At 44.7% G+C, this 144,179-nt stretch overlaps 2 protein-coding genes across 8 annotated transcripts in view; one reads left to right on the top strand and one right to left on the bottom strand.

The window, feature by feature from the left end:
- Positions 1-11,708, top strand: part of SKP1 (S-phase kinase associated protein 1) — a 14,224-nt gene extending 2,516 nt beyond the window's left edge. Inside the window, exons 2-6 of the mRNA XM_066590704.1 lie at positions 1,299-1,395; positions 2,351-2,424; positions 5,583-5,726; positions 6,625-6,765; positions 9,743-11,708. Coding sequence (XP_066446801.1) covers positions 1,299-1,395; positions 2,351-2,424; positions 5,583-5,726; positions 6,625-6,765; positions 9,743-9,778 — 492 coding nt within the window. The 3' untranslated portion in view covers positions 9,779-11,708. The remainder of the gene's footprint in view (positions 1-1,298; positions 1,396-2,350; positions 2,425-5,582; positions 5,727-6,624; positions 6,766-9,742) is intronic.
- An 11,956-nt stretch (positions 11,709-23,664) lies between these two features.
- LOC136611258 (transcription factor 7-like) lies at positions 23,665-136,018 on the bottom strand. 7 transcript variants are annotated; one of them, XM_066590697.1, is made up of 12 exons: positions 135,686-136,018; positions 135,546-135,612; positions 123,152-123,258; positions 69,445-69,571; positions 62,442-62,532; positions 54,404-54,490; positions 45,692-45,802; positions 45,208-45,370; positions 41,618-41,737; positions 38,665-38,713; positions 31,906-31,978; positions 23,665-24,342 (listed from the first exon to the last, which is right to left on the bottom strand). In XM_066590697.1, exons 1-12 carry the CDS (start codon positions 135,854-135,856, stop codon positions 24,024-24,026), a joined length of 1,485 nt encoding a protein of 494 aa, XP_066446794.1. In that variant the 5' UTR covers positions 135,857-136,018; the 3' UTR covers positions 23,665-24,023. The 7 variants fall into 7 exon arrangements, with proteins under 7 accessions (XP_066446794.1, XP_066446795.1, XP_066446796.1 ...); XM_066590698.1 differs by having other exon boundaries at positions 41,630-41,737; XM_066590702.1 differs by having other exon boundaries at positions 24,202-24,365.
- Between the last annotated feature and the right edge of the window lie 8,161 nt (positions 136,019-144,179).

Here is a 144,179-nt window from a genome sequence, read left to right as displayed (position 1 = left end):
GGTATTGCTATGTCCATAAAAGTCCGATCGATCAAAGTACCACACTAGTCACCCCGCACCGTGAACATCGCCAGAAAAATAATTGCGCCAGACTTGCACTTTCAGTCCCACCGTCTCCAAGAAAAAAATGTAATTAAAAGCAATCAAAATGCCATATTGTCTTCAAAAAGCGGGTACCGATAGACCCTACAGGTCGCCCCACAAAAATAAGCCTCACAGCCGTGTTGACGGAAAAATAGGTGATGGCTGCAGGGAATCTTATTTTTTTGCAAAGATTTTTTATTTTTTGAAAGTGGTACTGAAAAACCCCACCAAACTTGATGTAACCGGACCGCCCCCCCCCCCCCCGAATAGTCACCATTCCATTTTTAATATATCTTCCCTCTCACTCGTTAGACTTGCGTACGGTTTTCGATATGCTTCATTGATTGTACCATTGAAAATTACATCGTGTTCCGCAAAAAACACAAGCCGTCTTCTCAGCGGTGCCTATTTCGTGCCTCGTGCTTTTTGTTTGTGTTCAGTGCCCCTGCGTCTTGGCCTTGTGCTGTAGGTATCCTCGGGCTCCCTCACCGGTCACAGGGATTTAGTAGACCTCTTGTCATAAAGGATGGCAACAGTCTGCTGCAATAACCCCAAACAGGGGGACATAAAGGCACACAGATAGGAGATTGTGGGGCTAAAGCAGCTAAGAAAACTCACCGTTCACAACAGATTGCTGCTTCCCCGGTACAGCGACGGGCTGAGACCATAACACACGGCCATGACCCCGACTGCCTCCATTGAAGCTCAGAGAGAAGCAACCTTTTAGGTTTGGTACATTAATGGATATCCTTTATCCAACTGAGCAACTTTTGTGGAGGTCTATGACGGTCACCCCTTCATGTATGTACATGTGCTGTCATGATGATAACTCCCTCTAGATTACTGCAAGATGTGAATTCTGGCAAGTTTATCATCTAAAACCAAGATAAAGGGGTCTGATCCAAAGGTGCTGCCTGCTATGGAGGCAGTAAGGTGGGACACAGAGGTGTGCCTGTGTTACCACACTGAAGTACAGATCTGAGACCACCAGAAATATGGCCTGTACCCTAAGGGTACTTGGGTCAGCCCCATAATAACATTTAATGGGGTCACTGGAATGTCCTGATGATCGGGGGCTGCACAAAGTGGCATCGTGGGCTGCAGGTTGTTCACCCCTACTTTAAAGTAATATCTGGCTGCTGCTGTGTAAAAAGATCCATTAAAGTGGTTGTAGATGGAGGAAGCCAATGGTAACTGTCACTCTTGTGCCACAGATGCCTTCAATAAAGCTGCAGAGCTCCGATGGAGAGATCTTTGAAGTAGATGTAGAAATTGCGAAGCAATCCGTTACCATCAAGACCATGTTGGAAGGTGAGTCTGTACCCTCTTATACCTAATCTCGCTGCCCATTTTCCTCTTGTGTATGGGTACTTTAACACCGGATGAGCGCCCGGCACCTGCCGGCAGTCCCAACGATTACCGCTCCTCTGCTCATATACAATAACGGCTCACTGAATGGAGACGGAGCGCCGGAGATCTCGACTGGCCAACCACCTCCATTTACAACAAGCCGGCCGATGTTCATGGTTGAATGATTGCCTGCTTCCATGGACTGGCAGTTGCTTGGTTTTTAGGAGAGCTGAAAACCAAGTGACTCCAACAAGTGAGTGACAATCGCTCATCCAGTTACTGTGTAAACACCTCTGTAATCTCTCTTCTGAGCGATTACTCGGGTGATCGTCGGTCTGCAGAATAGTACCGCAGCGCTCTGCCACAGGTGGCTTAACAGATTGATGGCTTGCAAGTATTACGATTTCTTAGGCCTCATGTCCATGGGTGGATCGGACTCTGCATGTGGAAGCCTGCAGCAGAATCTGACCCTGCCGGAGGACACTCGGGTCTTCAATTTTCTTCACTGCGGATGTGCGCTGGAAGCACTGGCCAGCGTGCCGCAGCACATGCGCAGTTTATTTTTTAACATTTTTTTTTTCCTGCTTTCCCACAGAATCTGTAGCCTGTCTGCAATTGAATTGCGGATGGGCTGCAGATCGGACTGCTTCCAGTGTCTTCAATAAAAGCCGTCCATGTGGGAACCACACTGAAGTGGAGCATGCTACAATTTTGTTTTCTGCACCTTAAGGTCCGCATGCTTTAATTCCGCTATGGACGCTCATCCAACTGTGGCTCATTGGGCCCTACTGTTACTATTCAGGCCAGTTACTGATCCTGCCAGCTGAGGACTTCAGTAATCTAATGAGACTGCAGTCAGGGATTGTATAACACACGATCTGCATTGTATCTAACATTAAACTTGCCCTCTCTTCAGATTTGGGCATGGATGATGAAGGGGACGATGACCCTGTGCCGCTTCCTAATGTTAATGCAGCAATTCTTAAGAAGGTAAGAGTTGTTTTTTGTGTTGCTGCTGCCTATCTCCACCGTACACTGTGTCTACCCAGCTTGTCTAGGGGGGCAATGCTCTGTGGTAAGTGAGCCCTGGCTGTACATCTTGCACAGCTAACCCATGTCTCTGGCATGACCACTGCTCCTCTAGCTAACTCTGGGCTCTCCCTGATGCTGGCAGTGCTTTTTCTCTAGGACGGTCAGTCTGTAGACCGGCCAGCCACGAATTGAGCCTCTGCACGGCTCCCCTGTCGGACAGGCACACTACAGATTGATTGATTTATTTATTTATTTTAACTCATGCTTTTCCCACATCTCCCAGTGCTAATGCGGAATCTGCAACCTTTCCGCAATGTCAATTGCAGAAGGGCTGCGGATCAGATGGCTTCCATTGACTTCAATGGAAGACGTCCGTGTGGAATCCGCACAAAAATGGAGCATGCTGTGTATTTTGTTTTTTGGACACCACTTGGTGTTCCTCTGACAGTACATGCTGAAATGTGAGCAATAGATTTAGATGGAGGGAATGAGGCAGTGAAATACTCCATACTGTCTGTTAAGGACCACGTTGTTGTTCTTAAAGACTGGCTTATTATAGTTTGCAAAACCGAGCAGAATATGCAGCTGGTTTTAGAACTGTCCGCTTAGTATCCACCACTGAGGAATGAGCATTATGATCTGCTTGTACTCGCCGACCTGCTTGTACTTGTCGACTGATTCTAATTGAGGTTTCCAATTCTAGAATTAAACGACCGGTTAATCATTGTGTGTTGGGGATGAGATGGGTTTTACTGGGAACACGACTGCCCTATATTCTGCCTCACTGCCATCTGTTTATGGTAACCCATTAGAAGTCTGCCAACGCTATATAGCTGGCATGTGCGGTTCTGATGTGGGTAGATGGATTAGTAGGCATTCTATGGGACTTCTGTACAGCCGAAGAATCAACTAGTAGAAGTCGCTTATGTGTCCTCAGAACAAGTCTCGGTAGTGCCTGAGAAGAGGTGTGAAGAACTCCAGTTTGTGACTCCATGTTCCTGTCTTGGTGTTGGAAAGGAAGTTCTTTCAGGCTGCAGTCCCATCCTAAGCGTCACTGTAGTGTGTTTCTCCAGTGGTGCTGTCATAAAGGGTGGGGGGTTACCTCGCACACATGACTGCACCCCCCCAATATGTATCTGTGTGCATACTTGGCTAAAACTGGAAGAATCTGTGTATAAGAGTTAGACTTTTGGAACAAGAAGTGAGAAAATCCCAACTTGATGTTTATTTGATTTGTACCCTAGGACTAAGGACTGGTGTGGAGGTGTGCCCATTTTTATCTTGTTTCCTGGCCAGTGGGTGAGAGATCTCACCAGGGGTGGTGTCATAAAGTTGGGGAAACCATTACCAAAAAGTAGTTTGTTATTTTTTCAATTTTTTTTTTAAAATTTATTTAAAGTGTAAATATCTTTTGTAACTTCATATACAAAAGTAAAGTCGTTTTATTTCTATTTATTTTTTACCCTACTTCTGTTATCCAGGCTTTTGCATCTGGTGGTTATGCAGATAGCAAAGGCCATACAAAAAGCAACCACTAAGTGTGATAATTGGAGGTAAAACTTTCTAAGAGCAGCCAACCAAGGTATGTCTTTAACCCCTTAGTGACGGAGCGCTTTTTTCCATTTTAGTTTTTTCCTACTCCCTTTTAAAAAAATCGTAGCTCCTTTATTTATCCATCGACGTCGCTGTATGAGGGCTTGTTTTTTGCGGGACGAGTTGTATTTTTCAATGGCACTATTTATTGTAGCATATAATTTACTGAAAAACTTTTAAAAAATTCTTAGCGGAGAGAAATGGAAAAAAACGACATTCCACCATCTTTCGGTGCGTCCTGTTTCTACAGCACAAACTGCAACAAAAACGACCTGATATTTTTATTCTATGGGTCAGTATGATACCAAACTTATATAGTTTTTTTTTTTTTTTCTGTACTTGTATTTTTTTTTTTTAAGATATGTAAGTTTTTTTCAATTTTCTGCGGTCATTTTGTGCGCGCGATAACTTTTTTATTTTTCTGCCGACGTAGTTGTGCAAGGGCTCATTTTTTGCGGGATGTCCTGTAGTTTCCGATAGTATCAATTTGAAATACATACAACTTTTTGATCGCTTTTTATTGTATTTTTTTTTTTCTGGAAGACAGGGTAACTAAAGTGTATTTCTGGCATTCTTTATTTTTTTTTTTTTTCGGACAACGTTCACTGTGCAGGAAAAATAATGCACTACTTTGATAGATCGGACTTTTCCGGACGCGGCAATACCAAATACATATTTTTATTATGATTTAGATTTTTTAATAATTGATATGGCAAAAGGGTGATTTAAACTTTTATAACTTTTTTTTTTTTTTCCTTACTTTGAAGTCCCCCTGGGGGACTTTAACATGCGATGCTTTGATCGCTCCTGCAGTATAGCTTAATGCTATAGCATTACGTCATACTGCTTTTTTACAGGCAGTCTATCAAGCCACCCTGTGTGGATGGCTTGATAGGCAGCCCTGGGGCCATTCATTAGGCCCCCGGCTGCCATGACACCTGCATGGCTTCCCTGATCTCACCGCGGGGGGGCCGTGCGGGACCCCTAAACAGCGTTCGGGGGACTTAAATGCCGCTGTCAGAATTGACAGCGGCATTTAAAGGGTTAATAGCCCCGAATGGCCGAGCGCGGCTATTGCCCACGGGTGTCAGCTGTAATAAACAGCTGACGCTTGCGCTGTATGGAGGGAGATAGCGGTGCTAACTCCCTCCATACACATCCTGCAACAGCAGGACGTAGTTTTACGATAGCGCCGTCACTAAGGGGTTAAAGGGGTGTTTTCCATTCTACACACTTATTGCAAACCCCAAACACTCTTGCTCAGCTGTCTCTATACCTCCCATAGAAGCGAATGGTGGGAGCCACACACCTATAGGGTCACATTTATTTTCAGCCTGGATGTCAGTCACTGGCCAAGACAAGTTTGGCTGTTTGCACTTGGATTTATGTAACGAGCTTTTATAGATTAAGCTCCATGTGTTTAGAAAAGTGTCTGTTTCTTGGTCACCGAGTATAAAACTACCACCATGCGCAAATCATATGATGCTTCGTGACTTGATATCATACTTTGTGCCGTTTTCCAGGTGATCCAATGGTGCACCCACCACAAAGATGACCCTCCTCCCCCCGAGGATGATGAGAATAAGGAGAAGAGGACAGACGATATACCTGTATGGGACCAGGAATTTCTTAAAGTAGACCAAGGAACTCTATTTGAACTTATCCTGGTGAGTTCCTTTAGCTTCATTTGATGTAGGTCTTTGTTCTCTGAAAACTTCAAAAATGACTTGGATACCAACTAGAATAAAGAGAACACAAACTAGGCAGCTGTGTAAACAGTCAATGATCCCTAGTAAGTATTATAGAAGGGTCCCTTGATAAGATGATCAGTGTGTCCCCCTGATCTACAGTGAAACCTGTCATGAAGTATTAAATTCCCTGCGGTGCCACCATGGGGTAAATTATCCAGACACCCCCTGACAGTCACTGGGTGTCTGTATAATGCAGGACAGGTCCTCCCAGATGAAGTCTCCATTTGGGGCAGGAGAGGATGAACCCAAACAGACTCTTTCTATCAGCTAAGAATTCCCTAGTGGTGAATGTGAAAATGGGCTTCCTAAAATGGACAATCCCTCTTAAAAGGGTACCGGACAGCATTTAGACATTCTATCAGTTACAGGTATATATCACCAAATCCTGCAAGAATACATTGTGCAGGTCAGACGGTCTCTCTCAGATTTGGCCTTCATTCATGTGAATTCCCCAAATACAATTGCATAAGCAATAAGATGTTACATGCGCGCGTCGTTCGCCGCTCCCAACATGAATATATAGAGGTCTGCCATCCAAACTTCAATAAGAAAGTTGTGAAGGAGACCTCAAAATAAATCCATGTGGAAACGGAGCTGGGCAGGTAGTCCCAGCCACCCATGGCAGTCAGCACACACAGTGATCTCTGCAGGCTGTATGTACGCGGACTTCCACGGGAGCTGGGAGAGTATACAAAGCACATTTCCAAACTCCTGACCTGTCCTAGGAGCACCATAAGCTAGCAGGCTCCCTATAAGTATGATGTAGTGTTTTGCCATACAGTTATACTGATATAATACATTTTTACTTATCCAGGCTGCCAATTATTTGGATATCAAAGGACTGCTCGACGTAACCTGTAAAACCGTGGCAAACATGATCAAAGGCAAAACACCAGAAGAAATTCGGAAGACATTTAATATTAAGAATGATTTTACTGAAGAGGAAGAGGCACAGGTGATTTGCTTGAAGACATTTTCTGCTGTTTTTATTCTCCAACTTGTTGGCACTTGCAAAATGTGGCATTACTTGTTGGCAAGTCTGGGGGGGGGGGGGGGGGGGGAGTTGGGCTCATGTCCAGGGGCGGATTGGATTTCTGCAGCAGGAGACCTGCAGAAACCATTTGTGGGAGATTGCAGATGTAATGGTTTTTCCACGTGGACAAAAAGAAAATCCGCAACCCCACTTCCCTAATTGACTTTAACTTTCAAATTCGTAAGTCTATAGGTAGACGCACTAAGAATCGTCTGCACTCATTGACTTCTATTGAGCCCGTCCGCACTGAAACGGAGGATGCTGAAATTTGTTTTCTGCATGCTTAAATTCAGTTGTGGATGCCAGTGCTTCCCTATGGGCACTTTGAATTGTGGATCTTCCAATTAGGTGACCTGTCCGGATTCCGTAAATCAAATCAACTCGTGGACATTGCACCTAAGCCAGTTTTGGACGTTTCAGTATGTCAAAGCCTCCTAGTGCTGGAGTTGGAGCAGAAGCTGCTCTAGAGTGGCTAGTACTTTTAGTTACAGGTGCAGCGCTCATTGATTTCGACTGCTGCACCTGCAACTACGAGCGCCGACCACCACACAGGAGTTTGCAGCGGTTTCTGTTCTGACCCCTGTACACCTATGCACTCTCTCATCCTGTTCAATGGGACACAGTAAGACCTTGAGTATAGCTTCTGCCACTAGGAGGTGACACTAAGCATAGTGTTAACTCCTCCCACTAGCTATACCCCTCCTGCAAGCACCAAGCTGATCAGTTTGTATGCAAACAGTAGGAGCAGCCAGTAGGATACAACAACAATGGTTGTTAAACAATACTCAAGAACTGTAACTCATTCGAACACCACGTGCCACTGCACTGCGAACACTCCAACCAAGGAGTATATGTAACAGTGCTAATAACAGGGTGGGTGCTGTGTTTCCCCAATGAACAGGATGAGAGAGAGAATTTACAGTAAGTTATAACAAAATCTTGTTTTCTCATCTATCATTGGGGGACACAGCAAGACCTTTGGAAGTTCTAGAGCAGTACCCAGGGGGGTGGAAAAATATAAGCCGCAGGTGTAAAGCAGCATAATCGTCTCTTTAACCAGCGTTAAGGGATGCCTAGGCCTCCAAAATGCTCAGGAGTAACGGTCCCATCCACCCACCAGGAGAAGGCTTCCAACGAGACATCCGCTGTCCGAGTAATATGTTGTAACCCAGCCTGAAGACATGTCCCTTGCGCTGTAACCCAGTATGGCTGTAAAGTGGAGCCAGTGCGAGGAGCCCACTTGGAAAACCAAGGACAGGACTTGTGTTGTCGGAGTACCAGCAGCGACCTGGGACCGAATTCTCCAACGATAGCACGTGTAGAGGTGTAACAATGGTTAACGCCCCTTCTTTTGATGACCAGGAAACTGCGCCTGCTAGCGCCTCCTGCTTGGAAGGGAGAATAGTAGCCAAGGCAAGCTGGATGTGACGACAGTAGCATCAGCAATGGATCCAAAACTTCAAAGAGCTGGAGGCCTTATAGCTGCCGACCTAGTTGAACGGTAGGGTCTACTGAAATCCAGATGGTTAACCCCCAACTAGGCAGGCTGTAATGACCTCCTTGGATCTGAGAGGTCGCTGGAGGTGGGTGGAGGAAAGGGAACCTCCAGTGACACCTATGGCTGGCAGGAGACAGAGCAGTTAGTGCTGTTCTGGTCCACTCTGTCGTCTTGGAGGCGAGGGTAGCAGCGCTGTCTGCAGCACTGTTTACAACCTCCCCATTTGGAAACCATTAGAGATGTTGAGTCATCCCCCCCCCCCCCCCCCCCCCCCCCCCCCCGATGCCCATCTAAAAAGGGAGAAAGGAAAAATTAAAAACAGAAGACTTTCAGCGCAGGAACATCTGCCTCCTTCAGACACTAAGTAAAAACTGATCAGCTTGGTGCCTGCATGAGGGGAATAGCTAGTGGGAGGAGTTTAACACTTATACTTCGTGTCATCTATTGGCAGAAGCTATACCCAAGGTCTTGTGTCCCCCATGATACAGATGAGAAAACCCCCTTTAACTTATATGGAATACTGCTTTCAATTTGTGGTGCTGTTGGGGGTACCTTTCATCCTTTAGTTGGATACTTGGCTGGAAAGTAAAACAAATGGTGAGCTATGCAATAGAAGAAGGTGCTGGGTCACTAGAGGTGGAGCAGCTCATGGAGGGAGGTCCCAATGTCTATATGAACAATAAATTACCGATCTTTAGCCAAAAGTGTTGGTGAGGGATGGACATTATTTAACTCCACTAGTAGGACTATTCACGGAATATATACCGGAATAAAAATTTGGGGTGTTCATCAAGATTTTAGTGACTGTTTTCTGTTGTGTTTATATAAAAAAAAAAGTGGGTGGCAAATAGCAAGACAATTTCTTTATAAGTCTTTTTCTTGCTCGCTCTTTCTGTGGCAATCGCCACTTTTTTTCCTTGTCGTGATTGGACCTCCTACAGGAGGGACAGAACCTCCGCAGGCTGACTACTTATAATCTGACAAACTGCTGGAAATCATAGTGCACATCTACACCGCCAACTGGAACGTCTTGCCCGTGGACAGGCCAAGATGTGGCAAACTTAAGGAGCATGAGTTCCTTGATGTCCCATCTTACTCCAGTGAAATGCCACATGTGGTCATAGACTTAAGAGATTGCTCCGCCTACAGACCATATGAATTCTGCACTGCCTACGTTCGGGTAGTGAGGAGGCAGATATTATATAGTCTATCAGTTGGCTAGTCGCACTACTGTGTACAGTATGCTTGTAAAGCAAGAGGCCATGAAGTGTAAGTCCGCCACTCTTTAAAAAAAAGTATTCCTTGCATTGATGCCTATGGCTGCTGCACTGGAGATGCCAGCTCTTCAGATTGCCTTTACATATGTTTTCCATTAATGACTGGTCTTATTCTGTCTTGCAGGTCCGCAAGGAGAATCAGTGGTGTGAAGAGAAATGAATGGCCGTGCCTCTGGTCATGTAACACTGTAAGAATTGTTCCAATAGTTGCACTGCTCTGTTTAAATAGACAATTCAGCAGCTTCTCCTATTAGCAGCCGGGCGTGTTGCTGCATGTCGTGTCCTATATAAATATATATTTTTTTTGAGTAACGATTCCTCTCCCCAAACTGTGTTTTTACCATTGTAACCGTGTGACTTACTATAAAACTATAATTAGTCTCCGATCTCTTTGCTGTGAAGACAGAAGATGCCATTCGCATTGTCCCTTCCTAATGCTTTCATGCCAGTGATTGCGGACTGTTCCATATCATATTCGTACATGGCCATGATGTAAGCGTTGGCTAGAAGCCACATGATGACACAACAGTCTTGTGGATCTTCGTTAGATCACATATCACTAAGGTTTCTATGGAGTTTGCCTCGGTGCTGCTGTTCTAGTAGATCGGCTTAGGGGACGCTCCAGCATGTCAGGCTGTACCACCGCATCCACACACCTTGTAAGCTTATTTATTTTACTTTTTGCTGGTGCTTTTGGGAAAATAAAACAGAGCTTGGACTGACTTATTGTATGTATTGAACTGGCAACTGTAATCCTGTAGCTGCTGTTAAAGGGATATTCTCATCTTAGAAAGTTAGGGTTGCTGCGGGGGAGGGGGGGGGGGGGCTGACTTCTGAGATCTCCACTGGTCCTGAGAAGGAAGGGTATAGCATCACTGGTATACTGCGGGGTTACTTGTAAACTGACTATACACCTTTTATTCCAAAAATATGGTGGAGCAGGAACATTGGATGAGACGCTTGCACCTTTAAAGGGGTTGTCCCGCGGCCAAAACGAAACATTTTTCACACCCCAGTCCCCCATGTTAAGCAAGCCTTACAAACTACCCATGTAAATCGTTTTTTTAGAGCGTTTCTACTCACCATGAAGCTGTTTCATGAAGTTATAAAAATCTTCTTCCAAGATGGCCACCGTCATTTCCCATGGTGCACCGCGGGTCTTTTCCCATGGTGCACCGTGGTTTACAAGCTCTTCAGGCCTTTGTCCATGGCTGATGCCCTCTGCTACACTATTGGCATCCGTCTTGCCAATCTACTTTATGCTCCTCTCTTTCTCGATAGACTTTGACCACAGATGCATTCGATGAATTGGGTAGTGCCGCAGTTCTGCAGGTGTTGGGAGGGTGTCTGAGAGGGACTACTAAATGGGTACAGCTTGCTATACCAGTGTTGCAGCCCCTTTTTTTTAGTGTCAGGATCAGTAGAAGTCCCTGAGGTTAAGATGGGAATAAGCCTTTAATGAGATGGTCTCACGCTCGTATATCACAGAGGTTCCCATAGACTGCAATTTCAGAACAAATTCAGATCATACCTCTCATCCCGTAACCTTTCTGTACTTTGTTAGTTGCACTTCCAAGGCTTGGGTAGGATGGCTTTCTCTGACACATTCTGTTGAGTATCACTTGTGTGTCTCAGAAGCCCCATACACATTAAGGTAAGGTGATTAAACTACCATTCTTCCTACGCACTTCAGTCCATGTTGGCCGTTGTAGTCCTTCCAGCTGGCCATGTATCTTCAGTGACGCCAGGAAACGAAGGAACAGTCGTTCTAGGAAGGCTTTTTTTTAAAGAATCGTTCACCTGACTGTATGAAAACTTACCACTTGGCTATTTTCTTCTGACTACGGCGGTCGTCCGCTGGCCAAAATGTTCACTCGATACATGTCACCTTACAAATTGTTGTGGTTTTGAGTTTTGTCCGTTTTGCTCACCTGAAGAGATGCTGATCAGGTTCTGCATTTTCACTTAACAGATCTGTGCAACTCCCCTCCCCCTAGCTTCTATATATGCCTTTGTGTTGTGTTCATTATACTTTTTAATCTGTATTGAAGAGCAGGTTTAAACTTTCCTAATAAATAAAACTTAAAGGACTTTGTTGCCAAATGTTTTACTTCAGCAAACTGGGTTGGGGCTCATTCAGCGCACCTTATAGTGAGAACTAGAAGAAAATGGTAATGAAGGGTGGGCTGAACTAGAGAGAATATGTGGCTTCAGTTTATTGAGGATTTGACAACATCTGTTAGGATCCCATCACTGCATATCAATGCGGTTGAGGTCTGAATGTTGCATTGGACATTCAAAGACCTCTGCATCTAAAGGAAAGACAAAGGTAGGTTCTTTACTGTAAGAGCAGTAAGACTATGGAACTCTATCGGAGTGTTTGATGACCAATTCGATAAGAGTTCAAGTGGGGCCTGGACGCCTTTCTTGAGCAATACAATAGTGTGTTAATTACTTAAAGGTGTGTTTATCTGGGGATTACTCCAAATGGCAGATTGGAGTCAGGAAGGAATTTCTTTTTCCCCTTAAATGGGGAAAAGTGGCTTCTACCTCATTGGAGGTTTTTTTTTTCCTTTCTCCTCCCTCTGAATCAACGTGGGTGGGTTAAAGACATGTTCAGCCCTTTTTTTTTTTTTTTTGGCCTTGCGTATTGTTACTATGCCCAGTACAGAGCATTAACTGACTTATTCTCCCTCATGGGGGAGATTAATGAGGCTGTATGCCAGGTGTAACTAAGGGCTCACTCACATAGGTATATACTCACAATACAGTTAGGGCCAGAAATATTTGGACAGTGACACAAGTTTTGTTATTTTAGCTGTTTACAAAAACATGTTCAGAAATACAATTATATATATATAATATGGGCTGAAAGTGCACACTCCCAGCTGCAATAAGAGTTTCCACATCCAAATCGGAGAAGGGGTTTAGGAATCATAGCTCTGTAATGCATAGCCTCCTCTTTTTCAAGGGACCAAAAGTAATTGGACAATGGACTCTAAGGGCTGCAATTAACTCAGAAGGCGTCTCCCTCGTTAACCTGTAATCAATTAAGTAGTTAAAAGGTCTGGGGTTGATTCCAGGTGTGTGGTTTTGGATTTGGAAGCTGTTGCTGTGACCAGACAACATGCGGTCAAAGGAACTCTCAATTGAGGTGAAGCAGAACATCCTGAGGCTGAAAAAAAAAGAAAAAATCCATCAGAGAGATAGCAGACATGCTTGGAGTAGCAAAATCAACAGTCGGGTACATTCTGAGAAAAAAGGAATTCACTGGTGAGCTTGGGAACTCAAAAAGGCCTGGGCGTCCACGGAAGACAACGGTGGTGGATGATCGCCGCATACTTTCTTTGGTGAAGAAGAACCCGTTCACAACATCAACTGAAGTCCAGAACACACTCAGGGAAGTAGGTGTATCTGTCTCTAAGTCAACAGTAAAGAGAAGACTCCATGAAAGTAAATACAAAGGGTTCACATGTAGATGCAAACCATTCATCAATTCCAAAAATAGACAGGCCAGAGTTAAATTTGCCGAAAAACACCAAGAAGCCAGCCCAGTTCTGGAAAAGTATTCTATGGACAGATGAGACAAAGATCAACCTGTACCAGAATGATGGGAAGAAAAGGAACGGCACATGATCCAAGGCACACCACATCCTCTGTAAAACATGGTGGAGGCAACGTGATGGCATGGGCATGCATGGCTTTCAATGGCACTGGGTCACTTGTGTTTATTGATGACATAACAGCAGACAAGAGTAGCCGGATGAATTCTGAAGTGTACCGGGATATACTTTCAGCCCAGATTCAGCCAAATGCTGCAAAGTTGATCGGACGGCGCTTCACAGTACAGATGGACAATGACCCCAAGCATACAGCCAAAGCTACCCAGGAGTTCATGAGTGCAAAAAAGTGGAACATTCTGCAATGGCCAAGTCAATCACCAGATCTTAACCCAATTGAGCATGCATTTCACTTGCTCAAATCCAGACTTCAGACGGAAAGACCCACAAACAAGCAAGACCTGAAGGCTGCGGCTGTAAAGGCCTGGCAAAGCCTTAAGAAGGAGGAAACTGAGCGTTTGGTGATGTCCATGGGTTCCAGACTTAAAGGGGTTGTCCCGAGGCAGCAAGTGGGTCTATACACTTCTGTATGGCCATAATAATGCACTTTGTAATATACATTGTGCATTAATTATGAGCCATACAGAAGTTATAAAAAGTTTTTTACTTACCTGCTCCGTTGCTGGCGTCCTCGTCTCCATGGTGCCGACTAATTTTCGCCCTCCGATGGCCAAATTAGCCGCGCTTGCGCAGTCCGGGTCTTCAGCAGTCTTCTATGGAGCCGCTCGTGCCAGAGAGCGGCTCCGTGTAGCTCCGCCCCGTCACGTGCCGATTCCAGCCAATCAGGAGGCTGGAATCGGCAGTGGACCGCACAGAAGAGCTGCGGTCCACGAAGACAGAGGATCCCGGCGGCCATCTTCAGCGGTAAGTATTGAAGTCACCGGAGCGCGGGGATTAAGGTAAGCGCTCCGGTAAACTTTCTTTACTTCCCTGCATCGGGGTTGTCTCGCGCCGAACGGGGGGGGGGGGGGGGGGGGGTTGAAAAAAAAAAAAGCCCGTTTCGGCGCGGGACAACCCCTTTAAGGCAGTGATTGCCTCCAAAGAATTCGCAACAAAATATTGAAAAAAAAAATATTTTGTTTGGGTTATGTTTATTTGTCCAATTACTTTTGAGCTCCTAAAATGTGGAGTGTTTGTAAAGAAATGTGTACAATTCCTACATTTTCTATCAGATATTTTTGTTCAACCCTTTAAATTAAACGTTACAATCTGCACTTGAATTCTGTTGTAGAGGCTTCATTTCAAATCCAATGCGGTGGCATGCAGAGCCCAACTCGTGAAAATTGTGTTACTGTCCAAATATTTCTGGCCCTAACTGTATATTATGCATGTGTATATCCTGTGTGTAACATGCGATGAATGGAGTCCGTCAATGCACATGTGCTTAGACAGTGTGTATCGATATACAGGAGAAATTGCAGTATGGTACAGATCATAGCAGTGCAGTTATAGAGTTGCTGACTGATATTTGAGATCATCAAATCATTAACAACCACCTGTCTGTTATATTCTCTGCCCCTGATCACATGGCTGATGTCAAAGGTCCTAAAAACATGCAGAACCTGACAGCAGCTGTGTGTTTACAGAACCTATGATATCTGGGCTGTGTCCATGAGTGAGTTACATGCTCCAGCCCTGATCACATGACAGTGACATCATCACAGGGCCTTCATCTGTGTGCAGATTACAGGCAAACTACAAACTCCATGGCCTCGGTTACTATGGAATAATAATGACCACCTGTCTGAGTTACATGTGAAGATGCAACAGGCACGCTGACCTTTAGTAACCTGCAGCGCTGGACAGCACCTGTAATGATGTCACCACCATGTGATTGGTCACCTGTGTGGGAGGAGTCCAGGTTCACATGACCAGAGTACAGGACTCTACTGTGCTGGTTGTGACCCCTGTGCTATGGGATGAAAAGTGGATGTTCCAGAGCTGCATGAGCTGTGTGCCAGAGCTGTGTGGCACATAGTGCCACCAGAAACACTGGTGCTCTTAATTCCTAAGTAGTACTAGTATATCCCTGTTGGCAATGGATGTGACTATTTAACTACCGCTCTGGCCGGTTTTTCAAAAATAGAACTATAGCTGATACGAAGTCTAGCAACAATGGCACCTTAAGAGAAAATTAGGCCAATCCGATGCTTCCCTCTGTACCTACGTGCTGTAGGGAGTAGGAGTGTGGGTCATGGGAATATTGTATCTGACAGTAATAGTTACTCTACCATGAAGGGTGAAATGTGACTGGCTAGTGCTGCATAACCAGGTCTAGTACAGAGCCCAGTGGTAAAATAATTACTAGTTGTATGACATGTGGCTGGTGGAGACTTGCAATCGCTACATAATCAGATACTGGGTATAATGACGATGAGAAAGAAAAGCCGGTTCCTTTAAAAACTCTCTTCAAAAGAAAGATGCATAAAACTTCAAATGGTAGATACCGTGTAACACCATGTCTGCGCTCAGATGTTTTTTTTTTTTCTCTCCAAGACCTTGTTAGCTGTGATCAAGAAAGTAAACACTCATGGGTACTCTACTTTAACCCCTTAACTGTATAGGGTGTAGAAACAAGATGCACCGAAAAACAGCAGCCCCTTTCTTTTCATTTCTGTCCACTTAGAACTTTTTTTTCCCAGTACATTCTATTGGTACATTAAATAACACCATTAAAAAAATACTTGTCTCGCAAAAAAACAAGCCCTCATACAACGTCTGATAGATAAAGGAGTTACAATTTTTAAAAAGGGGGAGGAAAAAAACAAAAAAAGGGCTGCATCCTTTTACTATAACTCAGTAACAAATCGCTTATTCTTAGGTGCACATTTCTACAAGCTCTATTGTGACACACAAAACCCAACTGTGATTGAGAGACTGCCTGCCTGAGCGCGATATAATGTAATGCTGTGGCATTACATCATACTGCAGGAGCGATCAAACAATAGTAAGGTGTTGTTCCCTCTGGGAACTAGAAAAAAAAAAGGAAAGATCAATAACCTTTTACTAATTATTAAAGAAAAAAGTAGTAAAGAAAACCTTTTGCCATACATATAATAAAAAGCAGCAGGGTCAAATGGACAGTAAATGTGTAGTTCTATGAGCCCCTTCTTGAAGAGTTGCAGTGATTAGACCTAAATTAGAAGAGCAGAGTCCTAGCCTGGCCAGAGGGAGCTACACCTCTGCAGCCATCAGTGTTGTGCTGCCCATATGAGTCCTGCCTCTCAGTCACAGCCCATGAAGGCCCAGTAGGTGAGACGCAAACTGGCAGTGCTCAGTTGGACAGGGGACTGGTGCAGCACTAAAGCACACAGAGTCCCTCAGGAGAGTAGAGCTGGGGAGGTGCAGAGTCCTCCGCTCCACGACAGGTGTGTGTGCGTCATTCACAACCAGCAATAGAGCTGTCATGGTGGCTGGGTACCAAGGGCCAGAGCAAAGGGCAACAACAGGTGAGAAGACCCACGAAGGGAGAGGAAGCTCTGTTGGAGACTACCTGAACAAGGGCAAAAAATACTGCAAAAGGGAGTGTTAAGAGGAGGGGAAGGAGATGGCACAAAACTTACCTAATTCAGTTTACTCACCCCATCATCATTGTCTTCAATTCGGCCCCCTTAGCGGTGAAAGAACGATGGAATTGGGGGGAGCCGTTAAGAGACTCAGGTGACTCCATGGCTGGCAGGAAGTAGAGCAGGTAAGTGGCAAAGAGCAGCAACTGTCTTCAATGGAGTAACCCTGTGTCTGCAGCTTTGTGGGCCCTCTCCCATGGGGACAATCGGAGTTAGCTAATTTCTGATTCCTACCTAGAGATAAAAAAAAAATTATTCACACAGAGAAGACCTGCAGAGACAGGAGGTCTGCCATCTACAAACACCAAGCTAAAACTGATTTTGCTCTGTGCCTGCAGGAGGGGTATAGCTGGTGGGAGAGACAAACTTTTTGTGCTTAGTAGCCACCTCCTGGTGGCAGCAGCTATACCCCAAGGTCTTGCTGTGTCCCTCAATGACATGGGCCGAGAGAAGGTGATTTTAGTGTACAATTAATTTTGAAAAAATCTTTGGCTGCTAAGATCAGCAAACCTGATGCCACTGGGGTAACTATGGGGAGGCGGTTGCACCTGGGTCAAGGTGCTTAGGGGGCCCATAAGGCTTCTCTTCTTTATATAGAGAGTGCAGTACTATGAATAAAGAATTATAGCTGGAGGCCCTGTTACAGGTTTTGCATTGGGGCCCAGGAGCTTCAGGTTACACCTCTGGGGTTAAGAGAAGTTGGGGGGCCCAAAGATAAACTTTTGCCTCAGGCACATGAGCCTTTAGCTACGCCCCTGTCTGACGCCATTGGCAAATCAGTAAATCCCACAATAAGAAATCAGTTTTTTCACCAATAAGCTCTGAACAATTGATGTCCTCAAAGCACAGTAGGGCGAGCGGTTGCTGCCATTACTGACGTCACATCACCAGATGATATACAGAGTCACATCTAAAAGTGCTTGTATGCTGGAGGGAACATTTTCGGCATATACTCCTAGGCAGATCTTATTTTGCAACATACAAATTAAATGCACATTGGTTTTCCTGGGGAGCCATACAAAAACTAAGAGGAATGTTTGAGTTTCTGAGGGAATTGGACTGTATCTTTTCACAGTACTGTAGAGAACACCTACTGGGCTTTGAATTTTTCTAAAAAATGTTCCAGACAAGGTAAAAAGTCCTGGGAGTATGAAAACCACATAAATGGCATTGTTAGAGGACCTGGAGATATTTGTAAGTGTAAGACTGAACTTTTTATATTAAGACATAACATGGTATCCATTCAAACCATTGGATCATACATTATCAAGCTCCATTATAAACACAAAGTTGGTAATGCTAGGACTGCCGTAAATACCAATTCTTATTTTCATGGGGAATTTACTACTTACCAGTAATTCGGTTTCTTTCAAGCCCTCTATTTAAGGATCTGCCACAGTGCAGGGGGATCAGCCCTATTCTCATTTGTACAAGGAAAGACTAGCAGCAATGGGATGAAACTGGAAGGGAGGAGATACAAATTAGATATTAGACAGCGAGGGTGATCAATGAGTGGAACAGGTTGCCACGGGAGGTGGGGAGTTCAACTTCAATGGAAGTGTTCAAACAAAAGCTGGACAGATATCTGTCTGGGATGATTTAGTAAATCCTGCACTGAGCAGGGGGTTGGACCCGATGGCCCTGGAGGTCCCTTCCAACTCCACCATTCTATGATACATTTTGAAAGTATAAGCGCCAAGAGAGGCCTTGTGTGGGCCTGGCTTCAAGCTACATAGTCCGTGCCTTATCAAGATCTGTCTGTTTTTAAAGGATGCCACTGGTTTTTGCCACAGGACAAGAAAATACAAGTCAGGAATAGACTTGGCTGTGGGGGGGTCTAACATAATTCCCAAAAATATTTTATGTAGAAAGGTTTAACGTCCCTTTTTTAAAAAAAAAAAAAAATTATTTTAAATATAATTTATGATCCATTCTACCTTCTGCAGGGCTAAGCAGGTAATCATCCTCTGTTCTAGAAGGGCTTTCGCTGCTGGGGCAATTAAGAAAAGGTAGTCTAGATAGGGTAGATCATGATCTGTTGTCTGAGGTTTGCCATTATTTTGGTAAAAATTCTTGTAACGCAGGATTTTTCGTACGGAAATGCATTGAACTGAAAATGTAAGATCTTTCCATTCTTGAGGATCACAAATCTTAAGAATTTTCTGTATTCTAAATGTATCAGAATATGATAATAGGTATCTTGAAGATCTTGCCTACCAGGGGAACTAGATGATTGGTTTAGCTCAAAAAGCAGAGTGGAACATACAAAACAAATGGGACTGTCCTCCACCCATTTCCAAAGAAGGAAATTAAGACACCACCCATATCTGCAGTTCTTGTATTTCCGGATGGAGTAATAGCCTTGAGCTTTGGGACCTGCAGAAGAGACAATATCAATTTTGGGGGTGGGTATATGGAGAACTGAATTTTGTATCATTCCCTGATGACTTTGAGGATGTAGCCATTTGTTATGACATCTTGCCATTTATCGTGAAAATGGTCCAGCATTCTGCCTAGTCTTCTGGCATCATTGTTCATCTTCTCCTGGCTTGTTTTGACTTAATAGAATCATTCTTTGGCGTAGCTCCACTTCCCTGACTTTCCCTTTCTTCGGCATTCTTGAGGATGGCGCTCTTTACGTGTTTTACCTTTGACACCAACCCACTGTAGCCCCTGTTTGTAGCAGCCCACTTTCCACGTCGAAACCAGATTGTCTTCAGTTTAGTTTGGACACGGTCAACAGTCGCGTTCACGTCTGGAGACCTGGAGGTAAGCACTTCAAACTTACCTTTGTTGTGAAGTGGCAAACTGCCTCCACTGTTGGTGCAATGGTCTGGGTTCCATTGCATAGGACAGACTGTCCTCCCCAGTAGTGGTATGAGTGACAATGACAGCTCAGCGATATGTTCAGGACATACTGCAGCCACATGTTGCCTCATGTCTGTTTCCAGGAGGCATTTTCCAGCAGGATAATGTTCGGAAGAACATACAGTAGCAAGGGTGGCACAGGAATACCTCCACAACAATACAACACTTCCGTAACCTGCCCGGCCACCAGCTTTATCGCCAATAGAACAGGTATTGGACCATCTGAGATGCCAACTTTGACAGTCTACAAATTTTCACGATCTAGAGGCTCTGTTACAGCAAATATGGACCGATGTGCTACCCAAACCATACAGAACTTGAATGCCTCCATGCCCGCCTGTATCACATCTTGCATCCAAGCTAGATACTAAAGCCTCCCTTCAAGTGTTCAGTTTTCTGCCATAAATGATCCTTTTGCTCTGATATTGCAACCACTTACTTATATCAGTGTTATAATCACACATATAAACTAATTCAAATTCCAACAACTAGATGCTTAATTAAAACATTTTTTTATCAAGTGTTTTATGGTCAATTCCGGACTTTCTCAACTGCTTTTTCCAAGTGTTGAGTGCAGGGCTAAACATTCCATTCCAAGGCGTATGTGTCTCCTGTCCACGTTTTCAACCATACAGCTCATCTGACAGGGTTGCAGCAGGATTTGCCGGGTTATTAAACACTAACAGACTCCGCCAAAGCATCAGCTTGGAACCCTGTCGCTTTTTGCAAAAGGGCTAGTATAAGAGCAGGTACTAACCGAGAAGATCTTCTGGACTCACGTGCTTCAGTAACCAACCCAGTCACGGAAACACTGATCTGAAGACATTTCCCAAGACTTCAAGGGGCTTTCTGCCTTTTTGTCCATGGAGTTGAGTTGTGTTGACTCTTTGAAAGGCAGACTGGTCATTTTGGTAACTTTGATATCGGTTTTTAGGATTTCAAACAAAATAATTTTTTCATCATCCATTTGGGGACTTATTTTGGATGGGATGAATAAATGTTGCGCCGGAGACTCCCATTATTCTTGATATAATACACTAATATTTTCATGGCTAGGGAAAAATCAAGATTAAATGTTTTGGGGTCTTCGTTCCAATAAAAATGCTGAACAGTCCTAGATTCAGAGACTTCCTCCACATTCTTAGTCCTAACAGCCTGCAATAGTTCTCCTTCTGAGGATAGGAAAAATGGAGGGATTCAATTCACTTTCCATTACCAATTCATCCGATCATAACAGTTGCTAAGTGTCAGAGTTAGAAGCAGATATTTCCTCTAAACCTGTGACTACACCTGAACCACCACTTGCTGAAAGAGGAGGAGAGTGCTTTCCGATGAAGAGGCCAATGAAGACTGGACTTCCTGTCGGACTCAATTGTTGATTTCATCCATCGATGAGGGTCGCTCATCCTTATTTCTTGGCATGTTTGACACAGTGGTTTCTTGGAGTTTTATTTCTTGTTACAGCTTCCCTTTAATTTTTGTGAGTCTCCTTGTCACTCAAAAAGGGGAAGATGGAAGTAAGAAAAAAATCCAAAACCGGAAGTACATTGCAACACATGCACCCAAAATCCACCTAGTGCTGCGAGTATCAGAGGAAGTGGGACTGGTGAACTTCCGGCTGGAAACAGCATGAGGACCGAACCAATACGGGACTCCCAGCTTTCCAGTTTAAACTATAACTCCACCTCTGTTGTAGGCACAGAAGAGCTCAGCTGTCTGTGAACCGGAAAAGCATTGAGATTTAGGAGCTGTTTAACCTCTTGTGCATTTCTTGTTCCTAATAGGGCAAAGGTGTGAGTGAACTCCTGTGAAGCTGTCATAGATCACAATTGGAGAAAAGGGTTTTTCCTGGACTAACAGATGTCGCAGAACACAGAATTCTGGAAATTTATGAAAATATTGACAACTGTCTGTTACCGTTCTTTGTCAAGAGGCATGTCCCTGAACTGTATAGCTAGTGCCAGACTACATGGGGTCAAACACCTTTGACCAAGGGAATGGTATCACCCAGTTGTCAATTTATTCAGAAGTTTCCAGGAGGCATGATAGAGGAATGGCAAATGTCAGAGTTCTAAATAAAAAAAATCTACTACAGAATTTCATTGGGAATATAACGGTTTACTAAGAAAAGATGTCGGGACTGATGACCGATCCCCTTTAAACATTGCTGTATCCATACCATAGTGTAGTCAGAATTGTGGGGTCAGTGCTTACTCTTTTGCTGCCATAATACAATGCTGGCTAAAGCCAGTACTGCATGTGGTGACATGTTGGATAGGCTCTGACAGTAGAGAGCCTGGCAATACACAGTAAGAGAACCCCAATGGACATCTTCCAAAATCAGAGCTGTACAGCCTTAAATTATAATGTCTTCAGAGGTCAGGCAGTGGATTGGAAATGGTTAACATACACAACTGTGCATACCATTGTGTTCACTAAGCATAAATACAAGAGATGAGCGAGCATACTCGCTAAGGACAATTACTCGATCGAGCATTGTCCTTAGCGAGTACCTGCCCACTCGGAAGAAAAGGTTCGGCTGCTGGCGCGGGTGAGAGGTGAGTTGCGGCAGTGAGCAGGGGTCCAAAATGCGATAGTGAAAGAACGTTTTTTTCCTTTAACTTAGAGAACCAGCAAGTGAATACGCGATTCGAGGTCGAGCCCCTTCGTCAGTTCAGCTGGATTAAACACGACAGGATGACTGGGGGTGAAACAATTCCAAAAGTTTTTGGATGTGCCAGAAGTCCTCTAAGTGGCAGGGAGATGGGGAGGAAAGAGGTGCTTTGTGTCGCCCCCAGGCATCCTGTTGTGTTTAATCTAGCTGAACTGGGGAAGGGGCTCGCCCCCGAAACGCGTATTCACTTGCTGCTTCTTTTTGTTAAATACAAAAAAAAAAGTGCTTTCCCCATCGCATCTTGGACCTTTATCTTTCCACTAGCTAAGAGTGTTCCGCTTTCAGCACCAGGATTTTACCACATTCTCTTTCGCTAGAGAATAGTATGTGTCAGGCACAATGCACGTCCGCCATTGTCCTGCACTGTCCTCTAGTGTAAGTAATCATTAGTGGAGTGAACTAGTGGACCCACTGAAATGTGTCAGTCTCTTCCTGTCCGAAATGGGCACTGGAAAATTCCATTGGATAGAAGCATTATGATGGAAGAAAGGAAATCAGGACCAGATTGTGGCATTGAGGAAGTATCAGGAATCTGGGACTCGCTAAACCTGAAATCTGGTTTCCCATGGGGTCTGATATTCAGGAGATGTAGGTTAGGTTTATAAACCCATTACTTGTACCAGGCTTACCACGGAGCTCTGGAGCAACATTTAGGCTAAATTCTCAGGTGAGCATGTCATCAGGCAGAGAAACTCGGGCCAATGTCACACTTGCCATCGTGGGTTTGTCACACCAACGCAAGGCATTTTTCATTCAAAAACGCCTCGCTTCTGTGAAATTGTGATCCTCAGATGCACGTTTCACGTACAGAGGATCACAAGGGTTTCCCATTGATTTCATTTGCATGCACATCGCTTACTATGCGAGTTCCATATGTTGTCTTAAGGTCCAATTGTAAAAACGATAGAGGTCGATGGGAAAGGACAGGCTGCTGCGATTTTTGACCTTGAATGGGGGGTAGGATCGCTTATGTGAATAAATCCATTCAGAAAAGTGGAGTTTAGGTTCATACGAGTTCTGTGCAGGATTCTTGTGTGAATGTAGCCTTACTTTAGATTGCTGAGTCTGTTTATACTTCAGTGGTCTACTGCACACCAAGGGTACGGTCACATGTAGTGGAAATGCTGTAGATGTTCCACGAGGGAAACCCACAGCTTTTACAGTACAAGTCATGTGGATGAGATTTTAACAAATTTCATTCACAAGGTGTGGAAAAAAATCCACGAGGAAGCCAGGGTGAAAGCGGTTTGCTGCAAATTACCATTTTCTGCTCGTAAAGTTTTATGATACATAAACAATCTGACAAAAACATTTTTGCTTCAAGTGCTATTTTTTTTTTTTAATAAATCCTGCTTGGACAGACATTTGTAAACAATACTGCAAAATGTATACTTGTGAAAATTAAAATACAAGAACTATCAGATTGTCCTGTCGGTAAAATAAAAAAAAATCCTTAAAAGTTTAGCTAAACAAGTTCATTGGTAGAATAAAAAAAGTAAGCAGAAAAGAGAAAATGGAAGCAACGTCTCAGGATTTCTACTCCTCCTGGATCGATTTGGATGACCGTAGAGGAAATGGTGTTCTGGCGCTCTATCTTCATATATAGGTTCATAAAAAGTGTCCAATGCAGCATAGCCAACGGCAGAGGGAAGGGAGTACAGCGAGGTCGGCAGAATGTTACGTTGCCACGATGGTGGGACTGACTCTTGCCGTGGACTCTTCGGAGGAGTCAGATGGATGACATGAGGCTGTGGTTATATGTCCTGTAGTTACTAGTGCAGATATGGCCTTAATAGAAGCGGGCAGAAAACAGCTTTGCTCACTTTGTGCAGAATCAGCTGGGCTAGTAAGCTTGCAAGAAGAATAAGCGGAACTTGATACGCATTGGAGTACAGTCACTGGAGAGGGAGGAGAATCTACAGCACTTCCATCGGAAGAAACTGGGCTGCCACAGTGTCCTTCTCCTTGTAAGTACCGAATGCACTTCTTTTTCCTCCTAAGAACAGTGAAGAGAGTTATCTGTAAATAAAGGGCAAGTCCATCATTTCATACACTAGTAGGAAACAGACTACAACCAAAAAATACAGAGAGCAAACAGACCAGCAAATATCATGTAACGCTAAAAAACTATACAGTGTAACAATTCAGATGTGACTGCAGGAGACCGCTCTCTATAATGTCCAAAGAGGCGGGGTATGTCCATAGAGAGCACAGCTATACAGTATACTACTGCTTACATGGTTTACAGCGTTGGCCAGACACCGAATACTCAAAGGGAGCAAGCATTTTTAAAGAGGTTAAGCTTCATGCTAACACTAAGAGGAAATTTACTTAAATGGCATATAAAAGTAAAGTGTGCCTCTTAGTAAGCTTGGACAGAAAAGAATATTAAAAGTATCCCAAATTATTAAAATGACATTTTTATTAACCAATATAATACACTGAGGGGCTCATAATAACCATATGTGTTCTGGTCGTGCCCATCAAGCTCTAATATCTATGGTCATATGTACATGCTATGCCAAAAGGTATAGCTTCAATATTAAATATTCCTGCTGTGACTAGAGACCCGTGGATGAAACTGTGAGGGGAGTATGGCGACCGCTGCGACTTCTATACGCCACTAAACTAGATGGATTAACCCCTAAATGCTTTCTAATTATTAAACAAAATGTCACATAATACAACACAAACCCGAGACACATAATTACGGCATTTTTATTGCATTTATTCCAGGCAGGGAGTCGTCTCCCACCAATATCACCGCTGTAGCAGGAATACCTGCAGCTCGCTGTGTCGCTCAAATCAAGACACTGTGTGTATGGGAAGAAACAATATTAGTTAAATTATCAGACTGACTTGTGTTTTTGTTCACGGCTTTGCTGGTACATGCAGGGTTAATGGTTTCCCCAATGATGACCTGCTGTCTCGGCTTTAGGCCGCTTTCCGATGAGTATGTAAACTCCGTATTTGCCTCCATATTGCTAAATGCTAAATCCGGATCAGTATTCATCTAATAGAAAATGATGGCAAATACAGAGACAAACGCTGACTGAATACGGAGGACAAACTGTTGCAATGTCATCTGTAACAAGCCAAGATTACAGATCTGTGTATGCGCTCGGCTGAAACCGGCTTCATTGGAAATGTGTCAGAGAATGACGTATTGTTTAAACCAACTTTTTACCATATTTTTGAATTTTTTTTTCAATTTATACATATAGTAATTTAAAGGGAATGGAGATTAGATCTATATAAATAAAAAAGTAAATGTTCGTTTGTTCAAAATCTTAAATCTCTGAAAGTTCTTCACTAATTGCTTTAAAATTTGGACACAACGTTGCATTCGAATACGCGCCTGTCTTTATATATCTGCTATCTGTATTACACATGGATGGCGAGTAGAAAATCATTTGAACGACGCAAACGAGGAGAGCGAGACGACGGACAACCTGGCATATTCAAAGAAGGCAGACTGTCCAGCGGGCATCCCAATCAAGATGAATGCTGTTGGTAAATGTACCCGGTCCAACGTCTTTCCAGCAATTGCGAATTGTCAGCGGCGTTACACATGACACTTTCCGCGGTTGGTGTCAAACTCTGAATTTATTGGGGAATGACCAACACGGGGATGTATGCATTAATGACGCGGCAACACGTCACATCCAGATCAGATTTGGGCATTGTTTGCAATCATATTGACCGCCTGCCCTCCGTCTCCAACAGAGTTATGGGAGAAATATAAATCGCACATGGCTGAAGAGATTTCGAATACGCCAGCAAAATTCAGATAGAACATGGAATTCACAGCAGAAATCTACAACGAAGTGTTGATAAGGATTGAAGATTTGTGCTTAGGAATCGTGAACAAAGTTCTCAGTCCATTGGAGTGCCATCCCTGACTCGATCTGCCGCTTCGTTCGATGTAGAATTGCATCGTGAACAAATTATAACATGGTGATCTTTTGTCGTCCGTGCAATCATATATTCCTAAGCCAACGCTTGAGCAAAAAGACATCTATGATCAAATAATACAAACTGTCAATAACGGGGTTGGAGAAATCTTCCTAGATGCGCCAGGAGGAACTGGTAAAACCTTCCTAATTTGATTGATTCTGGCAGCAATCCGATCCCAAAATGACAAAGCCGTAGCTCTTGCATCGCCCGGGATAGCTGCGACATTGCTACCAGGCGGAAGAACTGCTCATTCCGCTTTGAAATTGCCATTGAACATGCAATTCATTGAAACTCCCAAGTGCAACATTGCCAAAGCATCCGCCATGAGAAAAGTAAGTGCAAACTTATTGTTTGGGATGAATGCACAATGGCGCATCAATTGCTGGAAATTGGGAACAGAAAGGTTCCGGCTGATCTGAACTCAAGATGAATTTCATTGCCTCATACCTTCTGCAATTTAGGAACGTCAAAAGAAGAATTGGTTGAAAAAGTATTTCCCAATATTCAAACCGATTCTAAGACTCATGATTGGCTGAGTGAACGAGTTATCCCTGCAGCCAAGAACAAAGACGTCTACCAACTTCTTATTCAGTCTAACATTCAAAGAGAGGCAGACACATATAAGTCCGTCAACACGGTTGTGGAAGCAGATGAAGCGGTTAATTATCCAACAGATTTCTTGAATTCACTTGATCTGCCAGGGCTGCCACCGCACGTACTGCCAAGGATGCCACCGCACGTACTGCCAGGGCTGCCACCGCACGTACTGCCAAGGATGCCACCGCACGTACTGCCAGGGCTGCCGTGGCACGTACTGCCAGGGCTGCCACCGCACGTAACTGCCAGGGCTGCCACCGCACGTAACTGCCAGGGCTGCCACCGCACGTACTGCCAGGGCTGCCACCGCACGTAACTGCCAGGGCTGCCACCGCACGTAACTGCCAGGGCTGCCGCGGCACGTACTGCAGTTGGAAATCGGAGTTCCAATTATGTTGCAAAATATCAACCAGCCAAAGCTTTGCAACGGCGCGCGGCTTGCAGTAAATTAATGAGCAATGTCCTAGAAGCAAGGATCTTGACAGGACCTTTCAAAGGTGAAGATGTCCCCATTCGTCGCATTCCTAGGATTCCAACGGATATGCCATTTTAATTTAACAGATTGCAATTCCCAATTCGATGGGCGTTAGCCATTACCATCAACAAAGCTCAGGGCCAAACTTTAGAATTGTGCGGTTTAGATCTAGACACGGATTGCTTCTGATATGGAGAATTATATGTTGCGTGTTCTAGAGTCGGCAAACCAGACAATCTCTATATCTGCACAGAGTATACCCACAAGCATTGTGCAAACAAACATATTGGAAACGTACGCTCTTTTTTTTTTCCTTTTCCATCTAACCAGACTGAGCCACAGCAACGCGTATATATTATATTTATTTTTTTATTTATTACACACACCAACCAACCTTAAACTGAGCAAAATCAGAATGACATGTTTTCAGACATTTAAGCCGGCTTTACGGAAGCGTATTTGTGTGCACAATGCATAGAACAGAACCCATTGATTTCTGCATTTTTTGCGCACATTTCGGTTGCGCGGGAAAAAAAAAAAAAAAAATAGAACATGCTCTATTTTTCAGCATTTTTACACACCAAAAGGTCCCCATAGAAGTCAATAAGGAGTGCACAAATCCACGCGCAAAACGCAAAGATGTGTGAAACATTATGTAATTCCGCTGGCAAAACACCACATCTGGAACTAATTAGCCATTTGAATCAGTGCGTCTTTGTTTGCCGAGTTAAATGAACATGCCTTGTGAGAGCAAAAAGTACAGTAAAATATGCCGATATTTGCGCAACCCTCCCCCCCCAGAAAACACGAAAAAAGCAGGGGGTAATGGACATGTTGGTGGTCGTGGAGGACAGGCCAAGTTGGCACCTAAAGTGGCTCTCACTGAAAAAACGTCTCCATGTTCTGCAAAAAAGGCAATCCCATTGCCACTCCGTTGATTGGTTCTGCCCGTGTGTTACATTTGCCGCACTCAGAACAGCTCAAAGAGTGCATGACAGCATGCCTCAAGTACCACCGCCTCCTCTTCCTCCCAGGCACAGAACGGTCAGTCTACCATGAGCAGCCCGCCTCTACCCCACCCCATGCCAAATCCCCCGCTACCTGACATAACATTGGCCATCTGTAAGATCTGCAGCGTTTTAAATGAGGCAAGAATATGAACAGCCACATAAACTCCCACCACCTCGGAGAGTCCGCCTGGGCCAGAGGCCGAGAGAGGGCCTTGTCCTGCTCCCTCTTCCACTGCGGTAGCTGCCTCTTTCTCCATCATCCTCCCCATTGGTGCAGTAGCCTCCGAGCATAGAAAGACAGTTTTGTCTAGGGGCAGTAGTAGGGCCGTCCAGGCTTCCCCTCCGGCACGGACGGGGTGGGAGATAATAAGCTGAACTGGGTGGGCGTTTTTTTTTTAGCCTAACATACTATGTTACATAGGTCCAAAACCTACAGTTTTATAACTTGCAGCATTTTCCTGGGGTATTATCTTTAATTATAGAAAGTGGTGAAATCATATGTATATTACATACATTTTTGCAGCGGGTTTTAATATGTGAACATAATCTAACACGTTAATCTATATATATAAAATTGAATGTATGCGTGTCTGTGTGTCTGTCTCTGTGTGTGTGTCTGTCTGTCTGTCCTTTATGCGCTACTACACCATTCATCCGATCGCCATGAAACTTTGGGAAGTTGTTGAGTACACTCCTGGGAAGATTATAGGCATAGTACATTTATGCTATGATAAATGACGCGCATGCGAGCGTCATCGACAGTTACGCCCCCCCCCCCCACGTAGATCGTTCGATTTCCATCATTGCCACTAATTCTCTCACTTCCCGATGTTGTAGAAACATGAAATTTGGCAGGAGCATTGATTATGTCATAAATAGGAAAAGCTAATGGGTCCTAACTCGATTATTCAATTCTATGCGCCAAAGAATTAGCGTCCAAATTTTACGTACGGAATCTAATTTTCTCGCTTCCCAATGTCATAGAAACTTGAAATTTGGCACGAGCATTGATTATGTCATAAATAGGAAACGCTAATGGGTCCCAACTCGATTATTCAATTCTATGCGCAAAAGAATTAGCGTCCAAATTTTACGTACGGAATGTAATTTTCTCACATAGAAACTTAAAATTTGGCACAAGCATTGATTATGCCATAAATAGGAAAAGTTAATGGGTCCCAAGTCGATTATTCAATTCTAAGCGCAAAACAATTAGCGTCCAAATTTTACTTACGGAATCTAATTCTCTCACATTTCGTGATGTCATCTATATATATATAAATATAAAGGAATGTCTGTCTGTCTGTCCTCTATGCATTACTACACCATTCATCCAATCACCATGAGACTTTGGGAAGTTGTTGAGTACACTCCTGGGAAGATTATAGGCATAGTACATCTATCCTACGATAGGTGCCGCGCGTACGAGCGTCGTCGACAGTTATGCCCCCCAGACAAAGATCGTTTGATTTCCATCTCAAGCACGAAAGCAAATGGCATTACGACCAACGGGATGAGTGTTCAACCAGAAAATGATGCATCTGCCGAACGTTTCGCAAGACAATTGCTGGATATTGAGAATGCCGAGATAAAATAAAAGCTGTGCTGTGATTGGTTGCTATTTCTTATACTACTGAGGTTGCATGAAAGCTGCGCTGCGATTCGTTGTTATATATTATACCACTGAGGTAACATGAAAGCTGCGCTGTGATTGGTTGCTATTTTTTATATTGCTGAGGCAGAATAAAAGTTGCGCTGTGATTGGTTATTTCTCTTACTGCTGAGGTAACATGAAAGCTGCGCTGTGATTGGTTGTTATATTTTATATTGCTAAGGTAACATGAAAGCTGCACTGTGATTGGTTGTTATATATTATACCACTGAGGTAACATGAAAGCTGCGCTGTGATTGGTTGTTATCTAGATATATAAAAACGAATGAATGTATGTCTGTCTGTCTTCGCAGCAACGCGCGACGGGTAAGCTAGTCATTTATATAGCTCATGCCACAATGGCTTGAAAATTTTCTGTCTGGCCCTGAACAAGACCAGATTAAAATGTACCTGACTTTTCAGAATAAGCTGCTGTGTGTATATGAAGAATAAACACACTTATATCCAGCATTTTCCCCCCATTTCCCACTCTGCAGGGTATATATCTAATTCTCTATCTTCTCAAATCTAGTGGTAGCCGATGCTGCCATGCTGTGTTCTATAGACTGTACACAGAGTATTGTAGAGATTCTGGTCTCTGTCAGTTACATACACACACAACCTTGTCGTATAGCAGTGTACATACTCCGTGTAAATACATATAAACAGCAGCAGATGTCTCTGCATTAGCTCCAGGATTCATATCTGCGATTGTCTCTCTCCTCCTCTATGTATATAGTTCAATGAGCAGGAGGACTCACCCTCCTGTTCTGCCATCCTAGTGTCCCTTGTCAATGATGACAGAGCAGACAGTGGACACCAGTTTAGAAAAATTTTTTAGCACAAAAACATTATTTTAGGTAAATAAAGTGGTTTTGTTAATTAGCACACTGGCCATCATAGAAGCACAAGTTATATATGAAAAAAATATATGAAACGTTAGTGTCCATCTAAGTACTACTTCCCCATTTGTAGTATGACATGTCCTCTATTTGCCTTTCAACGACAATATGACTAGTAATCACTAAAGAGAAACATATATATTTTTCTTTACTGAACATATCCTGTTATAGCATGTCAGATTTTATAGATGAACCAATATCAAATAGAAGGGTTTTGTTCTTTTCATACCATCAAGAGCTTTGGTTATAAAAGTTATGCTCTGGTGTCAGACAGAACATTAAAAAAAGTTTGTTCTTTTATGACCAAGTGTTCGGGAAAGGTCATTAGAGCCCTTGTTCTCCCTCCTTCCCCCACGTTTCTGTATTCCATGCAGCTCATTAGGTCACTCATCGTTAGATGCAGCCACAACAAAAGTGGACAGTTCTCTGCCTCCGACAATATGAACATACTCCGCTACTACCAACATAGATACAGATCACCCGGAAGCTTCCACTTGAGTGATACTGAATATACATCTAAGAAGCCTATAGGCACAAAATAATTTGGGAAGACTAGCCCAAGGATACCAGAACTTTTTCCAGAGATGACCAAGTGCAACCAACTCCCACGGCAATTATATTGTGACTTTTGAGAAATGCATTTCCTGCAAGGCCATCCCTAGGCACAGATCCCTTGTAAGGCCAGGCCATGTACATAATACATACCTGATCACACGCCCCTTAAGTGGAGGCTCTACACACAAATGTGGTTGATAATGGTCAAAAGGGTCTTATTAATTTATTCTACTAGTAAAGGTGAAATCTTTAATGGCACAATCACTTTTGCTGTGAAGCACTAAATAAAACCATATGACAAATATAAGTTGGTGTATACTCTACAAGACAAGAAAGCATGTTAGAAGTGTGAGCATGCAGAAGAGTGAAGGAAGGAAAGCAATAGAAGCAGACACCAGTCTGTCATACACACCTGCATGGGCCGCACCAGTCCGTTTGTTGGTTGAGGCCAAAGCGAGCTCTGCATTTCTTAGGGGAGCCAGGATCTGAGTATAGAAACATGCGCAGGGAGGAGGCAGAGGCACACAAAACAGGGAAAGAAAAGATGCAACAGGTGTTTAGCCACTTAAACTCGAAGATACAGAAAAACAGATGTAAGTGTCTGCAAAGGAAATAACAGATCAATTAATATAAACCTTTCCCTGGAAGAGTAGAGCGGACAAATACTACCGACATCCTTCTACCTTTAATCACTTTAGTGGCACGCCCGGAAATTCTCCGGGGCTTGCTGCACTGACCATGCAGTTAAACCCCGCAAGATTTCCGTGGACAGTTCTAGTGCTGAAATGTGCAGAGCACAGAGCTGTCATCTGAAATCTTCCGGTGTTTTTAGGTTTATTTTCCAAAATTGTTATAATGTATTCTTTCATTACAAAAAAAATGTTGCCATGCGATTGTTGCATTCCTTAGTAAATAGTTGCGAGATTAAATTGCATTGTTGACTCATTTAAAAAACCTGCCCTGTGAGGCATGACATGGTAATAATAAACCTGCCACTGAAGGGGTTAAAAGGAGAAGAGATGTCTGAACCTCAGCAATCCCTATTGACCCCCCCCCTCCCCCCCCACATTCATCTTCTCATTCAGATCCTCAGATTTTAGAGTTTTCCATTCAATATGATGGGACTGTAGTACATATATGCTTATATTCCCATCGCACTAACCTCTCTTTTAGGGGCAAATTTCATATAAATACAAAACAATGTTTACCCTATCAAAAAAATTGTTACTTTCTTTATTCCAGCAGGTCCCAATACACTATGCAGTATTCCACAATGCTGATTTAGTGTACCCTGGATGCTGATGAAGGAACTTGGTAACAACTACCATCCAAACCAACCTTTGTCTGTGTGCACCCATCAGCTTAAAGGGTTTTCTGATCTTAAAAGTGTAAAAATGACTTCCTCTGGCTATAACAAGAAAACAGGATATGTACCACAGGGAAAGTAGTGAGGAATGCCATCTTTTCTCCTTCGGGAGAGCATCTAGAAGGTGAGTGGGGAGATTTAGAAGGCCATTCATGCTCCTCTGGGTAATATGCAAATAAGAGAGCTTGAACAATACCTCTGTAGCGCCACCTATTGGATTGCAGAAGTCCTGCAAATCAATGTTAGACTCTTTATACAAGCCTTGTAACAATGACTGGGAAGTAGTGTCATGGTTGGAGAAAGTCTTGCATTAAACCTGTTTTGGTGAAGCTGCTCAGGGACCGGGGGATCTGTGATGGGAGAAGCTTCACTATGGCCCTTCTAGAAACACGTACACAGTTCTGTTAGTAACAAGAGACTTCCCATGGTTACTGCACACGAGGAGGGAAGCACTGGGAAGGGTCAACTGACTGGAGATATGTCTATGCTTTGTTTAATAAAACTTCATGCAACCCCCATTAGGGATTTAATTCCCAACTATTTTCAAGATATCTGCTTGCTGCCAGTGAACACAAACATTGCTGTTTACATCAGAAGGTTGAAAATCTGTCCTGCACACCCAGTGGACATTTTCTGAGGTGGCCTGAAATACCCTGGCCTTTGCTGTAATTTTTTTTTGTTTTTAACTCATTTTATTGATAACAGAAGATATCAACTTCTATTACTCAGTGCCAAACCTGATGGTAACATGGCTCAAGTCTGCAAATCAGTTTGCAGTAATTTTGATGCAGATTTTACCTTCTGCATGGCAATGGATGAAAGCTACAGCCAAGCTGGAAAAAATAAGATTTAAAACATTTGAATTTTCTTTCAAACCTGCCCTTATTTGTTGCTGCGTGTGAATGGGGTTTTCCTGGCATTGTACAATACAGCATAAGGCACAAGGGAATACATGGTGTATAAATACAGACCGGCAAAGAGTCCAATGCCAAAGCAGCTCCTCATGCCAGAACGTTTACACCTCATTATGAGATAAGACAACTAGATGTGAGCAGGGCTGTGGTTATGCTTAGGGTAGACGCTGGGAAAGCTCCCAATAGCTTAAATAGACGCTATGCAATTATAGCCTATAGAGGTGACCGATGCCAAACAATCGCATTTCTCGCCCAGACTATACTGATTATCCATTCAGTCCCATCTGACCTTCGGTCACTCTATGGATCAATGTTCTCCACGCATTCCTATATTTCACGTCTTCTTTCAGTTCAATGATTGACATGTTCATGGTGGCCTTGATTGTATCTAACCATCTCATTCTTTGTTGTCCTGATCTTCTCTTTCCACTGACTTTGCCGAGCATCAGTACTGTTTCCAGTGAGTTAGCGCGCATCATGTGGCCAAAAAAAGGACATTTAACTTCATAAAAATTCAGAACTTGACTTGTAATAATGTTGCCATCCAATAGGTGGTGCTGCATTTCCTTCCATGTGCAGGTTGAAAGAGAGATAAGACACATCAGAAAACTGTCACATTCCTTAGCTCGGTGGACTGATTAAGTATTTATCTCTTAGCTCAGTTTGTCTGTTGTTTTAAGTTTTGAGTGCAAAATAGTCTCAAATTTCTGTGTGTGAACATTTGTATTTCAACTAAGAGGTGTGTCCTCTCTGCATTTGTATATTATATATGTGCCCCATCCAAACCAGTTTCATTTTACCCCCCGGAAGGACCGATAGAAGATTTGAAAGCTTGCTGTAACATCATGTATTTTTGTTAGCCAATAAAAGGTATCATATCTACAAGATTACTTGGTTTCTCTTACTGAGAACAATAACACTAACACTACCTTGTTCGTTGTCATGGAGGTCCAAGGCATCCGTAGCATTCTCCACCAGCACCAGAGTTCAAACGCATCAATTCTCCTTCTGTCTGTTTTCCTGAGCTTCCAACTCTTGCAACCATACGTCGATTGCATTGACCAGTCTGGTGTTTGTTGCAATGCTAATATCCTTGCTTTTCCAGATCTTTTCCATTCCTTCTATTGCAATCCTACCAAGTGTAATCCGCCTCTTGATCTCTAGTCCAGATTGCCTGTTGTAATTGATTTCGGATCCAAGGAAGATGAAATCTTGGACCGACTCGACTGCTTCGTCTAGAATAGTATCCGTTTAATGGATACTTCATAAAAAGCTATTGAAGAGCTCATGACACACACACACATATACATATATATATTGCGGCATCCATCATCTGCAGGTTATAATGGCGTCTATCTCACGGCTAAGGCAATCTTTGTTAGCTCTGCTGCTGCAGCCTTGGAGGATCTGGAGATCTACTTGCTACTGAGTGGTTACATGAACATGGCAGAAAAGTATGAAAGTAGTATAAATTATTAACAGGTTACAGGAAGGCTTCTGATAAACAAATCCTGTCCTTATAATGCGTTTGCTTATTGTAACACCTTTGTACTTTTTAGGTTTCTGAAAAATGTTGTAGAACACAAAAACCTATCCTGCCAGGCAAAATGTGATGTATAGACATGTGCTTATTAACTGGACAAGGTTGTTTTGTGGAAAATAGATTAAAATGGCCATAAAGTACACAACTGAAAAACTCTTTAGTAGAAACACCTTTAAACTAGAACCATATGCAATAGTTGTGGTGCGAGCTGAAAGGTTTTCCTTTTTTTCCCTCCACAATAATCTGCCATACTCCTTCCCACAAACCACTCTGAACACCAACAGCATTTATACATTTTGGGTGGGCCTCCCTCTTAATAAACATGGCATACCAAAAGAGGGGAGCCTGTACCCTTCCTGGATATGCAGTACACAGACAATAGTGTGGGTATATAGTGCAGTGCCAGCAGTAGCTGCCTTGTCGTTACCTGTGCCAGCCAGGCGGTCTCATATGCCAGCTCGTCGCACTGCCGCTTCTCATCCAGCACCACCAGCCCATACTCACCATCTGGATTTCCTTCCAGAGCTCTGAAGAGCTTCATTATCTCAAATTAGAGCCAAGTCAGTCAGTGAGACAGGCTTACCACACCAGTCCCCTTCCATGCGGTGGGGTACAGGGCTAACTTATCAAAATATCAGGGTTCCCTCCCTGCACACTAAATCTTATCCCCAGATTACACCCTGCACTTACCACGGCCAGGAATGGGAGCGTTGATCTGAAAACTCCAGCAAAGCAACCACTGTAGGTGCAAAAATAAGGACGGACGCTCTGAAAGACTAGAGGGCATCTGGGTGCAACCTGGGTCTGTTCATACCGCGTTTTTGGATTGTGCTGAAAGGTACAGTTTTTTCCCTACACGATTAGAAAAAAGGCACCTTTTAACCAGGATGCAACAGGATGGCATCCCGATGCTATTGACTTTCATCGTCCAAAAAATAGTCTCTCAACATTAAACGAAACGGAAAGATGTACTTGCAGCAATTTGTGTCCATCTACATCGTGTCCTAATGCTAAATTTGCCCAACAAACACAGCAGGATGCAAAAACATGGTGTGAACCCAGTCCTTCAGGCAATTCTTACAGCATACTGATATATATATATATATATATATATATATATATATACACACACACACACACCTACACGAGAAGACTCTGCCTCTGCCCTCTATTGGACCTCTATAGACACGCTCCACATGTATGTCATGAGCTTTCCCACTGGACACACCAAATGTCGACAAAAGGTTGTGATAAATGAGGTCTAAGATTGTATCCGTTCACTTGATGTTAGATAAAACCTGCGAAGAGGTCTTCCCGATCATACTAGAAGGTAAATGTAGTGATGTTTCACTGTAAGGCTTTATTGGTGGTGTACCAGTAGAGCAAGCCCGGTCTATAGGCACAGAAGGCTCCGAGGCGAAGACCATAAAAAAAAGGTTCGTTGATCCTGGCTTTACTTACAGATTATGCTGTTCAACGTCTTCCATGGTAGTCACAGCAGAGCCACGCTTCCCTTACCCTTATGGATCCTTACCAGTAATCGCAGCAGTGTCTGTGCTGTTCCTTCACTAAACGTAGGGCCTCCCATTTGTTCACCAGTAATATTATCACTATCCAGCCTCTCCCCTTTCATACCCAGCATTAGCAACAGTGTGCCCACTTTTTCCAGTAGTCTGAGGACAGCCTTTTCCGAAGTATTTACAGTAGTGCATCCCCCTATAGTCACAGCAGTGCCTTTTAGAGTAGACAAACTAGTGCCCCCATTCCACAAGTAGTAACAGCAGCGCCCTCTGCCCAATTCCCTCCACCGTCGCAGCAGCGCCTCCCCCTCCACCGTCGCGGCAGCGCCTCCCCCTCCACCGTCGCGGCAGCGCCTCCCCCTCCACCGTCGCGGCAGCGCCTCCCCCTCCACCGTCGCGGCAGCGCCTCCCCCTCCACCGTCGCGGCAGCGCCTCCCCCTCCACCGTCGCGGCAGCGCCTCCCCCTCCACCGTCGCGGCAGCGCCTCCCCCTCCACCGTCGCGGCAGCGCCTCCCCCTCCACCGTCGCGGCAGCGCCTCCCCCTCCACCGTCGCGGCAGCGCCTCCCCCTCCACCGTCGCGGCAGCGCCTCCCCCTCCACCGTCACGGCAGCGCCTCCCCCTCCACAGTCACGGCAGCGCCTCCCCCTCCACAGTCACGGCAGCGCCTCCCCCTCCACAGTCACGGCAGCGCCTCCCCCTCCACAGTCACGGCAGCGCCTCCCCCTCCACAGTCACGGCAGCGCCTCCCCCTCCACAGTCACGGCAGCGCCTCCCCCTCCACAGTCACGGCAGCGCCTCCCCCTCCACAGTCACGGCAGCGCCTCCCCCTCCACAGTCACGGCAGCGCCTCCCCCTCCACAGTCACAGCAGCGCCTCCCCCTCCACAGTCACAGCAGCGCCTCCCCCTCCACAGTCACAGCAGCGCCTCCCCCTCCACAGTCACAGCAGCGCCTCCCCCTCCACAGTCACAGCAGCGCCTCCCCCTCCACAGTCACAGCAGCGCCTCCCCCTCCACAGTCACAGCAGCACCTCCCCCTCCACAGTCACAGCAGCACCTCCCCCTCCACAGTCACAGCAGCACCTCCCCCTCCACAGTCACAGCAGCACCTCCCCTCCACAGTCACAGCAGCACCTCCCCTCCACAGTCACAGCAGCACCTCCCCTCCACAGTCACAGCAGCACCTCCCCTCCACAGTCACAGCAGCACCTCCCCTCCACAGTCACAGCAGCACCTCCCCTCCACAGTCACAGCAGCACCTCCCCTCCACAGTCACAGCATGTTTTCTGCGTTGATTTAGGCTAACATACAGCACTGTCATCTGAAGGCTTTTGTGTGCGGTCAGAAGAGGTAGGGCCTGAAGCCATCAGTTACAGCTGAATGCCATTAATTTGGCAACCCAACCGCAAAATGTACAGAGGGTTTAGAGGAAGGTTGATTTGGTATTTGCAGTGACAACTTGACAAGTCCGCTTCGTCCAGTCCACCTATGGCTGCATTTAGATGTAGAATTTTCAATACGGTTTTGGTAAATGGCTTCAGCAGCAAAACAGTTAGATGGACCATTGCAGTCAATGGGATTTTTGAAAAGCCTATTAACATGAACTAGGTAATGTGTATCAAAAACATAGATAAAGCCTAAAACCACGGAGCTGTAGTATTGGGCCAAAGTAGTGGTTTCCAGTTTGAGGACTACTCCTATACCAGCATGTGTGAACAGATCTGTCTGAGCACTGGATTCAGGTTTTATCCTGGTAAGTGGAAATGTTCTTCTAGCATTACAAAGCCGCCTCAATAGTAATCCTAGGAGGACACATCTGAACATCTCACCTGAGCTGGAATCCTGATGCTTTTCTCTGCTCCTTCGTTTCTTTTTTCCCTATGAAATAAAAATTAGAATTATTTGATCTAGTTACTCAACGGCATACTGTAGCAAAATACATAGAAAGGCAAGTGAAGGCACGCTGATTTACCCCAAAGAGACAACATTTTTGATTTCTTATTTGTGTTTTGTGGGATTTTTGTAAAAACTATACAGATCTAAACCAGCATTCGTGTGCCGGCTTGGTCTCCAGTTGACAGCTGCCACTACTAGTTCAAGTTCCTTGGGTTTCTAGGACCTCACAATAAACTAATACTATCATTTATTTGTCTCATCTAAACTGGGGCTGGCGGTAAAGTGTGAGCATGGGGATGGCTTCTTGCCCAGGGCTGGTCTAAACCTCATGGACCTTTTTTATTGGATCACCCTGGGGCGGCGTACTGGGCGTGGATCAGAATAAAATTCATATCTCATGTTTATCCCAAAGAGGCTTTCCTTCGCTTAAAAATCTACAAGACAGTTAGAAGTCCCAGGAAAGGTTTTCTTCCAGTATTTTCAGCTCCAGCACGCTCTGCAGTCACAATGTGGTAGTTTATCATTCACTTGTGGTGAACTGGAGAGTCTCAGTACTCCTGATCTGTGTAAGCCACTTACTCAAGTTTATGGTTGTTTGGAGGGGACAAGTAGAGCCCTTCAGTAAGGCTTATGAGAAATGGAAGTCAGATTTTCCCAATCTGTTTGAGGATGCGGGGCAAGAGGCTCAAGACACCTTCCCTTCCCCCGTAGTAAGTGCTAGGGATCTTCGGATTAAGATACAATTACATTTACTACACATGTTAAGGTAAAATGCCTCGGGCTTTCCTCATCCAAGCAGATAGTGGGCCCTCCTCCACTCAGTTTGGTCCTGCCTTAAACTAAGTCAGATGTCCTTAATTGAGGGAAACCATATTGCAATTATAGAAAATTATGCGCACTACATGCATATCTGTTGAGGACTTTGGGCAAGGAACTAGAGATGGAGAACACGCATGGGAAGCTTTTTTATTTTTTTAAGGATTTAAACTTTTTTGTGCCTGTGAAGTGATAATTCTGTACTGGAAATCCACAGATTCTTCTGCTTCACTCCATTGGCTCTGCTTGGTTAATTCTTCTATCCCATTGTCCTAAATTCTATATATGAACAGGAATTGTCCTCAAGATGGATCAACTGAACTGAGACAGCTGTTTAAGTAATGACCTTGAATATGTAGAGTCACCGCTTGTTTTGTATTAAAGCTCATTTACACACAAAGACAATCTTTCAAACTAATGACTGTTCTAGGGATCATTTTGAATGAAGTACTAATGGGCACTAATGTCCATTAGCACTTTATCGGCCTTATTTGCATGTAAATTAGCCTCCAGCAGCTGTTTGCAAATCCCAGCATGTGGTCTGGACTTTGCACTCAGCAACATTGTCTGTGCATGGGCTGCTGCAGGCTGTCAGCTGAATACAATGTAATCAGCTGCTCCCGTGGAGAACACAGAGTGTGGTCCCTGCTATCGCTCTGCAGCTGAACCATGGATTTTATGCTTACCTCAAAATCATGGTTCAGCCAAAGAGTGAAAGATGGAAACTTTTACATGCAAAAGATTATCGTTTGAACGAATTTTGTGCGATAATCCTTGCGTGTAAATGGGGCTTTAGAAAGGGATTAGTATGATGTGGATGGGGTGGAGGTACGAGGGAGTTTTTATGTGTGAATGGATGTGTGTGTTTGTGTGTAAGAAACTCCACTCTTTTCGGTTTTCTTTTTTCACAACAAGACTTGTAGAGTCTATTCGTCTAGGGTGTGATTTTTTAATTTTATTTCTACACCTGTAATTGCATAGGGTCATTAAAATGAGTATTTTCTATGCTTTATTATACTCTGCTTTACTCCCAGATGTTTACGAATCCTATGTAGGTAAATCGCTATGATCGTCTTGTTTGACGCTGCAGGAAATATATGGAGGGTTTACTTTATTTTTCGATTTTCTTTTGTTTTTCTGTAATTTTGTATTTTTGTGATAAAAGCATAAATAAAACCTTTAAAAGTATATATAATAGACATATATAATGGTATAATCTGATCATTATGACTGACTAGTTACAATCTCCAAACAACACATTCTCTGGTAATTATGATTAATGACCTCTACAACAGACATGACAATGAGCAAAAATGTATTGGGTTTGTCCAATTAATCATTCTGTTCCCATAAATACATTAGGACATAAATCAATGGTTTACACTCCAAAAAAGGGAATCCAAGTGCTGGGAACACATTGATGCATTTAACATGAGTCTAAAGATAGATGTTCTGGGACACCCACCAAAAACTCCACCACTTTCTTTTATCTCAACAGGAAGGATATAGAACATTTAATTTGCTATTTCAAAGGGTTATTCACATCTTGTGTTTTGCTCCAGTTTAGCACGTATGCTGGGAAAAGAATATGTTAGACACTGATGGATGCCTACAAGTGGCAATAGACATAGACCAATATGGAATCTGTTTAATGGATACATTTTTGTTTTTTCATAATGGCTCTGTTAAATGGATGCCAATATTCTATGGGCGACAGACGCCATAGTTAGGCAGCCATTTAACGTATCCATCTCTCATAGGCTATAATAATATCTGTTTAACTTTTTACATATTTTTTTAACAGAACTCCATGGTATGGAATAGTGCAGTCTATTATGTCCTTCCATACCTTTTTGTGTGGTACACTGATGTATAAAGGCCAAAGGGAGGTTAAAAGGACACTCCTTTGGCCTTCGGCTAACCATTGAACATGTTCTACGTGTATCATAATTCAACTATAACCATATCTCACACAATGTTATTATCCTGTTTGGATTAAGAAGTCAATGTTTGGCAATATTAGAAACACAATATAATATAAAAAGATATAGAAACATTGGGAATACATACTTTATTACTTACATAGTTGTCCCGAGCAGACCAGCCAGGGTAGAGCTGCATATGGAGTTGCCTTTCTTTCCTAGCCAGTTCATAGTACTTTGCCTGTTCTTCTCTGGAGAGTGCATGCCACTAGACAAATAAGTAACACCAATCAGTATTTTCCAGTATAAATAACCAAACACATCAGGGGTTTGTAGAGGAGTCAAGCAGAATAGAGGACTAGACTTTAGCCACTACTTACCTTGAGTCTATAGGCCCTTTTACACATAATGATTACACAGATCTGCGACTAAAAAGCTGTTTGATTATTTTCAACTAATTTCCATGTATTTTGGTGTGGCGAAAACTAAACTAAATTTGAAAAAAAATTCCTAGACGTCAGGATTTACCACAAAATGCTCTTCAAATTTAGCAAATTTTTCACAATTTGGTATTTTTTTATCTTAGGGTTTTTAACTAAATTTAAGGTCAAAATTACTATTAATTCACATTGGTGCATTTAAGATATATAATGCCAAAAAAACATAACATTTTAAAGAAAAGAACTTCCAGAGTGGGCTAATGGAAACCAGCATCAACATATTGCAAGCTGACTGCGCAAGCTCTGACATGCACAGGCTTGATTCAATTTTTTTTCATGGTTTTCGTTTGTGGTACTATTGTATGTTGATGCCACCAGAGGTATGGTGGAGACAAGATACAGGGTGGTGACTCCCCCAGGAGCTGATTGGCTGCCATGAGCAAGGTCCTAGCATGCTGCAGCAATCACTCTCCCCGGAGCAGCCGTCCCCCTTCCTTCTTCCCGTGGCGAACTGATAGTGTGATACTGCAGCTGCTCTAGGAATCCCCCTGCTGTGAGGCTGTGCCCTCCCATCACGACTGGCGAAGCCCTTACACTGTGACTTACGAAGCCACAGAGAATTTTCCCTGGTCATCTGCTCCCTCCGCAGACGTGTCCATGCCGACTGTCAGCTCTGTTCCAGACGCCGGCTCTCTGCTGGTGTGGCCGCTGACCGCTCCTTCCCCCGCTCAGTGTCTGCGCCGCTGCCAGTGACACTGGTTCTTTGCTGCTGCGGCCGTTGACAAATGGAAAGACAGGCAGTAACTCCCATAATCTCTTTATGTTAGCTTGCCATTCTTAAATCATGTTTCCCCAAGTTAGCATTAAGGCTCCGTGGAAGCGTATTAATTCGTCTGACAGATTGTGTTTCATTTGTGGTGAATATACATTGTTGAAGCAACAGCTAGATATTACGGAATTTGTGAAAAAAGTATACTTCGCATACTTCGGACTAAAACTTGGAGATCAAGATAAAGTTTGGGCGCCCCATAAAGTGTGCAAACGGTGTGTTGAGGACCTCCGAAATTGGTTCAAGGGTAAGAAAAACTTTTCCGTTATGAGATTCCTATGGTATTCTGAGAGCAAAAGAACCATAGTGACGACTGTTACTTTTGTTCATGCAATGTGAAAGGGTATAATTCCAAATGGAAGAATTCCATTTCATACCCCATTCTTCATTCAGCAATTTGTCCCATCCCCCATGGCACAGATATACCAGTACCCAAGCCCCCTGCTACCTTGGAAGAGCTACCTAGTTCTGATGAAGGTGGAGTCATACCTGAACCAGATGACGATGATACAAGACCAAAATATTTTTTCCCAGGAGATGAATGATTTGGTAAGAGACTTGAATCTTGCCAAAGATGCCGCTGAGTTACTCGGTTCAAGGCTCAAAAGCAAGAACTTATTATTGCCAGGAGTGCCTTTTTCATGGTTCAGACATCATTAAAAGGTGTTCATTCCTTACTTTGCCCAGGAAGACAAGTTGGTTTATTGCATCAATGTCGAAGGTTTGATGAGTCAATTCAAAATCCAATATGATTCAACGCAATGGCATCTTTTCATAGATTCTTCAAAAAGAGGTCTCAAAGCAGTTTTGCTCCACAACTGCGTTTTTTACGCTTCCATCCCTGTAGGTCATTCTGTACACTTGAAGGAAATCTACAAGAACTTGGAATTGGTTCTTCATAAACTTTAATATGAAGACCACGGTTGGCAAGTGTGTGGGGATTTAAAGGTCTTGTGCATGCTGCTCGGGCAACAAGCTGGATATACCAAATACCCTTGTTTTCTGTGCCTATGGGACAGTCAAGACTGACAAAAATCACTGGACCAACAGTTGACAGCCGAGGGTGCGCACAGTCGGTCAAAAAAATGTCCTCCGAGAAACTTTGGTACCTCCTCGTAAAGTTCTTCTACCACCTCTCCATATAAAATTGGAATTGCTGAAACAATTCATGAAATCACTTCCAAGAGATGGAGAATGCTTCAAATATTAGGTCACCAAGTTTCCAGGCCTCTCAGAGGCAAAATTGAAGGAAGGTGTGTTCGTCAGACCAGGCATTAGAAGGCTTATAGCTGATCAAGAGCTTGTCAATACCATGACTGATTCTCAAAAAAAAAGGTTGATTTCATTTAAAGAGGTGGTAGAGAAAACTTTAGGCACTAAGAAAGATCCTGACTACAAAAAGATTGTCGGACGAATGCTGAAAGCATTTCAAGCTTCAGGTTGCCTGAGTTTGAAAGTGCATTTCCTTAAAATTTGGGAGCTGTGAGTGAAGAACAAGGTGACCGATTCCACCAGGACATTAAAGAGATGGAAATAAGATACCAGGGAAATGGAGCATTACAGTGATGGCAGACTACTGTTGGATGCTTCAGAGAGACATTCCAAATGCTACTCACAAGCGTAAATGTACCAAGAGGAGCCTCACAGGGAAGAAGAAACGATTTTAGTGCGTTTTAGCGGCTCATTTCAGTTAAATGATTTTCATGTAAAATTTGTAATTAAAAATTAATTTTATAAGCCTATTTTCATTTATTTTGAGGTATTGTCTTATTTAACATAGATAACTGAATTGTCAGGCAACGTGATGTCCTATGACAAAACGGAGGTCATTTTCGGATCCAATGTACCGAAAAATATAAAGATTACGTGGAATAACCAAAATAGCTCTTAAAAATTTTTTTTTGCAGACCTGTGTTATCACTCAAAAGCTATCTTTTGAGTGATAATCGTTTGATGTAAATGTGCCCATCTTTCACTTTTCTGCCGAACAATGATTTTCAGTTTAGCATGAAATCCATCGTTCGGCAGATGAGCTGATAAGACGGACCGCACGCTGTGTTCTGCCTGGGTGGTGTGTTCTCTGAATGCAGCTCCCAGCGGCTCACATGCTACTAATAGGCATTAATACCAAGTAGTAGTTTATGCAGAATGATCGCTCAAATGCTATCTTTTGAGCGATCATCTTTGTGTGTAAATGGGCCCTATGACCACGTTTGGTAAATAAAGGGGATCTACTAAAAGATGTAAACCATTTTCTTAACAGCTTAGGTCTTGAAAAATAACAGCTTGAAGTTACACAGGTGTATAACCCATAATCCGGATATATCTAACACTGAAAGAGATCCCACGGCTGTCATAGGTTTCTGATAGTACATAGTTACTCATATGGCAATGCCCTGTTGGATCTCTACGCATATGTATACTTCATACCCAAAAGTATAAGATGTAAAATGACCAGCATTAACTCACCCTCCTTCCTAGAATCTGATTGATGGCAGCACTCTCTTTTAATGTGCATTCAGCAATAACCTTTGCACGCATCTCTTTCATGTATAACATAAAAGCATTCAGTGGTTTCTTAATGGTCGGCTTTTTGGGTTCCTTCTCTCTTTTTGGTTCTAAGTGAGGTTTCCTGGAAGACAAAATAATGTTCCCTAAATTATGAGAAAGTAGATTAACTGTATTTTCACACTATTAGATGCATCATATATCTAACAAAACAAAGGTTTTCATAGCTGCCCACAAAATATCATGATATTTTAACCTGAAACACAATAGTATGAATTCATATATCCTAATACAGCATATGGACATAGGTCATCTTTCCAGCGCTCCATTTAAGAACCAAAATTGACCACTTCCAAAGACAAAAAACAAAAACACTATTTAAAAACTTAAAAAACCAAAAATACCAACCAGAATCAACAAAACAACAGTTGCTGTAGCTACTTACATGCCCCTGTCATAGCATTCCATATCTTTATTCCCTGAGTGAGGCACTATGGCTGGGTGAGGGATTCCTGTTGTGTGGACACCAGAGCCAAGCATTAGGGGATGGGTAAACCTGAAAACAAGAACATTTCCTACAGATTAATTCTCATTTGGTCAATAAGGAGAACATATTACATGTTTTGTTGTCGCAGTCTGACATATATAGGTTTATGTTTCAAAGGGATTTGTCATATATAGGTTTAACCCTTTAACAACCGCCTATATGCTCGTTTACAGCGGTCGGTAAATGCCCAATTCTAAGGCATCTGCTTTTTCATGGCGCTGCATTAGAAGCCTGGCACGGGTCTCCCTGGCCATTACTGTAATAGTGGGGACTGGAGCAACCACCTTTATATGCCATGGTCAATGTGACCTCAACATGTTAAAGACCAACAGTGAGAGGGGGCTCTGTCACCCATCAGAACCCCGCAATGGCATCATGGGGTTTCACTCAATTGGTTGCTATGGCACCTGAAGGTTTAATCCTTTCCAATCCATTGTCAGATGCATTTCAACATATTCACTAAGGTCTGTAAAGCTCCGATGATGTCAGAAGATGTCAGACAGGGTATACTTACAGTATTCTGCTGATCGCGCTGACCCAACGTGCTTCATCATATAGTTACTGGCTTGTTGTATAACAGCAGAAACAGCAAGCCCCTAGGAAACCCTCAATCCAAAAAAGGATAGGAAAGGGTTAAAAGTGGCCTTCTGGGTCTGCCATCTATGGTGGCCCATGACACTCAGTTTCTGGTCAAGCCTCATACACTGCTAGACATCAGTATATTAGTCCATTATAACAGTGACCAAAAATAGTGGACTTCAAGTCCCAATGTTGGGACAAATTTAAAAACTGGAGGGGAGGGGGGGGGGGGGGGGAGATTTAGAAAACATTTTTTTTTTTTTTTTACAAATTTGGTGTGACTGCAGGGGGCGGTTGATGGCGGCTGGCAGAGATTGCAGTCAGTAGGACAGGGAGCATATTATCAGGGGGTACAGAAGGGTTTGGTTTAGGGGATATGATATGCTTTCCTTGAAGAGGTGCGTTTTTAGAGCACGCCTGATATTTTGAGCCGGGGATTGCCCAGATAGTGCATTCCAGAGGACCGGTGCTGCTCTGGAGAAATCTTGGAGGCGGGAATGAGAGGTTCGAGTTAAAAGGGCACTTAATCTGATTTCGTTAGCAGAGCAGAGGGCACCGGTTGGGTGGTGGATTGAGACGAGGGAAGCAATTTAGGGCGGCGCGGTGCTGTGGGCAGCTTTATGGATGAAGGTAATGAGTTTGAATTGAATTCTGTATTTAACAGGAAGCCAGTGCAGGGACGACGCTGCCCTGTGTCAGTCAGAGTAGCGGCTGGACAGGAAGATGAGCCTGGCTGCCGCATTCAGGATGGATTGGAGGGGGTAAAGTCTGGCGCTGGGGAGGCCGATCAGCAGCGAGTTGCAATAATCGAGCCGGGAGTGGATGAGGGCAATAGTAAGCGTTTTTAGCGTGTCCACGGTGAGAAAAGGGTGGATTCGTACAATGTTCTTGAGGTGCAGCTGACATGTTCGGGCCAGAGATTGGATGTAAGGGATAAAGGAGAGATCAGAGTGGAATATAACCCCAAGGCAGCGGGCATGTTGTCTAGGAGTTATGGTGGCGCCACACACTAAGATGGAGATGTCACGATGAGGTCGGTTAGTGGAGGGGGGAAACACCAGTAGGCCAGTTTTAGAGAGGTTTAGTTTTAGGTAGAAAGAGGACATGGTGTTAGAGACAGCAGACAGACAGTCGGTGATGTTTTGGAGGAAAGGTGCAGAGATGTCACAGGAAGAGGTATATAGCTCGGTGTCATCAGCGTAGAGCTGGTATTGGAGGCCAAATCTCCTGATAGTCTGTCCAGTAGGGGCTGTGTAGATGGAGATCCTTCTACCAGGCCATTAATAAATATATCAAAATTACTAAGGTCCAATACTGCCCCCTGTGGTACCCCACTAATGAGGTGACCCAATCGCAGTATGTACCATTAATAACCCCCCCCCCTCTGCTTTCTATCACTGAGCCAGTTACTTACACACATTCTTGCCCAAACCAAGCCTTCTCATTTTATATACCAACCTTTTATGTAGCAATTACCTCACCCAACTTGTACAAGACTAGGGGGATGGCCATTTTGGACTTGATATTAACCAACAGACCTGACAAAATAACAGGGGTGCAGATTGGGGGCACCTGGGAAATAGTGACTGTAATATAATAATTTTCAACTTGTCCTTCAAGAGAGAGTTTTACAGGGGAGCTACGAAAATACTAAACTTTAGGAAGAACAAGTTCGATCAGCTTAGTGATGCCCTTAACCTTAGGGCTCGGACACACAAGCGCTGTGGGCGCACAGTATAGTCGCATGCAAATATCATTGCTATACAGCTCCGAAGATCGGGTGAACTGGTTAAATCCTGGTACTTAAATTACCCCGTTCACACGATCCGAGGTGCGTGTAATCCTGCTCTCATAGAAGTCTATGGAAAGCACGCACCAAAGATGGGTCAGGTCCTATCTTTTCACGCACCACGAAGCTTAGATGGGACCTTGCAGTCACATGTCCTATCTTTGTTAGGCGCGAGGATTTAGTGCGTCTGACATTTTCATGTGAACAAGAATGAAATGGGTTTTTCGAGAAAAACTAATCAGTCCTTTTCAGTTTTACATCCTCCAAAAACTGAGCAGAGAGATGGAAACCCTGAACTGAGCCCCAACGCAGCTGTGAACCCATTAGGCCTCATGTCCACCGGGAAAATAAGGCCCACTACGGATTCTCCATGGAGAATCCGTAGCGGATCCCTCCTGCCCCGCGGATATGATGCTAAAAAAATCAGAATAAACTTACCCGCAGCGGTCCGTGCGCGTCTTCCTTCCATCACGGCCGGATCTTTTCTTTGGCCCGGCGGATGTGCTCGGCACGTCGTCTGCGTGCCGCGCGCATGCGCCGGGCACATCCGCCTGGCCGAAGAAAGAAGTTTCCGGCCGCGAAGATAGAAAGACCTGCATCGTCTGGAGCAGGGGAGTTTAAATCAGGTGCGGGTCTCCCGCGGATCCGGATGGCTTCTATAGAAGTCTGTGGGAGCCGTCCCTGCGGGAGACCCGCGCCTGAATGGAGCATGTCCGGATTTTTTCCTGCACGCAGGACCTGCGCCTGCAGGGAAAAAATGACATCCGCAGGTATTTTACTACCTGCGGGTGTCTAATGCATCCCTATGGGGCGCGGATCCGTGTGCAGGAAAAACGCTGCGGATTTAAAATCCGAATTTGCCCGTGGACCTAAGTGTACGCCATTTGTATACTCGTCTTTTTTTTGCATGTTCTCATCATGGGCGACAATTTCTGCTTTGCAGCGTGCCTCAATTACAGCGACACCATCACTAATCTGCAAGATGTTCAACATAAACAGGTCACGTACGTTTTGATCATTTGGTCATGTTCAGATGTGACGATTTTTGAAATGGAATTTTCGTCTATTGCATAGCAATGGTTGAAATTTGTGACAAACCAGGAAAAAAATCTACCACAAATAGAGGCCATGTGTATCACTACATCCTCCTCTTGGGCGGACAATCATGTGTAGTAAGCAGAAAAGTCTTTAATTTAGATTTAGAGAAAATAACAAAACACCATTATAACACTCAGGTCCTGGGTCTTTTTGTGCCAGAAACTGTAGGATTATCAGATCTGCCTGACTGTTAATGAATGAATGAATGAATGAATGTATGTAATTATATAGTATAACATATACAACTTCGGCTTTCACCTATATGAGAGGTCAATGCAGAACTTGCTGCTTACTACACCTTCTCTACATTTATAAAAAAAAAAGTTTCCATTGCTGATGCAATACTAGATTACACCACAAGATGGAGTAACGACACAAACTATAAGGACAAAGAAAATGACAGTTCAGTTGCTCAGTCAAAATGTAATCAGTCCTGTTACCCCCTCTTGTTTTTTCCCCCACTTAGATTCCTACTTCTAAACTCCCCATTTAAAGTTAATAGAACTTGAGAGGGAAGGTGAAGGGGAGGATTGGGGTGATGTACGACGTAGGAAAACAGTGGGTATATAATCTCCGGTTTAAATAGGTATTCATTCTTGTTTAAAAAAAAAAAATCCTCAAGAGAGGATAGGCAATCAATACAGAATCAGTGGGAGAAAGAACATTGCGGCATGTCCTATGTGCATGTGCCAATGGACCAGCACAGCGTGCGATTCGAGGTTTACCCATTGAAAACAATGGAAAACTAAAAGCTTCAGCGGAGGATCGCCACTTTCCTGAAGTGATGCAAGGCGGTTTTGACGGAAAAATGTCTCGAATCCGCGGGGACATCGCACGTTGGCGAGCGTGACATCAGGCCAACTTTCACGGCCCGATATCGCACTCAACATCTGCATTAAGCTAATTTCACATGGTATTTGCTGGTGTCTGTCTGTACAGCCTGCACATTGCTCACCAACGCCATCACACTTTTGTGAATAAGACAGTCCGTTACACGGATTCTACTTATGACATTTTCTTTTCCCGCAATAATCTTGATTCTCGCATCTGCTGTGTGCGACCTGCTCAGAACCTGCAAGCCTGACACTTACAATCATGAGATGCCAAAAAATGTTTCATGACAATCTTTTTTTTTTCTTCTTTTAATTAAAGGTATATTAATGATGTCCAATGACATACCACCTGGGCTAGTAGATGGAGTACTGCTTTATAGAGCAATTCTACATACATACATGTATATATATATATATATATATATATATATACACACACATACATACATACATATATATATATATATACACACACACACACACACAAATTATATATTTTTTTAGATCTTTTTAGTCATACCCCATTTTCTTCCATCGCACACTACTTTCTGCATTTACAATTGAGCACGAAGTACGAAGGCATATGTGGGATTCAATAGGTTACATACTTATGTATTTGTCTAATCCAATGTAGTTAGGCTGAAAACACCTCTATGTAGACACACATGCAGAGTAAGAAAAAGCCTGTCAATTATCTAATGTGCCATTTGGTAAACCGTATGTAAAAAGTACAGAATGCCGAGGTGGCCAATCATTACATATCATCATACAGTGTAAATGGAAGAAGAAGAAGAAAAAAAAAAAAGCACCCACTTACTAGACCTTGTATTCACAGAGAGGGCAGCACAAGTCGACTGAAAATTTGAAAAAGCCCTATTCACAGACGTGACTTGGTTAAAAGTAATAAATTTTATTAAGTTTTATCTAAAAAAACACGATTGGGCACAACAAAGGACACAACACAAAATCTAAGTTGTAATGGAAAGGCGTTAACCCACCAAATAGTGGATAGAAAAATGATTGGTGGGTTTCAAAATTACAACTTGGTATTACTTCTGATACTCCGTATTTCTTAATGTCGCACGTCACTTAGGAATACAGTCTGCATGGGGGCTGTTCATGGATTTCCCAAAAACCGGAACCCCAATTAGATATCTGTAGTTTTATTAATATAATGACAGAATTCGACCAGAGATACTCAGGTTGCGGAAACGTGATGTTCAACCTGAGGAAGTGAATATCTCTGTCAAAAATACTGCCTAGTGGGCTGAAAAGTTTTTAACAGCTCAAAAGGACAGTATGTCAAGGAAATTGATTTTAGTCAATTTTTATTCCTTATGGCCAGTACTCCTACTCATGGCGACAATGTTTGAGCAGAAACTTTCAGATTGCAAGAAAGTGATATTCAACCTAAGAAGATAGTTATCTCTGTCAGAGCTTGTTGCCTAGTGAGCTAAGACTTGTGAACGGCTCAAAAGGACAGTGTGTCAGAGATTTTAATTTTGTCAATGTTTTTTACTCATTATAAACAGTACTCCCACTCTACGCGTTTCACCACTGAGTGTACGTGGATCCTCAGGAGACTTAGTACTTAGAGAGTAATACTAACAACAATAATGTTTACAGAGTTATGATGGTAAACAATTAGGGTATCACTCCATAGATAGAGTATCACTAAAATATTTAATCCTCAATCAGGAAATGAGCTCTTAGCGTTCAATTTGAGCTAGTAGGGTTTAACCTCGGTGAGGGGATAGATAAAGATTGTAAGTACGAGGTTCATTTCTTTCAAATGTTAAACCCTTCTTCTCTATCAATCCTACTTTCAATAGTCCCATGCCAGGTGTAATGGTCAATAGGATCTCCTTACAATGAGAGTAGGGATAAAGAGTACTACATGCATGAGATTACTGGGTTTGGAATTTTGGTCTGGAGGTAATAACTCTAACAGATCCAAATCCCCTATAAATGAGTGAAGGAGGTTTCAAGTCCTAAAGTCCTTAACTACTCATGCAAATACAAGCAATGAGGCCGTTAGCATAGCAGGACAAGGAGTATTTTTCCCTACACCCTCCTTTCTTTTTTCTATCTTTTTTCCCCCTTTTCCTCTCTCCCAGTAAGCTCAAGGTTAATGCATGGACAGCAATCCCTACAGAAAGATAGAGTGCTCAAGAGGTCAGAGCATGACATAGGTTAGTTCCCATCGCCTTGATGGTAGGCTAGGGAGTCCGAAAGGAGGGTGTAGGGAAAAATACTCCTCTGTACCTAGGGAGGATTGACTCCTTGTCCTGCTATGCTAACGGCCTCATTGCTTGTATTTGCATGAGTAGTTAAGGACTTTAGGACTTGAAACCTCCTTCACTCATTTATAGGGGATTTGGATCTGTTAGAGTTATTACCTCCAGACCAAAATTCCAAACCCAGTAATCTCATGCATGTAGTACTCTTTATCCCTACTCTCATTGTAAGGAGATCCTATTGACCATTACACCTGGCATGGGACTATTGAAAGTAGGATTGATAGAGAAGAAGGGTTTAACATTTGAAAGAAATGAACCTCGTACTTACAATCTTTATCTATTCCCTCACCGAGGTTAAACCCTACTAGCTCAAATTGAACGCTAAGAGCTCATTTCCTGATTGAGGATTAAATATTTTAGTGATACTCTATCTATGGAGTGATACCCTAATTGTTTACCATCATAACTCTGTAAACATTATTGTTGTTAGTATTACTCTCTAAGTACTAAGTCTCCTGAGGATCCACGTACACTCAGTGGTGAAACGCGTAGAGTGGGAGTACTGTTTATAATGAGTAAAAAACATTGACAAAATTAAAATCTCTGACACACTGTCCTTTTGAGCCGTTCACAAGTCTTAGCTCACTAGGCAACAAGCTCTGACAGAGATAACTATCTTCTTAGGTTGAATATCACTTTCTTGCAATCTGAAAGTTTCTGCTCAAACATTGTCGCCATGAGTAGGAGTACTGGCCATAAGGAATAAAAATTGACTAAAATCAATTTCCTTGACATACTGTCCTTTTGAGCTGTTAAAAACTTTTCAGCCCACTAGGCAGTATTTTTGACAGAGATATTCACTTCCTCAGGTTGAACATCACGTTTCCGCAACCTGAGTATCTCTGGTCGAATTCTGTCATTATATTAATAAAACTACAGATATCTAATTGGGGTTCCGGTTTTTGGGAAATCCATGAACAGCCCCCATGCAGACTGTATTCCTAAGTGACGTGCGACATTAAGAAATACGGAGTATCAGAAGTAATACCAAGTTGTAATTTTGAAACCCACCAATCATTTTTCTATCCACTATTTGGTGGGTTAACGCCTTTCCATTACAACTTAGATTTTGTGTTGTGTCCTTTGTTGTGCCCAATCGTGTTTTTTTAGATAAAACTTAATAAAATTTATTACTTTTAACCAAGTCACACTTACTAGACCTAGCTTTCTGTAAAATCTACTGACTTTTTAAAAAATAAAACTTAAAAAGGTAATGTCCACCACTACAGGCATTTAGTTCTTTTAGAGAATCTAAAAATTAAAAATGTCAAATAAAAATGGTCTATTGTTGGGTGTCTACAGCTCCTAAACAGACCTGTACGTTTCCATGGTAAGAGACTACAAAATTTGTAGTCTGACCCAGCAGCCATACCCCGTACCACCTGTCCTCGGCTTTTTGCTAATCTACTAAATGTATTTCAAGAATTAGATGACAGAAGGAAAGGAGTATAACTGCAGGACCAGATTACACAGGGTTTGTTTGTAGTCTGTAACCGTGGAAACACACAGAAAAGTTTTTGTTATTTGCAACTTCAGCTTCAATGTCCCCAAATTTCACTAAAGACAAAGTATCCATAATTGTGAATGGGTTCCACTACTGTACTACAAAGAGCTCCGAATGCGGTGTGTTACCTCCAAAGTAAGGGACGCCACTAAATAAACGTTTATGGACTCAAATCAATCAATGGACTGTTTGATCGCTTCCTGTGCTCTTAGGCTTTAAAGACAACCAACAGAAGAGGAACGTCACGACGTAGAAATACACAAGACATATAATCGGCATGGGAATGCTGGAAAGCTGGTTTCTTTTGCTGCACTCATTTATTTGCAAAGGGTAACTCACAGGCGACATCCCTCCAGAGGTGGGCGTTAGGAAGAGACAAAGGCAACAATTAAAAGCTGGAAACTTGGTTTCAAGTGCAACTTGCAGGATGGATGAGAATGGCAAAAAAGCACTGGAAGCTGCAAAGCACTGAACACAGGGAGGCGCTCTCACTGGTCCAATACTCACCTGGAGTACGCTGCACCTGAAGAGAGTGCTGGTGAATATGGCTGTCTAAATCCACAAGAAGAGAGAGGATAGACAGGCTGACTTTGCCTGCGAGTGGGAGAAAACAATCCATGGGGTCAATGTGGTGCCTCAAAACGGAAAGGAGTCATTTCACTTTTTTGTAAATTTCAGAACAATACATCTAAATAAAAAGGTTTTCTAAAAACTGAAAACAAATATTCTAAGATTTCTTTTTGAATATAGGAACATCAAAATTTTAAACTTTGTGCTTAGAATTTAAGTTCAAAGAGGTTCCTGACAAGGTACGGACACAGACTTTCAGGAAAAAGTGCTCCTTCTACCAGTCAACACACACAAGAGTTTCTGATTGAAGAAGAACAGCAACGATCGGTAAGGAGGACTTGTTCCTGAGGTGATCCTAAAATATCTTCTTGGATGTGATATGTACATATAGGAAGGTGGGACTGTCTCAGGTGCAGAGAGAAAGCCCCAAATCACTAGTACACTTAGGCTACCTAAGACAGATTCTGCATGTCGTGGCCGGCGTGTCATTCTTTATTCCTGTACTGCGGATGGTCGCAGCAAGCCGCCATCGGACATGCACAGTACAGATATTTTTTTAATAAACTCCTGCTTTTCCCGTGGAATCTGTGACCCGTCCGCATGTACATTGCAGACGGGCCCCAGGTCAGACGGCTTCCATTGACTTCAATGGAAGCCGTCCGTGTGGACATCATTGGAAAATGTAGCATGCTGTGACTTCCTCCATGAGCGGAAACCGCAACTGGTTTTTGCTCGTGTGCAGCTAGAATGACTTTTACATAGCATGCTACGGAAGGCATTTGCTGCGGGGGGGATTGTTAATTTTTACAAAAATAGCATGGTACTGTGTTAGCCAGAAAAATCTGTCATGTTAAATACTATAATATTAAAAAGGGCAAAAATACTATGGAGGCGATACAAATATTGGCTAACCAGAAAAATGATATTTGCAAGCTTCAGAAGCACAGGGGCCCCTTCATCAGGCAGGTCAAGAAAATCAAAATCAGGGAAATGCCATGCCATTAAATGAGGTTATGTCTCGAAATTAGCACATGGGGCAATATCTCATGTAGATAAACCAGAGCGATAAAACTAGGATTCTGTAAGATCAGAAAGCGATGACTTTTAAAGATCGCGCACTTCTCACAGTTTTCTTTGCTAACCTCGCCTCTGTGCTCGGAAACCTCTTTCTGGTTAGCCAACCACCCCATAATACTTTTGTCTTCCATGTAAGAGCATTCAGCATGACCTGTACACAAAGTTTAGTCATTACATCAAGAAAAGTTCTACAATGTTCTAATAGATTTCATCGCCAAGAAGGTTTGCAGATAGTGAACGGTTTTGATTGGTTGCAGGTAATGTGGCCACTAGCATGGCTACAGAGCTGGCGGAACTCTGCTAGCCTTCCAACGGTCACATTAAAATTGGGAAAACCCTCCTGAAAAGTTCACTTTTTATTGGAAATTTTGAATAAAATTTCTTGTAAATAGATTTGATGCCGAACTCTGTGACATAAGCAATATATACAGGAAATCGTATTCCCATTTGTGTTCCAGCAGTCAGATCTTTTTTATATTCTTGTGTATGACACCTTGTATTTTGTGGGACGAGTTCTAACTTTATAGGAACCAATTTCAGGTATATATAATGTATTGACGAACTTTTATTTATTTTGCTGGGGGTAATGGAAAAAAAACAAAAAAACCTATTTCACTATTTCTGCCATTTATTTTTTAATCTCCTGGTCATTACAATTGTGACAACCGCAAATTTATAGGAGGTTTTACAATGTTTTACCACTTTTGCACAAAAAAAATATATATATATATATATATATATATATATATATATATATATATATATATATATACATATATTAACAAAGAGTGTGTGGCAGCACATACGAGGACCAGGACATTTGTGTTTTCCAGTCCAGGCCTGTTTTTCACGGGATAGCGTGCAGTTTTTATTGGTATCATTTTCAGGAATATACAAATTTTTATTATTTTCGTTTTGTAAAATGAAGTAAATACAAAATGTCTATTTTTGCATTATTTTTTTACGGAACTTGCGTTGCTGGATAAATGTATTTTTTTTGTTTTTTCAATAGTTGAAAGTCTTGTGTAAGAAGAAAAAAAAAAAGTTTAAAATGTGTTTTTCTGTAAAAATGCTTGAATCTCAAGGTCCGTAATAACTGCAGCATCTGCTGGGTTAAAAGGTGTAAAGGATTGATTAAATGATCAAGTCCTCATTATTCCACTCTTTCTGGGAGAAATCCCATATGTAACAATCAGAGAGCAAATATCCCCCCTGGGGCAGAGAGATATACAGGAAAGCCACAGATCTTCTTTGCCCTGCGCTCGTACCCCTCTCCCTCCCCATCAGCTATATTTATTCCCAACCTCACTTCAAAGGGCTGTAGCGCTGGTTTTGTAAGGGCTACCAACATGCTTTTGATGTCACCTTAAAGCAAAGAATCTTAAAAACTTTGAAACAACCCCATGTCCATAGCCCTGATAGAAGCAGCACTACAGTTTAAAGAAGAATGAGCTCTGTTCATCCAAAACTGAAATGTCTTTTTTGCTGCAAAAGGCACAGAGCTCTTCCTAAACTGCTGGGGGAATTAAAGCAAAAGTCAGCAGTCTGGAGTCCAAGACCAGAGAGAAATATATGCTACTATGATTGCTTTACACCTGATATACCCCATGCACATGTGCTTAAGCAGTAGTTAGGCAGTTTCTGATCTTCTGAATGCATTAAATGGATGGGAACAGTCACCAGCATTAAAGGGGTTGTCTCGCGGCACCAAGTGGGGTTATACACTTCTGTATGGCCATATTAATGCACTTTGTAATATACATTGTGCATTAATTATGAGCCATACAGAAGTTATTCACTTACCTGCTCCGTTGCTGGCGTCCCCGTCGCCATGGTGCCGTCTAATTCTGATGTCTTCTGGCGTTTTTAGACGAGCTTGCGCAGTCCGTGCTTCTGGCTGGTGAATGGGACCGCTCGTGCCGGTCACCGCGTCGTCATCGTAGCTCCGTCCCGTCACGTGTGCCGATTCCAGCCAATCAGGAGGCTGCAATCGGCAATGGAATGCACAGAGCCCATGGTGCACTATGGGAGAAGACCCGCGGTGCACCATGGGAGAAAACTGCAGTGCATCCCTGGGAAAGGACCGGCGGCCATCTTAGGGAGAAGATTTTTATAACTCCATATTTCGTCGGATCGGTGAGTAGCAAGCGGTTTAAAAACCGCTTTAAATTGCTATTTTATGCCTGGGGGTGACAGGGGGAATGGGGTAAAGTAAAATTCTGATGTTTGCTACGAGACAACCCCTTCAAGGATAGATTTTGGTCAGGAATGCTATCTTTTCTCCTTAAGGAGAGCACCTAGAAGGTGAGTGAGGAGACTTATACGGCCATTCATGCTCCTCTGGATAATATCCAAATAAGAGAGATGGAACAATACCTCTGCAGCGCCACCTATTGGAAAGCAGCATTCCTACAAGTCAATGTTAGACTCTTTATACAAGCCTTGTAACAACGACTGGGAATTGAAACAGCCGTCTGTGTATGGATTCTGGCTTGGCTTTCAATTCTCAGTCATCGTTACAAGGCTTGTATAAGGAGTCTAACATTGACTTGCAGGAATGCTGCCTTCCAATAGGTGGCGTTGCAGAGGTATTGTTCCATCTACCTTAGGCCGCCTGCACATGAGCGGAAATCCCGCCGCGGGATTTCCGCCGCTGAAAGTTTGCATAGGAGTGCATTAAAATACGCACTCCTATGCAGACGGCCGCGGTTTGGCTGCGCGAAATCTCGCGCGGCAAACAAACCGCGGCATGTCCTAATTTTCTGCGGGGCACGCACTCACCCGGCCACCGGCTCCGGTCTGCGCATCGCCGGCTGCGCGGCAGCCGGCACATGAAAGAGCCGGGGCCGCCAGGCGCGGGTGAGTACGCGCTCGTCCCTGCAGGCGCTCGGGTCGGATCGCGCGGCGAGAATTCTCGCTGCCGGATCCGACCCGCTCGTCTGCAGGCGGCCTTATTTGGATATATTTTGAAAACAGCAAGGGATTAAAACACAAAATATAAGGCTGGGTTTGCACACTGCAGTAACTTCAGGTGTCTGAAGCCTCACCCAGCCACAGTGATCAATGGCTGAAAGATTTGGCTGGTGAAAGGGCAATATTACCAGTAAAATCTTGAGACCATTGGTCACCGTGGTTGGACACGGTCCTGGCCGTACATGGTTACTGAAGCATAGAAACTCTGCCTAGTGAGAGATATACAATGCTTATATTTCACATTAAGCTGTTTGACCGGTCTGTCTTTTAAACTGGTAGACTTTGCCTATAACAGGCAGTGACTGACAATAGAACACATTGATCAGCACTCATTAGCTGTCAAGACAATAGTGAATATCACATTTTCACCAAAATTGTTGGCTTCGTTTGTGGCATCCTGCACAGATCTGTCTCAAAAGTCTAATTATTACAATCTTTATTTGTATAGCGCCAACATATTACTCGCTGGACAGAAGGAAGGCAGATGAATGGACCTCATTACAGTTAACGGGGTTCGTCTTGCGCCATTCCGTTATGGGACGGATCCGATTCCATGCTCACACAATGTAGCAGGAAAAGCCAAACAGAGATGTGAAGAGAGCCTTAGCCAATCATCGGCCGGTGTAATGGGTCTTTAGTTCGCTGGATACCTTTCTTTTAAAATTCTGTCTTCTATACCAACAGCTTTCCTATTGACATGGATTTTGTCCAAAAGAACTCACATTGAGTAGAGAAATACCACTGCGGTTTTTGATCTAGTTTTTTGATCAAAGCCAATTCTGTCTTTTGCTCAGAAAACTGCCACAAAAATTGCTGTTTTTTCCCCCCAAGTGACGGATAGGAAACTTAATAGATGATGGTGTTTCCCCAAAAATAATACCGTCTTATATTATTGTTTGCCCCAAAAGGTCTTATTTTCGGGGGGCCTTATATATTACCTAGTAGGCTCGGTCCAGGTTCCTCCCACAGCTCTCCAGAGCTCCGACGTGCTTCTTGCAGTCCTTGGACGCCCACAGATCACTGCTTGGTTATGGGATTCATAAATCACTCGTTGTGGAGGCGGGATTTATGAATCCCATAACCAGGAAGTGATCTTCTGTGGGCGGCCGAGGACTGCAAGAAGCACCTTGGAGCTCTGGGGAGAGCAGCGGGAGGGACCTGGACTGAGCCTGCTAGGTAATGTATTCCTTTTTTTTATGTAATGCAGCTAGGTAGGGCTTATATTTGAAGCTCCTCTAAAAATGAGGCTAGGGCTTATTTTCAGGCTATGTCTTTTCGAAAACAGGGTAGCTGTTTAAAAATTGCAGTGTATCCATGTCCTGTTTTCACATATTTCTTTATGGTTAGCAGAAACCATGACTGAAAATACAGACCAACATGACCTATGTACAGAAGTAATATTCCTGCCACAGTATGGAGAATGACTACAATGCAGGACCAGATGTCAAAGTGCTCCCCCAGCATTTCTCACACTAAACCCCGTGTCCGCACCTAGGAGTAACCATGTGACAAGCATTGGGAACACTCTCTCCTCCGTCATACCACACATATTTTGGGAGTGTTATGCGTGTGCCCAAGTGTCGCCAAGATTCCACTAATCATGGCCCGTTTTATCTGCGAGTGGCCATTGTGTTTACAAGCGGTCCTACAACAATCACTCCCACACTACTTAACAGTTAATCGTGTATGCGGTAATCAAACCAACAAACACCCGACACTGGAGTGCAGCGGCTGCCTTTGAAGTTCCACATTCCGTCCCCGAAGCAGAACAGAAAGGCGCATAGTTAATCCAACAGTGACATTTGTAACTCCATGGGACAAATTACTAGAATACAAAAGGATTAAGGCCTTCACACCTTTATCCTAAATGATTCTGACATGTTAATTACTGCAATTGGAAATCAAAGTTGATGGGTAGGAAGGAAAATATTTTGCTTTCAGCTTGAGATTGGTCTCTGTCTCCTCGGTGAGGGCTCTATATTATGATCTGCGAGAGTGTAGAATACCCCATAGCGCTCTAAGCCTAAGGCCTCATGTCCACAGGCGGGTCAGATTCTGCATGCGGGAGCCCGCGGCCCAGGACCCCGCTTACCTGTCCGCGTCTTCTTTTTCTGTACTGCGGATGTGTGTGGAAGAGCCAGCCGGCACAGTACTTTTTTTTTTTTAAACTCCTGCTTTCCCATGGAATTGGTGGCCCATCCGTAGGGCCAGCTGTGGATCGGACGGCTTACATGGACTCCAATGGAAGCCCTCCGTGCGGGAACCGCACTGAAATGAAGCATGCTGCGATTTGTTTTCTACATCCAAAGATCCGCAAATCAAATCCACATGCTTTAATTCAGGTGTGGACTACCATTCCTGTGCAGAAATCACCCCTTTATTGAGAAGGGGCGAATCCCGCAGCGGAGATGGCAACATAATTGACATGTCGCGGATTTGAATTCCGTTCCACAAGTCACTCTCCGCACAGGTTTTGTGCGAGTTATTCCTGCAGCATATGGATGAGATTTTCTAAATCTAGTCCACTTTGCTGCTACTGTAAATGCAGCGGAATGTTCTTGTGGAGGGTCTGCACGGAAATTCCGCCCCATGGGAGTGCAGCCATACACATTAGATAGTGGTCTGATGAAGGCTCGCTGGTCCGACAGCCATCTTGCCGACAACCCCTTGCATGCTAGGCTGAGTTTGCATGGGTTCTGAATGTAGAGAGAGGAGAAATTGGCTGCCCGACACAGCATCGCTCTCTTATCCCATGAGAATAAAAGGAAACCGTAATGGAAATCTGATCCAATCTGTATTAGGTGGACAGGAGACTAGACATTGGAGTTTGGCCAATATACATATAACGTTTATAGCCAGTTTAGGACTAGATCCACATAGAGACTTGTGTAGTGTAACTTTCTCATTTTGTGTTTTTTTGTTTTTTTTTACTATTAAGAGCTACAGTCCACAGAAATGCACTAAGTTACATGCAAAGTATTTTTCTAGACTGCAACTGTAGCTACATATTAACATTGCAAAAAACTGCACTGCCCAATGTCTGCTTGTATGTGGAGCCTGAAGCTTCCTCAGCACCGTCTGTTCTTATCTAAACCTTCAGCAAGTTGAAAGGGTTTTTGCAGGATTTATGGTACTTTTACATGGGCCAACAAATTGAAAGTGATTTTACACAATAGTTGCCCTGTGTAAAAGCGGGAACCAAGAGGGTACTGAGCAAGAAATCACCCAGTAGCCCTAGCCCCTTTATTTCAGCTCACTTAAATGGAACGACTAGTAAGCAACTGCCTTTTCACGGTGAACAGGGGCGGATAACCGGAAGAGACTTCCAAAGCACAAGAGTGATAGACGTCCCTTATGCTATTGGGGACCTATTCTCAGGTCCTGATAATTTACTATTCAGGACCTACCCTGACACTTAGTACCCCTGCCAATCACTTGTTCTGTGGAGCTGCCGGGCACAGCTCCATATACTGCAGTAGGCCTGCAGTGGAATATTCACCATTCCAGGCTGTTGCATAGTGTACAGAACAGTGTATGTCAAACAGGCAAAGGCAGGGGTGCCAGATGTTGGACCCGCATTGATCTACTATTGACGAGCCATCCCAAAGCAAATGTCATCAGTAACAAGAGAGAAACCCCTTTAATTCAGCAAGTACTGCAGCCCCTTCAGTTTGTTGACCACACATTGATGGCCTAACCCAAGTATACTACATCCATGTATATCCAAAATGGCATGTGTGAGAGCAGCCTTATGGCCCTTGTTACACAATGGAAGTGTCCTTAATGGGTATAAATTTGTTTATTGCTGGCAATGTAGACTCTCCTATACTTTCATCTTACTTGTTCTATAGTCAAAAGATCACGCAGGTCATCAACATTTTATTTATTTGGCTAATGAACCCCCTCATGAGCAGAGCGCACTCACCAGCCCATAGAAGGGGATATTTGTCCAACACCTCCTGGAGGAATAGGATAAAATGCTGGAATATCTGGTGTTTGGGGAGGTCTGTGGGCACCTGTGGAAGAAAAAAAAGCAAATATTCACCTACAAATGGTAGTATAATTGGGAATACAGATATTAAACATTGCTGCGTACAATACACGACTGGAGCTATAACCACAGGTTTGTTAGACTGCTCTATTCTCAAGGCTGACAGCGAGACCCCAATGGTAGGTGGACGCTGCACAAAGATTTTGTCATTTGGGACTATGATAATAAGAAACATTCTAAACTTAATGAGGTCATTTATTTGCAATTTGTGAGCCTTTATTCATTAAATGTGCATGTTACAAATTAATTCACCAGTTTTTAGTTTTAAATGGTCAGTGAGCTTTCAGCAATCTGCACTAATGAAGAGTACAGGCAAATCTAAGAAATGTGTTCTGTAGCACTATATCTGACTATTGTATGACTTGTATCCCATAGTTATCACCATTTTTCCTCTCTGCAGGCTGTACTGTATCTGCGATTTCCAGTTTTTCCTGATCTGGTGGATATAGCCTAGCTGTTCTGTCATCTACACATATAGAAGAGGAGATCCTTCTACCTGTCCCTCTGCAGCATGCGCTCATAAACAACAGCATCATGGAAGACATTATACAGCAGATGGGATTTGTTTACGGTTTTACGGCTTTGACAACAGCCAGTGGACAGCAAAATGAAAATGAACAGAGAACCCCCCAATGACAAGCACTTTAGGGTGATTTTTCAGCACAAAAAACATTATTAGATTAGGTAAATAAATAAATAAAGTTGCAGAAATCTTGTTCAATAGCATTACAGAAATTTGATGCAGCAAAATCCAAGATGAATCCAAAACATGTTCTTATACCATTATAGTTGAAATGCTAAGTAGCAGTGAAGCCATATATCACAACAGATTAGGCAGTACAGAGTGGAGTCACCATCAACCTTCCCATTGCGCCTTAACTAGGTGCAGTTAGAGAGTCAAAATAGGAGTGAAAATGCACAAAAATTGTTGTAGGTGTCAAAATTCCCAACATCTACTGACAACCACTTATGGTCGTTTTACACCAAACAAGAAACTCAGGATTCTCGTTTGCCCGAGTGAGCGAGTCGGTGACGTCATCACACTGGTGCCGCTGGTTTAGAAGTTGGGAATTGTTTCACATTCCTGAAACACTAAAAAAAAAAAAAAATAAATCTAAGTTTAAAACGCAAAGAGAAGACAACGGTGGCAGAAACTTAATGACGAGTGAGAAGCGCACGATTCTCGTTCGTCGTTGGCTTGCGTTCAAACAAACGAAAGTGAATGCTAATCGTTCAATTTAAACGATTTTTGAAACGATAATCGCGCCATCTGAACGGACCCTTATATCTTGGAGCTGCAGGTGACAAAGACAGCAGGTGGCTGGATCCTGGACAGTCTGATCAGACCACAATTGTGTCTCGTGTGGTGGTTAGGAGTACTACAAGGGTCCTTTTACATGGAGCAATTCATTTTTGGAAGAGGGAGCGATGACAGTGTCGCTTGCTTTTAACCATGTCCGTTTAGAAGTGCAGAGAACGGTTTACATTTTTCCGTTCTAGTATGATCATCCATCGTTGGTCTATCTGAGAAGTCTAGGAATGGTCTCTGAATGACTGAACAATCGCCTTTTATACGAAACTGGCAAACTATAATGATTTTTATTCCTGCATAAAATGAACGATAATCGTTCCATATGAAAAGGCCCCAACCAAAATCCTTTCTTCATATGCCCTCTTATCCTTGCCGATTTGTCATCCTGAGCAAATCCACTTGCACCACCTACCTTTGACCAACTGTTCCAGCTACTAGCAGCAGGTTGCACCCTAGATGGGGGTGAGGTTTGTGAATTTTCCGCTCTTGTGCACTCATATTAAAAGTGATCATAACCCCTTCCTCCTTCTGTATAAACTATTACATCCTAATTAGTGTTCTATTCACAGAAGGATGTAATAGTACATATAGAATAAGAACAAGAGTTGTGCCTACGCCATCAGTTCCTTCTTATCTGAGCCGTTAAACGCCTTAGATGCCATGGTCAATAGTAACTGCTGCAATAAAGTTTGACATAGGGAGGGGGACCCCTTCATCAGTCCATTGGCACCACAATAAGGGTCCACATGGTATTGCCACAATTTTAACGAGCCATAAATAAAGGCTAACGCATAATTTAAACTGCATGGTATATGGCATGGGGGAAAAAAGTGCAAAACAGAAATAGCTGTTTTTTTCCCATTCCGCTTAGTAACCCATTAAGGACCAAGCACCATAAATTTATGGCACTTGCTCCTAGACTTTAATCCCAGCCGATAGTCAAAATACAGCGGGGAGTAAAGCTCCTGCTTCTGCAATCAATCAGAAGCATATCAGATTGGCAGCTGTTAGTCACAGCTGAGAACCAGAAGGAGAAGGTAGGAGGAGTTTTTAACCCTTTCTGCCTTTTCCTTTCCTAATTACACAGCTCTCCATAAGCACTATGTACCAAAAAGTGAAAGTGGAGTCGGCAGTCATGTGGGACAGCAGAGCTACAGGGTCCTAGAAGTCCCTCATCAGCTCTGCCAGTGACTATTGTCACTACAGGCGAGGTTTTCCCCTGTAACTGGGGGTCCTATGGATTCTCCAGCTACAGTGGGAAAGTGTGTAATGACAACTCCCCCCCCCCCCCCCAAAAAAAAACAAACAAAAAAAACAACAACATGTGAATGGCCCCCAGAAGTCTTATATGCCATCACAGGGAAAACAGATAAAAAATTTTTTTTGCATATATATGTAAAACAAAATTACAGAATAAAATAAATATATACATAAAAAAGAAAATAACCCAAAGCTGACGCCAACCAAAACTGTCGCCGTATGCGCCCAGTAATTCAAAACCATACATATCATATATCAAAACGTCTAAAAACAAAAATTAGGTACCCATTCCCATACTTTTTTTTTTTTTTAAATTACCGGTAGTATAGTATATTTACGCTAAAATAACTATAAAGTATTTTTTTTAAATCATTTTTTAGCTTTTTACCCCCAATAAAACTAAAAAACTGGGGGGGAAAGTCAGTGAAAAAGACATTAAAAAATAGCCCGATATGTCACACAAAAAAACGCAGCAAAAATAATTTTGGTAGCTATAAAAAAATAATTAATTCTCCAAAATGGAGCCAAACAACTCATCCTGCAAAAAAATAAATCCATACTGTTGATGGAAAAATGAAGATATTTTAGATTTTGAAATGCGGCAACACAAAAATCAACTATTTCAATATTCTATTCTGCAGTAACAACATATTGCCTGGAAAAGATGGCATAATTGCAGTTTTTAATCCACTCCCCACCCAAAAACATGTCCTGATATCATGTAAATGTTCTTTTCTTCTTCCAACTATCTGGTAATGTATATAGGCTCTTGAACGTGACCACAGCCACCTACCAATGTATGGGCAAAGTCCCATCAGCGTATGTGAAATCAAGGGGCAAACCATATACATAGCAGCTGTTGCAGCCGGCCGTTTCCTGTTTCATGTAGTGTTCTTCATAGGATGACTGGTTGCTCTCAATTATGGTGTGATGCACTTTCCATTTTCATCACCGCATGAACACAGCTGCTGACACAATCTACTTCCTATCTTCAGCCCATGCACGGATCACTATGAGTCGTCCCCGGAACATGACCGGTCAAATCTATGCCGAATACCAGCATTTATACCACCCGACACACAGCTAAGTGTAAAGAGAAAGTGTAAAGACAACGCCAGCAAGATTTACTCCATATTAACCGCAGTTAACCATTCCCTCACTTCAATCGGCATAACAATGAGTAGCTGGCAGGGCGGGGGGAAATAGATCATATATAAAAATGTAATATTCCCTGTTGATAATGATACGAGTCATGTGACGTGACCGCACACGTCAGCCACGTCGCGTCACCGCACACGTCAGCCGGTAGCACACTTCTTTTCAGTCTCATGTCAGGTGCTGGAGATTGAGTTTTGTATATTAGACCGTGTTGGGTTTTAGGGAAATAACATTTCTATTCTATGTTCTCTGTAAGCCATTGTAGCAAGTGAGCAGGAACCCGAATACTATTCTTTGTAGGCTGGGAGATCCAGAACAGCATAGAATACTACTGTAGAACACAAAAATGCTTAAATATCATAGGATCCAGGTTAATAGCTTTTAATAGTTTCATCCTGTCTAAGGCCCCGTCTCCGCGGGTGTTGCAGTATCCTGCAGCAGATCTCCACCGCGGTAGCTGCCGCCTGGGAGCAGGAGCTGCAGACGAATCTCCGCCGGTCAGCCTAATCTAATAGATAGTCTGACCACAGTCTGACCACAAAGAATCGGGACAATTCGCAGCATGCGAATTGCCTGGCGCGAGCGGAGAATCTCGATGATTCTCTGCTCGTGGGGGGGCCGGTGCTTTCCATAGCAATGCTATGGAAGGCTTTAGACGGCGTGATAAGCCGCCGGCGAAATCACGGCTGTGGACAGGCATCCTTAGTCAACATTTCTGATGGCATAGATGCTAAATTGAAGGGGTCAGTGCCAATGTCACTATTGGTCTAGGCTACAGAACGGGTTGGGTCAGGTAGCCAGCTCAAGGCTGACTCAGCCTTCCATACTTCTGAGGTCAGTAAAATGAGAGGTGGGTGTAAAGATGACTGGGAAAGCCATTGGCAAACCACCTCTCAAAAACAGTCAGTTAGGATTTGGTGCTTGCACCAGGGGACTTTAGCTTTACCTTACAGAAAGGGTTAATTTATGTAGGTGGGGGGGGGAGATTATTTTTAGTCAGTCAATTTTTTTTCCGCACAGGTGAGCAATGGGGACTGGAATTTATTCCGTTGTACCCTGAAATCCAATAGGTGTTCCCTCCATTATAGGCCTAGCCATGTGTCCTATAAGTAGATTAGGGCCACAATGCGTATGTTTCTGAACACGGGACAAACGGGGGGATCCATTTTGGAGTGAAAGTGTTCATTCGTGTGTGTACAAAAAAAACAGTTTTTAAAATGACACAATTTGCAAAAAAATGTTTTTTCTGCTTTGCTTAGATTCATTCAAAAACTGTTCGGTCAAAATACGCAGTAGGCCGATATGAAGGTGCCCAACCCCTAACCATGCCCCCTTTCCCACATATAAACCTCGTGTCTTATCCTCAATAACCCGCTCTTTTTTTTTCTTCTTCCCCTCACCCCTTTTTTGTTAATGTTTTGGCAGTCATAATTTTGGGTAACTATTTCTAATGATGATATTTGGATAAAAGGAAGCAGTTTGTTTTTTCTATTTTGACGCATGGCCTTTTATCAGGGTTAGGAGTTTTATTGATTTATTCTATATTCGATGTTTTTCGGACAATAACTGCTTTGTTTAGATTTGTTTTAATGTATTATTACTCTATTCAAAAAATCAATAAAATCCATGAGAACCAAAATACGCAGTAGAGCCCTACATGAATTTCAAATTGTGGTCATTTGTGGGGGTTCTTTATCATTTTGGCCACTCAAGGGCTCTACAAGTGGGCAATGGGGCACCTCAGTGAATATATAAGGGGTGTAGTTTTTAAAATGGGGGTATCTATCATTCTGACACCTATGAGCCTTTGAAATCTTGGCTTGGTGTAACAAAACAAAGTGTTCCTCAAAATGTTGATAATCCATGTTAAATTTGTAAAAGTCTCCTAAATGGTTACAAAAAAAAACACTAAGTTTTTCAAAGGTGTGTCCAGAATAAGGTAAACAGATAGAAATATACATCCTATCAAAAATCTGTACAGTACGTTTGCACATACCGTATATACCGGCGTATAAGACGACTTTTGAACCCCGAAAAATCTGCTCTGAAGTCGGGGGTCGTCTTATACGCCGGTAATACAAAAAAAAAGTGTCAAAAAAATAAAATCAGTACTCACCTCCCCCGGCGTTCTGTCGCGCTCCGGCAGGCTATCGCTCCCATCTGGTCCCCGGCAGAACATTGGTTTCTGAATGCGAGGCTTGAAATCCCCGCCTCCAGAAAGCTAATACACACGCCATCAGCCAGTTACAGCCATTCAATGACATCATTGAATGGCTGTGATTGGCTGAAGGCGCATGTGTGTTAGCAATCACACCCATTGAATGATGTCATTGAATAGTGTGATTGGCTGAAGCCACGTGTGTTTTAGCCAATCACAGCCATTCAATGATGTCATTGAATGGCTGTAACTGGCTGACGGCGTGTGTATTAGCTTTCTGGAGGCGGGGATTTCAAGCCCCGCATTCAGAAAGCAATGTTCTGCCGGGGACCAGATGGGAGCGATAGCCTGCCGGAGCGCGACAGAACGCCGGGGGAGGTGAGTACTGATTTTTTTTTTCTCCACTGTATTACCGGCGTATAAGGTGAAAGTTGGGGGGTCGTCTTATACGCCGGTATATACGGTATTTGAGATATTGCAATTAAAAATGTGAAAAAAATGATACTTTTTTTCAAAATGTTCCCAATTTTGGCACTTTTAATAAATATACACCGAATCTATTGGTCTATTTTTACCACCTAAATGAAGTACAATATGTGGCGAAAAAACAATGTCAGAATCATTTGGATATGCAGAGCCTTTACGGAGTTATTCTATGTTACTGTGACTGGAAAATCCTTTCATAAAAAAATGGTGGCGCGACTGTTCTGCAAACCGTGATCCAATGATGAAAAGAGCTATGGCTGCACTGTAACACAATTGAGGATACTGCTTTGGTCAGGGTTGTAATTTTCTCTACAGACTACTTCTAGCAGGTATTCCGCTGTACCTCTTCTATGGTCCTCGTCAGCAGGTTATTGGCAATGTATTCTCTTTTTATGGTAAAATTGCATTAAGTTCGATGATGCCTAAAACTGAAGCTTGCCCTCCCGAAGCCAAGGCAGATCAGGGTGATTAAGCACCATTACTTTTCACCGGGGTCACGTTACCTTGTTTCTGGTTGAGGTCGGCAGGAAGATGTGGCGAGTGGGAACTGAATGGCTCGTTGTTGTATGGAATGAGAGGTGTGAGTGGATGGACCCCATGCGATGGCTGCACCACCGGAACCTTACTGGACTACAAGACAAAATAGAACAGTCATTACAATCCAAAGAAATCACAAGGTTCTTACATGAAATGACAGCACTTTACTAAGAACGTCCAATGCTCTTTAATTCAGTGATTACTGTATAACACAATTGTCAAATTACACAATTTTATTAAATTGGATATATTAATACAACTCAACCAAAAACGGTCTAAGAGAAAATGGTCTTTGTTGACATAGCAAATAATCACTTTGCAGCTTTCATTTATTAAACGGTCTGGTAAAACCAAGACCAGCACTGCGATTGGTTGATATGGGCAATGAAAACAGCTTTCCTTTTCAAAAGGTTTCATAAAATGAGGCAAATTGTCAAATTCTCTTCATCGCATGCAAATGAAACCAAAACCATTCAAAGCTCTCCCGATGTAAGGTGATAAATGTGTCAGTGCTGGATTTAAAGGGGTATTCCCATCTCATATCGACTGGATATGCCACAGAGGTCTGATAGGTGCAGATCCCTCATCCATGACCAGTTCCGACCCCCACCAACCTGGCCACCATGAATACAGTTGTCAGGAGGGCAGAAATAGCTGAGCTCTGCTGTTTGTTTAACCCTTTCCAATCCACTGTCTGATGTCTAAAGACATTCTGATTGAAGGCTGTACAGCTCCGATGTCGGAAGATATCCGGCAGGGTATTCTTACTGTAGATTACTGGCAGCTCTGATGTCGAGGGCCTCTTCAGCATGTCCCATACCGCAGTACTGGCTCTAGCTAGCAGATGGCGCCATTGTATAATGGCAGAAAGAGACAGCCCCGTAAGAAACCCTAAATCCAAAATTGGATTGCAAAGGGTTAATTCCCACAGAAGTCAAAGAGAGTTACACAAACGACATAGCACAGCGAGTTAGACACTTTCAGTAACTTGGCAGTTGCAAAAATAGTGTAGCTCAGTGCACTACACAGTTTGCATAACTCTCATTGAGTTCTAAGGGAATTACGGAAACTACATATCTCAGTTGAGTTCCTCTATTTCCACCAGTCTGGCCATCTCATGTTGGCAGAGATAGGAACATCCCTTTAAGAATAAAGCCAAGTTTTCAGCATCCAGTACATATGAGGCATAATATTAAAAAAGTGATTAGATCATTTGTCGTAATTGTGTTCCCACAGTTGAGACCTGCTAGTCTGTTCTATTAAGCTTACCAAAAAGTTGGCTTCCGTAAAAGGGGAGGTCTCAGATTATACAATGGTGGTCTATATTTGCGATAAACCACCAATGTCCAATCAGCAATAGTTAGAACAAGGTTATAGTGACGCCAGGAAACTACATGTTTCTTTTCCAGTTGGCTCCATGTGGCTTTCTTTGAAGGCCACACAGTCAGCTCAATATAGTCAATAAGTGACCATGTAGCTGCCCAGAAAAGGGTGAAAAAGGAGACTGAATGGCGCAGAGCGTTCATAGTGGCACTGCCACTTCATCCTAGCAAATAGGCTGGAATTGTAGCAGTCGGATGATTGGACAATAGTGGCAGAACGTAACGTGCCCCGAATGTCTATCATAAGATACCCTCTAAACAAGTCACAAGACATACCAGTATGAAAATACAATGTTACGCTACCAGCACACTAGCGCTTGTTTAACTAGTCCAGTTTTATTAAAAACAGAAATCAAGAGACGGAACTGAAATGGAAAGTCGGTAAGCTTTCCGTTTCCATCTGTTTTTCACCCTTAAAACTTGGCGGTGCCTCTTCAATGATTGTGGCTCAGTGGTTAGCACTGTTGCAATGCTGGGGACTTGGGACAAATCGTATCAAGGAACATCAATTATAAAAAACTCCATACAGCCATCACCCTTGGTCAGATTTGAAACGACAACTCCAGCACTGCAAGACAGCAGTGCCAACAGCGGAGCCACCACACTTGTTCTCTCATTGCAAGAAGAATAAACAAAAAGAACATAGGTTAAAAGGTAAAAAAATGAAAGCCTTCACAATTCCAAACTCTGTGCACCCTTCGTGTAGCTGGGTATTACTTTGCAAGCAATTTACAAGCTAAAAAGGTTTCCCTTCCTGACCCATGTCTATAGGCCTCTCGCTAGCTGACCAGAGACCTACTGCACCCTGATGAGGGGCGAAAACAGCGTAACAGCTGTCTGTGTATGGTATTCTGGCTTGGTTTTCAATGCTCAGTCATTGTTATAAGGCTTGTCTAAAAAGTGTGACATTGACTTGCAGCTTCTGCTCCGACCCTTGTGTATATAGCGGTGTTGACAGCATGTGCCCGCCCAGCTGATCAACTGGATTCCCTCGGCCGGTCAAGTATTGATGACTTATCTTGAGGATAGGCCATCAATAGTATATGTGCCTGGAAAACCCCTTTAAGCACTGAACTGGCTTCAAGAACTAGATTTGTAGACTCACTTTTCCATTAAGAGGAACTTGCGTTTTCGGAAGGTGCATTAACCAGATACATCACTGCTCACATTTATCATAAATGGAGTTCTCCTCCAAAAGCCTTATTTCATCACATCAAAGGAGTCTCAGGTAAAAGCCAGAGAGCAATCCGAAACAAGTAGCGAGTCCCTTTGTTGGTAGGCCATATGTCAAGGAACATCTCACCAAGGGCGGCGATAATGGGTTATACTTCTGATGAAAATAAGGCGAAAAAACAGACCCTCCTGATAACACGAGGAGCTCAGATTTTGTACAGCAGACAGAAACTTCAACTGCTTAAAGTCTACAGAACAGTGAATTATGCTAAACGCAATTTACGAACGGTCAACCGCAGTTCATTAACATTGCAGCACGTGCGCACCGCCGCATTCTTATTTATACGGGGTAATCTAGGCAGTCTATATTTTAAAAAAAAACACTTATGAATTGTTGGACTTGTAATTAAACTGATCAACATAATAAGTGTGGTTGGCTAGAGGTTTTTAGGGGCTGTACCGTTAATGGGAATCAGTCATCATATTTTTGCAGTCGTCACTGAGGGCACCATAAGGTCGTGCATCACACTGATTACAGTGATATGTCTGTTGTATGTATCTGTGCAGGAGTTTTGGAGAAATGTGCATTTTATTAGTAGCAGTTAGACACTGAAGTAGTCCTGCATATTCATGAGCTGCAGCTAACCACACCCACCTCACCCTGCAGCCAATGATTGGCAGCTATTTCTGCACAGTAATGGCTGGAGGGCAGGGTGGCTGTAACTTGTTGGCAATAGTAGTCACGAATATCTAGGACTACTTTAGGTTACTGATAAAATGCAAAAGTCTGCCCGTGGGAGTCAGGCCTTAAGAACACACACAAAAAAAAAAGATGCACCCTTAAAGCCAGTGTGACCTCCTACGACAGTACTGGGCAGGATGGTGGGGTGTGTAATACTTCTGCATGCTACACAAGGAGTGGTCTACAGGTTTCCTGGAAGCCATGACCGTATGGGCTGTGGGTTCTCGGCTCACCTGAACTTTGGTTAATTTCATTGTTAGACACCTGAACACAAGTTGGGGTTAGAGATACAACCGATGCAGTAGAATATAGCAAGTGTAATAAATATGGGTTAACCACTACCTGCCTGGAACAGCTGTTATTGCCGCCCGCACAATGACAGCTGCTGACAACAGAAAGTAACACCACGTACTATTTCACTGTATTGTGTGGGGGCAGATCTCTGTTTCTCTTACATAACGTTCAGGTGCGTAAAAACCGTATATAACAAGAGATGGCATGTTGGTTTCTTGTGCCCCAAAGTAAGATAAAACCTAAGTGAAGCAGCCCGTACACATAATATAGCTATTAGGCCACCCCTATTTGTCCGGAACACCTAATAAACCTGCATATTCGCCTAGGGAAACAGAATGGAGATTGTGAACAGTTTCTTGGCAGAGTCTTCGGCCTTAAGGTCCCCTTCAACATAACAATTACACTGGGGAACACAATTTTTGGTGAGTGAGAGGTTAGAACTTTTTGGGGGTATTTTGGGGTCATAGATTCTGAACATGTCATTAGTTTTTCCTCCATCAGGTCTGCTTATCAAGATATGACATGTCCATATGAATGTATCAACGTACACACATTGTATTATACATGCAAGGACGGCCAATCAAAAGCTGAAGGTACAAAAGATAAATCCCAAGACGACTTGAAGCACGAATAAAGCCACAGCTTCTTCATTGAGATGTCGCTAAAACTAAATTTCTGTGATTTCCAGCGATGAGATGTTCCTGGATGTTTCACCAGTAGTCCGCCATGATATGCGTATCCCATCGTACAGTCCTGTTCTTCCACGGTCACCAGTAGTCCGCCATCATATGAGTATTCCATCGTCAGCAGTCCTGTTCTTCCACAGTCACCAGTAGTCCGCCATCATATGAGTATTCCATCGTCAGCAGTCCTGTTCTTCCACAGTCACCAGTAGTCCGCCATCATATGAGTATTCCATCGTCAGCAGTCCTGTTCTTCCACAGTCACCAGTAGTCCGCCATCATATGAGTATTCCATCGTCCACAGTCCTGTTCTTCCACGGTCACCAGTAGTCCACCATCATATGAGTATTCCATCGTCAGCAGTCCTGTTCTTCCATGGTCACCAGTAGTCCGCCATCATATGCGTATCCCATCATCCGCAGTCCTGTTCTTCCACTTTCCTTATTTCCTGGTGAAATCGCTCCCCCTGTTCATCACCAAGACAATCCGGAAATCCATTCAGAATGCCTACAGGTCCAGGAGTCTGCTCATGTTACACCCAAGTGTTCAGAACTAGAACAGGGCGCACTCTCCACAAGTTCACCGGAGTTTGTGGCCTAATAGTTCTGTAATGCTTTACAACCCTACAAAACAACGACCGCACCCGCGCCTCATACACTGAGTCTTGGAAATGTTGGTCTTTCATGAGTTCCTCGGCTTTGTGGTCCATCGAATTTACCCGCTTTTAGCTTTTCCATGCTCATCGCTGGAAATTTTCTACATTTGTAGCCGAAACCCGTTCCATTTCTCTTCAATGTCTTTACAAATTGGTTCATTAAACCAAGTTTTATGGGCAATGGTGGCGATATAGGTGTCATATGTAGTAATAGTACAAAATGCTGAGGATTATCTCAAAAACTAGAGCTCCTAGAACAAAATGGACGGTATTTTCAGAATCAGCTGCTTTTTTTCGTTCCCCAGTATTATCATTTTAAAAAATCATTCAAACGAGCGAAAATGATGGCCAATGATTCAGTGTGAACACAGCCCATGATCGAACCAAAATAGCTTTTCATGCATCGTTCATTTTCTGTAGGCATAAAAATCAATTGGTGGCTCGTTCACTAATCGTTCGGTCGTTCTTATTCACTCATACAGCGAATGTGAACGACTAAACAATTCCCGCCTGAACGAGCCAATGATGTATCTGCCTGTATAACCAGGCTGCCTAAGGGATCAAGCAAGCTCAGACATTGCTGTCTCGTTCAAAAACAAATGGCAAGTCTGAACAGACCCTTAGTCACATGACCGTGGCCTTGTGTTAAGCATCACTAACTCACAAACACACGTGGTGCTGCGATGTGATCAGAGGCCGCCATCTGCTGATCTTTCAGCTGTTCTTGTAGAAGGATCATTTGTTTGTTCTGCCATAAAGATCATCACGATCGGCAGCACGGTCTGTAAGTGTAACAACTGCTCCTAGTGAGACTCTCAGCAGATCTGGCTGCCTAGCTCTCGGCTCTTAACCCCTTACAGATCACACCAGACACTTTTTAGTGATTTTACACATGTGATAGTTTTATGGCCCCATTTTTTTCCTGGCCAGACAAAATTATTTTTTTTAAATTTTTTTCTCTCAGTAAATTTCCGTATATGTGACGAAGTACCTTTAACAGATTTATTTTTTTATCATTTTATTAGGGGTATGTGTACAGAAAAAAAAAATAAAACCAAAAACCCAAACACTTAATTTTATTAGTTCTTTATTTTAACGGAGATATCATTTTAAAAAATAAAGTATAAGAATGGGTTCACTATTTTGTTTTAGAAGTTTTGATCATATAATTTGTAGAATCTCATTACGGGGCAGATATGACGACTATTTAAGTTTTTTTCTTTTTTTTTAAAAATATATACATTTTTTAAAATTTTATTCTGTAGTTTGTTTTTTTTACTTATTTTTTTAACAATTCTTTCTTTTTAAATGTCTGTGTCCTCAATAACGTCATAGAAGACTCCTTGGGGACATTTATGCCATTTTCTTTTTAATGTCACACTTACAAGGGGGAGCTCTAACATGCCAGGGGTCACCAGCAATCACATGATCACAGGGTCCCAAGCAGAAGACGGCACTGTCACTTCCTGCATTCTTTAACAACAGCTTGTTGTCCGTCACATCCTCCTCTGCCTGACAGCTGAGAACGCGACCTGCCCCTGCTAGATTACAGGAACCCAAATACCATACAGTATATTTACTAGCAACTGGGATTAAAGCTCAGTACAAGCACTGTATATCTACGATGCTTGGTCCTTAATGGGTTATGGTGGCCATGCGCCTGAAATAATGCTCACCTGAAAAGCCAATTTTGAAAGAGATTGTTTAAAAAAAAGCCAACTTTGGCCATTTCAGGCGACCTTCTCTTGGAAAAGTAACAAACTATCATTCACGATGGACGATGGCAGACCATAGTTGGCCATAGAACTAACCCATCCTGCTGGAAAATTATAGCTACAGTGAACAAAATTACAAGTTTATTGCATTATCTGTGAAAACCTCGGCAATCAATTGCCATACTGGTCAAATCTCTCTCGAATAGCATAAAAGAAGTAATACTCACCTGCAGCTATGGTGGCCAGCCTTCACCTCTAGGCGGAGGTACTAACACTTTGGTTAAAAGGAGTATAGAGGACAACTCACGCTTGAGGAAGGAACACATTGTATACCAGTTACATTATATGGAGTTCTGTGTCCTACTCTACCCGCCATACCCAAGAGGGATACCACTTTGGCAGTATTCTCCTCAAAATCATTCACAAACTGCTTCAAGTTTTGCAAAAGTGTACAGATGTGTAAAACATTGGAAGGTTAGTTGGCCTTTGTTCATCTAGTTTTATACTCACCCTGTGTGACGTTTTCGGTCTTCTCTGCCATATTTGAGGACACCAGATTATGTGACCACTGTCATGTAGCAGTCACAAGACCATGTTTCAGGAGGTGCATCCAGAAGTGAAGACCAGCAGGAGACCGGCCACTTTTATGTCATTACAGGAGTATGGACCCATTTCTTTTCTTTCCGGATCAACTGTTGCTGGTGGGATTGTTCATACAAACGATCCGGCAGCTGATCATGGTCTTTCAAGTCTTTATGTGTAAACGCTCTGCACGAGTGCTGACGACCTTAGAGGTGATGTCAGCGGTCGTGCGATCGATTAAAGCGACTGTCATTCCGTGTAAAAGGGCCGTTACACAAGACCCACCCCCCCAGAGATGAAGGTCATCCTGATGGAAATGAACATTTGATTCTCAAATTTTCTGAACTATTTTTTGTTATTGATGGCTTAAAAAGTCATCTTATTTGAAAAGGAGCCTTTAAAAATGAGAAATCACTTCAAGAAACAGAGAAAAAAGGTTCTTGTCCCTCACAATTACAACTGTGGAGGAACGGAACCCTGATTACTCGGGGATTGTTCCAAGACCCGGCAGGTGGATGAAGATTTGTTTTCAGACAATGCTCCACTGGAGAAAGTATGCACTAAGCGCCCTCTAGAGGTAGATGCAGGTAGTCCGCATGTTATTGTTGAATCTTCGTCTGATACAGAGCCTCATATTCCCTGCATAAACAAATTAGGCTCTGAGCGCTATAAAGAATATTGATTAACGTGTTCGCGGATGGACATTCTCTTTACGTTGCAGCCGCCAGCATCACAGACTTAATTATCTGTTTTCTCCAAAACATAAGAACTCAACAATGTTGAGGGTTAATGTTAGAGCCTTTGAAGAGGATATATGTGCATATAATGATTTATTTCAGGTCTGGTGACAGCAGGGAATGTGCTGTGCTAATAGTTGGAACTTCATTGATGTTCTCCTAATTGCTACATTTGTGTCTGAGCACGTCGCACCTTTCTAACCTAATTAGAACTTTTTTCTTTCAGCTAGGTCTTCTGGAATGATAAATAAGTGTAGTGTGTTTCTTATATATCTACAGATACCAAGCCTCAAGGAATCTCAGCGGGGTAAAATAACGTGTAACAATACATTGTGCTTCACAGAGAGAAAGATACTGGAACAATAGGATAGGCTGGATCATATATGTCAAAATGTAATATTTGAACTAAAAACAAATGTATTGTATATCTGAATGCCAAGGCCAGTTTCACATATCCGTCAGACCTTCCAGCCAGAGGTTCTATTGCAGATCCGGCTGCGGGGATTCCCCTTTCCTGCTCCCCAAACGGAGCAAGATTGCAGAATCCCCAGGGCAAATGTGATAGCCCTCTTAGGCCGATTGCACACGGCTGGGGCGGATCCCATATGCGGGATCCAACCCTGCGCCCAGCCGGTGACCCCTGCGTACCTCTCCAGATCTGTATTGCGGATGTGCAGCACATGCACAGTACGGATTATGCGGAGTCATCGCTAGGCGATGACGCAGATTCCGCGACCTTTCTGCAATGATGATGGTGGAAGGGCCGCAGATCGAACGGCTTCCATTGACTTCAATGGAAGCCATCCACGCTGGAATAGAACATGCTGCGATTTTTCCTCCGCGAGCACAAAGTCGCAATTGATTTCCGCTCGTGGACATGGAAACGTGATTTTCCACAGCATGCTTATGGGCAGTATTTGCTGTGGAACCCAGAGGCGGACGCCCATTCTGGATTCCGCAATGCAAATACGTGGTCTCGGGTTTTCTATACATAACCTGCATGGAACAATTGGGTTTAAAAGAGGTATTTCTAGCTCAGACTTTCATGGCATGCCAGGATATGCCAGAAGTCTGATAGATGTGGGACTTGCATTTATTCCTAGTTCTGGCCCGCACTGCTCCAGGCCGGCTGCATGGCATTTATTCCTAGTTCTGGCCCGCACTGCTCCAGGCCGGCTGCATGCAGTGATCAGGACTGATGGAAGCAGCCCAACAGGTTTGTGCTAGACCATTTCCGCAGTTTATGAATTCCAGAAACAGCAGAGCTTGCTGTGTAATGCCGTTTCTGTAAATACCATTCACTTCTATGGGAGTTCAGAAAACTGAATAGCCAAGCTGGGAATGACGATTTTCTATCCAAACAACAAGACAGACAGAGAAACCTAGTGAAACAGAACAAAGAGGTCTCCGCCCCACATATTAAATACGAGGATTCCGTCCAGATGTCTATCTAGGCTGTTGTCTCCATAGAAGACTGAAACCAGGAAGGAGAGTAGTGCTAGATGTAAAAAATAACTGTGAAAGTAGCCTGAAGGCCCATTTACATTGGACGAGTGTTGGGCAAACTATGCCCGACACTCGTCCCTGTATCCCTGTGCTCCTCCACGGGAGCTAGCACAGCTGGCTCACACACACACACACACACACACACACACACACACACACACACACACACACACACACACACACACACACACACACACACACACACACACACACACACACACACACACACACACACTGCCCAGCAGGGGGGCGGGCAGTGCAGGAGATTTCTCTCCTATCACTCCCCCGCCCCCCTCCATTCACATAACACAGCAGCCATTCGCTATGGAACAGCGGCTGTTTAAACTGCACAATGAGCGATGATAGTCATCATTCATCTTTTATCAGCACATAAGATGAGCTCCGTGTGCCGGCCAGCTGTGCTAGCTCCCGTGCAGGAGCGAGGGGATACAGGGACGAGTGTCGGGCATCGTTTGCCCAACACTCGTCCAATGTAAATGGGCCTTAAGGTTTGAAGCCCGGGTTATACTGGAGACTTAAAGAGTTTTGTATCAGAAATACTGAAGGTATGACAGCTATAAAGACATATTAAGGGTGCCTTCACATCAAAATCCATGCCTTACCATTGACACAAGAATATGGAGAAAGTCCATCGTTGTGTTTAAAGCGATCAGTCTTTATTAGATAATCCAGACAGGCAGACAAAAAGGAACAGAGAACATGTGCCGTCTTACTTGTTTCAGGCAAGCATGTTAGGAAAATAAAATGTTGCCCTTAATCATCTATGGGAATACACTGTAGAGAAAAAAAACAACTAATATTTGCCTTCTCATCACCATCTACAATTTTTCCTACATTAAAGGGCCAACACCTTCAATATTAATCTTTTTACTATTTATATAATTGTAGAACACTTTAGGGTTAGTTTTACTCTCCTTTGCAATAAGTCTCGGTCTCCAACTTTGCTGCTTTTATCTACTTTTCACATCATTTTTTAACCTTTTTGTTTTTAGGTGCTTCTTTGCTACCTTCTTGTTTTAGTAATTCAAATGCTTTCTTTTTGCTGCTTCTTGCTACCTTTGCATCTTTAATGACCATAACAACCAATTAAAGCATAGCTATCATTATACCAAAAGCACTGAGAGAAATCTGTGACTGTCTAAAACAAAATCTGTTGCCCATTACTTTTGCATAGAACATATTTCCATACAGCAGACATCCACTAGTGGACCGCATCAATAGGAACGGATTGATAATCTACAGTATTCAATAATCTGGCACTTTACAAATTGACATTCAAGTAAAACTCTTAGGCCTCATGTCCACGGACAAAAGAAGAATTAAAATCCGCAGCGGATTTTAACTCTTCTCCTGCCCGCGGATCCGCACCCCATAGGGATGCATTGACCACCCGCAGGTAGATAAATACCCGCAGATGGTCAATAAAAGGGATTTTTTTTTTTAAAAATGGAGCATGAAACAATGTGGACCATGCTCCATTTTCGTGCGGGTCTCCCGCGGGGACGGCTCCCGCGGGCTTCTATTGAAGCCTATGGAAGCCGTCTGGATCCGCGGGAGACCTAAAATAGGAATTTAAAAGAATTAACTCACCCGCAGCGGACCGGGAAGGTCTCCTCTTCCTCACGGCCGGATCTTTCTTGCTTTGGCTCGCCGGATGTGCCCGGCGCATGCGTGCCGCCGGCGTGACGAGTTCATCCGCCGGCCGAAAAAGAAGATCCGGCCGTGAGGAAGAGAAGACCTTCCCGGTCCGCTGCGGGTGAGTTAATTCTTTTAAATTCCTATTTTCAGCCCTCATGTCCGCGGGGCAGGAGGGACCCGCTGCAGATTCTCCATGGAGAATCCGGAGCGGGCCTGATTTTCCCCGTGGACATGAGGCCTTAAGGGTGGAGAACTTTCTGGAAGAACGTCTATAATAAAATGCTGACCTAAAATACGCTTATATAAGGTTTCCTTTACTCGTTTTTTTTGTGGCCTCTTTTTGGTCATGCACTTTTTTCAGTTTTCTCTTTAATTCTTTATAAAGAAATCTATGGGAGAAATACCTGGGGGGGAAAAAAGCATACCTAGAGCTTTCTCCATTTTTACAAATATGCTGCGGACCAATACGCCAACAGTGAGGAAACACGCAGAAGCACAGTTTTATAATGCGTTCTCTTAAAGGGGTTCTGACATGAAAAAAAAAAAATTGTACTCACCTTGCCTGGCCTGGCCCGATCGCCAGGCATGTCCCCTCCAGCCGGCATCTTCTTCTGTGCCTTTAAAGCAGAGCAGGAGCGGTCAAAAAGACCGCTTCCTGCTCTGGTCCGTCCGTCAGGCACTTCCGAGGTCAACGGACGGACCGCCACAGCAAGCACGTCACAAGCTGTGGGCGGCCCGTCCGTCCGGCTGAACTCCGGAGTGCTGCGCATGCGCAGTGGAGACGCAGCCCGTCCTGACTCCTGTCAGAGGGCACCTCTCCACTGCGCATGCGCGCGATCCCGGAGCGGCGCGGCTGCTGGAGGAAGAAGACTGCCTGCCGGGAGGCATACTAGCACTTTCTGCTTAGGTTAAGCAGCGCTGCTGATTAGAGCCACCTGATTGGCTCTTCAGCACCACGTGACTGCACAGCGTGCACCAATCAGGTGGCTCTAGTCAGGCTGCTTAACCTAAGCAGAAAGTGCTAATATGCTGCCGGGAGATGACCCCCCGATGTCAACAACAACAGGAGACAAGGTAAGTATAAGATTTTTATGCTTTAGCAGCCATTAACCCATGGCTTCCCTGGGTCCATTAGGCAGACCAGGGAACAATGGCTGCTAAAGCATAAAAAAATTATTCATGTCAGAACCCCTTTAAGGTACCTTTACGTGAGGCTATTATCACCCAAATAATCACTGGAAACAGCAAATTCAGGCAAAGAAGTCATCCTGTGTACACACGGCAACCAAAAAGCCATTGAACGAGAAATTACTTACCGGTTTTGCTTGTTTAGCTCACTTATGCAGGTCTCACACGGCCGAAAACCTCAATTTTTTTCATGATGTGGGGGGGGGGGGGGGGGGAATCATGGCATGTCCTATCTTTGGCCATGCCCTCGCATCGCCCATTGTTTTCAATGGGGCCAGCAAGGCTTTTTTCTTTTTGCAGGAAAAATGTGGCCTTTCTATAAAAATGCTATGCATAAAGCTAAATTTCTAGTTAAAGGAATTTCCCTATATGGTTTTTTTTTACTAGGTCTTGACAGTTTTCTCACGTTACATCAGGAAAAAAAATGTTCTCCTAAAGTATTTTTAATTTTGAATAACCCTTTTCTATCTCAGGAGTTTACGATAGTTTGCCCTAATAAACCCAAAGATTAAAACCAATCACTGGAATTCTCCAAATAAGCTTACCCTACCTTGTAGCCCGGGTTATGATCAATACTGTGTACTTTGCTATGTGCAGATGTAACCAGGTTAAAGGGCTCCACCAAAAACAAAGGGCTTGAGAGGCAGAAGCTCCGAGCACAACAGACGCTTTGAAGACCCCCTCAATTACACATGTAGGTGCATCTAAAAGGGGTCGTTGTCATTCGGGAACAAATTCCGCTTAGTACATTTGCCAATTGCAATTAAATAGAGAATTCTCTGTTTCAGAATGTACTGTGCATTGATCTAGACACGCTCTACTTCCAAATGACCAGAGTAAGTTGGTCTAGGGTGGCCATCATCTCATTAGAGACCTCATTAAACTGAAAGGAAGACATTACAACAGTCTGCCATGTTTCCCTGCTGTCTTTTAAGCTTTGGCAAATCCTATGCAATTACTTGAAATTTTATACTAGGGAGAATTTGTACATTTATCAAACTATGAGATTTATATATATTATAAACAATACATTAACATCAAAAGTAAAATGAAACTATTCATTATACCCGAACAAATGGGAAAGTATCTTTTCTGGGTATTTTTTGTTCTTTCAACATTTTTTATTAGTTTTTAGTGTATACATTGATGAACAACTAAAATTACTCTATATTTAAAGCAATACACAACAAAATACACCTTAACAAAAAGAAAAACAAACATTTAAAGGGGTTTTCGGGCACAAAACAGAAAATTTGCAAAGGCTGAAGTCTATGAGCTGCCACTAAGGAGCATTGTTCTGCCACCATAGTCCAACTTCTTTGTCCCCTGCTGCCACCGATCTGCCGATGTGTTAACCTACAGCTTCAAGCATCCTCAGCGTAGCCCCAGCCTCCATGCTGCAATGTAGCTCCGCCCATTATCTACAGGTCCTTGAAAGCTACTAGCACTGGTTTCACTCATCAGCTCAGACATCACTTGCTGAATTGTTGACAACAGCACCAGTGCCTGCAAATCACTGCATTGTTGGGATCCTGTATATACTACTAGCCTATAAACACCTTATTGTAGAAGAAGACTACCAGCGATCATACAAATATTGTTAGGGCACCAAAGCAGGCCATCAGGACCTGCCCTGGCTACCCTTCCCAAGAGCATGCATTACAGGGCTTCCGCCAATGTCCGCTCCTGTCCATCTCACAGCCGGATGGTGGAGGATTTGGACAGGGGAGAGAGCGTTAGCCACAGACAAGATGTCATCGGAAGAAGTGGTCTCTCTCCCCCTGGGGGTTTACGTGGATTGATTAAAAAAAACAAAAAACGGCAATTATAGGTGAATACAACATAGCGCAAAGAGACTTACTGAAATGCGGTATGACATTATGTAAAGTTTTGGTTTTTTTGCCCAGAAAACCTCTTTCAAAAGATCAATGTTTCCCTTGTCCAAATCCCCAAAATGTTTAGATGCTGTGTAAAATGTAAAGAACGTTAAGAAAAAAAAGAATACAATGATTTGGAAATCTCATAATCACATTTCATTCACAATAGAACACGTATCGGAATTGGAAAGTTAAAAAAAAAAAATCATCCCATTTACAAGTTGATGGCAGCAACACATCTCAAAAAGATAAATAAATCGCAGCATGCGCTATTTCTCTGCATACACACACAGCATGAGCCATATACATTTGTAAGGGCAGCGTATGATATGCTGTCCATACGCAATACATTGCGTATGGGCAGCGTTGTCATATGCATCGCCACTCTAAAGGCCCTTGAACACACAAATATAATCTTTCAAATGACTGAAAGATTGTATTTGCATATAGTGTTAATGGGTATTAACACTATCATCTTCATTTGCATGTAAAAGGACCTCTAGGCGTTTGCAGAGCCCAGTGACTGTTTAAACACAGGTCCAGCTGTGCAAACAGCTGCCAGCAGATTGCATTGCTCTCTATGTGGCTAGTGCACACACGCCGCGGGAGAACATCCTGCAGTCTATTGAAAGATAAGCAAAATACAGTCAAATGGAACAGATCTGCTGAGTCTTTCACGGATGAACAATGGATTTTATGTGAAGTAAAATCCATCGTTCAAACAAAAAGTGTTCAATGTCCACGTTTACATGTAACGATCATCACTCATTTTCAGCTGTTGTCTCAATTCAGTTAACCTTTACTGACCCAAAAGCACGTCAGCTCATTCATCAGGCTGATCTTTGCCTTATAACTGGGCCATGTAAAAGGGACCAAACAATCGCTCAGAGGAACATTAGGGCCCAATACATTCCATGCATAGAAACCTTTAGACCATCGCAGCAGTCGTCCACAGAACGGTCACACAAACAGGTTCAATCCAGGGAAGAAAAAAATAAACAAACGCAGAGGTCTCCAGGTCATCTGGAATTACAATGCACAAGGAAATTTGTGGACAATCTATGTAGCACATAACTTTGCATCATCATTTTTTTTTTTTTTAAATCAAAAAATAGATTAGAAAAACGGAAAAGGTTTCTCTATCCAGTTTTAATGTCTGATTGTAGATGTTATTTTGTGGTCTGTACATGACTACGGGGCAGCCATCTTGCCCGAGTTACATTGGTATTATTGTATCTTGTCACTACCAGAAGCTAGGGGTTTAACAGGGCTTCCATGGAGGAACGCCCCTGTCACACCCCTAGCTCCTTATTGGCTGAATAGCTGCAGGTCCTGGAAGGTGCTAGGATGGATTTGAGCCCAGCCGTGTGACTCTCCTCCCCAGCCTGAGTGTAAATTGCCTCAACATGCAGCGGCTGAGACTCACTGGCCCCCGTGCTCTGCCCTCCCTGGTGTCCTCCTCCACTGTGCATCCGCCGGCAGGCAGTCACTGTCGGCAGTCACTGTCGGCCACCACTGTCGGCCACCGCTGTTGGCCTCACTACTGTCCTCCTGCTGTGTGCCGGCTACCTGCTGTCCTCCTCCTGTAATGTGCGTCCGCCGGCTGTCAGTCTGTGTGGCTGGCACTCTGCCCTCCATGCTGGCAAGCGCGCACTGTCGCTCAATACATACATGGGGGGGGGGGGGCACCTTGTGGGGTGGCAGCTGGCAAGGCGCTTCAGAGCTCTGTGGTGGCCCGCTTCCAGGTGGGGGTATACACAGCTGCAGCAGTGCCCCGCGTCTGCATCACAATGAATGGAGGGCCGACGGGCTCAGAATATGTTTGCAGCGGTGGCGTACAGCTTCCAGGGCCTCCAGCGGGGACTGCTGTTTGTGGGGCTCTGAAGATCTTCGCACCGCCGCCTTACAAGGTCCAGGGGAGACTGACAGCCGCAGAGCTCCTAGCAGCGTCCATTGCCTGCCATACACACACTGCTAGGACCTTCAATAAGTCCATCTTTTCTATAATTCCACCAATCGGGAGCTAGGAGTGTGACAGGGGCGTTCCTCCATGCAAGGCCTGTTAAAGCCCTAGCTTTCAGTGGTGACAAGATACAATAACAGTTACATTTAACACCATTTAGAGATATGCTATACAAAAGCCCTTATGGGCTTGTTCATACAATAGACAGGTCCCATTGACCTGTATGGGACACTGTGCTAGACTTGCTCTGTGACTTGTGCAGAAGTCATCCTGTACGGAGGGCAGTAGTCACAGCTGATCACCTATTGTGTTATCCCCATATAGGTGTTACCTGTCAGTGTAATCCTGCGTGTGACGTTAGGCCGCCTGCACAAGGCAGAGCCGGATTCTACATGCGGGTTCCCACAGAAGATTCTGGCTCTGACCGCGGCCAGCAACCTTGCATACCGGTCCTCCTTTTCTGAACATGCAGATGGTCGCGGCGAGCCGCCGTTGGACCTGCGCAGTACAGATTTTAATTTTAACTCCTGCTTTTCCCACAGAATCCACAGCCCATCCGCAATACGATTTGCGGAAGGGAAGTGTGTTGGATGGCTTCCAATGACTTCAACAGAAGCAGTCCGGGTGAACACCGCAGGAAAAAGATTGTAACCAAATACATAAAAACGATCTACTGCCAACATCAACCTAAACCATCAATAAATCTGGAGCCACATTACTAATCTCGTCTAACAGTTGGGGCTCATGTCTCCTGCAGTAGTTTACACATCCACAGCCCATATGGTCTGCCAGCAGAGACGGCTTAGGAGTTGAGTATTTACTGCGCATGTGCGGAAATCTGACGTCACGGACACGTGTAGTGTGAATTTTTTTTCCCTTTCAAATTCCCCACTCTGTTTATAGGGGGGATGCATATCAAAACGCTGCCCTCTCACAATGCCTGCGTAGGGACAGCGTGTCATACGGAGCCCATAGAAGGGCTTAATATCATATGCAGAGAAATACAGCATGCTGCGATTTATCTCTTTTGCCTATGGATACTTTATGTACACACACTGGTGTGCATGAAAGAATGAAAAAGTCCATTGACTTTTATTGCCTCCATTCACCTTGTATCTTGCACGAATGCAGTGAAAAAACGCCCGTTGACATTAGCCCCTAGACAGCTTAAATTTAGGGTCCTTTTACATGGTTGGATGCAAGCCATGAATGAGTGCCAAATCGAGATTGGCATCCATTTTACCTGGCCTGCACACAAAAGTCTGTTCAGAGTGTATTGGGGATAAACAAGCATACATATGATAGTTTGTCTCCAAAAGGGTACATCATTGTTAGCAGTGGATCCTCCATTCACACGGGGTGATGTGCTGCTGAAAAGATGTGATCAGTTGATGAACAGGGGTTTATTGTTCGTAGGCTGAGGACTCAGAATCATAGAATGGTAGAGTTGGAAGGGACCTCTAGTGTCATCTGGTCCAACACCCTGCTCAGTGCAGGATCACTAAATCATCCCAAATAGTTATTTGTCCAACCTTTGTTTGAAAACTTCCATTGAAGGAAAACTCGCCACCTCCTAGGTAACCTGGTCCACTCATTGATCACCCTATATTTTTTAATATCTAATCTGTGTCTCCTCCCTTTCAGTTTCATCCCATTGCTTCTAGTCTTTCCTTATACAAATGAGAATAGGGCTGATCCCTCTGCAGTGTGACAGCCCTTCAGATATTTGTAGACAGCTATTAAGTCTCCTCTCAGCCTTCTTTTTTGCAAGCTAAACATTCCCAGATCCTTTAACCATTCCTCATAGGACATGATTTGCAGACCGCTCACCATCTTGGTAGCTCTTCTCTGAACTTGCTCCAGTTTGTCTAGGTCTTTTTTTAAAGTGGGGTTCCCAGAACTGGACATAGTCAGACCTCATCTGGAATACTAAGGAAGACTAGAGGGGGATAATTACTTCACGTGATCTAGACTCTATGCTTCTCTTAATACATCCAAGAATTGTGTTGCCTTTTTGGCTGCTGCTTCACATTGTTGACTCATGTTCAGTCTATGATCTATTAGTATACCCAAGTCTTTTTCACATGTGCTGCTGCTTAGCCCAATTCCTCCCATTCTGTATTTGCTTTTTTCATTTTACTTGCCCAAATTTAGGACTTTGCATTTCTCTTTGTTAAATACCATTCTGTTAGTCACCACTCACTGTTCAAGCTTTTCTAGATCTTTTCGAATGCTCTCCCTCTTCCCTGGTGTTAGCGATCCCTCCTAACTTTGTCTTGTCGGCAAATTTGATCAGTTTCCCATCAATTACCTCCTCCAGATAATTTATAAAAATGCTGAAAACTGGGCCTAGGACAGAGTCTTGTGGTACCCCACTTGATACATTCTTCCATTTGGATGTGCAGCCATTTATGACCACTCTGAGTATGATCACTCAGCCAGTTGTGAATCTACCTAACATTTGCATTGTTAATCCCATATTTGGTCATTTTTTCAATAAGTATGGTACGAGATACTTTGTCAAATGCTTTTAAGTCAAGACATACTATATCCACCGCATTTCCCTGATCAGCACAGTCGGTGATTCTGTCATAGGAGAAATTAGATTCGTCTGGCATGACTTGTTTGTTACTAACCCATGCTGGCTCTGGTTAATTACTCCATTCTTATCCAAGTACTTACATACATGCTGTTTAATAATTTGTTCAAAGATCTTTCCCAATATAGCAGTCAGGCTTACAGGCCTGTAGATTCCCGGATCCACCTTCTTCCCTTTTTTAAAGCTAGGGACAACATTTGCCCTTTTCTATTCTTCTGGGACTTCTCCTGTTCTCCAGGAATTTTTAAAGATTATGGGGAGTGGCTCAGCAATGGATGCAATTCATCTGGACCTGGAGACTTGAATTCATTTAAGTTAGCCGAGTGTTCCCTCACCATCTCTCTGCATTCTTTTATTCCCCCAATAGCACAGGGAAGATCAGTTGATTTTCCGTATACTTACTGAGAGAAAACCGATGCAAAATAGGAATGAAAAACGTTCGGCCTTCTCAACAACATTCCTAACCAATTCACCATTTTTATCTTGTAAGCATCCAATAGTATCTTTGACTTTTCTTTTGCTTTTGACATACCCCCAAATCCTTTTTTTATTGCTTTTGGCCTCTATTGCAAGCCTCAATTCATTATCAGCTTTAGCTTTTCTGACATACACAGACCACATTATATTCTTCATTATATTTCCCCCTCTTTCCATTTGATAAACATATTTTTCTTCCTTTTTAACATCTGTGCAAGTTCTGTGTTCATCCATCCTGGTCTCTATAATTGCCTCCCATTCTTCCTTCTTTTAGGGATTGTTAGCGATTGTGCTTTTAGAATCTCACTTCACAATATTTCCCAACCTTCTTGGACATTTCTGTCCTTAAGAACATCCAGCCATTGGATTCTTCCTACCCTCTTTTTCAGTTCATTAAAATCTGCCTTTGTGAAATCCAACCTTAAAGTCTGAGTTTCCACCCCTTTTTATCCAAAAATCCAGGATACATTTTCACTGCCTCCTAAGGTCCCAGCCACTCTTACTTCCTCAACCATTTCATCTGTTGGTAAAAATTAGATCCAAGATAGCAGATCACATTGTTTTCTCTTCTACCTTTTGGACGAAAAAGTTATCAACAAGAGCTGATAAGAATTTGTTGGATCCATTACTTTTACCTGAGAGAGATTCCCAACAAATGACTGGATAGTTAAAATGTCCCATAATCACTATGACATTTTTTTGGGAGCTTGGCCATGTGTTGTAGAAAGAATTCATCCATATCTTCTTCTTGTCCAGGCGGCCTATAGTAAATGCCAACTAGGGTGTCCTTTCTGTAGTTCTCTCCTTGTATTCTATAAAATCACAGAGGTGAGGAAAAAGAAAAAAAAAACACATATTCACTGAAAAAGCCAAAAATACCTGAAAGTCTGCAAAGCAGACACGGTCGCCATAGGCACGATCGCCATAAGGCAGGCACAATCGCCACCGGCACAATCGCCGCAGGGCAGGCGCAATGGCCTTAAGCCCTAAAGATATGTAGTAAGCCAGACAATAATGTGTGGAGGAGCAGCTTGTTCCTGGCAGGCTAATATGCAGTCACCCACTCAACCCAGGGTTGAGTGGGTGACTGCATATTAGCCTGCCAGGAACAAGCTGCTCCTCCACACATTATTGTCTGGCTTACTACATATCTTTAGGGCTTAAGGCCATTGCGCCTGCCCTGCGGCGATTGTGCCGGTGGCGATTGTGCCTGCCTTATGGCGATCGTGCCTATGGCGACCGTGTCTGCTTTGCAGACTTTCAGGTATTTTTGGCTTTTTCAGTGAATATCTCCTTGTATTCTTACCCAAACAGTTTCTACAGAACTACCATGATTAAAGCTTGAATCTCTGTGGAGATGAATGTTTTCCTAACATACAGCGCAACACCTCCTCGCTTTTTTTAGGTCTGTTTCTTATAAATAAGTTGTATCCTTCAATCCTTGTATTCCAAATCATATCTATCATTCCACCAAGTTTCCGTGATGCCTATGACATCATATTTCTCTTCCTGTGTTAGGAGCTCCAATTCTCCTTGTTTGTTTCCCATGCTCTGGGCATTTGTATAAAAACATGTTAGTTTGTGATCGTTGTCTCTTCGCTCCTCTACTTTCCTTCTGATTTTGTTGTCTTTGTTCTTTCTTTCCACTTCTAATAGCGGGGTTCCTAAATGTATTAATTAGCTGTAGATTTTTACCTGGCTTTTCACTTCCCTTCCCATATTGTTCTAGTTTAAAGCTCTCCTAATGAGTGAAGCAAGGCACCCACAAAATATATGCCTACCTGTTTTTGTAAGCTGCAACCCATCTCTAGCAAGCAGTCCATCATATAGGTAATTCACTCCATGGTATAGAAATCCAAATCTTTGCTGACGGCACCATCGACGTAGCCAGTTCACCTCTAAAATCCTGTTCCAGCTTCTTATTCAATGGCCATCCACTGGAAGGATGGATAAGACGACCACCCATGCTCCAAGTTCCTTCACCTTCTTTCTGAGGTCTTCAAAGTCTCTGCAGACAGTTGCAAGGTCCTTTTTTGCAGTGTTATTTGCCCCAAGATGTATCAGTAGGAATAGGTGGCATTTGTAGGACTGAAGAGTCTTGACCGCTTATCAGACACATCTTTGATTTGTGCACCTGGAAGACAGCACAACTCTTGTGAGGCGTCAGGTCTGCAGACAGTGGCCTCTGTTCCTCTTCGTAGGGAATCCCCCACAATCAGCACTCTCCTTTTCTTCTTCACAACAGCACTTTCTCCATTCAAGAGGACTCTGTGCGCTTACTACACAGTTCTTTGCTGGTAGTCATTTCTTGCTGTACCTCTTTCTCCTCTGCAGCTTCACATGGTCCAATAATTGAACAAACAGACGATCCTATGAATATTCCTGCCTGATGACTGAGCCATGTAAAAGGCTGTTTAGACCAGGCATCCTAAAACTACCAAATTTATCACAGTGGCTAATGCAAAGTGATAAATTTGGCACGTTTGTCACCTATTGGTTGGTTTAGTTTGCACCCAAATTTGTTTGGACATTCTCACATTTATAAATATCACTAATATAAAAGATCTATTTGGGGACAGAAATCCACTTCAATAACCAATAGATTCCAAACTGTCACTTCACATTAAGTACTAGAATATCCACAGTAATAAAAGGACAAATGCATGAAATTCAGAGCTGATGATCAATCTCCCCTAATGACTAAGCTCCGCTAGAGGTGTTTTCATTTCCATGCAAATATAGAAGCAGCAAAAAAACGAGTGGAAGAAATGCCTATTTCGCAAGGACATAAGTGGTCGTCTTTAAAAACAATTCCATATGGAGTTTTAATGATCAAAAAGAAAAGAAGAACCATTGTTAATGATATACTGACAAATGTTGCCAACTAAGCAACCACAAAGCCATACCATATAATCTGGCTTCAATACTGGTGGTAGACACTGATTGAAAACAAATGTAAGCTCCAAGATATAAAATACTCCACTATTTCCAAAGCTAAAGCTGCTAAGAAACCCTTAAAAACATCCAGGGATTTGAAACCCAGTCTCTCTAAAGGTTAGGTCTTCCTACTACGCACTCGTTTTATATTCAATTGCTGTGGCAATGGATAGCCCTTATATGATAAAACGTTAGCCAACTTTCAAAACATACCATGTCCTTAGCGCCTTGTATTCTAAAGATCTCTGCCTACCGTTAGCGAAGAGAGGAATCCAGGGATTATTCTGACGGCCATTATGGAGTCGGGAAGGAAATATTCCCCCCAAATGGGCTAAATTGGCTTCTCCCTTATTGTTTTGTTTTTGCCTTCCCGTGGATCAACAAGGGGAGGAGGGGAGAGGGGGTACATACTAGTTGGACATTGCTTCCTTTCAGGCCTAATATACTATGTTGTTTACACCCAGAGGCTGAAAACCCTCTTGACCAAGTCAAATTTACAGCTGAAGTGTTTGCTACACGGCTCCCGCAGTGACTACTTGTGAAACAGACACTTCAACCCCAAATAAAGTTGTACAGTGTTGCATCTATGAGTGCGGTCCCACTTTTTATTAAAATTGGGTATCATTTCACCCAGTGACAGCAGGCTCTAACTGGGCTCACAGCAGGTTTACCAAACCACCTGCTTGACTGTTCAGATGTTGTATCGGGCTGCTAACAGGACCGATACTGAGAAATTGAAACTGCAGCATTCAAAAGCAGAGGACTAAGTTTTATTAGCATCAGCGTGTAAAGAAAAGGAAAAAAAGATTGTTTTTCATATATGCCAACTGCAAACGGGCAAGCGTGATATGGGGGGGGGAGGGGGTCGAGAAACCAATATTGCAGCGGGCAACAGGCGTTTTACCTGTGGATGCAAGGAAAAGTTCCGGTAAAAACACCTTGCATTGCTTCCGTGAATTTCTGATCCTCTAGCGCAAGTTTCACGCACGATACCAGATAGGAAATGTTTCCCGTTGCTTTCAATTGGCAACCTCGCATCAAGCGGCATGCGATGTGTGAACAGAAGCGTAGTCAGACAATCCAGGTCAGTACAGGGCAATCCAGGCAGCACAACTTAGAACACGGAATAAAAACAGATAAAATGGGTTCAGCATGCTACATGCCAGAAGTCGGGACAGGCAGCAGACAGATGTGTGATCAATACAACAATCCAGGAGTGGAGAATGCAAGAAGACTAAGAAAATCCAAAGTCGGGAACTGGAGAATGAAATGCACTTGGATAGCACCTTAAGCAGGACTAAAAGACTACAAACTCTGCCACAATCCATAGGGGAAGGAGGTGTGATAAGGTTTGATATTGGCAGAGGTATTGCATAAAGGGAACGACTTTGCAAGGTGCGCACTGGCCCTTTAAGAGTGTCAGCATGCGCATGCCTTCCAGGCCACAGAGAGATGACTGGGAAAGGCAATGGCAAGCCACCATGCAAAAACAGCCTGCCAAAAAAAAAGGCACAATGCTTCATCACCCTAGGAGTCAGTCGGTGCTTGCACCAGGGGACTTTACCATTATCAGTTGACACAAAAACCTTGTATGTACTGACCTATAGATTGACTAGGTCTGCCGTTTCAGCTGTGCTATTGAGACTATTGGGACCCCTGCAGCCAAGACCAAATCCCAAAGCCCTCAGGAGTAACCCAAAGACAAACTGGTCAGTGGCACAGTGTCCAGCGTATGAAGTCCATAAAGCGCTACAAGACCACAGCCTTCATCGCAGTTTTTTAAAGAGTGCCCTCTCCAGGAGCTTCACAAATAAAGAAATTATATCTTTCTTCACTGTCCTAGTACATGGCTTTTCTGTCAGGACTTCTCAAACCGACTAGTGGTGACTGTCATCAGCCCATTAATTTGTGACGCAAGCAGGAAGGAGTTCAAACAAATTAAATTTTGGTCTAATGTATGTGCATGCTATGCAAAAACTTCAATCCCTCTTCCCATCTCACTCTGACAGAACATACCCTAATAAAGTTGGTTGCTACAATAGCATTTTCCTAGGAGTTCCAAGATTGACTGCTGTAGGGATCACATAATTGGGACCTCAACTAATAAAGTCCCGATGACATCACCAGAACCAGAGGTTGTAAGCACAGGATATGCGTGTTGGGGCTGCAGTGGAATAAAGGAGGTAAATATATGTCAGTTCTACGAAATGGCAAGTAAATGTGGATATTTACAGTTGGTGGCGCAGAAGGGGTTAAAAACTTAAAAGGATATGAAAATCTGCTAAAGTCCCGTTAGGAATCGGTACAAGCAGTTCCTGCACATTGAACAGTCACTGCATTAGGAAAACCTATTCAACAGGTTTGTCCACCTTTTCAGGCGATTACGGCTTTCAGACATTGAGAAATAGACTCCACAAGGTGGCGAATATCCTCCATACTCAACCAATGCCCACTGCAACAGCTCCATAAGTTGGTGCACATTTTGCAGATTAGGGAGAGCAGATCTTACAGCCCACTCTAGCATATCTCAAACATGTTCTATAGGGTCACAGTCCGATGAGTTTGGGAATAAAGGTGGTGTGGAAAATTAATTTTAGTGTTCCGCCAACCATTCCCTAGTGATCCGACCTTGATGACACGGAGTGCAGTTCTATCGAAATATGGAACTGTAGTTTGGAAAGGCTTCCTGAAGATATGGGCGCAGATCATTAACAGATCCCTGTGGTATTCACCAATTAAGGATTGTGGCATGATGACCAAAAGTCCTAGGTCATGCCCAAAAACTGCTCAACAGACCATGACACCACCAGCACGTTGACCCTTAACAGTGCACCCATGGGATATGGCTTCATGCTGCTTATGCCAGATGTGGACCTGGCCATCCATGTGGTTCAGCAGGAAATGACCTTCCATTATGTGTGCAGAGTCCCATATTAAGTGACAAGTCCAACATCTTTTCAGGGCCCACTGCAAAGCGTTGCTAGTGATAATGCGGAGTCATTAGGGGTGTCCATGTTGATAGTCGACACCCATGACTGCCAAATGTTAATCAGAAGAGAGGTCAACAACCTGAGAGCCGATCATGATGTGGCCATCACGTGGCACCGCAAAACTGATCACAAGATGTAAAGCACCAGACGATCCTAATGCAGTGATTGTTCAGAGTACACAATTCACAATGACATCCATAGGCAATTTTGATCTCCATTAGAAAGATATATAAAGACTATCGGAAGAGTATGCATTATGTTAACCAATCTACAAGGCAAAACATGAAAAATTGTGATCAAAAGCTTTATTTGTACAATTTTCATACAATAAACTTTATAACCGGCTCCAAAGTAAAGCCTTTTAGTGCAAATATAATTAATGCTGCCGATGTTGAAGAGAAGGAAGGTTTAAGAAGGCAAATCATACTGCAATAAAAATCCTCTTTGTGGTTTTTATTATTGGCCTTCAGGTGCCAGAAATCATACTTAGCGGTGGGAGACTTTATTTTGGGTCATCAAAACCACATTAAGACCAACTCTAGACCGAGCTACACCTTGCATCATCATGTGTCAAGCTTTTCCTTCCTCAGGAAATGGTCAAATTACTCAGCCAGGTTGTTCTGAATGATCCATAATCAAAAATGGGTCAGTTTCACATCTGCCCAACAATTCTTAGTAGAGAACGCACAGATCTGACCCAGTTATGTTCCACCAATGTAGATGGTCGTTTCCTACGCTTCCTGTAACTGGACAACGATGAGAAAAAACAATAAAACGAGCACCAAGTTAGAAAAAGATGAGGAAAAAAAGGACTTCATATACAATTTTATTTCAATAAACACAATGGATTTAGTTATAGGAAATGTTAAAGAGGTATTCTCACTAAGTTTCATGAGACGTCAAAATGGAGCAGCCATACGGGCAAAACTAAAGACCCCCCAGTGCACATTATGGAAAAGTTATTTGAACCCATCCAAAGGTCCAAGGTTGACTCGGCCTTCTATCCTTCCAAGGCTAGTAAGACGAGTACCCAGCCAACTGGGGGGCAAGGATGATTGGGGAAGGCAATGGCAAACCACCCCGCAAAAACAGTCCCCCCCCCCCCCCCCGTTCGGCACGAGACAACCCCGATGCAGGGGTTAAAAAAACAAACCGGGTAGTACTTACCCGAATCCCGGCGGTCCGGCGTCTTCATACTCACCTGCTGAAGATGGCCGCCGGGATCCTATCTCTCTGTGGACCGCAGGGCTTCTGTGCGGTCCATTGCCGATTCCAGCCTCCTGATTGGCTGGAATCGGCACGTGACGGGGCGGAGCTACACGGAGCCGGCATTCTGCACGAGTGGCCCCATTGAAGACAGCAGAAGACCCGGACTGCGCAAGCGCGGCTAATTTGGCCATTAGAGGCCGAAAATTAGTCGGCTCCATGGGAACGAGGACGCCAGCAACGGAGCAGGTAAGTATAAAACTTTTGATAACTTCTGTATGGCTCATAATTAATGCACAATGTACATTACAAAGTGCATTAATATGGCCATACAGAAGTGTATAGACCCACTTGCTGCCGCGGGACAACCCCTTTAAATGCTTCAGGCTGGAAGTCCCCTTTAATAAACCCACAATGAAAGCTACTCTATATACACATGTATTACCAAACTAGAACCTACAATTACAGCTGCATCTTTACAAGTACTGGATGGAGACTACATCACCAACTAAAACAACCCACTAGAATCCACGCCCGACCCATGAGCAGCAGGTGCTGGCCGTAGACAAGACTTTACTGCAATATGGCTCATTCAAACCCACTTTCTCAGCCAAACAGTTGATCAAGATGCAAGACTCGCAGTACAGACCATGAAGACCCCCTTTGGTGTTGAGACGAAGTTAACAAAAAAAAAAGACATTTCTTGGTATTAGAAACTTCCACAGTACTTTGACTTTAACCACAATCTAGAGCTCTTCATAGTCAGGTGTGTTTGTGGTTTGCAAAACTGTTTACATCCGACTCCCTTCCGCCACTATTTTTTTTTATTATGATAATATCAAAAACACCCTAAAATTGGTCAGACAAATTACAGGGTAATACTACAGAGCTGTAAACGGCAAATAACCTCACTCATCTATCAGGTATCCAACCTATTATCATTAAACAGTATTCAAAGTGTAAAAACTACAAAAACCTCCCACTGTCTTGCTAAGGACCCTAATATTTTGACATCAGACAATAGCTAGCCATGATTTGAAAGAGTATATAGTATCTAGAGATACTGTTAATACTGAATGGCCACTTTATTAGAGCGCATTGGACCTGCTTTGGCCTTCAGAACCACAAGGCATCATGGTGTCCATCCAGAGTTATCAGAGGACCCAGGGTGAGGCAAGAAAACAATCCGCACATCATCACTCCATCTTCACCAGCCTCAACTGTTGACACCTGAAAAAGCTTGATTTATGCTGCCTACGTAAAGTCCTTCTCAGCGGACTGAAAAGGACTAATACCAGCTGAAAGCTCAGAGAAGAAAGGATCTGTATTCAGAAGACACCGCTGCAGCTGTGTTCTTCATGCCTCAATCGGAGCGCTCCGCTGTATACCAGCTGAGCGCTCCGAGAACACAGCAGCTGTATACAGAAGACAGCGCTCACGCTGTCTTATGTATATAGCAGGTGCTTTCGTTTACACACTAAAGTTTTTAAGTAGCTAATTAGCTATGTAAGAGCTTATGCAAAGTGAACGCTCAAAACTGTCACTCAAACTGCTGTTTGAGCAAATTTTGAGCAATCATCTTGTCGTGTAAATGCACACAACGATTATCGCTCAAAAGATTGCTTTTGAGCGATAAACGTTGTGTCTAAATGGGCCTTTTCTTCAGCTTGTGTGGAGCTTGTTGACCACCAGACGCCTCTACAACACAATCCAAGAGATTTCACCCAGTTACCATTTTGAGAAGGGTGCATAATTGGAATGCGAGAAGCTTAATGGTCGACTTGCCCACCACATGGGCTGTTCTGAGCAGACTGTTAGGAGCTGTTGGGACAAGTGAATGGGTGAGGACACACAAACAAGGCAAATGGGCTCGGGACGGCCTCGACAGACCACCAGTAGAGGGAATCATATGACAGCTCCAACTGTTTCATTGTCCACCATCCAGAGACAGGTTGCCCTATCATTACAGGTCCCCATATTTGTCGGAACCACCTCCAGGAGCTTGACTGAAGGACATTTGGTCTCATAGCACCCATTAGAAGTACTGCCTTTGACACCCACAGTCGCCTCTGTTTGCAGTGCTATAGTGAATGACAAAACTGAACTGTTATAGAGTGGAATCAGGTAGTCTCCAGCAATGAATCCAGGTTTAGTTGGGGAACTGACAGCAGCATTCGTGTCTGGAGACTTTGTAGGATTACGGTGCTCATCCCTATCCTACCTTTACTGTGGAGCGGCACACTGACCCCTGCTGGTGTGATGGTCTGGGGGGCATCACATACAACAGTCGGTGCCCCCTAGGAGTGGTACGAGGGACAATGACAGCTCAGCAATATGTTCAGGACATCTTGCAGCATACAGGAATGCCTACACAATAGTGTCCTACTTTCGTGGCCGCCCCATTGCCAGATTTATCACCAACAGAACATGTATGGGACCATCTGCGATGCAAACTGCGACAGCCTACAAGTTTGCACATCCTAGAGGCTCAGTCACAGCAAAATGTGGACAGATATGCCGCAGGACACCACACAGAACCTGTATGTCTCCATGCCTGCCCGTATCACATCTTCCATCCAAGCTAGAGGCAACCCAAGAGGGTACTAGAGCCTCCAGGCCCACCCGTATCACATCTGCTGTCCAAGCTAGAGGCGACCCAACAGGGTACTAGAGCCTCCCTTCAAGTGTTCAGTTTTTTTAAATAAATGATCCTTTTCCCCCAATATTGTAATCACTTATTTCAACTGTACAATTACACATGGAAAGTTTCATCAATTCCGACAACTAGGTGCTCGATTTTCTTTTTTTTTCTACAATGAGTACTACTTTTAATTCTTGTTCAGGAGTCCAATTGCTTTTGGTAGTTTAGTGTACACGTTCAATGATACTGGGTAAGAAATGAACAATCTTTCTGGGAATGATGTGTGGTAACAAAAGGTCTTTTGTCCTGGTATTAGACGGAAATTTCAAACATGGCTGACTTTTTCCCACATAATACTCCGATTAGTTGGTCAGAAAGATTTTTTTTTTTTTTTAATATGTATAGGCAACTTAAAGTAATTTTTGGTCTAAAGGCCCCATGTGTCCAAAATCCAATCCTATGGCGGCAGGCACGGGCGGAATTTCCTCACGGACATATTCCCACATGCACCTAATATTTAGCAATATGCAGCGTGTTCTATTTAATGCTGTATATAAGAGGGGGGAAAAAAAGCACTGAATATGCAGATAGAAGAACTTTTTCACTGCTTCAAGAGGCTATGTATAGCAGACATTAGTGAAAGTTAAGGCCCATTTAGACCACGATTCTCGCTCAAAAGAGAATCTTTATTAACTTTCACATGAGGTTTTGGTTAAAAATGAAAATGGTTGCTTTTTTTTTTTAATATGTATAGGTAACTAAAAGGAATTTGTGGCCTAAAGGCCCCACATGTCCAAAATGATACGCAATCAATATATACCTTACTGCTTCGGAGGTCTGGCACCACAGCACCCGACAGGTGACATCACCAGGCAAGACGACCCGCAAAAGTCACGTAATCCAACGTGTCACGTGAGTTTCTAAAGCAGAATTTCCAAGGCAGGTTTAATGGAGGTCAGTGAGGACATTCCGGTCTGACCTGCTATTGGCTGCAGCAGTTACGTGAGTAAACAAGTCACATGGCTGCTATAGCGCAAATAAACAAGGCACGAAAGGACCAGGAGCAGCACTGAGCGCGCAACGCGGCAGTCGGGAGGTGAGCATCTAACTACATTTTTTAAAGATTTGTGTCACCCCTTCTCCATTGCCACTAATGCGTAAAAATGGAAAAACGCTTTAATTTTTCTTTTCATTATTAGGAGAAAATTCTTTTTAGAACAATAAGAAAAGTACATGTGTATTTTTTAATCATGACCCCTTCAACTCTTGGAAGTCAGTAAGAAATCATACAATTACCTTCGAACCAACGGAGGAGCTGAGCCGGTCGGCTAGATGATCATTTCAGAATGCAAATAAAGTGAACAGATAGTTTCTGAGAAGCACTAATCCAGGAATGCATGAAATTATAGGTTGGAATTTTAAAAATATCTAAATGCTGGTTGACTAAATTGACTGCAGTTGGGGAGCTTTGGAAGTGCCTTAATCTTAAAGCAGCAATATTATTAACCATTGCAGCGAGCCGGCAACAAAAGGCTTTTATTCATCTGCCATTAGATCCAGCAATATATGACACTTCACTCCAAAAGGTTAAGTCTAATCACTGCTCTATTATGGGAGCGCTCGGGTTTTAGTCTATGCTATATAATTTATCACCAAAGATATATATATATTCTTTACCGCAAGCGGTAAAAAAAGTTTTGACCATGAGCTCATGCATATGTAGTGTATAATTTACACAAATTAAATCCCTTCTATTGTAAGTCTTGTCATCAAACGTCAAAACAGGGATACGAGGGTTATATAGTCGGATGATAAAGGTTCCTGGAATACTAAGCATGTCCAGGTAAAACAGAAACTCTTAAGTTCCCCAATGTAATTACCACGGAGATGTTGCTTAGACTTCCTAATGGACGTGCCGCCATAGTGTAGCAAGTACATGGCAGGAGTGATACTACAGAACAGCCATGCCCTTATGGAGATCCAGTAGTGTAATGGGGTACTGGTGCACCTTGTCTCCACCAGAAATATAGGTGGAGACCTGTAGAGTGACAGGCAACACCTTGTTAGCGCCCCTCAAAGCTCTGGATTGGCTGACGAGGGTTCGGAGCTTCTCTGCGGTGTTTGTTTTGTACCTTGGGGCTCCCATAGCTGGAGGAGATGTCCACAGCAGCTGGTCCTCCCCTGAAGAGCACTTGGATGCGATTGCAGCACAGAAGAAGGACCTTCTACATCGGCACTGGCAGAGCGGTTTCCAGGAGCTGGCTGGCTAGCGCCACAGCGGAGTGTAGGTCATGCTGCGCTTACCTACTTCTGTCATATGACAGCGGGGCTGGCTTCAGCGTTCGGAAGACAGCAGCAGAGAAGCCAGCAGTGGAGCACGCCGGGGACAGCGTCAGCGGCGGAGTCAGGAGGAGAGAAGGGAGAACAGCGGCATGCATGACAGGAGGTTGAAGGGGAGATTATGGGAAAGTTGTAGAAAACACTGACAGCGTGGTCGGGAGCGAAGACGGCAGTCCACCGGGGGGTTGGGGGAGGCTGATAGTGGGCCAAGAAGCTGAGATGGGAGTCCGCCAGGGACAGATAGATAGTCACAGTGGCCCTAAGAGTGCAGATGGGAGGCCACCTGGGAGCGTACATCAACCAATCCTCAGTTGCAGCAGTCATCTGCCCCTCCCCTATAACTGAACTCACCCAACCCATGTCTCCACCCATTCTTCCAGTGGTGACAAGATGCACCAGTACCGTGTAATGGCGCCCATATAGGAGATAAAAAATTGTTGATTTTCTGCCATTTCAGGTGACTAGAGTTTGAAAAATTAACACTAACGCCTCATGTCCACGGGCAAAAGAAGAATTAAAATCCGCAGGGGATTTTAACTCTTCTCCTGCCCGCGGATCCACATCCTATAGGGATGCATTGACCACCCGCGGGTAGATAAATACCCGCGGATGGTCAATAAAAGTGATTTTTTTTTAAAAAATGGAGCATGAAAAAATCTGGACCATGCTCCATTTTCGTGCGGGTCTCCCGCAGGCTTCTATTAAAGCCTATGGAAGCCGTCCGGATCCGCGGGAGACCAAAATCGGAATTTACTCACCTGCTCCGGATCTTCCCTTCGCCGCGGCTTCATCTTCTCTCCGTCGCGGCCAGATCTTTCTTCTTCGGGCCGGCGCATGCGCGGGGCGCGCAACCGACGTGCCTCTGCGCATGCGCCGGCCCGAAGAAAAAAAGATCCGGCCGCGCCGGAGAGAAGATGAAGCCGCGGCGAAGGGAAGATGCGGAGCGGGCGAGAGGCGAGTTAATTCTTAGTTTTATGCCTCATGTCCGCGGGGCAGGAGGGGCCCGCTACGGTTTCTACATGGAGAATCCGTAGCGGGCCTGATTTTCCCCGTGGACATGAGGCCTAAGCACCGGTCAAGATGCTCAATTGACTGCCGAAAATTTGACTGGCCAAGTTGGAAGATTTCGTACTACTACATGTGTATGGCATGACTGGTAGAATCTGGCTGATCATTTCCCATTTTGAGCAAGCCACAGAGTCCTCCCCCCCCCCCCCGCTTCAAAATGACTCTTCGATTGTCCACATTAATCGTTCGTTTTGCTGGTGGAATCGCTTCTACAAACAATCCAACCAACAACTGATCGGCATCATTTTGACAGATTGTTAAATTGGCTTTACTAGCATAAAATAGTCTACCGTCAGCTTTCCTAAGTGGGAAACTGGGACCATCTCGTGGATATGGGTTGGTCAAAAAAAAAAAAAAGGTTTTTTCCCTCCCAGCATAGGAGAGGTTATGGTATCTTTATAGCCGTTGTAAATTATATGGCCCATTTCCTAAAGTAATGCTACTGTTTACCAGTAGTAATATCCATGGCCTGCTCTTGCCCTACGGACTTGTTCGCTACTATATGCAGTATGCGCTCTATTGCCACAATGCAGGCATTCACAAAAGAGTAAAAGGTAAGTGCAATACCTTGCAAACATGGACGTTAATCATTATTACTGATTTTCTCATAATCAGTTATTGGCTATTAGGGGATTGTTATTTAAAGGGGTTGTCCCGCAGCAGCAAGTGGGTCTATACACTTCTGTATGGCCATAATAATGCACTTTGTAATGTACATTGCGCATTAATTATGAGCCATACAGAAGTTATAAAAAGTTTTTTACTTACCTGCTCCGTTGCTGGCGTCCTCGTTCCCATGGAGCCGACTAATTTTCGCCCTCCGATGGCCAAATTAGCCGCGCTTGCGCAGTCCGGGTCTTCTGCTCTCTTCAATGGAGCCGCTCGTGCAGAATGCCGGCTCCGTGTAGCTCCGCCCCGTCACGTGCCGATTCCAGCCAATCAGGAGGCTGGAATCGGCAATGGACCGCACAGAAGAGCTGCGGTCCACGGAGGGAGCAGACCCCGGCGGCCATCTTCAGCAGGTAAGTATGAAGACGCCGGACCGCCGGGATTCAGGTAAGCGCTGAGCGGTTTGTTTTTTTTAACCCCTGCATCGGTGTTGTCTCGCGCCGAACCCCCCGGGGGGGGGGGGTTAAAAAAAACAAACCCGTTTCGGCGCGGGACAACCCCTTTAAGCCCTTGTGTACATCCAGCCAACAGACATTCCCACACTGGGAAGAGGACTCTTAAGTTTATTCCCTCCTATGACTGAATATAACAAAGTAGCTCTTACATCACAGACGGATATGATCCAGACTTGAACTAATAACCTCGCTGACCAAAAACAATGTTTACTTTGTATCAGTTAATGTGCTGCTTAATTACACAGGAAGGCCAAGGTTCTCGATACATAAACCCAAAGATGGAAGCAGCAGTAAAACTAGAATTGTTCCAATGATTTACATGCAAATCATTTAGCCCGTTTGTAGAAAGGGATTAGCGACTTTCCGTTTAAAGCGTCATTGGATTTGATATAAGCTTCACTTCAGGCAGCAATTAAGTTGCACGCTGCTTGTTAACTGCAAGTTATAAATCATTTTCTCAAGACTTTTGTGCAAGTAAAAGGATCCAAGATAAACAGAGATCCCGCTTGTCAAAGAATGTGAATTATGCTTCTAGAGCATTAAGTATGCGTTTCGCAAAGCCGTCCTTTACTCAAGTATATTCCGTGTTAATACATTGAGACGTGAAGCATTTTATTATTAGTTCATTCTAGCACAATGCCTGTATGACTTTCTACTAGTTTAACCCCTTTACGGCCACAGATTTTTTTTTTGCTCCTCTCTTGGTTTTTGCCCCCCTGACTTCCAACAACCAACAAATGTTTTAATTTCCCATCGACACAGCCGTACGTACGAGTGCTTATTTTTTGGTAGGATGAGTTGGCTATTTGGACACACACAGTCAATATTGACCACAGCATCGAAATAGTTAACTGCCACGATCAGAGGCAACTCATATCGCAGTAGTTGCCGGCAGCTGTCAAAGACTGCTGAGAGTCAGAATAATGCAGCGGACTTGGTTCTTAAGCCCATTCCACACAGCATCCGCGACTACATGACGTATATTTATGTGAAGCAGTCGAAAAGTGGTTAATACTCACGCAATAAATGCTGGTAAACTACATAATACATGTACACCTAACATGGTTGAGGCCAAAAAAGGCTTACACGTCCACTGAATGACCCCATTACCCAGATGAGTGGAGGTCGGACTACAAACAGACTGTTCAGATTAATGTTACAGACATGCAGTACAAGTGCCCAAAACAAAAGAAACGTATTCACTGGAGGGGAGACAATATACAGATCTTAACCACACGGGTCTGTTAGGAAGCAGAGACGTTTGACATATTTACTAGTTTTGATTGAAACAGTAAATATGTCAAATATGTCAAAGATGTGCATATTCTTCAAAGGGTCGCGCCTTATTCCCAGTTTTTTGGTCTACACCATTCCATTTCCCTGGGTCATGTCATTGCAACTACCATGTTTCCCAGAAAATAAGACCCTGTCTTATATAAATTTTTGCCCCAAAAGAGGCGCTAGGTCTTATTATACTTACCTATCAGGCTCTGTCCAGTTTCCTCCTGCTCCTCTTCAGAGCTCCGGCGCATGCTTCCCGCAGTCCTTGGAGTTCGAACACCAAGCCCTGGTTAAGGGATTCCTAAATCTTGCCTCCAGAAAGCAATGGCTGTGAGCCGCGGCCAGCCAAATCATAAATCCTGCCTCCAGAACACGATAGCTGTTGACTGGTTCTTCAACTGCTGCTCAGCCAATCAATGCAGCACACAAACCACATACACAAATATTGATGGCTGTGAGTGGCTGAGCAGCGGTCAAAGAACCAATCAATGCAGAGCTGGATGAACCAATCACAGCTATCGCTTTCTGAAGGTGGGATTTATGAATCTTAGGAAGAGTGTGCTGGAGTTATGAAGAAGAGTGGGAGGAACCTGGACCGAGTCCGCTAGGTAATGTATTACTTTTTTTGGATGTGGGATTTAATTAGGACTTATTTTCGGGGTAGAACTCATATTTCAAGCCTCCTCGAAAATCCGGCTAAGGCTTATTTTCGAGGGGCACGTCCGATTTTTGCGGAAGCACAGTACATAACTGTGAGGCTAACAAAGTCCTAAATCAGTGGGTTGAGATTTCCATAACTTCAAACCTCAACATACAGGAAGGAACATTAAAAAGGAAATCATCTCTTACCTGATAGACCACTTTGGGAAAGGGAAGGAGGTCTTAGACTGGGGTTATCGGACTCCATTTTTCACAGTGGCGCTCTAATATTCAATACTTCACTAAGTGCCTTATGTTAAAATTCACTTGCATGAGGTCTTCCTAGATGTCACTAAACAAGTGATAAACAATATACGGCTTGCCCGAAATACATTAAAACCGAATTTCCTAAAATGCTTCTCAGCAAAGCTCCATCTGATTTCAATAAAGCCCAAACCTAATGAACTTCATTCCAGCTCATTAAGACAACAATGTCATTTTACTAAACACCCTATTATTTGACTCGGAGCCTACAAACGTTTCTAAAACCCCAAAGCAAAACATTTGTTAGAAGTCTAAAATGTATTCAGGGTGGGAAAAACTAAACCTAAAATTACACACTGAAATAATTGAATAATTGAACGTTATAAAACTGGGATGGATGATCCAAAAGAAAAAAATACTGCGACTTGAAATAAATGTATTTATCCTATGACATGCCAAGTGGTAAATGAATGCAGCTGTTCATCCATATCACAGCAAGGATAGGGTCCATATATCCCCCTCAGATATCAACATACCACCTAAACGGAGGAGAAAAGTATGAGAAGGGCGTGAGGACCGGAGTTTGGGAAATATTGCTCTACAGCAAGGTACAAAGGTTATACAGCTCATAACTAACCGGACATCACATGACAGCGGATTCTACGCTGGACTCTACGTAATGAGAGCCATTGCGGCCAAATGGGAAGGGGGTCTAAGGGGGAGGAGTGGGGGATGACAAAGGAGTCAGCAGGGATGTAGCTGTAAAGTTTGCGGCCTGTCTCAATTGTTAGATGAGCTAACAAGTTTAATACTTTCCTCTAAATGTCAAAAGGAAACTATTTAAACCTGTAGGTCGTCTTAGGAGTCTTAAAAAAGTGGCCGAGTATGGCCAAAAATAAAATTATGCACCACCTACCATTCAGATCTGTCCCCCATCCCTGCACAGCCACCCTGATATTTGTAGCTCTAGTCCCCACAGCTTCTCCAACGACGACGTGCCAATCATCATTCATCTGACCGCTGAGGTTATGTTTGGATGAACAGAATGCGACTGCTGAAGCCAGTGATTGGATGCAGCGATCACATGAAACATGAGTAGAATGTTACTGCTGCAGAAGTTTTTGGGACTGGGACCGGAACCGGTTGTGCTGGATGGGGGACACATCTAACTGGTGAACAGCGCAGTTATTTTGTATGATGTCCAGCACATTTTTTTTTTTGTGACTCTTAAAAAACCATCTAAATAAAACATCTGTACAGAAGTAAGAGCAAGGCTTTAAAGCGTACCCAAGTTTTCAACAAGTTTTCTAAAATATAACAGGTTCTCCTTACCCGCTCATTTGCTGCCGTTTGCACCCCATTTTATGTCTCCAAGTTCCGATTTTCAGGTGGTGTTAGCCATTTTTCTGTTGCCCTGCTGTTTACAATACACTTTCAGGTAGGGGGCATGTAGCAAGCCTAGATTTCTGCAAGTCGTTCACCGTTCTGCACTTCCTTGCTGTTACCATGCAGCGGTTGCTGGTCCTCCCAGGGCGGCGGTGTGCGGTTTCCTGCGGTCGGGCCGCGTCCCCTAGGGTTGTTGTCTGGCTGCCTGGCCGGCGTGGTGCTGGTGGCGCGCAGTGCAGTGCGCGCACCTGTGAGTGCAGCTGCCGTGCACGAGCTCCCTTTTGTTGTTTTCTGTTGGGAGCTGGCTGTCTCCCTCTCTCCGCCCCTGGGCGGAGGATTTTGTTTAAAGGTCGGGCAGACACTTGCAATCACTGCCAGTTATGGGTTTCCCTCAGTGTGCTAGCTAGTCTGCCTCAGTTGGTCTCCTGCTTCTGTCATCTTGTCTGCTATACTTTGCTATTTTCTGCCAGGTTCTTGCATCTGCCTCAGTTCTGCTTAGTATTGCTTGTGTTGGTTATTTACATCTGCCTTTCCTGTCAGTGTTCTACCCTTTCCATCCTGGTACGCCAGCATCCCTTTTTCTGTCCCTAGTGAGAGAAGGGACCGCCACCCAGTTGCCCACCTGGGGTTAGCCAGGGACAGGGGTTGTGGGTGAGATCTAGGGCACCCGGGCTGGCGTATCAAGGGTAGTATACCGTAACATAATAACTAGCCCTTAAAATTGCTCTCCAATGGAGGCTATGAGTACCCTCGCAAGTCAGTTGCAGGATTTAGTGGACGTGATCCAAAACCTGTCCGGTTGTATGGTGGCCTAGGAGGAGCTGGAGTTAGTGCATGCTTCTACCGCCCCTTCTATTCCTGAGCCCAAGTGTCCGCTTCCTGAGGTATTTTCAGGGGAGAGGAGCAAGTTTTTTGTCAGCAGGCATGTAGATTGTATTTTCGGATGCGGCCCCGCTCCTCCAGCTGAGAATCCCAAAAAGTTGGTTTGATTATGTCCTTACTTCGGGGTTCCCCCCAGACATGGGCATACTCCTCACCCGAGAGTTCGGCTTGCCTGCAGTCAGTTGATTTGTTTTTTCAGGAACTTGGAGGTATTTTTGATGAGCCGGACCGTGCGGGGTTGGCGGTATCTCATCTCATGTCTCTACGTCAGGGGCAACAGTGGGCAGAGGACTATTGCTCTAAATTTAGACTCTATGCAGGTGAAACCTCTTGAAACGTTGGCGCCCTTAAAGATGTGTTTTTGTTGGGTCTTTCGGACGCTGTCAAGGATCTACTCATTTCTCATCCTGCTCCCGTGACACTCAATGATGCGATGGAATTGGCGGTTAAAGCTAACAGAAGGCCGAGATCTAGAAAAGAGGAACGTCAGACCCGTAGGGCTATGGAATCCAGCAGACCCGCTCCCATGTCTCCCATGCCAACTTCTGGTGCCGAGCCTATGGAAGTGGACCAGCTAAGTCCCGAGGAACGGCGATGGTTCCGGATGATTCATCGTCTCTGCCTCGATTGTGGGAAAGCCGGACATCGTGTAGCGACCTGTCCTCAGAAGTGTCTAAAACATCAGTCCGAACCAGCGGAAAACTTCAGATCCTAGGTGATTTTTGGGAGGATCGCCTGGGACAGGTGCTCCCTAAGTTGTTGGTGTCTTGTCAGATTGGCTTCTGGAATTTCAGTCGGTCTGGTCAAGCTTTTATTGATTCGGGGGCTGCCGCCAATTTGATTAATTTAAGTTTTGACAGACCTCTGATGACTGAATTCTCGGCGTTAAAGATTCCCATATGCTTCACTAGTATTGATTCAACCCCTGTCTGCAGGTGTTGTACAATGGAGGACTCCCATTTTACAGTTCACAGTGGGTGTCCTCCATTCTGACGAGCTGCCGTTCTTGGTAATGGAAATGATGTCCGTTGATGTAGTGCTTGGTATGCCCTGGTTGGCACTGCACAATCCCCGATTTGATTGGTCCACTCAGGAATTGACACATTGGGGGTTGTCCTGTCATAGTCACTTAGCTACTATATCCATGTGTTCAGCAGATACCATACTTATTCCTGAGTATGTGTGATTTTCATGACGTATTTTCTAAGAAACTGTCTGAGACTTTGCCTCCCCATAGAAAGTGGGACTGTGGTATTGATTTGATCCCCGACAGTCCCATCCCTAAGGGAGCCATTTTGAATTTGTCTGGGCGCGAGCACGAAGCCCTTAACTCCTATATTTCGGAGTCTCTGGCCAAACGACACATCAGGCCGTCCAGGTCCCCTGCCGGGGCAGGCCTCTTTGTAGAGAAGAAGGATGGGACATTGAGGCCTTGTGTGGATTAAATCAGGCTTTGAATAAAATTACAGTGAAGAACCAGTGCTCCTTGCCCCCGATTTATTGAATCAGGTGGTAGGGGCCCACTGGTTTTCCAAATTGGACTTAAGGGGGGCTTACAATTTAATACGCATCTGAAAGGGAGATGAGTGGAAGACTGCGTTCGGATATTTTGAATGTCTGCTCATGCCCTTCGGACTTTGTAATGCCCCTGCTGTGTTTCAGGGATTTATGAATGCGGTCTTCCACGACTTCCTGGGGATATTTTTGGTCATATATCTCGATGACATTCTGGTGTATTCCCCAGACTGGGATTCACATGTGCGGCACCTGAGGCTGGTTCTGACCCGTTTGCGTGAGTACCAACTTTTTGTCAAGTTGAAGAAATGCATTTTTAGTACTAAACAAGTGTTTTTCCTTGGTTATGTGCTTTCACCCACGGAGATTCAGATGGAGTCTGATTAAGTGGCGGCAAACTTCCAATGGGTCAGACCAGATAACCTGAAAGCTCTCCAGTGGTTGTTAGGTTTACACCATAAATTCATTAAGAATTATTTTGTTATTACTCAACCCCTGACAGATCTTACCAAGAGGGGTGCCGACTTGGCAAGATGGTCGCCAGAGGCCCTAGAGGCTATTAGTCGTCTCAAAAGGGCGTTTACTGCTGCCCCAGTGCTAGTTCAGCCTGACGTGCGGCGACCGTTCTTCATTGAGGTCGATGCGTCTGAGGTGGGGGCGGGGGCTGTATTGTCTCAGGAAGTCAGTGGAAGATCTGGATATAGTCCATGTGCGTTCTCGCGGAAGTTCAGTTCGGCGGAACATAACTACGACGTTGGTAATCTTGAGTTATTGGCGATTAAGTGGTCTCTAGAAGAGTGGCGTCACCATCTTGAGGGGGCAAGGCATCACATTACCGTGTATACTGATCATAAAAACTTGGTATATCTCGCCAATGCTAAGAGATTCATGGTTCGTCAGGCCAGGTGGGCATTGTTTTTCGCCAGGTTTAACCTCGTCGTTACATATATACCAGGGGAGAAGAACGTGAAGGCAGACGCCCTCTCACGGAGTTTCGGTTCGCCGGTAAATGAAAGTGGCTCCTGAGAATATCTTGGCACCTGGGGTGGTGGTGGCAGCTGTAGAATCTGATCTTGTTCCTCATCTACAAAATTGACAGCAGGACGCTCCCTCGGGGGATAGCCAGGAGTGGAGGAAAGCAGACAGCAACAGGGGTTGTGGGTGAGATCTAGGGCACCCGGGCTGGCGTATCAAGGGCAGTATACCGTAACACTTGCCCTCAATTCCCATGCTACACTGCAATGTCTCTAGTCCAAATCAGCAGTGAGGCAGTATCTGAAGCCTCTCTGCTTTTTACAGGGCAACTGAGGAATTTAAACACATTCTGGTCAAATGGTTAGTAAATCCAGAATAATGTATACACGCTGTAACAGCAGGAGAGGCAGGGATTGTGGAGATCAGTGTCTGCAGATCTGTCAGCCTGCAGCCTCAGAGTGCATGGGAACCGCCTATGAAGATAGCAACAGGAGAGAAGCTGAGGAAACATCCCTGCATCTTAGTTACTACTGAAGAGCTGTACCCAACGACAGAGTGTGGATTTCAGAGAAGTTGAAGGAAAACCCCTAGGGTAGTCACTTCAAAACATGATTTGCAGTAGTAAAGCACCAATATTTATATGCAAGTGTATTACAGAAAAACACAAGTGAGTTGATGAGCACAAGTTCCCTGAAAAGTTAGTGCTCATTTTAAAAAAATGAATCACGCCAGCCGAAGCTTTCCATAGCATTGCTATGGAAAGGGCTGTCCACGAGCGGAGAATCATTAAGATTCTCCACTCGCGGCGGGCAATTCGTAGCATGGGGTGAATTGCCCCGACTCTCCGCGGTCAGCCTATCAGATAGGGCTGACTGGCGGAGATTCGGCGGCGGCTCCTGCTCCGGATCTCTGCAACGCCCGTAGACAGGGGGCCTAAAGCAGCAGAATTATATAGACAACTTATTTACTTACAATTGAAGGGAATCTAACAAAGAAAAACTTTTAAACAGCTCACTTCTTGCAACATTTAAACCCTCCCCGCTTCACATGGAAGTAGCCATCTATAAGCGAGTGATCCTCATCAGTGACCTGCCTATATAAATAGTCTGCACGAGCGCTAACGACTAGCGGCGACGTACCCGCTGATGCCGACAGTCGTCCTGTGTGAACGGGGCATTACATTGTCATTTACAACCAATCAGCCCTCCTCCACCGTGATGCGCTGAGGACTATTGATCGTAGCCTCACAAGGGTAGAACGGCTGGGATAAGAGGCTCTGGTAGGTGCGACTAATATTGCATGCCACTTTATCAAGTCAATGAGCGATTAAATTTGGTAGCAATTATTGCTGGTGGCGCAAACTGTATTTATAAAAAAAAATAAAAACATTGACAATATAGTAAGAATACAAAAGAGTCTAGATTTCCCTATATTAGATTTACTGACTATGTAGCAAATTTTATTCAAAAGTTGCGTTTCTCCAACATGGCGCTACTACATACAGCGCATCTCTGTGATGGAAGTAAAACAACTCCTTATAAACGGAGGGGTCACCATTTATTTGCAGCGGTGTAGAGGAGAAGCGATCGGGCTGATTTGGTTATTTTCCTAAGTTGTAAGTTTCCAGCTCCAGGCACGGGCAGGGAACAGAGCCTTGGTGATCAGTGAAGTTGGGACTACTCCGACATCCTCTGCAGCTATTTATAGGAGCCTCCTTTCATGTGGTACAATGATGTGGATTTTACAAGAGTGAAGCTTAATGGGTTTCATATGGTTCATCGTCAAAGACCAACTCATCTCGAGGAGAGAAAACCAGGCAGCGGCGGTTCCAGTGCTAGCCAAGCCCTTCTGTCCTGAAGATGTGAGTGCAGAAACTGTGACGGCCTGCAGACCATTCCTAATCATGTAATATAGTACTGTCTAGTCAAAAGATTAGACAAAAAGGTCTTCTGGTATGAAGCCTGCAGATCTTTAGCCTAGTCTTATCTATAGGCCATGCCTGGTCTTCAATATATATTACAGAAAACCCCATATAGGCTGCTGCATATACATATATACTAGAATTGTCCCTTTATTAAAGAGGGTTTCTAATTAGATGCTATATTAAGTGTAGAATGCAGTTTAGGCCGTCTGCACACGGGCAAATTTGCATTGTGGAGTCCACAGTGGGCATCCGCCTCTAGACTCCACAGCAAATACCCCCCCAATAGCATCCTATGGAAATATGGGATTTCATCTCCACAAGCGGAAATAGAATGCGATTTTCAGCTCGCGGAGGAGAAATTGCGGCATGCTGAGAACCTGTGCGGGTTACGCACAGACAGCTTCCATTGAAGTTTATAGAAGCAGTCCGTCCGGCAGCACTTCCGCAGCGCGCACTGCAGAATTGTTGTGGGATCCGCGTCATCACCTAGCACCAGCGCCTACTGCACAAGCATGGCGGAGGACCGGCCAGCAAATCTGCAGCGCAGAAAGATAACGCGAGACAGGTACAAAAGGGGGCACCGGGTCGCTGCAGGAATCCTGCATGTGGGGTCCTACCCGCCCGTGTGCAGGCGGCCTTAACGAAGTTCTCCAGCTTTTAAAAATTGATTACCTATATATAGGATAGGTAATCAATAGCTGATCGGCAGTAGACACCACCTGGGCTCCCAGACAATAAGCCATTTGCCAAGCCCGCAGTCACCCTGTATGCGGCAAGAAGTACCTGCAATACTACACCGCCAACTGCACAATATACAGAGCCATCTGCTTCTTTGCTCCATACATGACCGACAACATGGCATTCTGCATGGCAGACCGTCCCAATCAGCTTATGATGACCTGTCCAGTGGATAGGTCATCAATTTTTAACAGCTGGACTATCCCTTTAACCCTTTCCAATCTACTGTCTGACATCTGAAGACATTCTGATTGAAGTCTGTACAGCTCCGATGTCGGAAGACGTCCGGCAGGGTATTCTTACTGTATATTACTGGCCGCTCTGTTGTCGGGGGCCTCTCCAGCATGTCCCATACCGCAGTACTGGCTCTAGCCAGCAGACGGCACCATTGTATAATGGGAGAATGAGGAAGCCCTGAATCCAAAATTGGATTGCGAAGGGTTAATATTTTCTTTTATTCAATTTTCATAAATCTACCCCATTGTTTTCTGCAAACCCGCCCATCCCCCACTCCACAGTCTGGCAGAAATGCTGCCATCGGTCAGTCCACATTCCAGTGCAAATGCTATATATGACAATATATAGGCAGTCCTTTATTCCCAGTGCACATAAAGCTCAACCAGAATGCAGGACAACCTGGGACCACCTTATAAAGGACCAGTGACAAGTGCCTCAGTATAAAGCCCTCCACCAATGTATTACTTGCAGTCGGTTCTAGGGATTCCCAACGTTTTCATTTTCAAATGACTCAAGTATGATGTGTGGTTTCAAACTGAACATTTTCCTTTTTATGTGTGCCACATCCCTGAATCTGTGTTTATACACGGCCATGCCAAACGCAAACCACAGTCAACATAAAGCTTACTTCCCAGCTCTGCCAGCGGTATGTACATGCCCGCTGCACCTGGGGCGCTGAGACTTCACAAATGTAACTAGTGGATTATTTACTTAGGACGACAGGATTGTAGCGCCTGCAGTAGATGGAGCCCCGTCTATAGAGGTGCCGGCATTCCATACGTGTAGCACAAACGCTGCACTCCCCCCATCGCAAGCCGGAACGGGACAGCCAGAGTCTGTAATCTTATTTTTAGGAAGAGGCCGATGAGTTTGGGAATCCAACAGGCGAGGCATGAAGTATCAGCGTTACTCATGACAAGTAAACAGTCTCCAGGTTTGGTTTTCCAGGACAGTAAATAAATGAAGTAATCGGACCGACTCCTGCGGGCAACACAATACTAACACTTTATTTAAAGCAGTTTCACAAATAGGGATCACAGACTCCTTGCAAGATGACTTAAGGTGCCCATACACCTTTCATAGCTGTTTGCTAAAGACAGCTACTTCTTCCAACCCCTCCATACCCATGACTGCTGAGTGATCAGGTGTTATCTATGGGCAGGAGGAGATAAGCTGCTGCCAAACATCTGGCAGTGGCTTATCTCCAGGAAAAAACAAAAGGTTAAACGTTATCCCCCATCAAAGAGATTGTGGAGAACAGTCTGCTCAGTTGGGGCCTGACCACTGGAATCCCACGGATCATCAGAATGGGGGGCCCATTTCCCCCTGTATGAATAAAGCACCAGTTGAGCACACACGCTGCCACTCTCACTCATCTCTATAGGACTTGCTGGAGAAAACCAAGTACAAGTTGAAACTGTCCCTAAAGGGACAGGGAGCAAGGAAATTATTCCCCACCAGTAAATGTATTGCATATTCATAAACTATAAACTATAGCAACAGAAAGAAGCTGAAACAATACTCGTGAAAAACGGTCTACTTAGGACAGGTGCTGAGGATCATGGGATAAACAGGCTCTTGCAAAAAAAAAAAAAAAAAACAGTTCTTAGGAGTTCATGGGTGCCCAATTGACAAGGACGGATTTGATTTACGGAACCCGTGGCGTGGGAGATCGGCAAATCAAGCCACCCATAGGGATGCATGGGCGCCCGCAGAACAGCAAAAAACGTGGATGTGAATTTTTCCTAGCGTGCGGGTCACGTGTGGGAACAAATCGCAGCATGCTTTATTTTCCTGCGGATCCCGCAGGGACAGCTTCCATCGAAGTCAATGGAAGCCATCCGGTCTGCGGCACACCCCAGCTGTCACTGCGGACGTGCCGGATACGCGGGAAAGCAGGAGATTCAAAATCTTGGGCGTGCGCTTCAGTCAGCGTGTCCGGACGCATCTGCTGTACTGAAGAAAGAAGATCTGGCCGCGACGGAGGAGACGCACGCTGGATCCGGAGAGGCAAGATCCTGTGTTTTTATGCTCATGTCTGCGGGCACGGGTGGATTCCAATGCGGTATTCAGCAGCAGAATCCGTGCGTGCCCGCGTGCACAAGGCCTTAAGCCAAATACTTCGTATCCAAGTGTTTTATTAGCATATTTAATAACTAGGAGCGTCTTCTCAAGCAGAAGGAAATAAATGAATGTGTGCAGTGGATCGCTTTTTCATCTATTGGTGGACAAGCTCTATACAAGACGCCTCCACCACACAATCAAAGAGATTTCACCATGTTAATAGTTTGTGAGCGGCTGCATTATTGGAATGCGAGAAGCTGGATGGTCATATCAATGAACTGCCCGCCAAATGGGCTGTTCAGACCAGACTGTTAGGTGGGTGTTGGGACCGGTGGATGCATGAGACCGCGCACACAACAACTGCTCAGGACGCCAGGAAAGAGGATTGTCTGATCGACCGACAAGCACCAGCAACTCCAACTGTTTCATTGCCCGCCATCCAGAGACAGGTGGCACCATTGTTACAGGCCCGTGTCTGTTAGAACCATTTCCAGGCGATTGGCTTTAGGACTTTTGGTCCGACTGCACCCATTAGGTCTACTGCTTTTGAGATCCACTCACCGTCACCTCCATTTACAGTGGTGTCATAAATGCTGAAACAGGACTGTTAGAGTGGAACTGGGTAGTCTTCAGCGAAGAAGTCAGCTTTAGTTTGGGCACGGATGATGGCAGTGTTAGTGTCTGGAGACCTTGGGGTGATGCTCTGGGAGGCCATCACATAGGATAGTAGGTCCCTCCTAGTAGTGGTACGAGGGACAATGACAGCTCGGCAATATGTTTAGGACATCCTACAGCACACAGCAAGTGTGTCTGTGGCAATGCCTCCCCAACATCACCCGATTGCCTTTAGAACATGTATGGGACCATCTGCGATGCCAACTTCGACGGCCTATGAGTTTTCACGATCTAGAGGCTCAGTTACAGCAGATGTAGAGCGATATACCGCAGGATACTATACTGAACCTGTATACCTCCATGCCCGCCTGTATCACATCTTTATCAAATTATAAGTTTGCTCTGATATCGTAAGCACTAATTTCAACACAATCAAATATACAAAGTGTCATTGGATTCCGACAACGTCTTCTAGGTGCTTTATTTTTAAGACCAGGGGTGTATATGAAGACGAACTTCATGGAAAGGATACAGCCCAAAGTTAAAGTAATGTCGATCAAGTAGTTACATAAATAGAATTAGTCATTTTGTACCCCAAGATTAGATCATGTAATCTGCCACCTCACAGCACAGACCTTTTACAGAAGTATGTCCAGCTCCAGCACCAAAAAAAAAAGAGTGTTTGGAGAGAAAGCAGATAGCACGACCCCTCTGTAGTACTTAGTGTTGGTAATTGCAGGTGAAGCACCCATTAAAATCAATTAACTGAGTTTGATACGCTATTTCATTCATGTAATGAGTTCCAAATTGAGGGGAAAAAAAAAAAGGCAAACCTGATGCCTTTTTGAACAATGACCAAACCGGCTCCTGTCAGGTGACTGGAGGTCTAAGGATAGGTGTACCAAGACACTGGGAGCTTTCCTTGCGCATATTGTACTGTGAAGAGAAGCCCAACAGCAACCGGCATGCTCTTCAGTTACGGTGCGCCGCAGCATTTATTCCACACCGGTCTAAAACTTTTGCAAAGTGTTTTAAAACTAGAAGTGTTCGATAGTTTGTTTTTGTCAATTCACTAAAGGAACATGGAGTGAGCAAAAAGAGGAATGTAAATCAGACCAGCATTTGCTGGGACCACCCTTTGCCTTCACATCAGCATTACATTCTTCCAGGTACTCTTCACCAAGTGTTTGAAGGACTTCGTCAGGGAGGTTGTACCAAGCATCTTGGAGAACGAACCCCAAATCTGTCTCTCAGACAGACTTGGTAATGTTTCCCACAGAGCCCCGATCTCATCATCACTTCCAGGACTCCTTGTTCTTTTACGCAGATATACGCCAGGAAATAGAGCATGCTACAAACGATTTCTCTTGCACATTATAACCAGGGTCCACTCACAGTTCAAATGCAGGTGTGCATGAAAGAATGAAAGTCCATAGACTTGTATTGCCTTCATTTACCGCGTGTTATGCACAGAAAATATGCATGCGTAATATACATGGTGAGAATATGCCCGTGTGAAAGAGCCTTTAGGCTGCTTAACCTAGTTTCTACGTTGAAGGTATGGCTTTTTAGATGCAAACCCTTCCGGACAGACTTCTCTGACCAGCAGATGGGTGTACCGGGGTCCCTCTAGAAGGGAAGTAAGCATGATGCATCTTTCATTTGCCGCACTATGTTTCCTTGGTGATCACTGTATCTACGGTCCTTGACGTTGCCCATTTCTTTGTGCTACTTCAAAAGAGCTTGAACAGCATATCTCAAAACCCTAGACTGCTTTGAAATCTTGGCCAGTGAGACACCTTGCTGATGCGGTATAATTACCTTGTGTCATGTTGCTGTGCTCAGTCTTCCATGGTCTATGACACGAAACTGTCTTCCACAACCTCACCTTTGTAAAATGTTCCTGCGCTCTTGGTGTGAGTAGAAACAAACATAAAAGGTGGGAATATAAAACCTACTCACTTTCAATGTTGAAAAGGGAGGCTACATTGTGTAATAAAGACCTCTGAAACACGTTGCATGCATTCCTTGTGAAACCCGTATTGTCCAGATTTCTTTATTCCATTGAACAGAAGTGTTTTCACTCTACAACAAGATCCATGTATCCAGCTTGTGACTTTATAGACGTAAACCTGGATAGTTGGAGGTCTGCAGGTATGTGCAGACTCCTCACCAACAGAGAATAAGTTTTATCTTCCCACCTGCTTTTTCTTTTTGCCTAATCACATACCAGGAGCGGAAGGAACTTTTTTTTCCTGTATTTGCAACCAAAGCACCGGCGAGCCCTGGACCCTTTCCGGTGACGCTCTCCTTGTGAACTTGGCTTTTCACAGGGATTCAATGGCAGATAATGATTTGATTTTGATTTCCCTTATGTTCAATAACTTGGTTTATTTTTGTTAATTAACAAAAATAAAACTATTAACACTTCTATTTTTGAAAGCAATTTTTACTTTACAATATTTTTCCTCCCCTGCCTAAGGCCCCCTGTCCACGGGTGTTGCAAAGTCCAGCGGCAGATCTCCGCGTGGAAGCCGCCGCTCGGGAGCAGGAGCCGCACACGAATCTCTGCCGGTCAATTTGATAGACAGGCTGACCGCGGAGAATCGAGGCAATTCACAGCATGCTGCGAATTGCCTGCCGCAAGCGGAGAATCGCAATGATTCTTCGCTCGTGGACACGGAGCCGTCACTTTCCATAGCAATGCTATGGAAAGCTTCGGCCGACGTGGACAGGGGGACTAAAACTTTTGCACAGTACTGTATATGAAGCGGACAACTGAGTTATTAATATGATGGAAGAACATTATTTAGAATGACTTAAAGAAAAAAAAAAGCGGCTTAAATATAAAGTTATGGTAGACTAAAATAGTGAAATATTGTTTGAATTGATATTCTGTTTTAAGCGAACTTTATTAGACTTCTAGGATATATGAGAGATACGTCAGGTTCAGATGTATTCAGAGTTTTCTGGCTCACCTTTGCTAGACGTATTACATGTTGACATCTTTACTACTTCTAAATGGCATAAATAAATGGATAAATGGGAACTTCTGAAGACTTGATGATGTGTGCAGCACTTCCTCCTCGTAAATCTTCCTGGAAAAGCATATGTTGCGACAGGATGAACATTCCCCGAAGCCGAGATTGGGTTACATGTAACAGCTTTCAAGGTGGCTTAACAAGAATAATGTTTAAACAGGTTCAAACTGCAATGTACGAAACCACCTCAAAGACGGATACATGAAGTAGAAAAGCAATTAATCATCTCCTTCTCCACAATAGGAGATTTCAAGTGATGGACCCCTTGACAGCTACAAGAGTGCATGCTTGCCGATAGGCCTTCAACATGGGATTATACCGCTAATCCGTGCAGCCTACAAACGTTATACTGGCTGCAGGCAATTTCCCTCCCAGCACATCAAGTCACCGTAAAGAAAGGAGGAACACTTGTATGTTATACAACGCAAACAAGAAAAGCAAAAACTAACAAAATTACAATGGTTGGAATGGAGATAAAAGCTACATTTCTAGCAAACAGTAACTAATCTTCACTTTGGTGAATATGGTTTGCAGTGTACTAATAGAGTAACGAGAGGCACAACAGGACCTTGGCTGCTGGAAGCTCACATGTGGAGACAAGGTATGAAAGCAGAATACAGCGGCATGAGAAGTGCGAGGGGCCAGGCTCACGAGCCCCAGAGAGGTGCGAGAGGTCAGGCTCACGAGCCCCAGAGAGGTGCGAGAGGTCAGGCTCACGAGCCCCAGAGAGGTGCGAGAGGTCAGGCTCACGAGCCCCAGAGAGGTGCGAGAGGTCAGGCTCACGAGCCCCAGAGAGGTGCGAGAGGTCAGGCTCACGAGCCCCAGAGAGGTGCGAGAGGTCAGGCTCACGAGCCCCAGAGAGGTGCGAATCAGGATCACCGCTACCGACAAGTTGAGGTGCAATAAGCAGAACATGGAATGGATGGACATAGACAGGTAGGGTATGTAGTGCATTGGTGTTAAAGGGATTTTGTCAGGGAAAAAAAAAAACAAAATAAAATAAATTCAACTTAGCTATTCCTCCCCCGTCAGTCCTATCACATCTTCTCCTGGCACCTGCAGTCCTCCGGGTCACCTCACCTCCAGCCAGCCGAATCCTCTTCCTCCTGTTTTGGAGCGTCCATTCCTGGCAGTCTCCTTCCGGCAGGTCCGTGTAGGTTACGTCACTAAGGACATAACGTTGGCTGCTTAGCATAGAATGCCATGCTGTCTCGCTGCGAGTGTTCATATACTATTGTCGTGAAACAGCACGCGAGCGCAGTCTCTGCATTCCCTGCCAGGCTGTGAACACTTCGCCACTAGTGATGTAACCTACATGGACCTGCCGGAAGGAGACTGCCAAAAATGAATGTTTCATCACAGGAAGAAAAAGAACCAGCCAGCTTGAAGTGAGGTGACCCGAGGGACTGCAGGAGCCAAGAGAAGGTGGGGGGGGGGGGGGGGGGGGGGGAGAAGAAGACTTGGGAGGAATCGGTAAGCATTGATTTTTTTTGCCAGAACCCTTTAATAAAGCCCAACCAACAAAAGGCACTTTTTTGTGAACTCAACGCTGCTCAGTGCATCATACTGAACGGAAATGGAAGTTTTATTACAAAGACTACTAATGGCTGTATGAAATTATATGTAAGCAGGCCATAAGAAAGGTAAAGTTGGGTTGCGGATGGCTTTACAAAAAAGGACAGCTATTGTCCAAATAATTGTCCAACAAGTGCAAGTGATAGTTGTTCCGTGTAATCACAGCCACCAACCGGGGTAATCCGTTCCCTGGCTGCTAGTCATTTTGTTTCAGCTCACCTAAAAATAGTCTCTGGCTGATTAATTATCATCTGCTGTAAACAGGCAATCTTTTTTTTTTTACTTTCAATGACTAGCCAAAAAACCCTTGGCAGGGAGGAGTGTGCTTCAGCGACCATGGGCAAAACTGTCAGAGGAGTGCAGGTTTCTGTTGAATCGTACTCAGGGTGGTGGCGGTGGAGAAACTGGGTGGGAAAGGGTTTCTTAGCACACCCCGGGTTCCCCGATACCCATGCATGGACGGCACTATGTATTGCTGTGGTTCTGAAGACCAAAAGTAGTCCAAAGAGCTACTAGATGGAGGCCTCTAATAAAGTGGCCATTCCGAGTAATGTATAAGTCTGTAGTAGAGCAAATACGCAGCGCTCAGGGGCGAGAATACGCATGTGTCCATGTGAAAGGGGCCCAAGCGGGTATTACCATACAGGCGTGGGGCAGATTGCTCAGAGTCATCAGCAAGTATATGAAATGAGATCCCCATTAAAGGCTATTCCGGTTGTAGATATGAACGGCGTTTGCTTCAAGTTTATCCACAGCCATTAGTCTTATCCTATCCTCCTAAATTGCCACCGTCAGGCCAAACAACCTCAACACATTAAACAGTTAAACATTTTCATTAGGGTTTAATAACTTGGTTTGTTGGAGCGATCCGGTGGTTTAACCCCTCACTTTCAGCTTTATTAGTCCCCAGTGAAGAATAGCAGAAGAGCTGCAGGCAGACGTCATCCGGGGTCATCTGACCAGAATATCTAGCAATATGAACAATTATTAGTTCGTTCTGATTGGGTTTTAAGACTTTAGTAGTCTAAGACTCCAGATTACCAGACCACCCAACATCCGAACTGAAACACAGTCCAGATTATAAATTATTGATTTCAGAGAGGAGAACAATCTGGTGTTGCTTAAGTAAAATCAGACTGATCTATCCATCGTTCTCATGGAGGTTGTAGCCGTCTTGGTCCTTGCCCAGAAAAGCCACATGAAAGCACCTTATTATGTAATTCTGCAGCCTTTTGGGTTGTCCCAAGCATGAATATGGATTACATGCAACAAATGCATCAAGATGCACCCCTGCATAACCGTAATGCATTTCAATGGGCTGCAGGTGGGTCCATGTCCTGTATGCCCCCACAGCCTCCATCCGCTATATGTCACAGCCACAGTGTAGACTTTATGTACACCCTTACGGGGAAGCCTTGCACAATAAAGCTCTATTTTGGGTGCTCTCCAATGCCAAGGGCAGAAATGTGAGCAGAGACTTACGGGCTGCTCTTACTTCCCCTCACAGATATACAATACATATAGGAGGCCAAGAATTCTATAGACAGCAGTTATCGTTCATTCAGATCTATTAGATATCTTTCGTCGTTGCTGCAGATTTAGAATCCGATGCAATGTTTTTCAGATTTCAACCTGTGCGCCCCTTTGTTTCCCCCAAAATCCAGCAGTGGCAGAGGTGCCCGGAAGCCATTCATCTCATCAGATTTGTAGTGGATGTTTGCTGGCATATAATGTCATTCTCTATCATTGCCAGCCAAAGTACCAAAAAACAGATTTCTTTTTAATGGGAGATAGAACGTTGTAAAAGTGGTTCTCCAGGCTGACACCGACGTCTCTCGTTAGACCATTAAAAGGAACGGTCAGTTCAAGTTTTTTCATAAATCATTAGTAGAAGCAAAAAACAAGAAACATTACAACTAGAGATGAGCGAGCGTACTCGGAAAAGCACTACTCGCTCGAGTAATTTGCTTTATCCGAGTATCGCTGTGCTCGTCCCTGAAGATTCGGGTGCCGCTGCGGCTGACAGGTGAGTCGCAGCGGGGAGCAGGGGAGAGCGGGCAGGAGAGAGGGAGAGAAAGATCTTACCTCCGTTCCTCCCCGCTCTCCCCTGCAGCTCCCCGCTCCGTGCCGGCACCCGAATCTTCAGGGACGAGCACAGCGATACTCGGATAAAGCAAATTACTCGAGCGAGTAGTGCTTATCCGAGTACGCTCGCTCATCTCTAATTACAACGTATTTTATTACAGGAACGGGCTCCTTTCTCTTTCTCCACTGGTCAGCTTCCTTGCTGCCAGATATCCTCCCACTTTGCTACAAGCCTCCTGTACGAATAACTCTCAATTCACTGCTAAAATCCATCTTCAGCAACACCAGGTAGCAGCTCACTGAGGGATCAGGTTATTTGCCACCCATGGAAGTCTACGGAGAGGAGGAGTGCGAATAGCACAGCGATTATCAGCAACAGTGCTGTGCATACTGCAGAGGCACAGGGTCGCATCCTGCTGCGCGGATCTCAGTCTGAATCCGACCCAGCCGTCTGCATTCGGCCTTACTGAGATCCGCAGCCTCCATTCACTGAACGAGTGTCGCTCCGGTGATAGTCGTTGGGAGAGCTGGCGGCTGCTCATGAACAGACCGTTCTCTTGTGTTAAGGTACCTTTAGCAATGTATCCCTTCAAAGAGGCAATCCTGGCCACCGATACTGCAGGGAGTTGCAGCATGGACTCAGAGCTGTATTGCAGTTTCTTGCACAGCGGGTGGCCAGGAGCGCCCTCTGCAGAGCACACAGTGCTAAAGCAGGATTGTAGCCCCTTTACCCCCAGTATCCAGCAGGACACCCACTGATCAGAAAGGGATGGCATGTCCTAACAATATGCAACCCCTCCCTGTTGTGTGAATGACCCTTTTGGGGCTCCGATGCCCTTCGCACTAATTTCAATCTCCCTCTATATTTTGTGTTAGTGACCATAGGAATATACAAGTTGCTCTGACAGACTTACCAGTGTAGACATAGAGCCGTTAGAGAGATAAGGATCAGACAGCATGAGGAATGGATAACTGGAATATCCCGAACCCTTATACATGGGCTCTTCGTGATGTTTAATGCCTACAGGAATATGAAAAAGAAGAATGAAGATACTTTATACAGGGTCAACTATTTTAAATCATTAACCCTAAAAATACTTTGTTTCAAGTTTTAGTTGTTTTAATCTGCTGGCTACTGATCCCAACACTTTACATATAGCCTGATTCTAGCATAAGCTGGAGGAAATAGGATTGTCCTCATACAACTACGTCCCATTTTTGCCCAGACCACTTTTAGGACAGTGAGGGAGACTGGCGGAAGGAAAGAAAAAAAAAAAAAGTGTTACAAATGATGGCATAAGCCACAATTTGCAACTTTTGTCACCATAAACTTGCAATTTAAATTCATATGCTCCCTTCAGAATAAAAGTCCTCTTAAAGGGGTTGTCCCGCGGCAGCAAGTGGGTCTATACACTTCTGTATGGCCATATTAATGCACTTTGTAATGTACATTGTGCATTAATTATGAGCCATACAGAAGTTATAAAAAGTTTTATACTTACCTGCTCCGTTGCTAGCGTCCTCGTCTCCATGGTGCCGACTAATTTTCGGCCTCCGATGGCCAAATTAGCCGCGCTTGCGCAGTCCAGGTCTTCTCCTGTTCTCTATGGGGCTCCGTGTAGCTCCGCCCCGTCACGTGCCGATTCCAGCCAATCAGGAGGCTGGAATCGGCAATGGACCGCACAGAAGAGCTGCGGTCCACGGAGGTAGAGGATCCCGGCGGCCATCTTCACCGGTAAGTATAGAAGTCACCGGAGCGCGGGGATTAAGGTAAGCGCTCCGGTAAGCTTTCCTTAGGTCCCTGCATCGGGGTTGTCTCGCGCCGAACGGGGGGGGGGGTTGAAAAAAAAAAAACCCGTTTCGGCGCGGGACAACCCCTTTAAGGCTGGATTCAGACGACTGTACATCGGCTGGGTTTTCACGCCGGCCGATATACAGCGTCTCTCTCTGCAGGGGGAGGAGGCTGGAAGAGTCGGGAACAGTGCTCTGAGCTCCCCTCCCCCTCTGCATTATTTACAATGAGGAGAGGCGGGGCTAATTTTTGCCACTTAGCCCAGCCCCCATCCCGCCTCCTTTCATTGCAAATAGTGCAGTGGGGCGGAGAGGGGGTGGAGAGGAGGCAGAGAGGGGGCGGGAGCTCAGTTCCTGCTCCTGGCTCTTCCATCCTCCCCCCTGCAGATGAGGACGACGTATATCGGCTTGGCGTGAAAACCGAGCCGATATCCAGTCGTCTGAATCCACCCTAAAGGCCATTTACATGGGCGGAAAGTCTGCCTTTACCAAGTGCAGATCAATTATGTAGCAAGTCAATCAAACTTAGGTATTGTGATGTGAGTCGGGAGAGGTATCATCACTCCTTAAGGAGAGCACATAGAAGGTGTATGAGGAGACTTATAAGGCCATGCATGCTCCTCTGGGAAATATTCTTGGCAAGGTCTACATTGCATATTTCCAAGAGGAGCATAGATGACCATATAAGTGTCCTCACAAACCTTCCAGGTGTTCTCTCTCAATATCCTTTTTGACCCACGCCTATAGACCTCCATTTAGCCAAGCCAGGATCCTACTAGACACTGATGATGGGCAAAAGCCCAGAAACAGCTGTCTGTGTATGGTATTCTGGCTTGGTTATAAGGCTTGTCAGACATTGACTTGCAGGAATGCTGCCTTCCAACAGGTGGCGCTGCAGAGGTATACACTGCACCCCATTTACACAAAGGCATGAGTTGCCAACATGCAATTTTTATATTCACCTAAAATATGCCTCACCGATAAAATGAGCATTTCCTTGTTTGTCATGTGATCAGCAGACAAGCTTACTTGGATCATGTATGCTGGGAATAACCGTTCATACAGACGGTCCATCGAACGCTTACCACCCTGCTTCCTATGGCGCCCATAGACTTTGCATATGATCTGCTGTAAGCACATGCAGATCACAGCTAATCTCCAGGCAGCACCTACACTTGTAATTGAAGTCCTGGAGCCGCCCTGCAATTAGCAGCCATCTAAAGTGGTTAGCACATACATCCATAACATGTATAGACTCCTCTATCCTTAAATAATAAATGGGCTAATAAAGAAATTATCCTGGAAACAGATTTATATCCCTTTCTACATAAATCAATGAGCAACAAGTCATCTGGCAACAGTGTTACATTTATCAAGACAGTCTACACCAAAACAACAGAAGAATAAACTTCTTCCGGCAACGTTATCTTGCAGATAGATTGTCACCCTCACATTGTGCCCATCTAAAAGGCCAATTAAAACCCATTTACACGCAAAGATAATCTTTCAAACGATTGAAAGTTTTGGCGATCATTTTGCATAAAGTGTTAATGGACACTAATGTCCATTAACACTTTATCATTTTCATTTGCATGTAAAAACGGGCCTCCGGGAGCTGTTTGCAGAGCCCAGCATGTGGACTTGGGCTCTGCATACAGCTGCATTGTTCTGGTCCTGGCTGCCGAAAGAATACAATGTAATCTCCCGACTCCCACTGAGAACACAGCATGCAGTCTATTGAGAGATACTTCATTTCTCTGCGGCTGAACGATGGATTTTAAGATCACCTTAAAATCATTGTTCAGACGAAAAGTGCATGATGGTAGCATTTACACGCAACAATTATAGCTTATTTGCAGTTGTTTAAACAAATTGAGTGATAATCGTTGCGTGTAAATGGACCTTTACATAGGACGGTTATCGCACAAAATTTGTTGAAAGGTACTAAGATGTGCGATAATTGTTGCGTGTAAACCACAAAAACATTCCTTACTATTAGTTTATGTTTTGTTTCCGCTCACTTTCAATCTGCATTTAAAAAAAAAAATCCTCACTGAATCGCTGACTTCTCGCTGCGTGTAAACGCTCCCCGCTCAGCAGCGATCTGCCTGTCTAAACACTTTGCACGAACGCTAACTAGCAGTCAGCACTCACGCAGTCGTTTAGCCGACAACCGTCCTGTTAACCAGCATCACTTTCTTAGGACCAGAAATCATTGTGACATCCCTCGTGCCGCTGCGTAAGGCGTTCACACAATAGTTATTACAGTTCGCCCTTTTTGGTTAGATTGCTGATAATTTCCAAGTGCCAGATCTTCATAACCCTCCCCAATCGCAGACCCGATGGTTTCATTTTGTCACTCCTTATCATCTGCCGTCTAGACACAAGCCTTTGTTCTTGATCAATTAGACTTATCTGCGTACTTCAAACATCATTTATTTGAGCAGCTCTGATCACAGAAGATGCAATGACTAATCCCGCAAGATGTCACTTCAAGGTAAAGAGGAAAACAATGGGGTCACACATGACAAATCACAACAGGTACGGCGCTGCGAGCAACTTGTGCAACCGTTGAGGTGAAAGTCTTCTGCTTTCCTCTGTGGTGTATCGGCACCACTCCCCGGGTACATGCATGCGCTGACAGAGGAAATGTCACACAACTGTACAAGATGTCAGCCCACACAATTAAGGCTGGGTTTTCAGACAGTTTCACCTTCAGTTATTTACCAACTTCATCCCCAAACTAGAGTTTACAGTGCATGACTGCAGTCAACCCAAATTTCTACCTTCTTTGGTAGCAGTAACTAAAGGACCATTTACACGCAACGATCGTCACTCAAAAATTGTTCAAACGATGGCATATGAGCGATCATCGTTGCGTGTAAACGCTGCCATCGTTCACTGTTTGGCTGAACGATGATTTTAAGGTGAGCTTTCATTCAGCCAGAGAGATAACCAGGACCACACGCTGCAGTGCTCTGCACGGGAGTCGAAGACTACATTGTATTCTGCCGACGGTCCGTGCGAGAACAATGGAGCTGTGTGCAGAGGTCAGACCACATGCTGTGCTCTGCAACCAGTTTCTGGAGGCCCACAGCTGTCAGTGTGCCCTGCACAGCAGCACTGCCGACCCTGGCCCGCCAGGGAGACTGACACCGGCGGAGAAGGCAGGGAAGAAGGGAGTGCGGCGGCCTGGCGAAGACACGGACAGCGGCGGAGCAGTTCCGCCGGGGACATCAACAGAGTAGCCAGGGAAGAAAGGAGTGCACCGGCCAGCCAGTATTCGGCTATCTGTGTCTGTCTTAATGGAAGCGCGATGGAACGGCCCAGCGCACGCTCAACTGCCGCTTCACTCACTATCCTACGTGGGAGCAGTGAGCCCGCAATGAGAAGGAGAGGGGGGATACGGGACTCCCATTCTTGGGATCACTGGGGGTCTTGGTGGTGAGACTCCCACCGATCAGACTTATCACCTATTCTTGGTACTACCCCTTTAAGAGCAATCATATCTAAACATTCAGGCTTTAATGTCCACCCATCTTTAACAAGAGATTAAATACGCAATTTCAAAATTAAACATGTTTGCCAACCTAAAGTACTACAGCGTTCCTATAGTCAATCACTTGTCACCTACACCTCAAAAACATCATGAGAATCAGCCCTTTTACATGGGCCGGTCATTTAAACAACTGCGCGGGCGCTGATGTCACCGCTAAGGTTTCCCGCACTCGCGTGGAGTTTATACAGAAAGACTTGTCGCTGGATCGCGGCTTCTCATCCACTACTTGCTCAGCAGTTCACCTCTTACGTGAAGCGCTGAGCGTTTACACGGAATGAGAAGCTAGCCGATTGAAAAGTCAGCTTAACAAACTGAGCAAAAAGTGAGCTATTTTTGTGCATTTACAGTTAGACTACTGGCCCTAGCCCTCCTGTCTGCCGACGACCTTAGACTACTGGCCCTAGCCCTCCTGTCTGCCGACGACCTTAGACTACTGGCCCTAGCCCTCCTGTCTGCCAACGACCTTAGACTACTGGCCCTAGCCCTCCTGTCTGCCAACGACCTTAGACTACTGGCCCTAGCCCTCCTGTCTGCCAACGACCTTAGACTACTGGCTCTAGCCCTCCTGCCTGCCAACGACCTTAGACTACTGGCTCTAGCCCTCCTGCCTGCCAACGACCTTAGACTACTGGCCCTAGCCCTCCTGTCTGCCAACGACCTTAGACTACTGGCCCTAGCCCTCCTGTCTGCCAACGACCTTAGACTACTGGCCCTAGCCCTCCTGTCTGCCAACGACCTTAGACTACTGGCTCTAGCCCTCCTGCCTGCCAACGACCTTAGACTACTGGCTCTAGCCCTCCTGCCTGCCAACGACCTTAGACTACTGGCCCTAGCCCTCCTGTCTGCCAACGACCATAGACTACTGGCCCTAGCCCTCCTGTCTGTCAACGACCTTAGACTACTGGCTCTAGCCCTCCTGCCTGCCAACGACCTTAGACTACTGGCCCTAGCCCTCCTGCCTGCCAACGACCTTAAACTACTGGCCCTAGCCCTCCTGTCTGCCAACGACCTTAAACTACTGGCCCTAGCCCTCCTGTCTGCCAACGACCTTAAACTACTGGCCCTAGCCCTCCTGTCTGCCAACGACCTTAAACTACTGGCCCTAGCCCTCCTGTCTGCCAACGACCTTAAACTACTGGCCCTAGCCCTCCTGTCTGCCAACGACCTTAAACTACTGGCCCATTTACACGGATGATTATAGGTCAGATTCATTCAAGCTCCTACAGGAAACTGAACGATAATTGGCCCCTGTAAATACTTGCAGCGATGGAACGAGAACTGTTCAGTTTCTGCATAAAGAAAACCGTATGACGAGTCGTTCAATGTAAACAGCGGTCGTTCACTTCTGAACAACTGTCTGCTTACAGTGAATGAAGACGGGTGGGGAGGAGGGCGCTCCTATGTAACAGCACAGCAGCAAGCATCTCTGGGACAAGTATCTGGCATCATTTGCCTGACAGCTCGTCCCGTGTAAATGGGGCATAAATTCCTCTTTAATCCGACCCCCCCCCCACTGAAATCTCCAAGATTGTCCCCCAAGCTGCACCAGTTCTCTGAAACATGCTACCCCAGATTATCAGGTTAATTCCCAACATCCACTGTTTCAATAATGCCCCCCCCCCCCAAAAAAAAAACAAACACATTTTTTAGGGAGGCCTACCATATTCCCCGATCTAACTCTTCTCCATTTAGCCTGCTTCTACATTCCTCCTTATCCCAATGCACTTCATATCTTTACACACAGATACAGTCTTGGGGCAAGGACGGAGGGGGTGACTGATGACAATTTTCGTACAGCACAGAATATATTGGCACTATACAAGTGTGAGAAGGTATTAGCACGCCATGTTGACCAAGTGCAGCCACCTAACTGGACCCGATCTTCATGGCGTATCAATGTAACAAACGTCATAAAACCCAATCGAATGTGTACCGGAATAATCTACAGATCATCAGACAAGATTTGTACTTCTTGTACTCGGTATATGACATTTGCTGATTATTTCCTGTGTGGGTTGAGTCTAGTGTTCGGATCAGAGCCAATTAAGGCTGAGGTACGTATTAAATCTTTAGCGCAAAAAACAAATCCGCACCTATAATCCATTTCTGGTCCCATCTTCTGAGCATCAATGTTTTATGACGATTGGAACACGATAAGTAGAAAATGGCCATAAAATCAAACCCGATTCCCCATATTACATGGCCTCGCCACCATCTATAGTCATAAAGTCACATCATGCAGATCAAGTTGATAGTTTGAAGCAATTATTTGCCCCTTTTACGCAGCGATTATTGCGGAGATCAGACAGTTTCGGTCAGATCACAGCGCCAAACTCAGCATAGAAACGGGTAAAGCTCCATTCACATCTGTGCCGTATCCGCAGTGGCAGATCCTGTCCGCTACGCCACACAATGCTGCACGATTTAGTACAATATGCTATGCAGCATGACCGGAAGCCAACTGGCCCCGCTGTGGATGACGGGCTCCGTCGGGCACAGTTCACGTCTGATGTGCCAGCAGTACCCGGGTTTTCGTTGCTCTGCGCCTATGACATAGCAGAACAATGGAAACCAACAGCACAGATGTGAGCAGATCCTGAAACCATCTGATCAGAAAGACATTGGCATTAATGCAAAATGTATCCAGTACTTGTCAAAGAGTATAACATCCCCCCCATGGCTCCAGTTACCTTTACCCTTAAAAGAATAAAAAAAAAACAAAAAAAACATTAAAAACGATAGAAGTCCACACCAAAATACCGGTATAAATAATGAGAAAGTCGCTAGGACCCGATTACCTCAGACAACAGGGTGATGTTACGCACTTTGAAGGTTTGTTCTTCCACAATACATATTAGGCAGGAAATGTAACTCTCTGGTATTAATATGGTAACAATCCCTTAATATGGCATCCAGTAGTCCAGAAATTTCGTTCTCACAGCTAACAGCAAAATAATACGAAGTCTCACAAGTCCAGAAGCAGAAGACGTAGCAAGGATCTTATTAAAAACCTACTGGCTGGAAGGTCCTTAGGGCTGCGTATAGAGGTTCCATCATCCATCTGCTCAGCATCCCGGGCTGGTCTGCCCGTACACATCAGATAGCTTCCTTGCCCAACACCCCATATACATAGATGGCCGGCCGAGCCGGCATGTGTTGTGAATGAGGAATGAGTAGAAACCCCCTACAACACCTTACCTCCCTGAGCCGAGCGGGTAGGTGTTCTCTATAGGGAGAGGAGAACAAGTCCCTGCCACCCACCTATGGGGACTAAAGGGAAGCACAAGGTGGAACCCAACTGCCTTAGTTGTCCCACCTGCTGCTGGAGAGCATCAGGATGTCGCAGTAGGGGCAGGCGGCGCAGGAATCCGGGTACCATGCGGACACCAAGCCGACAAAAACTAATATATATATAATTTTTGTAGCTTAACGAAGTTGTTGTAGAAGCTTCTGTTAATTAATAAGTAATGGGCGGTTATTCAGAAATGTCAGACAGCCTTACTGACTCACAAGCACAAGTACACGGAGAATGCAGCCCGTTGACTTCAATGGGCTTATTCACATGTGCATATTTTTCGTGTGCGTTTCAGTCACGTAAGAACATATTGAGCATGCGCCATTCTCCTGGGAAAGAACACATAACGAACTCATTAAACCGAGTGGAATTCCAATGGCTGAGAACATCGTTGTAGGTCATTCGCCCGCGCAAAAGCTGCAGTGTAAAAAACAAACACACAAAAAAAAACAAAAAACACTTGCATGCACAAATACGCAGCGCCCGTTCAGCAAAAATGCTGTGCAAATGCGTGCGTAAATCCGCAAATACTCCCATGAATCCGGCCTAATAGTATGATTAACTCTAATGTGAGTGGGGCATGTGAACAATCTGTTATAAGTAGTATGCAGACGTTGGGCCTTTTCCTGAGGACCGACCTCACTTACATACCGTCTTTCCCCGAAAATAGGTCCTACCCAGATAGTAAGCCTATCGGGTTTTCAGGGGGGGTGGGCTTGAAATATAAGGCCTCCCCCGAAAATAGGACCTAGCTCAGGTGCCCCACAAAACAAACAAAAGACACACAATACTCACCCGCTCCGCAGCATCCCGATGGGGTTGGGCGGCACTGCGGTAAGCTGCGTCCTCGTCTCCCAGGGGAGCTTATGCTGGTTACGGAGCTTTGAATACCCCGCCTCCAGCAAAGCGAGCGCTGTGTTTGGCTAATTAAGTGCTGGCAGCCAATCACAGTCTGCGCTCGATGAGCCAATCACAGCTATTCAGATATTACAATGGCTGTGATTGGCTCATTGAGCAGCAGCTGTGATTGGCTGCCGGACTCGATTAGCCAATCACAGCGCTTGCTTTGCTGGAGGCGGGGTATTCAAAGCCCCGTCAGCAGCAGAAGCTCCGCTGCGAGGACGACCCAGCTTACCGCAGCGCCGCCACTGAAGACCATCGGGACGGTGCGGACCAGGTGAGTATAAGCCCCCCCCTTCCCCGAAAATAAGACACTGTGCCTTTTTTGTGGCAAAAAATAATATAAGACATGGTCTTATTTGCGGGGAAAGACGGCATCTCCAGCATCTGGTACCATAAGCTAGGCGAGGACGTCAGTTGGGGTTTGCCCTGATTTGAATCCTTTGTAATCTCTATCTGTAGTTCCTGCAGCTCTGGTATGGAGCTGTGCTTCTCAAACACCGGCTGCCTTCTTTCTTGGGCAACTGACCCTCTCTATAGGCCCAGATTCTTCATGACGTCTCACTAGGCTCACCCAAGCCGACTCCTCACTCTCTCTCCCAGCAATGCAGTCTTTAAAGGGTCATTGCTCTCCAGCTTGCAGATCTCTATGACCTCAAGTCCTGCAGATCTCCCACCTGACCTCTGCACCCAACAGGAAATACACAAGCTGCAGTAATGCATGAGGGCCAGTAGAGGTCGCCCTTACATCATCCAGATTACATAACTAGAGGAACCATAGCAGAGCTCATTACAGCACAAACGTTTTTTATTTTCAGGACCCCCTCGTACACATTAGATGGTTAGTCAGTTGCGCCTCAGATTTGCAGCATCAGTTGGTGTGCAGCTAACCAAAATGGAATCCAGATCAGTAATTGACATCACTGTTTCTTCTGTCACATGGAACGTCCACAGATGGGACATGCCACGATTTTTTCCAAATCTGTGGGCGTTGCTCATGGAAAGTAAACAAGTCTGCACTAAATAAATGCTCTGAAGGAGATTACCAATAGCAATACGTAATACGCTATTACGTTACGCTCATCTGAGCCGGCCCCAAGTATGTCCATATGTGGGATTAGTCATTTAATTTTTAAAACAAAGCAAGAATCCATATCAACAACTTTGTAAAAATGTGGTATGTGAGCCTTCCAAGAAAGATCTCCCCTACAGCTGAGGAGGAACTGACACCAAAAATTGGACCGCTGCATCGCTGTCCATCATACAATGATTAATGACAGCAGGCCAATCCCTCCCTTCAATTGGAGGTGCTGAAGGTTCCGGTCAGTCGTTGCCGCTGCCTGACAGACACGTAAAATTCAAGCTTTTCCTGATCCAGCACATTGGCGCAAGTGCGTAGCAGCCCCATAGCGGGCGAGGTCATCAAATATCTAATATTTATAGGCAACGATCATCCATAGTTGATCGGCCAGGGTCCATTGCTCGGGACCCCAACCGATCAGCTGAGCGGTCAGTGCTGCAATAACAGAGGTTGGAGTGGAAGCCTCTTTGCCGACCTCCGTGTAGTGGCCGGCGCTTGTAACTGCAGGCACGGCTCTCATTGAAATCCATGCCTGCAATTACAATATAACCACCGGCCACTATAAGGAGGTCAGCATGGAGGCTTCCGCTCCGACCTCTGTGTTATTGTGGCGCTGACAGCATGCACCGCTCAGCTGATCGGACCCCAGCTGATCAACTATTGATGACCTATCCTGAGAATTGCTTCTAGGCACACAGTGGGCTCATTCATTAAAAACAATAATGACAGTCGTACAGAGTAACGGTACCTTAAGACCATGCGCACCACCGGGCGCAAAAACGCAGTGCTTTATATGCAGCGCTTCACTGCGTGCTAGGGGCGCATTTTTGTGCAAGTTTGCCTGCGTAAAGTCAGAGACGAGCAAGCTGATGTCACAACTTCCCCCTCCCCTCCTGATAAAAAACCCGCAGAATTACGTGCGCAATTGCGTATTTACTGGTTTTCTTTTTTTACGCGCCCTGTTCATTTTAATGGGCGATTTATGCGTGAAATACACAGTAAAACGCCCAAAACCGGACCTTCTGCGTGCAGTTGAGCGTAAAATACATGGCACAAGAATGCTAGTGTGAGACGCCACATTGAAATACGTGGTTTAGCGCTGCGTAAGTCACACGCAGATAATACGCAGCAAAAAAAGATGGAGTGACGGCGACCTTGGGGGCGGGGGGGGGGGGGTTCAAATAGAGCGGAATTCCTGCAGCAGCAAATCTGCGCCAACCGGGTGGATGTGACGCGAATCTGACCGCCTCGTGTGACGACGTTGAATCCACACCGAAAATCCGAAGCAGAAATTCACCCACCGCGGCTTCACCATCTACACCGCGAGTCAATCCCGCCTCGGGTTTCGTGCAGAGTTTATCCAGGCCACGCGGACAAGATAAATGTTGCCACATCCCCACCTCAGGAGGGCATGCTCCGCACGTGCCAGGCTCTGGTCACACTCACCTTATGGTGGCTTCACACGGGCGAGAAAATTGCGTGATGCGAGAGTCCGTAAAAAAAGCAGATGATGAAACCGATGATTTCCAATCATTCCCATCCCATCTGCGATGTTTTCACTCATGCGATGATGAGAGAAAGAAAAACGCAGACTGCTCCCTCTTTCCGTGATGCGCGATTTTTTTTTTTAATCGCATCACAAGATACACGCATTGCGATGTTAACATTAGAACGTCCTATTGACTTTGGCAATAAAAGAAATTGCGCAATTTTATCACATGTGCGGCGGCGAGGTGAGGTTGTTCTAAAAAACCAAGCACTGCCGCTGCTCAAAGACATCAAGGGGACTAAGACGCGATTTTGCAGGGATTTTCCTGCGGCAAAATTGCGACTGCCCGTGTGCCACTCGCCGTAGTGAGTTCCGTCTCTCCATTCTGTTTTTGGAGCAGAAAAAAGGAAATAATTTTTGGTGTTTTTTTGTTTTAAACTGAAAGGTTTTTATCGTCTTCCATTCTTTACAAATAGCGCGGTCCGCGGAGCCACTCGCTCTATTAAAAAAAAACGGGACTATAGCGCAGCAGAAGTGAACCAAAACTTTGTTTGCTTCTATTTCTTTGCTCCCCCGATGTAACGGAGCCGCGGCGCCGGCGTGAACAGCGGACGGGAGCTGCCGCACCAGCGGGGAGCGCGTACACGTGGGTTTTGCTGTAAACGTCCCCGAAAATCCGAAGTGCTGCAGTTTTTAGTTGCGCAGAGTCGGTCACTTCCCGCGGCGGGTCTTCCGCTACGTATCATCTCATCCGCGCTGCCGCTCCTGTAAGACACTTTGGATTTTCTGCACAGAACTCCACGGCACAAAAACCGCAGCGTATCCGTTCCGTCTGCGCAAAACCAAACTGGCGTGAAAATCCAGAAGAATGGCGGCACAGAACCCCTTACTTTGGAGTGAGCTATGACAAGTGTCGGGTTACCAGCTGCCAGGATGCCATCTATCTCATCATCTGGAGTCAGTGTGTGCGAGCAGGCAGAGCGGGCACCAGCCTGGCACCAGGGGCATGTAGCAGAACGGCACACACGCCAGCGCTGAAGAAATTCCATGCTAAATAAATGGCACCGACTCACATGGCCAAAACCCAACTGGTATGGAGTAAAAGTGCCAAGTATCTGTAGAGCAGCCCATACTATGCTGGCACTAGGTGGGCACATCTATATGTGGGCACGTGTGCCCCTTGTCCTGCTTACCATCTTCCATGTGATCTGCCAGCTTCTCCTGGTAAACCCTCTGCACGTCCTGTACCCGTCGGACCGCCTGCGGAGAGAGCAGGGATGAGTGGTGGTGTGTGCACGGGGGGCAGCGGGGTGCCCGGGGGCACGGGGCTTACCTCCGGCATGGCGGGGGCTTCGGACTCATTGACCAGCGAGGACTTGAGGTCCGCCAGGTCCCGCTCGGTGAAGGAGTTCTCCTGGACCTTCTCCTCGCCCTCGTCTTTGAAGGAGATGAGCTCGTCGCTGGCGCCCAGGTCCTCCTCTCCGCCGCCTCTCAGCTGGGGCATGCTGCCTGCTCGGGCACCGGGTATCACGCTGTGGGAGCCGGCCGGTCGGTCCCCGCATGAGAGGGGAGGGGGCGCAGCCGGGAAAGTTTGGAAGGCGCTGCTGGCGGAGAGAGGAGCGGCGCGGTCTGCAGCCTCTGATGGGGAGGACGAGGGGAAGGCAGAGCACTTCAAAGCGCGCCGCCCGCTGAGTGATGGCTGCACGGAGCACTCGGGGGCTGCACCAGCCCGGGCTCTTAAAGGGACCGCCGCAACCTGTGGGCAGTGTGGCTGAGACGTGCCCGGGCTGCCCTCCTCACCACCCTCTGGGTGCCGCAGCAAATACTACCCATAGCCTGCTATTGAAAAGCGCTTTTCCTGCACACGAGTGCAAATCAAATTGCGATTTTCCACTTGGGGAGGAAAAGTCGCTGCATGCCCTATTTTTGCGCCGATTCCGCCACTGAGGTCAATGGAAGCCGTCCGATCTGCAGCTCTTCCGCAATGGTCACGGATTCCACGTCATCACTAGGCGATGACGCTAGAAAAGCAGGGGTTTAAAAGAAAAATGTGTACTGCGCACGTCTGACGGCGAGCCATGTGTACCATCCGCAGTACAGAGCAGATACAGAAGAGACGGGTACGCCCAGGTGCCGGCCGTGCACAGGGTCGGGTTCCGCTGCAGGCAAGTCATGGGCAATTGTGCGAGAAAAAAACCCCACCAACGCTTTCAGCCATTGAAGCGGCCAATTAGTTTGATGAGTTCAAGACGTTTTCTTTCCCAGGAACATTGATCACGCTGCGCAACCGAATTTCACACGCCAAATACGTGCGTGTAACCAGACCCGCTGGAAGCGATGCGCCTATCTCTACATATTGCGCACACACATTTTCCGTCCACAAATGCACACAGAAATACGTCCTTGCGAATCAGGCATGCGGCGTGAATCATACGTGTGGATTTGCGCATTGAATAGAACCCATTGATTTCAAACAAATTAGGCTAATTAGCGATTTCAATGTATGGAAGCGTGCCTGCGGGTTTGTGTACGCCTAGCACCTTTCTGCAGCCCGTCACATATAGACCGCGTTCCCACCAGACGGATATCTCGCGGAATGTCCGCAGTGGGACCACACGGAAGTTCTGCAGGATTTCCGCAGCAGAAAGGCACCGTTCGTCACGAGTTTGAAGCGGCTTGTCTGCTTCTATCCCAATACAGCCATCCCTCCGCAGATGGCGGAAGCCTCCTGGTCATCCGCGGCGCTCGTGGGTGCAACAGATAGGCAACGGTACCTCCTGCGACATCTACACTGAATGCTCTCAGTCATGGTCACTATGGATTGGCGCTACGGACCCTTGTCCTCCAAGCGAGATAACTAACATCTCTCCCCATAGACAGGAGAGAGCTCGCAGCGGAAACGGTAATACAATGGACATGCCGCGGCTTTGAAATCCGCGCGGCGTGTCAGTTTCAGTGCGGCTTGGCCGCAGCGTGTGGATGAGATTTTTCCAAATTTTATCCACTCTGCTGCTTAGTCTCCGGCTTAAGATCGCTGGCTGAATTTCCATGCGGAAAGTCCACACGAAAATTTGGCAGTATTTTGGCCCCATGTGAGACCAGTCTTACTGAAACTGGCGTCCATTATTTTTGTCTGCATATGTGGTTTCCAAAAAGAATTTCACATTTTGATACATCTGACCACAAAACAGTTTTCCATTTTGCCCCAGTCCACTTTAGATGAGCTTTGGCCCACAGAAGATGCCGGCGTTTCTGGATTGTGTTATAAGGCTGTTACCATGCAGCGCGTCGCGGTCCCGCTCCGGCTTCGGCGTCCTGGAGCTGTGACGTCAGGGCTCTCCCGGCAGCGTGGGGTGGCCGGTGTGCGTGGGCGAGTTCGCCCATAGGGCGCGGCCCGCATCCCTTCCTCCCTCTTGTATTGTGAGTGCGGGAGTTGGCTCCTCCCACTCTCCACCCATGGGCGGAGTTTTGCAATTATAAGGCTGGCAGTGACCTGAGCTCACTGCCAGTTATTGGTTCTGTCAGCCACTAGTCAGTCCTGTCTGCAGTTCTGCTCAGTTAGTGCCCTTGCTTGTCAGTTTCCTTTCCCAGCTTTGCCTTGCTCAGTATTTCCTGTTTGGTCATTCCATCTGCCTTTCCTTGTCGGCACTCTGTCCCCCGGTAGTTAGTTCCATCTAGGTAGTCGCCAGGTCCCTAGCTAGAGTAGGGACCGTCGCCCAGTTGTCCGCCTGGGGTTAGCCAGGTCGAGGCAAGTAGGCAGGGACAGTGGGGTGCGGTAAGTACAGGGCACGCCATCTGGCGCTCGGGGGTCAGAGTGCCGTAACAATGGCTTCTTTGCATGATACAGCTTTAACTTGCATTTGTCTCTCTAAATTGACCCTCCACTTGCTTTTCCAGCCTTTTGTTAACCCTGTCCCATCTTTTTTGAGATGTGTTGCTGCCAACAATTTCTAAATAAGCTAATTTTTTTAAACTTTCACCTTCAGATTTGTGTTCTATGTTTCTACTGTGAATAAAGTATGGTTGTATGAGATTTTCAAATCACTGTACTTTTTTTTGAATATTTAGTTACATTTTACACATCGAGCCAATCTTTTTGGAATCGGGTGCAGGAAAGAGAGAGACTCCGTCAGTGAGAGCGGAAGCAGAGCTGACCTGTAGCTACACTTGTGCAGACCGGCATGAGAGAGCCTCCGTGAATGACTCGTCATCTGCAAAATGAGCATGAGAGATGTAAGCTAGTAATCGTGGTTGGCGCTGCTGATAGGTGCGCTGTCAGTGGACTGAGACTGCATTTCCAGACAATGCATGCTATCGTCCGAAACTCACATCCAGGACCTATCCAAGTGTGAGAGACCAGCAGAAGTCAACAGAGGAAGCTTCCAGAAACGAACCTTGGTGATGCACTTCAAGAGTTGACTCTCAACACCCCCAACCTCCCACCCAGTGGCTAACTTTTGAAAGATAGACTTTAGCCAAAAGGTACTGTAATTGTCCACCAGATTGTGGATATAGACTATTCACAAGTGAACCGGCCAATATGGTCAATAAGTACAAACATGCAGCACTTACAAGAATTTACTGCAAATTGGTTAAGTATACCAGACCTTAATACTTTTACCGAGGCCAAGAAATCCTTCAGATTCCCACGATCAGAGAGTCTGAAGGATTGTTGTTCAGTCTAAATGCATGCACGTTCCGCCTCCATTCACTTGTAAAAGCACAAGAACCATCATCACTGGGATGACCGGCCAGGAATTTACAACTGACAGGTCGCCCCATGTAAAAGCACCCTTAGAGCAGTTCTTTCATTTTACACCGGATTCAATGTGTTGCTACCACTGGGCAGCGTGGAATGTGTAATTGCTTGTGATTACTAGTCTGTGCCCTATTATTTCTTGTACTGGTTATTTGCCATATATACCTATAAACATACAGAGGTATTGTTTTTACTGTAATAGCAAATTGTATATTTGATTTAAAGCTGTTTGAATACCAATAATACTTACAGTAATTTTATTATCCAATGTTCATTAAAGTATTGTTTACCGGGTAACCATGTGTAAAGCCTTTCCATCTACAGTGGCACATTCCGCATCTCTCACCTCCTTTCACAGTAATTACATGGCATCACCACATGATCACAAGTCTGCTTTATATTCTGCTTTTCTCCTATACACAGAGTAATACGTATTGATAAAAAGACAACAAATGTGTAATTTACAATCATATTCAACTGAAATACACTTATAATTAAAAAAAAATCACTTAAGACTTTAAGGATTAGCATTATGGCGTGATTAGATGATCTATCTTGCCACCTAAAGCCCTAAAAGTGGTTTCCCGCTTGGCCTGTAAGAGGCTCTCAGAGGCTCCTTGTGTGGTGACCTCTTCCGCTTGTGTAGAGCTTGTTGACCACTAGACACCTCTGTGATGCAGAGATTTTGCCCAGTTAACCACGTTTGAGAGGGGCGTAAAATTGAAATTTGAGAAGCTGGATGGCCGTATCGATGACTTGTTGCCACTTTGGCCGCTCTGACCAAGCTGTTAGGGTGTGTAGGTACCAGTAGATATGTGAAGGCATGCACACAAGGCAATTGGGCTCAGGATGCTCTCTCGTCAGACCACCAGTAAAGAGGATCATCTGATCGTCCGACAAGCTCCAATTGTTTCGTTGTCCACCATCCAGAGACAGGTAGCATCAGTGTTACAGGCCCCTGTGTCTGTCTGGCCCCTCTCCAGCACTTGGCTGAAGCGCATTTAGCCTCACGGAACCCATTACGTGGACTGCCGTTGACACCCACCGTCGTCTACATTTGCAGTGGTGCCATGAACAACGAAACTGGACTACTACAGAGTGGAACCTGGTTGTCTTCAGCAACTAATCCAGATTTAGTTTGGGCACAAATGACGACCGCGTTTGTGTCTTGAGACCTAGAGGTGAGTGACTCAATCCCGCCTTTGTGATAGTCGGGGGGGGGGGGGGGGGGCATCGCATACGACAGTCGGTGCCCCCTAGAAGTGGTACGATGGACAATGACAGCTCAGGAATATATTGAGGACCTCCTGCAGCCACATGTGTTCCTCTCATGGCGGCTTCCAAGAGGCATTTTGCAGCAGGTTAATGCTCCGCCGTACACAGCAAGGGTGTCTCAGGAATACCTCCACAATATTACAACACTTCCGTGGCTACCCGGTCACCAGATTTGTCGCCAATAGACCTTGTATGGGACCATCTGAGACATCAACTTCGACAGCGTATGAGTTTGTATGATCTAGAGGCTCAGTTACAGCAAATGTGAACCAATATGCCACAGGATACCACACAGAATCTGTATGTCTCCATGTCCACCCGTATCATAACTGGCATCCAAGCTAGAGGTGGTACAACAGGGTACTAGAGCCTCCATGCCAGCCCGTATCACATCTTGTATCCAAGCTAGAGGCAGTACAACAGGGTACTAGAGCCTCCCTTCAAGTGTTCAGTCTTCTGCAACAAATGATCCTTTTTATCTGATATTATAGTCATTTACTTATATCAATGTTACAATCCACATATAAAGTTTCATTCGATTCCGACACCTTCTAGGTGTTTGATTCTTTTAGACAATGAGTGTATATTACATTGGTGGTTAAAGTTATAGATGTGAGAAAAGTGGTGGAACTAGTTAATAAATCTGTCATACAGAGTGCCACTACAAGGTATTAGACATTTTTCCAGACCTTTTTAAAATCTTGACTGTTATGGAAAGAGTGACTCAGGTTTCATGGAGTCAGGACCGAACAAGTCTCCCCCATTGTGTTTACAGCAGCACTGTTATCAGACAGATACCCTCTGTACATGTGCCCTGACCCTGAATTCCATGGTCTTGTACAATACACTGGCTATAATGTGGGTATTTAGCTGCTATCACCAGGCAAACTTAAAGGGGTTGTCTCGAGGAAGCAGTGAAATTTTTTTTTTGCCCAGTCCCCCTTATTAAGCATACATTACTAAGCCCCCTTGTAAATGACTTTTCTAGCCGGTTTCTACTTACAGTTCCAGCGTTTCAGCAACTTATAAAAAGTTTCCCCAAGATGGCCGCCGGCTCTTTTCCCGTCGCTTGCTGTAGCCCGACGTGCGCGCTCCCGAGACGCTACCAGCTGTGTCTCCCTGACAACCAGACGCCCCGCAGCCGCCGACCGGACCCCGGGATTGAACGCGGCCGACCAGTCACCCACCGCCAGGCGGCAGGTAACCGGCGGTAGGCCCCGGCTCCCCCGCGGTAGGCCCCGGGGCCACAGCGGTAGGCCCCGGGGCCACAGCGGTAGGCCCCGGGGCCACAGCGGTAGGCTCCGGGGCCACAGCGGTAGGCCCCGGCTCCCCAGCGGTAGGCCCCGGCTCCCCAGCGGTAGGCTCCGGGGCCACAGCGGTAGGCCCTGGGGCCCAGCGGTAGGCTCCGGGGCCACAGCGGTAGGCTCTGGGGCCACAGCGGTAGGCCCCGGGACCACAGTGGTAGGCTCCGGGGCCACAGCGGCAGTCCGTCACACGTCACCCCCGTCAGTCCGTCACCCATCACTTACCTGGGCGGCTGGGCTGGGCGGCTCGGCTGGGCAGCTGAAGTTTCTGCACCTTCCTCTAACAGAGGATGGTAGCAGAATGGCCGCTCCAGCGCGCTCCCGAGAAGATACAGCTCGTCTGCGCATGCGCAGAAGAGCTGTAGCGGCGAGCACACTGAAGCGGCTCGTGCTCAGAGCAGAAGACCGGACTGCGCAAGCGCGTCTAAAAAAGCAAGCCGCCAGCGAATTTAGACGGAACCATGGAGACGAGGACGCTAGCAACGGAGCAGGTAAGTGAATAACTTCTGTATGGCTCATATTTAATGCACGATGTATATTACAAAGTGCATTAATATGGCCATACAGAAGTGCTGAACCCCACTTGATTTCGCGAGACAACCCCTTTAAGCTGACTGTACAGTTACTTTTTTGTGAAAAAATGTACTATTACATATCTTCCATTCAAATGAACGATGATCCACAAAATAAATGGACTGGCCCCTCTGGCAAATACTGCTTGCAGTGGTTCTACTTTCGTTCATTAAAGGTGGTACCAAGTGGTGAACTTTCCCTCCAAGATGTCCATACACCCTAATAATAATGATGCAGAGTATGGGACCTATGTACTTTTAAAGGGGTTGTTCCACTTCTAGCTATTGATAACCCATCCCAATATCTTCATGATATATTTTAATGCAGAATAATAATAAAATAATGTTATTGTAGTTTGTAATGTATAAACCCATTACCCAGACTATATACACCGTGTTGACGAAAGTATTGGGACATACATAAAAAGGTGATGAAATTCAATTATATTTACATTTTTCAATATGGTGTTGGTCCGCCCTTGGTCTTAGCTTGACAAAGGCCATAGAAATCTTGGCCGAAACGTCGCTGTTGGAAATGCCAGTTTTTTATTCAACAAAACTTGGGAGGTTGTTTTAACCCGATTCCTCGTGTTTCCTGGATGAAGATCCCATCTACTTGCTGCCTCTCCTGGTGGATGACTTGGTATTAGTTACTGCAGTAACCCTCCTAGGCATGCCTTCCACCAAATTCCAGTAGGATGTGTGGAGGGTTTTGCCTCCATTCCTTGAAGAGCGCTTCAGATAATGAGGGGAATGATGAGTATTTTGGGAGTGCAGATACAGCACTCCAGTTCCAAAGATGCTCAATAGAATTGAGATCTGGACTTTGGGCTGGCCAGTGAAGTTTACAGATGTTCTGCTCCTCAAACCAAGCCTCAACACTGCATGCTAAATGCTCGGTCATGTTGGTAGAGACACGGAGCTGTACCAAAGTATTGCCACAGGGTAGGTGATGCCACATTGTCCGGAATGTCTCTGTACCCGTTGAGAGGGGTGGCATTGAGGGTGGACTTCACTATAACCAATGGCACTAGCTCTTCCCAGCAGAAACACCCAAGTGCAGCCATCTAATCAGAAAATGGTATACCTTGATTTAACTGTCTACAACACTTGCCTCCACTCATTTACAGTCCAAGAACAATGCTCAAAGCACCATCACAGGTGCCTCTGTGCATTCACTGCTGTGTGCAGCCGCTAGTCCATGATAACCATTCACATGTAGTTCCCTACATGTGCTTCTAGTATTGATGCATTTTTCAAAGGCCTGTGAGACATCTTGAGTGAGTGTTTTGGCAGCCGATGTGCATGATACCTTCACAACTTGTACGAGGCTTCGTTGTCCATGTTCTTCCAGTTTTCATGGTCTCACTGAACGTGATTGCACTGCACACACCAGATGTTCTCCATTTTCGAATAAACCAGCACTGGACTTTGCCGCGCTTTTGGACCTTCCAATGTCCCGCACTGATTGGTTGCTCAGGTCACATCCCTTCATCATACTCCATTTGAAGTCTGTGAACTCTACACCTGGTGGCATACTGATGGTTTCTGTATTGGGATATACCTGTGTAATAATCTGCTATATACCCAATGCTCACACATACAGCTTGCATATCCCTTTCACCTGACAGCAGAGGATTGGTGGGTATACTAATACTTAGTGTTTCCCTAGGCACATACACTATGTTGACAAACATCTGTGTATACTGTATATTTGAAGGGAACCGTCACCTCCAAGCAGCACCAGTTCGGTGAGGTGACTATTGACGAGGGGGAAGTATTTTTATTCCTACGCATTGACTTCATCAACAGACACTGCGGGAACAGGGTAACAGGGGAGTATAAAAATTCACCCCCCAGGTCCTTGTCTGACTGAACAGGCATTAATTAGTTTGAGGGGCTGTTCATTAGTGACAA

This window comes from Eleutherodactylus coqui, chromosome 2 (genome assembly GCF_035609145.1).
Source record: "Eleutherodactylus coqui strain aEleCoq1 chromosome 2, aEleCoq1.hap1, whole genome shotgun sequence".
NCBI lineage: Eukaryota > Metazoa > Chordata > Amphibia > Anura > Eleutherodactylidae > Eleutherodactylus > Eleutherodactylus coqui.
Note: the sequence above shows the minus strand (reverse complement) of the source record. Positions and strands in the feature narration are given on the sequence as shown.

Bases quoted from the DNA above. Each gene is read 5' to 3' on its own strand.
- LOC136611258 (XM_066590697.1), bottom strand. From the start codon at position 135,856: ATGCCCCAGCTGAGAGGCGGCGGAGAGGAGGACCTGGGCGCCAGCGAC. The intron at 69,572-123,151 runs GTAAGTCTGTCA...TTTGTCTTGTAG, and splicing joins ACGGCTCTATGTCTACACTG to TCCAGTAAGGTTCCGGTGGT. The intron at 54,491-62,441 runs GTGAGTGCGCTC...TCCCACTCGCAG, and splicing joins ATATCCCCTTCTATGGGCTG to GCAAAGTCAGCCTGTCTATC.